The following is a 144179-nucleotide window of genomic DNA, read 5'->3' as shown; positions in this document are numbered from 1 at the left end:
GATTCTGTAGGCCTACATACCTGAAAAAAACCCGTTATCTGACTAAATCTGTGATTGCCATCTATTTCTTATTCAGACACTCCTGGAAGAGAATGGAAATTGATGGAGGCATACTTCGTTACTATGAAAACCAAATCGATTTAGCATATCAGATGTCATCAGGGTGCTTCTGAAAGGTCAATTACCCCCCCCCCCCCCCCTCCTTACTGTTGAGAGTAAAACATTTGGTTGTGCACCAGCAGTTTTTCTCTTGTACATTGTATTTATAAAACATGGTTGAGATATGGTTGTAATACACTATTATTTTGGGTTGAGTCCGCCAAGCATTTCCATTGGGAATTGTTTATGCCTGTTGCCACCTGCAGGGGGCGAGGGAGCACAGCAGTTTGAGTCTCCCCTCCCCTCAACAACACTCGAAGGAGACGCCTGTGACAACTCCACCACAGTTAGAACAATGAGACAGATATTTCACTGGATGTATAAATGTGAAGTATCCGCTTGGCGTTTCCACTCACTATGAGAGGAAGCCCATTGGCTGGCAGTGGGAGAAGATGGAACGAGATGGATTTTGGCCAACATTCTGCAAATTTTCTCATCGATGTAACATTTGATCTCTATACAGTTTTCTGTTCCCAAAACTATAATCTGTTATGAATAGAGTGGACTAAGTTTTGTAGACTTTATCCTTTGCCAAAGTTTTAAATTTTTTTGTTGTTTAGAAGGATTGCAAAGGCAAATTGAGTTACTGCACACGCGCACTTCACAGAGTAAGCGTTCCCTAACGGAAATATGCAAATGTACCTAGATCTCGCTAGCTCGTGCTTCACTCTGCCAATTTCCTTGCTTGTTCTGACCACTATGACTAATTTGTTCCCCTTTCAAACAACAGGCTGTGGTCTATAATAATATGCCATTTAGCAGACACTTTTATCCAAAACGACTTACAGTCATGTGCGCATAGATTTTTACGTATGGGTGGTCCTGGGGATCGAACCCACTACCCTGGCGTTACAAGCGCCATGCTCTACCAATTGAGCTACAGAGGACCTATCTTGGTTTTGTTATACAAATCTTTGACTCTACCATTTCTCCTCCTGTCTCTTTTTTCTTTGTTATTTTAAACAGGTATGTGGTGTACACAAGCACATTATGTGAAGAAAATGTTAGAGTCTAAATAGTTATCTGAGTGATACTTACCTTTTACGTAGAAATTGTAAAGTTTAAATGTGTAAATTGATCGAGTGAATCTGTTAGCGATCTTGACATAGAGATGACTGGGTTTGAGGCTAAGCAAGGCTAGCTCATAGAATAACACAACAAACAATGGCACCAAATAAAATACTGGTTTGAATTTGTTGATTTATATCTCCTCTGAGGTAATATTGTGATTTCTTTTCTACTCCGTTTATATGGTCTAGGCCCTGACATCTCCCCATATATATAACTCAGCAAAAAAAGAAACTTCTGCTCTTCACTGACGAGTCGCGGTTTTGTCTCACCATGGGTGATGGTCGGATTCGTGTTTATCGTCGAAGGAATGAGCGTTATACCGAGGCCTGTACTCTGGTGCGGGATCGATTTGGAGGTGGAGGGTCCGTCATGGTCTGGGGCGGTGTGTCACAGCATCATTGGACTGAGCTTGTTGTCGTTGCAGGAAATCTCAACGCTGTGCGTTACAGGGAAGACATCCTCCTCCCTCATGTGGTACCCTTCCTGCAGGCTCATCCTGACATGACCCTCCAGCATGACAATGCCACCAGCCAAAGGAATGTCAGTGTTCTGCCATGGCCAGCGAAGAGCCCATTGAGCACGTCTGGGACCTGTTGGATTGGAGGGTGAGGGCTAGGGCCATTCCCCCCAGAAATGTCTGGGAACTTGCAGGTGCCTTGGTGGAAGAGTGGGGTAATATTTCACAGCAAGAACTGGCAAATCTGGTGCAGTCCATGAGGAGGAGATGCACTGCAGTACTTAATGCAGCTGGTGGCCACACCAGATACTGACTGTTACTTTTGATTTTGACCCCCCCCCCTTTATTCAGGGACACATTATTCAATTTCTGTTAGTCACATGTCTGTGGAACTTGTTCAGTTTATGTCTCAGTTGTTGAATCTTGTTATGTTCATACAAATATTTACCCATGTTAAGTTTGCTGAAAATAAACACAGTTGACAGTGAGAGGACGTTTCTTTTTTTGCTGAGTTTATTACAGATTATATATATATTTTTTTACTGTATACGCTAACTCTAAGCGAACTGCGCTAACGCTAGACTGTCAAGCCTATAGGGTTGCTATTAGCTTAGCGGCTACTGTTAGCTGGCTCAGTATTGAGATGGCTGTACTGGTTTATGATTTATTTAGCTATTTAAATGATATTTTTATTGAAACATAGTACATGAGGTAAAGATAAATACTGAAAAGGTATACAAGTCAATTTATTAGCTAGTATGACTATTTTAAATACTGAGGATATATTATGTTACTGTACTTACAGTACTTTCTAGTCTTTTACAGGATCTGACTGAATTATTCATGTTTTGCAGATAGAAATTCACCCAGGCTCGAACGTTACAGTCCCAAAGAACATCTGGAGGGCAATGCAACCAGGCCAACAGTTCCACTGCAATGGCAATAGCGCCTTTGGGTGGTTTAGATGTTGACATGTTACTGAAAAGCAACCTGAGAGGTATGTACAGAGATTGTATAGACCATAGAATTTGAATTACTAGAAGGGGCACAGGCCCTTAGGTCATGGCTAGGTGGGGCTCTGCCTTGGGGGTGAGGGAGGAGCTTTCTCAGGCTCAATATAATTTTGTCTCTAGGTTTAAAGAAGATCCAATCACATTGGATAATTTTTGGTGTGTCTCCATCTCAGAATGCACATATAAGGATAACAGGCGTTGTGTCAGAGATACATCACCTGTGTAAAGAGGCTACTTGCTGTTCACCCAAACCAACACTTTTTCGGATGTGGATGTCCGTTCTACTCATTCTAATATTATATGACAATGGCTGTGGTACAGTATGTATACAGTGGCTTGCGAAAGTATTCACCCCCTTGGCATTTTTCCTATTTTGTTGCCTTACAACCTGGAATTAAAATAGATTTTTTGGGGGTTTGTATCATTTGTTTTACACAACATGCCTACCACTTTGAAGATGCAAAATATTTTTTATTGTGAAACAAACAAGAAATAAGACAAAAAACTGAAAACTTGAGCGTGCATAACTATTCACCCCCCCCCACCCCCCCCAAAGTCAATACTTTGTAGAGCCACCTTTTGCAGCAATTACAGCTGCAAGTCTCTTGGGGTATGTCTGTATAAGCTTGGCACATCTAGCCACTGGGATTTCTGCCCATTTTTCAAGGCAAAACTGCTCCAGCTCCTTCAAGTTGGATGGGTTCCACTGGTGTACAGCAATCTTTAAGTCATACCACAGATTCTCAATTGGATTGAGGTCTGGGCTTTGACTAGACCATTCCAAGACATTTAAATGTTTCCCAGTAAACCACTCAAGTGTTGCTTTAGCAGTATGCTTAGGGTCATTGTCCTGCTGGAAGGTGAACCTCCGTCCCAGTCTCAAATCTCTGGGAGACTGAAACAGGTTTCCCTCAAGAACTTCCCTGTATTTAGCGCCATCCATCATTCCTTCAATTCTGACCAGTTTCCCAGTCCCTGCCGATGAAAAACATCCCCACAGTATGATGCTGCCACCACCATGCTTCACTGTGGGGATGGTGTTCTCGGGGTGATGAGAGGTGTTGGGTTTGTGCCAGACATAGCGTTTTCCTTGATGGCCAAAAAGCTCAATTGTAGTCTCATCTGACCAGAGTACCTTCTTCCATATGTTTGGGGAGTCTCCCACATTCCTTTTGGCGAACACCAAATGTTTGCTTATTTTTTTCTTTAAGCAATGGCTTTTTTCTGGCCACTCTTCCGTAAAGCCCAGCTCTGTGGAGTGTACGGCTTAAAGTGGTCCTATGGACAGATACTCCAATCTCCGCTGTGGAGCTTTGCAGCTCCTTCAGGGTTATCTTTGGTCTCTTTGTTGCCTCTCTGATTAATGCACTCCTTGCCTGGTCCGTGAGTTTGGCCCGTGAGAGGCCCTCTCTTGGCAGGTTTGTTGTAGTGCCATATTCTTTCAATTTTTTAAATAATGGATTTAATGGTGCTCTGTGGGATGTTCAAAGTTTCTGATATTTTTTTATAACCCAACCCTGATCTGTACTTCTCCACAACTTTGTCCCTGACCTGTTTGGAGAGCTCCTTGGTCTTCATGGTGCCGCTTGCTCGGTGGTGCCACTTGCTTAGTGGTGTTGCAGACTCTGGGGCCTTTCAGAACAGGTGTATATATACTGAGATCATGTGACAGTCCATTTATTTAAATTACAGGTTGTAATGCATCAAAATAGGAAAAACGTCAAGGGGGATGAATACTTTTGCAAGGCACTGTATATATACTGAGATCATGTGACAGATCATGTGACACTAAAATTGCACACAGGTGGACTTTATTTAACTAATTATGTGACTTCTGAAGATAATTGGTTGCACCAGATCTTATTTAGGGGCTTCATAGCAAAGGGGGTGAATACACATGCACACACCACTTTTCCGTTATTTATTTTTTAGAATTCTTTGAAACAAGTTATTTTTTTCATTTCCTTCACAAATTTGGACTATTTTGTGTATGTCCATTATATGAAATCCAAATAAAAATCAATTTAAATTACAGGTTGTAATGTGTCAAAATAGGAAAAACGCCAAGGGGGATGAATACTTTTGCAAGGCACTGTATGTATGTATTATTTGTAGCGTTGTACAGATAAGCAAGAGACATTATCTTCAGACCTAACTGAAATTTAAATATTTGTCTGTGTCATTGTGACTTTGGAGAATTAGTTATGACACATTGGATTTATTTCATTTGAACAATTCTAGGTGGCAAAGCTAAAGGGGAGAAGATGGGGAGAAAAAAGATAGATTGGATCCTGAAGAAGTGACCGCAATAACTAGGTTTTTGTTCATCCATTGCAAATGAGCCTTTGACAGTGTGCGGGTATTGTTATCATATTTTAAAAATAAAATGACTGATGACTCATGGCATGCTAACTTCAATAATCTCCAAACTGCACACAGAGACATAAAAATGGTATTCATGAGTTATCTGACTCTGGGAAAGTAGAAAAACAATAAATAATCTCCCAAAAATCTCTCAGTATCACTTTGAAAATCAATACCCCATAACAGGGTTGGGGTCAATTTAAATTTAATAAATTGAAGCTGTTAAAGGGATAGTTCACTTTTTTACACCTTATAGTCAGATGGCTAACAAAAAAACGTTGATGGTGATGGGGGCAATTAGACAAAGTTCAATGTTTGTGGCCAAATCCCCTCAAGTTAATAGTGGCTATTTAAACAACTCTGAATCATGGATAACAGTTTATCCTGGCCCATAGACTACTTTCAGGGTAAGGAACCATCTGACTGGCTATAAGGTGTAAAAAAGTTAACTATCCCTTAATTGAATTTACAAATGAATCATTGAACATAATATTAATGGTCAAGGATTTCTTATTAAACTGAATCTGATAATCTTTTCACATACATTTAATAAAATGTATTTATGACACCAAACCCAACCCCTAACTGTTCTATGTGCTCTTTATCTTTTTATTTGTTGCTTTCCCTCCACAGATGCTGTCATGAAGCACTTCCCGGGTGCAACAAAAGGACAAGTGGGAACGGCTTAAAACAGTAAAATGGCTGAATTGAGAAGCAAAGAGGGGGAAAAAAATGAATAGGATTAAATTACGTTTTTTGTGTTTTGTGTCGTTAGTTCTAATGTTCTATTACCATGACTACAAGTATCACTGACATAATGCTCATGTAACATATATGTTAACATATATTGTTAACATGTATTGTGACATACAGTTGAAGTCGGAAGTTTACATACATTTAGGTTGGAGTCATTAAAACTCATTTTTCAATCACTCCACAAATTTCTTGTTAACAAACTATAATTTTGGCAAGTCGGTTAGGACATCTACTTTGTGCATGACACAAGTAATTTTTCCAACAATTGTTTACAGACAGAATATTTCACTTATAATTCACTGTATCACAATTCCAGTGGGTCAGAAGTTTACATACACTAAGTTGACTGTTCCTTTAAACAGCTGGGAAAATTCCAGAAAATGATGTCATGGCTTTAGAAGCTTCTGATAGGCTAATTGACATAATTTGAGTCAATTGGAGATGTACCTGTGGATGTATTTCAAGGCCTACCTTCAAACTCAGTGCCTATTTGCTTGACATCATGGGAAAATCCAAATAAATCAGCCAAGACCTCAGAAAAAAGGTTGTACACCTCCACAAGTCTGGTTCATCATTGGGAGCAATTTCCAAATGCCTGAAGGTACCACGTTCATCTGTACAAACAATAGTACGCAAGTATAAACACCATGGGACCACGCAGCCATCATACCACTGAGGAAGGAGATGCGATCTGTCTCCTAGAGATGAATGTACTTTGGTGCGAAAAGTGCAAATCAATCCCAGAACAACAGCAAAGGACCTTGTGAAGATGCTGGATGAAACAGGTACAAAATTATCTATATCCACAGTAAAACAAGTCCTATATCGACATAACCTGAAAGGCCGCTCAGCAAGGAAGAAGCCAACTGTTCCAAAACTGCCATAAAAAGCCAGACTACGGTTTGCAACTGCACATGGGGACAAAGATCATACTTTTTGGAGAAATGTCCTCTGGTCTGATGAAACAAAAATAGAACTGTTTGGCCATAATGACCATCGTTATGTTTGGAGGAAAAAGGGGACAGCTTGCAAGCCGAAGATCACCATCCCAACCGTGAAGCACGGGGGTGGCAGCATCATGCTGTGGGGGTGCTTTGCTGCAGGATGGGGCTGGTGCACTTCACAAAATAGATGGCATCATGAGGAAGGAAAATTATGTGGATATATTGAAGCAACATCTCAAGACATCAGTCAGGAAGTTAAAGCTTGGACGCAAATGGGTCTTCCAAATGGACAATGACCCCAAGCATACTTCCAAAGTTGTGGCAAAATGGCTTAAGGACAACAGTCAAGGTATTGGAGTGGCCATCACAAAGCCCTGTGGACAGAACTGATAAAGCGTGTGCGAGCAAGGAGGCCTACAAACCTGACTCAGTTACGCCAGCTCTGTCAGGAGGAATGGGCCAAAATTCATCCAACTTATTGTGGGAAGCTTGTGGAAGGCTACCCGAAACGTTTGACCCAAGTTAAACAATTTAAAGGCAATGCTACCAAATACTAATTGAGTGTATGTAAACTTTTGACCCACTGGGAATGTGATGAAAGAAATAAAAGCTGAAATAAATAATTATTTCTACTATTATTCTGACATTTCACATTCTTAAAATAAAGTGGTGAACCTAACTGACTTAAGACAGGGAATTTTTACTAGGATTAAATGTCAGGAATTGTGAAAAACTGAGTTTAAATGTATTTGGCTAAGGTGTATGTAAATTTCCGACTTCAACTGTATAAGGGACATACACTACCAGTCAAAAGTTTGGACACACCTACTCATTCAAGGGTTTTTCTTTATTTTTACTATTCTTTACATTGTAGAATAATAGTGAAGACATCAAAACTATGAAATAACACAAATGGAATCATGTAGTAACCAAAAAAGTGTTAAACAAATCAAAATATATTTGAGATTCTTCAAATAGCCACCCTTTGCCTTGATGACAGCTTTTCACACTCTTGGCATTCTCTCAAACAGCTTAATGAGAGTCACCTGGAATGCATTTCAATTAATAGGTGTGCCTTCTTAAAAGTGAATTTGTGGAATTTCTTTCCTTCTTTATGTGTTTGAGCCAATCAGTTTTGTTGTGACAAGGAAGGGGGGGTTTACAGAAGATAGCCCTATTTGGTAAAAGACCAAGTCCATATTATGGCAAGAACGGCTCAAATAAGAAAAGGAAACGACAGTCCACTTACTTTAAGACATGAAGGTCAGTCAATCCGGAACATTTCAAGAACTTTGAAAGTTTCTTCAAGTGCCGTCGCAAAAACCATCAAGCGCTGTGATGAAACTGGCTCTCATGAGGACCGCCACAGGAATGGAAGACCCAGAGTTACCTCTGCTGCAGAGGATAAGTTCATTAGAGTTACCAGCCTCAGCAATTGCATCCCAAATAAATGTTTCACAGAGTTCAAGTCACAGACACATCTCCACATCAACTGTTCAGAGGGGACTGTGTGAATCAGGCCTTCATGGTCGAATTGCTGCAAAGAAACCACTACTAAAGGACACCAATAATAAGAAGAGACCTGCTTGGGTGTGTGTCCTTTGGTCTGGAGTCCAAATTTGAGATTTCTGATTCCAACCGCCGTGTCTTTGTGAGACGTAGTGTGGGTGAACGGATGATCTCCGCATTTGTAGTTCCCACCGTAAAGCATGGAGGAGGAGGTGTTATGTTTTTCAACAGGACAATGACCCAACACACCTCCAGGCTGTGTAAGGGCTATTTTACCAAGAAGGAGAGTGATGGAGTGCTGCATCAGATGACCTGGCCTCCACAATCCCCCGACCTCAACCAAATTGAGATGGTTTGGGATGAGTCCGACCGCAGAGTGAAGGAAAAGCAGCCAACAAGTGCTCAGCAAATTTGGGAAGATTATTGGAAAAGCATTGGAAAGAAAAAGCCATATCTCAGACTGGCCAGTAAAAAGAAAACATTAAGATGGGCAGTCTGAGATATGGCTTTTTCTTTGCAACTCTTCCCAGAATGTCAGCATCCCGGAGTCGCCTCTTCACTGTTGATGTTGAGACTGGTGTTTTGCGGGTACTATTTAATGAAGCTGCTAGTTGAGGAACTGTGAGGCGCCTGTTTCTCAAACTAGTCCTCTTGCTCAGTTGTGCACCGGGGCCTCCCACTACTCTTTCTATTCTGGTAAGAGCCAGTTTGCGCTGTTCTGTGAAGGGAGTAGTACACAGCGTTGTTCGGGAACTTCAGTTTCTTGGCAATTTCTCACATGGAATAGCCTTAATTTCTCAGAAAAAAGAGTAGACTGACCAGTTTCAGAAGAAAGTTATTTGTTTCTGGCCATTTTGAGCCTGTAATCGAACCCACAATTGTTGATGCTCCAGATACTCAACTAGTCTCAAGAAGGCCAGTTTTATTGCTTCTTTAATCAGCACAACAGTTTTCAGCTGTGCTAACATAATTGCAAAAGGGTTTTCTAATGATCAATTAGCCTTTTAAAATGATAAACTTGGATTAGCAAACACAACGTGTCATTGGAAAACAGGACTGATGGTTGCTGATAATGGGGCTCTGTACGCCTATGTAGATATTCCATAAAAAATCAGCCGTTTCCAGCTACAATAGCCATTTACAACGTTAACAATGTCTACACTGTATTTCTGATAAATTTTATGTTATTTTAATCAACAAAAAAATTGCTTTTCTTTCGAAAACAAGGACATTTCAAAGTGACCCCAAACTTTTGAACGGTAGTGTATATCCACATTTATGTGTATATAAGGCATAAACAATTGTCACATATATGAAAACGGCCAATTCTTGTATATTTCAAAAATATATGTGTGGATACATATATAAGCAGATATGGGCATATATGTTTCCACCATATATGCCCATATAAAACATATAAGTAATATACATATATTGCCATCAGTTACTTTTCCATATGGGGCTCCTGGACCCCTATTGGCTTTACCATAACCACGACGATTCTAATGCTGCCAAAAGTACACCCCCCAGAGGGTTGCTGATATCAATATCTCAGGTGCCACCTACCGCCAATGCTCCCTTGAGCAAGAGTCGGATGAACTTGTGGATACCATTTTTATGTCTCTGTGTGCAGTTTGAAGGAAGCTGCTAATTAGTGCTAGCGTAATTGCTAAATAGCGTTAGCTAGCAGATACCACATTGGCTCGCGAAACTACCTCTAACTTTCTTCATAGTGGAAACAGAGACATACAAATGGCATCCATGAGTTCATCTGTAGAATTGCCAAAATCCCGAAGTATTCCTTTAACCCCCTAAACTGCTCATTGGGCGCTGGCTGCACTGGGCGCTGCACTGCAAGGTGGAAGAGACAGAAAAGAGGAATGCTAGCATTGATACAGCAGTCACTCAAGTAAACACACCACACATACACACCAAAGCATGTGCGCACTCTAATATGCACACTCTCTCTGTCTCTCTCTCTCTCACACACACACATTTTCTAATCGACTTATCCTCATTACTTAGTTAATATGTGCTAATTGTTCATTTGTATTTAGTGCCGTGCTTCAGAAGAGATGGATTACTTTGAATTAACTAAATCAAATGTATTAAGCATACTCCAATTGATCAACAATCATAACTTCCATTTCAGTCAAAATAAACAACTTCTACTACTATACAAGTGCATATGCAGAATACCACTGTCTAGAAAAACATACACCTTCTCAATGGAATATGACGTACAATAACAGTTCACAAACTCAGTTCTACATCAGTCAATATGTTTCTGAGTGAATGGTCTGCTGTGACAGAGCCTGGGGATGGGCCACTGCCACAGACCAGAGCTAAGTGGGTCTAAGGGTACAGAGGCTCAGCGAGGCAGAGTAAATGGTTCAAACTGAAGTTTTATTTCATAATTGACCAACAAAAATGCTTACAAATAAGAAACTTAAAGTGTAACTTCAAATAACAAACATTATCTGCCGCTGCGAGTCTTTCAGCCCCAACCTGTCTGCTGCCATCTCCAGTCCTCTCCCTCAAATGGGAACAGCAGCAGCCTAATCAACTGTTGGGGCTGATTGTCTAGCCAATCACACACTTGATTGACTTATTACCCTCAGCTGGGCTCCATTAGCCGCCCAACAGGGAAGGTGCTGGAAGGGCACGGCAAGAGGGCTTGCCTCCTCCAGTGAATGGCCTGCTCTCTGTCTAAACCATAAAGACTGATTTTAGATCAGTCATGGTGTTTCTGAGTGAATGTCCCGCTCTCTGTTTAAACCATAAAGACTGGTTTTAGATCAGTCATGGTGTGTCTGAGTAAATGTTCTGGGTTGTGATACAACATACTGCACTGATGTCACTTTCTGCTTGATCACAACACTCCAGTCTCATCTTTGACAGCTAGAAGGTTGTGTATTCACAGATTGGGGTGGTGTGTGTGTGTGTGTGTGTGTGTGTGTGTGTGTGTGTGTGTGTGTGTGTGTGTGTGTGTGTGTGTGTGTGTGTGTGTGTGTGTGTGTGTGTGTGTGTGTGTGTGTGTGTGTGTGTGTGTGTGTGTGTGTGTGTAATCTGGCTTAGTTACTGAGACTTGGGTTTCCGGCAAAGAGCTTTAATACGCTCTGGGCATATGTTTGTGAGACTGCAGTGGGTTTATGTAACAGAGAATACTCTGACTGCCATATGGCCTATCAGGAACTTGGCTGTGGCAAGACTGACAACACTATTAACATGTTCTTGTCTTTGTGATGGATTATGAGGAGATGGTGTTTACACGTTAAAATATTTTTCTGCATTCATATCAGTTGTAAAGACAAAAACAAATGCACCTGAAAACATACACTTATAGTAACACACACACACACACACACCACAATCCCCACCTTATTAGACTATAGCCCAGCTCCATAGCTCCAGCTGTGATATGAAATCTGACACGGCCAATTTGCCTCCCAATCCGTCAGCCGATGGAGCAGATTCATAAAACAGTGTTTAATAAGGCCTCAGAGCCTCAGGGCCCTGGGCTGTGGCCTAGGCAACCACCATCCAATATCCATCCACCTCCAGTCTTAAGCACCCATTCTCCCCCCTGACTCCCCTCTGTCTCACCCCTGTCCCCCCCCTACCTCCCCCATGTCTCCCCCATGTCTCCACCCTGCCCCCCCAATGTCTCCCCCATGTCTCCCCCTGCCTTCCCTATGCTTCACTCAGGTGCTGACATCTCCTCCAATCTCCTGCTGAATGTCCCCATTCTGAGCTGGAACATTAGATTGGTTTCTCATCTGCAGGTTTGAAGCCAGTGTACAGGGTTTCCCTTGGGTCTCTGTGAACTGCAGGGGTGAGAAGAGCCATCCATGAGATCTCTTATTCACACCCTGAAGAGGTATTGTTAGATTACACTGAGCAGTATAGGATTTTTGTTCCTCCAAACATCACCCCCCTAAAAACAAGGAAATACAGGGTATTTTCACACTTTTGAGCCAGAATGAGCACAGTCAAACCAAGTGTACTGAGCTGGCCTGGTTACATACACCATAATGGAAAAATGTAAAAAAATATATAAACTTTTTGTATTATCAACAATAAAATACTCTGAAACGTTTTACTGCAGCATACTGTAACTTATGGTGCATTGTGGGAAAATGTTGTGGACGGGGAAAGAATTGCTGTATTTCGAATGGTACTGAAATTCTTTACCCCACAGAATACAGTACCTTACTGTATTTTTGGAGCTCCAAAAACCTTTTGACCACTAGTGGGTGCATGGTATCGTTGTTTCTGGCTCATTAACATATTTGGAGGTGTTCCTTGTAAGAGGCTATATTTGTTGTACCTGTGAGTGAGAATGCTGTACCAATTCAACTCCTATGTGGTTATAGTGCCACAGCAATTTAAAATGTATAGGGAACAGATTGGAGTGGCAGCAATCTTCAACCTTAAATGGTTGTCCTGTGTAGCTCAGTTGGTAGAGCATGGTGTTTGCAACGCCAGGGTTGTGGGTTCGATTCCCACGGGGGGCCAGTATGAAAAAATTAATATATGCACTCACTAACTGTAAGTCGCTCTGGATAAGAGCGTCTGCTAAATGACTAAAATGTAGAATTTGAGCAATGTTGGTCTGTTTTGCCCTGTAGTTGCTGTCAGTTTGGAAGCCTTTGTTAAGGCCTCTAGAAGTGCAAGTTATATAAAATACTAAATATTCATTAACATGCTGTAATGTTTGTAAACACTTTACCTAGCAGCCAACCTGCTTGCACCAATACCTTGTAATTACAGTAAAATACTGTAAAATACAAACCCCTACCTGTGTGTACTGTGTGTCATTACACAGTACTTGCTTTGATACTGTATTTATATTACAGTGGATGTAATGTAATATGAAATGCAGATTTTTACTTGCCACCGAGCTGTCTGTAAGCTACTGTCAAATCACCGTAACCCCTTTACAGTGTATCGACTATAGTTGCTGGAACCATGCCGAAAAGGGCGACGTATGTAAAAAGACAATTTGTGTGAAAAGGGTTATTGTTGAATAATGCAATACTGGTTTTATTTCCTATAACCAATGTTTCTTGTGCATACCCATTTGGGAGTTCTGTTCAGCATCAGTGACTTTCCCTTGGCTGACAAAAACAATACTTTCTTATTCTTAAAGCTGGAATCCTTAATGGTGAAACATCCATTTGCGATATTACAACAACAAAGAAGTTACTGCAAACAACGAACACTGTTTTGTCCCTTGCACACGCGATAGAAGAGCACAATATGTACAGCACATTTCTTTTTCATGCTGCGTGACGCTCCTCAGCTCGGCAACAAAAGGGTTGTTCCACCAATTAGGTGCCTTTTGAGTAATGTAACTTGGTATAAAAAAAAAAGAACAAGATTTCACCTAATTTTAATATTCTGTCATAAAGAGCACATGTGCAACTTAATAAAAAACACTTTTTCCCATCTCAAGTGGTTACTATAGTAATTTTAAGAGCCAAATAAAGTAACAGGGTTGACCTAAACAGACTTGATGACTTCATCTTAAATATTGTGTGCAACAGGGAGGGGCAAATTAATACAAGCTTCACTAAAACATTTAAATAGTTACAAAAAAATCACATTCAACATCAAATAGTAAAATCATAGGTGAGCTGGTTCTACAATTGTTTGCAATTCTCTGGTGTTTTTTGGTGGAAAACTGAGTGGGAACACCTCAACCTTGTTACCCATAGATAAAGTGCATTCGGAAAGTATTCAGACCCCTTGACCTTTTCCACAATTTGTTATGTTACAGCCTTATTCTAAAATGGATTCAATTGTTTTCTCCCCTCATTAATCTACAGACAATACCTCATAATGACAAAGAAAAAAAAGGGTTTTAGACATTTTTGCAAATGTATTAAAAATAAAAAACTTCAATATCACATTTACGTAAGTATTCAGAGCCTTTACTCAGTACTTGTTGAAGCAACTTTGGCAGCGATTACAGCCTCTAGTCTTCTTGGGTTATGTTACAGCCTTATTCTAAAATGGATTCAATTGTTTTCCCCCCTCATTAATCTACAGACAATACCTCATAATGACAAAGCAAAAACAGGTTTTTAGAAATTTTTGCAAATTTATAAAAAATTTAAAAACGTCAATATCACGTTTACGTAAGTATTCAGAGCCTTTACTCAGTACTTGTTGAAGCAACTTTGGCAGCGATTACAGCCTCTAGTCTTCTTGGGTTATGTTACAGCCTTATTCTAAAATGGATTCAATTGTTTTCCCCCCTCATTAATCTACAGACAATACCTCATAATGACAAAGCAAAAACAGGTTTTTAGAAATTTTTGCAAATTTATAAAAAATTTAAAAACGTCAATATCACGTTTACGTAAGTATTCAGAGCCTTTACTCAGTACTTGTTGAAGCAACTTTGGCAGCGATTACAGCCTCGAGCCTTCTTGGGTATGACGCTACAAGCTTGGCACACCTGTATTTGGGGAGTTTCTCCCATTCTTCTCTGCAGATCCTCTCAAGCTCTGTCAGGTTGGATGAGAGCGTCACTGCACAGCTATTTTCAGGTCTCTCCAGAGATGTTCGATCGGGTTCAAGTCCGGGCTCTGGCTGGGCCACTCAAAGACATTCAGAGACTTGTTCCGAAGCCACTTCTGCGTTGTCTTGCCTGTGTGCTCAGGGTCGTGGTCCTGTTGGAAGGTGAACCTTTGCCCCAGTCTGAGGTCCTGAGCGCTCTGGAGCAGGTTTTCATCAAGGATCTCTTTGTACTTTGCTCAGTTCATCTTTCCCTCGATCCTGACTAGTCTCCCAGTCCCTGCCACTGAAAAACCTCCCCACAGCATGATGCTGCCACCACCATGCTTCACCGTAGGGATGGTGCCAGGTTTCTTCCAGACGTGACGCTTGGCATTCAGGCCAAAGAGTTCAATCTTGGTTTCATCAGATCAGAGAATCTTGTTTCTCATGGTCTGAGAGTCCTTTAGGTGCCTTTTGGCAAACTCCACTTGGTGGAGTGCTGCAGAGATGGTTGTCCTTCTGGAAGGTTCTCCCATCTCCACAGAGGAACTCTGGAGCTCTGTTAGAGTGACCATCAGGTTCTTGGTCACCTCCCTGACCAAGGCCCTTCTCACCCGATTGCTCTGTTTGGCCGGGCGGCCAGCTCTAGGAAGAGTCTTGGTGGTTCCATTTAAGAATGATGGAAGCCACTGTGTTCTTGGGGACCTTCAATACTGCAGAATCATTGCCTTGTGCCTTGACACAATCCTGTCTCAGAGCTCTACAGACAATTCCTTCGACCTCATGGCTTGGTTTTTGCTCTGACGTGTACTGTCAACTGTGGGACCTTATATAGACCGGTGTGTGCCTTTCCAAATCATGTCCAATCAATTAAATTTACCACAGGTGGACTCCAATCAAATTGTAGAAACATCTCAAGGATGAGGATGGAGAATCTCTTATAAAATGGGTCAAAATCATGTATAGTAACCCTAGGTGTAAAATAGTAAATAATGGCTATTTCTCAGAAAGTTTTAAACTCTCAAGAGGAGTGAAACAAGGATGTCCACTATCGGCATATCTATTTATTGTGGCCATCGAGATGTTAGCTATTAAAATCAGATCCAATAATAATATCAGAGGATTAGAAATACAGGGCTTAAAAACAAAGGTGTCATTGTACGCTGATGATTCATGTTTTCTTTTAAATCCACAACTAGAATCCCTCCACAGCCTCATAGAGGATCTAGATACATTTTCTAACCTCTCTGGATTACAACCAAATTATGACAAATGTACTATATTACGTATTGGATCACTAAAAAATACAACTTTTACATTACCATGTAGTTTACCAATAAAATGGTCTGATGGTGATGTGGATATACTCGGAATACATATCCCAAAGGAAATAAATGATCTCACTTCAATAAATTTTAATAGAAAGTTAGCAAAAATAGATAAGATCTTACTACCATGGAAAGGAAAATACCTGTCAATTTGTGGAAAAATCAATAATATAATAATACTTTTAGCAAAAATGTTTATTTTTAATTCACAATCTGTAGAAGCAATGAGAATAGAAAGGTTCAGAATTTTTGTAAAACATCACAGTACGGTTGAAATATATATGGCAAATAGAAATCCTATATGGATGGTGTTAAGAGATAGATGGGAGGTATTGAATAGAGTTGAAGGATGGGACTAATAACAAATAACAACAAATAATAACAAAGATAGCTAATAATGTAAGCATACTGTGTCCATAATAAGTATATAGGTTGTATGTTGGGAGCTTTTGGGAAGGAGCACAGTTAGAAAGATATGGCATATAGAAGCAAACCGGATGGACACAATGAAAATGATCGGAGAGGTTGAGAGTAGAAGAAGTTCAGGAGCAAAAAAAAGAAAAAAAAAAAAATATATGTATATATATATATATAATAGAATTATTGTAAAATTAACTCTGTCCATAAGGTGTAGATAGTAAGTATAGACCGGAAGTAGAGGCCTGGGCATTGTTGTTCACTAATTTACTCCAAGTAGGGAAAGGATGGTGGGGTTGAAAAGTAATAAAGGGGAGTATATATATAAAAAATAAAAAAAACATGGGGGATTGGAAGTGATGCAGACAATTACATTGATAGAAGATACAATCTATCTGCAATATTAAGCTGATCCATTCCCCCCCCCCAAAAAAAAAAAAAAAAAAAAAAAAACATCTCAAGGATGATCAATGGAAACAGGATGCACCTGAGCTCAATTTCGAGTCTCATATCAAAGGGTCTGAATATTTATGTAAATAAGGTATTTCTGTTTTTTTGCTAAAATTTGCTAAAATTTCAACAAACCTGTTTTCACTTTGTTATTAGGGGGTATTGTGTGTAGATTGATGGGGATTTGTATTTATTTAGTCCATGTTAGAATAAGGCTGTAACGTAACAAAATGTGGAAAAAGTGAAGGTGTCTGAATACTTTTAGAATGCACTTTATCTATGGGTAACAAGGTTGAGGTGTTCCCGCTCAGTTTTCCACCAAAAAACACCAGAGAATTGCAAAAAATTGTAGAACCAGCTCACCTATGATTTGACTATTAGATTTTGAATGTGTGTTTTCAAAACATTTTTTACAAGAAATAGTTTCACCATATTAACGAGAGAGTTAAGTTTACATAACAGGGTTGACCTTGAAGTGAGGGACAGTTTTTTTTAAAGTTTTTTTTTTCTTCAAATGAATCACTAATCACATGAAATAAATAGTAAACTTCAGAAATGACTTTGTCAAAGCAACAAAATAACTAGGGCTTTACAATGATGGTGAAAACTTTGGGGTTAAAATCTTCCTAGAAGTCACAGAGGATGCACAGAGGGACATGTCAAAATGCTGAATTTTGTCACTTTAGCAAGTCTGTATTCATATAAAAAAATCTGATTTATTGAATTTGCCATGAGGTATATCAAAGGGACGCAAAAGGCACTCATTTCGTGGAACGACCCAAAAACCATAACAACTGATTCCATCTTTAAGATCAGGGTCTTTCAATAACCCATTGACTTTATAATCCTTCTTAACTGAGAGGTTAGCATGTGAAGTTTGGTTTTCACACAGCAGTTTTTTGGTCATGCCACCTTCAAAGTGTTGTTGTTATACAGATGTGTGTCATCCTGTGCTGCTCCTTATCTCTGCAGAACACTGATGCCTCTTTGAACTGAGGTTCTGGGTGAGAGACAGACAGACAGACACGCGCACGCATACGCATGCACGCACACACACACACTGAACTGGAGACTGTAGCCGCAGAGATAAGCAGAACTCTCCAGTGCATAACAGGATAAAAGAGAGACAGAAGGAAGGGTTTAAAAGAGGTGTAGTTTGTTTTTCAACATGTCAGTGGGATGTTGAACTGGAGATATACACTGAGTGTACAAAACATTAAGAATGCGATTTCCATGACATGGACTGACCAGGTGAATTCAGGTGAAAGCTATGATCCCTTATTGATGTCATCTGTTAAATCCACTTCAATCAGTGTAGATGAAGGGAAGGAGACAGGTTAAAGAAGCATTTTTAAGCCTTGAGACAATTGAGACATGAATTGTGTATGTGTGCCATTCAGAGGATGAATGGAAAAGACAAAAGATTGAAGTGCCTTTGAACGGGGTATGGTAGTAGGTGCCAGTTGCAATGGTTTGTTTCAAGAACTGCAACACTGCTGGGTTTTTCCAGCCAGGTCACCCATGATACAAGTCAGTATTCGACGTCCATGCAACTCAATATTAGGAAGGTGTTCCTAATGTTTGGTATACTCAGTGTACATCAATGATGAACTGGAAAAAGTGTGTGTTGAATGATGTCCCTCTGCCATCTTTCAGCCCAGGGATAGAGCATAGATTAGTGCTGAGAGATTAGTACTTTTTTAGGTCGGTTCGGTTTCGGTTTGATTATAAAAAAATAATCACGGTTTTCGTGATTTTGATTATTGTTTTAGACATTAAATGAACTATGCATTATGTGGGTTGAATGCTCTAACACAGAATAAAACAATTAATATAAGTCCCATGATAGTAGTGACTGCCCATTACTGCTTATCACTTATTAACCATCATGTATTCACATTACTTTAATAAAATATTTGTTTTATTTAATTCCAAGTCATCTCATCTCTATAGAGCTGCTGCCTATGCTGTCTGACAAAATCACTATTTTAGTAGTTCTTCAAAGTAAATAAGGCATACTTTTATGACTGCTGAATGCCAACTATCAATCACTTAGATCATGCATTTTCAGGCTCGCAAAGCAACTGCTTTCCATCCCTCTCGATCTTGTGTTCTCTCTTCTCTCAGTCTCCATGTTTGCTCCTGTCACGCTCTGGCTCCGGGACTCTGTATGTTGAGCCAGGGTGTGTTCGTTCTGTGTGGGTTGTTTCTATGTTGGGTTTTCTAGGTTGTTGTTTTCTGTGTTGCCCTAAGTGACTCCCAATCAGAGGCAACGAGTGTCAGCTGTTTTCTGGTTGTCTCTGATTGGGAGCCATATTTAAACTGTCTGTTTTCACTTTGTGGTTGTGGTTTCTTGTTCCTTTTGATTTGTGTTTTGTGTCGAAGGACTTCACGTATCGTTGGTTGTTTTGTTCGCTGTTTTGTACAAGTAATAAATATGTACGCATCTCACGCTGCGCCTTGGCCCGCTTCATTTCAAGACGATCGTGACAGAAGAAACCACCACGACGGGGTCAAGCAGCGTGATGAGGAGAAAGGCTGGAATTATGAAAAGTGGAGAGAGAATTGGACGAGAACCATGGAGGCCTGGTCCACGGGGGAGAGACAAGCCCAGAAAATTTTTAGGGGGGGGCTCACGCCGTGGACGACGGGGCAGCAGGAGTACGGGATAGAGTGGTGCAGAAGGTTGGCAGAGAGGGCCGCCAGGTTAAGGGGGCCACCGGTCACAGAGGAGAGGGAAAGTGTGGAGGCACGGCGAGAGGTACTGGGGTGTGTTACCAGTCCGGTCCGGCCCGTTCCTGATCCCTGCGTAGGGCCAGTGGTGTGTGTCCCCAGTACGGTCCGGCCTGTTCCTGTTCCTCGCATCGAGCCTGTGGTGCGTGTCGTCAGCCCGGCCCGGCCTGTTCCTGCTCCCCGCGCCAAGTCTGTGGTGCGCGTCGTCAGCCCTGTCCGGCCTGTTCCTGCTCCTCGCACCAAGCCTACAGGGTGCGTCGCCAGCCCAGCCCGGCCTGTCCCTGCTCCACGCACCAAGTCTACGGTGTGCGTCACCAGCCCGGTCCGGCCTGTTCCTGCCACCCGCACCAAGTTTACGGTGCGCGTCGCCAGCCCGACCCGGCCTGTTCCTGCCACTCGCACCAAACCTACGGTGCGCGTCGCCAGCCCGACCCGGCCTGTTCATGCCACTCGCACCAAACCTACGGTGCGCGTCGCCAGCCCGGTCCGGCCTGTTCCTGCTACTCGCACCAAGCCAGGGATGCGAGTAGTCAGTCCGGTGAGGCCCGTTCCGGCTCCACGCACCAAGCCAGGGGTGCGTATCGTCAGCCCGGTCCGGTCCGTTGCTGCTCCACGCACCGAGCCAGGGGTGCGCATCGTCAGCCAGGTCCGGTCCGTTCCTGCCTCACGCGCCAAGCCAGGGGTGCGTATCGTCAGCCCGGTCCGGTCCGTTGCTGCTCCACGCACCGAGCCAGGGGTGCGCATCGTCAGCCAGGTCCGGTCCGTTCCTGCCTCACGCGCCAAGCCAGGGGTGCGCGTCGTCAGTCCGGTGCCTGATCAGGTACAGGTCAGCTGCTCCACAACGGAGCTTAAGCAATCTGCTCCGTCGATGTCCAGTCCAGATCCAGCCAGCGGGGTCAGACCGGACCAGGGGCGCTACGGGGGGATTATGGAGGGGTGGTGGTCAAGCCCGGAACCGGAACCGCCACCGAGGAAGTATGCCCACCCAGCCCTCCCCTGTTTTGCTACGTTTGAGGCGCGGTCGCAGTCCGCGCCTTTAGGGGGGGGGTACTGTCACGCTCTGGCTCCGGGACTCTGTATGTTGAGCCAGGGTGTGTTCGTTCTGTGTGGGTTGTTTCTATGTTGGGTTTTCTAGGTTGTTGTTTTCTGTGTTGCCCTAAGTGACTCCCAATCAGAGGCAACGAGTGTCAGCTGTTTTCTGTTTTCACTTTGTGGTTGTGGTTTCTTGTTCCTTTTGATTTGTGTTTTGTGTCGAAGGACTTCACGTATCGTTGGTTGTTTTGTTCGCTGTTTTGTACAAGTAATAAATATGTACGCATCTCACGCTGCGCCTTGGCCCGCTTCATTTCAAGACGATCGTGACAGCTCCGCACAGACTGGAAAGTTTAAGCGGGCACACAATGGATTATAGTCATTGTAGTCAATTAGCACGTTTTCTGCACTAAACTGTAGAATATGGGCCTGTTGTAAACTACGACTCCCTACTACATCGCACAGTTCAGGCTTGATCTGATTTATCTCTACAGAAACTGCACATTGAAGAAAAAAAGAAAAAAAGAAATGGAATTCAAATAATTGAACCGACTTCTCTGTCAATTAGTTGTTTAAAACCGAAAAATAACCTACATTTTGGTTAATCGCTCAGCAGTAGCATAGACTGTAAAAAGAATGGACAAAGTCATTGATGACCATTGTTCCCTATGTGAAGTCTCAGTGGCGCATTTGAAGATCAGTTAACGTGTCGCCATCTTGCTTCATGGAGGACTTTTTGGAAACGTTGCATGCTCAGTTTGAGCTACTCTAGGAAGTGACGTTGTAGACTAGCTCAGTGCTGCCCCCTCTCATCGAGTATCTCAAGTTGAAGGCAGACCGGGGTACTGCAGGCTGCACATTGTGCTTCCAACTTCTTCTGTGTGCGGTTTTAAAATAATTGGTTCAAGGACATACATCTGGTGAAATAAAAGCAAGTATTGGTCCCATGATTGTGTTTGGAAAACTTGTATATCCACGAATATTGACCATGAAGATCGCTATACTCCCATTGACTATAATGACGGATTCTGCTTTCTGAAAACATTGCATGCAGTACCCCGGTAGGCTTTGATCTTAAAATCCTCAATGACCATGTTTACATGCACACCAATATCTCCTTATTATTTGGGATACTCAAGTATTCTGTTTTTGAGTTGACGCATATAAACATCATATCCCGTTTACAATAACCCGAAAAAGCTTCTATCCCAGTTATGAGAAACCTGGATAAGATGCTTTGGATATGCTTATCTTTTATGGGATACTGTGGCATGTAAACATCTTATCTAATTTACTCTTGTTTTTCGTGGTCTGCGCAGGCTAAGTTTCACATATCATGGGTGTTGTGTGATGATGTTTTCATCTGATTGTCAAACAAATCCCTTCAAAAAGTAGGCTACCTGCACATTTTGATCTACCATAATAATTCCATAATAATTTATTTTGCTGAGATTCTGTACTGGACCATATAGTATACTGTCTACTTTCAACCCTAATTTAGCCAAGTTTCTGTTTATAATTTTAGACATTTGGTAGGCCATTTGTTTGTCAACTATAGTTAGATACATGCAGCTTCTCTTCTGTCATAACTTGTTGCCCTAGAAGACTAAATAAAGTAGTGCTCACCAGAATAATGCCTTACATTGATAGAATGAATGCATTAGTAATCTATCCAGAGCATTAGTAATCTATCCAGTGCATTCCTCATAAGATAGCTAGGTGGGACAACCATATATCACAGTCATAGTAAGTAAACTTTTCTTCAATAAAGTAGCTATCAGCAAAATCTGAGCTAGTAAGAAAAAAAGTCAAGTGTGAGTATTAGATCAGGAAAGGATTTATTTATGTATTTATTTATTTGAGAAGATGGTGTGTGTGTGTGTGTGTGTGTGTGTGTGTGGGCAAGGACTCTTTGAAGAGGTAGGGTTTCAGATGTTTTTGGAAGATGGGCAAGGACTCTGCTGTCCTAGCTTCAGGGGGAAGCTGGTTCCACTTTTGGGGTGCCAGGACAGAGAAGATCTTGGACTGGGCTGATAAGACAGTCAGTTTGTCTTGGGCGCATATTTTATGTGGTTGAAATACTGTCTGCTTGCATGACAGTGTCAAATATATTACAGTCCCCTGTAGCTCAGTTGGTAGTGCATGGCGCTTGCAACGCCAGGGTTGTGGGTTCGTTTCCCACGGGGGGCCAGTATGAAAATGTATGCACTCACTAACTGTAAGTTGCTCTGGGTAAGAGCGTCTGCTAAATGACTAAAATGTAAATGTAATTACACGTGCATTCACATTTTCTCAAGTGATGCTGAAATAAATAAATAATATATCTCCACTCCTGTTCCCGAGACAAAATTAACATTTCTTGTATCATTTTACTGCAAGAAATGCATAATTCAGCAGGAGTTAATATTATATTATGCTACATGTGAGAGGTTATAGGCCTACAGTCAGTGTCCATATTTCAGTTACTATTCCATTTAACCCATATGAACTTAAATTAGCAATATTCTGTTTATATATGGATACAGAGATACTCGTGAGCGGGATATCAAAGGTGCATGTAAACAGCTTATCCCGAATAAGACCTTAAGCGGATATGAGCTACTATCCGGAATACTGTGCACATGCAAACATGGTCAATGAGAGGAGGTGGTCGTTCTCCCCTGGGATAGAGCTTCATTTGTGACTGGCTACTGCCTCTGTGTGGAAGCTAGATGTACTGTAGCCTGTTGTGTACGCTTGACCTTGCCCAACCATTAGATCCCAGCCAGCCTGCCAGACAGACACTTAACACTGGACTCAGACTAAGGCCTTGTTTACACCTTGCATTAACATGTGGCTTTCATGATCTGATCAATATGATCCAATCACTATCTGGTCAAGGTTTGTCGCATCTACACATGGTATTAAAATGTGTCTCTTTTCCGTCCACTGTGTCCGCATTGTGAACAAATTTCCTGCTGCCCAAATTATTTGACAATTGTTCTTTCAAAATGTATTTTTTAAGACAATTATTGATGCCATCAGTCAATTGTGCTACCTGTCAATGATTTTAAAGGCCAGTATAATGATTTAAAGAGTTTGACTGTCCAGATCTGTTTACACTTCATTAATATCCAAATACAACGGGTCCCTAACTACCTCCAGAGGTGGTCAGGAAGATCTGATCAAAATCAGATCACAATGCGTCTTTTAATCGTCTACACCTGTCTAAACATGTGGGCACAATCAGAAAGTGGACAAGATCAGGACAAAGGAAGCATGTTAGCTCAAGGTAGAAACAGGTCTATAGGGTCAACATCTGGAGACCACAGACTACAGTCCAAGGTTACTAGCTTATATACAGTGCATTCGGAAAGTATTCAGACCCCTTCTCTTTTTCCACATTTTGTTACGTTACAGCCTTATTCTAAAATTGATTAAATTATATATTTTCCCCATCAATCTACACATAATACCCCATAATGACGAAGCGAAAACTGGTTTTTATAAATTTTAGCAAATCTATTACAAATAAAAAACAGAAATACCTTATTTACATAAGTATTCAGACCCTTTGCTATGAGACTCGAAATTGAGCTAAGTGCATCCTGTTTCCATTGATCATCCTTGAGATGTTTCTACAACTTGATTGGAGTCCACCTGTGGGAAATCCAATTGATTGGACATGATTTGGAAAGGCACACACCTGTCTATATAAGGTCCCACAGTTGACACTGCATGTCAGAGCAAAAACCAAGCCATGAGGTCGAAGAAATTGTCCGTAGAGCTCCGAGACAGGATTGTGTCGAGGCACATATCTGGGGAAGGGTACTAAAACATTTCTGTAGCATTGAAGGTCCCCAAGATCACAGTGGCCTCCATCATTCTTAAATGGAAGAAGTTTGGAACCACCAAGACTCTTCCTAGAGCTGGCCGCACGGCCAAACTAAGCAATCGTGGAAGAAGGGCCTTGGTCAGGGAGGTGACCAAGAACCCAATTGTCACTCTAACAGCGCTCCAGAGTTCTTCTGTGGAGATGGAAGAACCTTCCAGAAGGACAACCATCTCTGCAGCTGTCACATTCGTTGAGTAAAGGATCTGACCTTTAAGGTGCAGCGTGGTATGCGTACATGGTCGTTTATTATTATAAACACAGACAAAATAACAAAATCCAACAGAATGTGAAGTTCAAGAGGCTAAACATCCAACAAGCCAAACAGAAACAAGATCCCACACCTAAAGGTAGGCAAAATGGCTGCCTAAGAATGATCCCCAATCAGAGACAACGATCGACAGCTGCCTCTGATTGGGAACCACACCCGGCCAACATAGAAATATATAACATAGATATGTCAACATTTACACCCTGACCAAACTAACTAGAGAATAACAGGGTTCTCAAGGTCAGGGCGTGACAGTACCCCCCCCCCCCCCCAAAAAAAAACCCTGACTTATTAGGGGAGGGTCCGGGTGGGCATCTAGCCTCGGTGGCGGCTCCGGCTTCGGACGCTGTAAACTCCTCTCCTTTCCTGCCTCCCCGTAGCACACCTGGTCTGGTCTGGACCCCGGCGCGATGCTTCCCCTCCCATGATGCACCAAGCCCTGTCTGGACCCTGGTGTGGGAGCCCTCGACCCTGGAGAGGCATTGACGTCTGGTTCCGGCTCGGCAGTCCTCCCGTGATGCACCATCCTGTCTGGACCCTGGTGTGGGAGGCCCCAATCCTGGAGAGGGGTTGACGTCTGGTTCCGGCTCGGACCCCGGTGGAGCGGACTGCTCTGGCACTGGACTGGAGCCGCTGACCGGAGCTGAACTGGACCCTGGTGGAGCGGACTGCTCTGGCACTGGACTGGAGCAGCTGACCGGAGCTGGACTAGGCACCGGTGGAGCGGACTGCTCTGGCACTGGAGTGGAGCAGCTGACCAGAGCTGGACTGGGCACCGGTGGAGCGGACTGCTCAGGCACTGGAACGGGCCGATCCGGGCTGGGGACACGCACCACTGGTCTGGTGCGAGGAGCAGGCACGGGGCGCACTGGGCTGGGGACACGCACCATTTGTCTGGTGCGAGGAGCAGGCACGGGCCTTACCGGGCTGGGGACACGCACCACTGGTTTGGAGCGAGGAGCAGGTACGGGGCGTACCGGGCTGGCAACACGCACCACTGGTTTGGTGCGAGGAGCAGGTACGGGCCGTTCAGGACTGGAGACACGCACCACTGGTTTGGTGCGAGGAGCAGGTACGGGGCGCACCGGGCTGGCGACACGCACCACTGGTTTAGCGCGAGTGGAGGGAGGGACGGGCCGTACAGGACTGGAGACACGCACCACTGGTTTGGTGCGAGGAGCAGGTACGGGGCGTACCGGGCTGGCGACACGCACCACTGGTTTGGTGCAAGGAGCAGGTACGGGCCGTACAGGACTGGATACACGCACCACTGGTTTGGTGCGAGGAGCAGGCACGGGCCGTACCGGTCTGTGAAGGCGCACTGGCGTAGGGTTAACTCCTCTCTCAGCTCCTCCTGTTGTCTGGCCAGCTCCTCTCTCCGTGCATCCACTGACTCCTTCTCCTTGTGGGCCTCCTGCAGCGCCTCCCTCTGAAGGGAGCTCTCCTGCTCTCTCTTAGCTAACAGCCCCCGTAAGTAGTTATCTCCTCTCTCAGAGTGCTGAGCTGTATGTCTTGGAGGGCCTCTATAATAGCGGCCTCCTCTTCCTCCACAGTCAGCCCTTTCAGGGCCTCCTTCTGCTCCTTGTGCCCCCCCAAACATTTTTATTGGGGCTGCCTCTCATGCTTCCTTCGCGGTCGGCACCGTCTGCGTCGCCGTTGATCCTCTCCTGCCTGGGCTTCTTCCTTCGCCCAGGGTCCTTTACCGGCTAATATCTCCTCCCATGTCCAAAATGTCTTCCCCACCTGTGTCCAGGGTGTCTGCTCCTCCTGGCCATGCTGCTTGGTCCGTTGGTGGTGGGATCTTCTGTCACGTTCGTTGAGTAAAGGATCGGACCAAGGTGCAGCGTGGTATGCATACATAGTCGTTTATTATTATAAACACTGACAAAATAACAAAATCCAACAGAACGTGAAGTTCAAGAGGCTAAACATCCAACAAGCCAAACAGAAACAGAAAAAAGATCCCACACCTGAAGGTAGGCAAAATGGCTGCCTAAGTATGATCCCCAATCAGAGACAACGATCGACAGCTGCCTCTGATTGGGAGCCACACCCGGCCAACATAGAAATATATAACATAGATATGTCACCATTCACACCCTGACCAAACTAACTAGAGAATAACAGGGTTCTCAAAGTCAGGGCGTGACTGCAGCACTCCACCAATCAGGCCTTTATGGTAGAGTGGCAAGACTGAAGCCACTCCTCAGTAAAAGGCATATGACAGTCCTCTTGGAGTTTGCCAAAAGGCATCTAAAGAACTCAGACCATGAGAAACAAGATTCTCTGGTCTGATGAAACCAAGCTTGAATGCCAAGCATCACGTCTAGAGGAAACCTGGCGCCATCCCTACGGTGAAGCATGGTGGGGGCAGCATCATGCTGTGGGGATGTTTTTCAGCAGCAGGGACTGGGCGACTACTCAGGATCGAGGGAAAGATGAACGGAGCAAAGTACAGTGAGATCCTTGATGAAAACCTGCTCCAGAGCGCTCAGGACCTCAGACATGGACGAAGCTTCACCTTCCAACAGGACAACGACCCTAAGCACACAGCCAAGATAACGCAGGAGTGGCTTCGGGACAAGTCTCTGAATGTCCTTGAGTGGTCCACCCAGAGCCCGGACTTGAACCCGATCTAACATCTCTGGAGAGACCTGAAAATAGCTGTGCAGCGACGCTCCCCATCCAACCTGACAGAGCTTGAGAGGATATGCAGAGAAGAATGGGAGAAACTCCCCAAATACAGGTGTGCCATACTTGTAGCGTCATACCCAAGAAGAATCAAGGCTGTAATCGCTGCCAAAGGTGCTTCAACAAAGTACTGATTAAAGGGTCTGAATACTTATGTAAATGTGATATTTCCGTTTTTTATATTTAATACATTTTGAAGAATTTCTAAAACCTGTTTATGCTTTGTCATTATGGGGTATTGTGTGTAGATTGATGAGGGAAAAAAACGATTGAATCAATTTTAGAATAAGGTTGTAATGTAGCAAAATGTGGAAAAAGTCAAGGTGTCTGAATACTTTCCGAATGCACTGTATCTCACTCATTCACTCACTCGCATGCGTTGATCTGGCTAGTTCACAATCCTGCCCTGCAGTCTTACACGCACACAAGAGATAAATAACTCAGAGAGACCAGTAGGAGGTACATTTCACATTTTTTATCACCAGCTTTGTAGAGAAAGACATCAAAGAATGCAATTACACGACTAGAAAGTTGGACAGTTCATACACACAGCCAGTGGGAGAGGGATAGAATAGAATAGAACAATCTCAGGGCTAGAACCAGACATGGAGAGGAATAGATGTGATAAAGAGGTCAATGGAACTCCATGGAAATGTGTGGGGGAAAGATCCTGAATCTCCTCATTGCCCCCCAGCAAAATTAGGCTACATTTAGGCTATTGTTTATATGTGTATTTCACACTACTGTATGTTTAGTATAATGCTTGTATGGATGTCAACCCCAATACATGTTCATGTCATCGTCACTAACGAACTGCATTGCAGTTAAAAACGAATTTGACTAGCACCACCGATTTCTGTATGCTAGCTATGCTACCAGCTTATACGAACGGGAGTTTGGTTAGCAGTAACTTCTTCTAAACCTGAAAACAACTTCTAAATTTTATGCAGCAAAAACAGCCAAATATATACAAATCTGAGTTTAGTAACCACATGACAGATGACAGATTTGACGAATTTCCATTTTGTTAGATCAGATTGTTGAATGTATGCCAATCCGGCATACTTCTTCTATCCCCCACGGTCTGCGTTCCGTGGACCTCTTTACTGCATCTATAGGACACTGATGATGTCATACAGGGAATCAGGGGAGCAGCTGGGAGCTGTAGTTCTAAAGGTTCCAGTTGTTCCTGTAGTTCCATTCACTAGTTTTCAGTCAGAACCATTATATACTTTAGCAATAAGGCCAGAGGGGGTGTGGTATATGGCCAATATACCACGGCTAAGGGCTGTTCTTATGCACGACGTGACGTGGAGTGCCTGGATACAGTCCTTAGCCGTGGTATATTGGCCATATACCACAAACCCCCGAAGTGCCTTATTGCTATTATAAACTGGTTACAAATGTAATTAGAACAGTAACATACCCATGGTATACGGTCTCATATATCAGGGCTTTCAGCCAATCAGCATTCAGGGCTCGAACCACCCATTTTATAATGTAGATTATATACAGACTATACTTCAACTATACTTCTTTGAGAATTTTGAGATCATTATCCAATCCCTCCAAGTTACATTGAGGCGAATCAGGTGCAAAAAGATGAAATGCTTGGGGCCTGGGGGTAGCGGTTAAAGTTTAGTGCCAAGACAGGATGTAAGCTAAGCTAAGACAAGGGATAGATAGCTTATCAGAGGAGTACATCAATAACAACATTACAGAACACCTAAATAGCTTCACTGGAGACGGATGGGCGGATTTACACAGTTCACAGTCAGCCATTTTAAGACTCACACATACACACATGGTGGTAGAAAGCTAACTGTAGCATCATGTAGCATCAAGTTAGCTTGATTGTTAGGAGGGTGACACTCAATCCAAGAATGGCCAATGAGGTTGCAGCTCTAGTTAATGCCAAATTAACTTGCATACAAACAAGACAGGGGGGACAGTGGGAGGAGGAGACGGGAAAAGAGTGTCATAGTCACACAGGCACTTGAGAAATGACAAAACACCACCACGACTTGTAATAAGGCACGACAGACTACACTCACGACGTACGCACACGTCTTCGGGACGACACCACGTTAATCCACCACTCAATGTACGAATGTACAGTACGCTTCAGAACAGATGGGTTTACAGGTTCATACTCTTATCTACTTAGAGTAATAATTTGGTTGATCTACAGATCTATTTCTTTATCTTTTAATTCACTCACATTTTCTGAGGAGCAGTATCTTTGTCTTCCACTGTTGTTTTGTAAAAACGAACTAACTCAATAGAGGGATATATCTTATTGGATAGAAATCTTTTCAATACATATTTTTTGGGGGATGAAAAGCTCTATATCTGCTGAAAATACTGTGAAACTGTATTTATTCAGTATCATGGTCAAATTTGCTATAGCTAGAAGGAAACTCAATGCTCTGGCCTCAGCAGACATACATGGGAGAACCAATACCATAAGGTTAAATATCGGCAGTGTTTATTTAACTGGCTAATGGTTAGCCAGCTCCATACATATTTCTGTGATAAATCTAATACAGCATCTCAACATGTAGCAACGAGAGCATTAAAATAGAATGGTTACAAATAAGGTATTTCCATAATTACACACACAAGAATGCATGCAGGGACAGACACACAAGAAGTGTACTCACGCACAAACACACAGGGTTAGGCTGTGTGAAATAATGGATGGAGCTCTACCCTTTGATATCATTTTATTATTTGTTTTGGCTTTTTACCCCTTTTTCTCCCTAATTGGTAGTTACAGTCTTGTCCCATAGCTGCAACTCCCGTACGGACTCAGTAGAGGCGAAGGTCAAGAGCCATGCGTCTGCCGAAACACAACCCTGCCAAGCCGCACTGCTCGCTTAACCCACCCTACACCATACAATCGCACCATACAACTGCGGACCGTGTCAGTGTGCATGCGCCCGGCCCACCACAGGAGTCGCTAGAGCGCGATGTGACAAGCACATCCCGGCCAACCAAACCCTCCCCTAACCCAGACGACGCTAGGATCGAACCCGGGTCTGTAGTGACTCCTCAAGCACTGCGATGCAGTGCCTTAGACCACTGCGCCACTCGGGAGGCCAGATATCATATTTTTGTAGTACTGTAGTAATATTCTTAGTATTTTGTTTAGTTCGGTATTCTTAAAAATGGTTAAGACCCAGACAATAAAAGGATAGTCTCTAAAATGACTTCAAAGTATAATGGGCATCTTCAACATACAGTTTATGATTATCATCGAGGATCGAGCCTCATTGTAAACTATGGCAAATATAAAATGAAATGCATGATATTTCAAATATACTCATAAGAGATAAGAATGGAAACAACAATGACAGAAATCATGTAATGTGGAGGAAATACATTCAAATACTTCCATTCTCTATACAAGGCATACCATGACTATTAAGAGCAGCTTGGTGGAGACACAACATCTCTAGATGCAGGATTCTGGTTACATTAATAACACAGGTATTCGGACACTATTATGAGGTTACTAAACTGTTATTATAACGTTACTAAATGTCATCTTAGAGCTGGTTACAGCTTCTATGCCATCAGAGATCAGATCAGTCAGCACCTAAAATCAGCAGCGGTAATTAACACACACACACAGAGAAATTAGTTTTGACTATTCTCAAACAGTCAACGCAGATTTATGAATTTATTGGCAATTTCTGGAAAGATAACGGTCATTGGGAAAGCTACTGTTTTCTTTTTCAATAACTCTGATTTAGTTGTCATCCTTCATTGGTTTGAGAGTCTGAATCTCAGAATTATTTTGGTTTATTTTGCCCTATCTCTCTCTCTCTCGCTCTCTCTTCCTCTCACTCTATCCACTCATATCTTCCATCAATATTTTTTTTTCATACTGGCCCCCCGTGGGAAACGAACCCACAACCCTGGCGTTGCAAGCGCCATGCTCTACCAACTGAGCTACACAGGGCCACAATTCTAAGGTGTCAAAGACACAAATCTTAGCAGAACAGACAACATTAGCGTGAGTTGGTCTTGAGAGATGGTCTGTTGGGAGACTGTTTACACTCGTTTTAGAACAATGGATGGGGGCGATGGTACAGTAGCGAATGACAGAGTTGAACAGTCTTTACCAAGGCCTATGACACACACCCTGTTCCCTATATAGTGCATTACTTTAGACCAGAGCCATATGTGGTCAAAAGTAGTGCACTACTCTAGCTCTGGTCAAAAGAAGTGCACTGTAAAGGGAATAGGGTGCCATTGGAGAATTGCTCTGTAGAGATGCAGGAGAGAAGGATGAGGGAGTTGGGAGGGGTTTAGGTTTAGCTCCGGGTGAGAAGCCCCTTCTTATAGGCCAAAAGTCCTGCTGCCGTGGCAACAGACAGGACAGAGGCTATGCCCAGGAAGTTGATGAACCCACCCACCGACGGAAGGTTCCGCTCCCAGAAGGTGGTAACGAATGGGAGTGCTGGGACTTCCTGTGTGAGAGAGAGACAGAGAGTGAGTGAGTGAGTGAGTGAGTGAGTGAGTGAGTGAGTGAGTGAGTGAGTGAGTGAGTGAGTGAGTGAGTGAGTGAGTGAGAGAGAGAGAGAGAGAGAGAGAGAGAGAGAGAGAGAGAGAGAGAGAGAGAGAGAGAGAGAGAGAGAGCGAGAGAGCGAGAGAGCGAAAGAGAGAGAGAGAGAGAGAGAGAGGGTTCATCAGTTAGTTAGAGTTAGAGTTATAGGGGCACTTAGGTAGGTCTACATTCACTAATGTCCTTTAGATACTTTACATTTAGATTTAACTGAGGTTTGTATGTGACATAAAATATCCAATGTTTTGGGTTGCATTCAATCCTTACCACTGACTCAGGCTCTGTTTGCCAGATCTGACTCTGAGGAATCCTGCCCATCACACACATGACCTGGAACAACAATTAATTCCTTTACAATACAAAAACAATACACAAGACCATGTGTACCACAATTTCTTTGTCATTTATTTACATTTTTATTTTTATTTGGGTATATGTAATAATTATTTATTTATTTATTTGGACAGTGATGCTAAACCTTTTAATATCGCTATATACACCAGCATTTGGGATTTGAGATAAAGTAGTAAGATGGCGCCGGCAGACATGGAAGCTCTGCTTCTAGCTCCTAAGCAACTTTGCAGTATATCATTTTTTTGTGTGTTATTTCTTACATTATTAGCCCAGAACGTTTTTTGTGTTATTACATACAGCCGGAAATAACTTTTGGATATCAGAGCGGCAGTAACTCACCAGCATTATGACCAGGAATACGACTTTCCCGAATTGGATCCTTTGTTCGTACCCCCTAGGGCAATTGAACTTATCCCAGAGGCTGCTCCAAGACTCCGCCTTGAAGAAGAGGTATTCGGAGTGGACTTCTAGTCCGACTCAGGAGGCATGCACACCATCCACTGCTTCCGAGTATATTACTCGCTAATGTTCAGTCTCTGGACAATAAAGTAGACGAGCTCAGGGCAAGGATCTCCTGTAACTTACTCTGTTTCATCGAATCATGGCTCTCTCGGGATATACTGTCCCCGTCCATACAGCCAGCTTGGTTCTCAGTACATTGCGCAGACAGGAATAAAGAATTCTCCGGGAAGAAGAAGGGCAGTGGTGTATGTTTCATGATTAACTACTCATGGTGTGATAGTGATAACATACAGAAACTCAAGTCCTTTTGTTCACCCGACCTAGAATACCTCACAATCAAATGCCAACCGTATTACCTCCCAAGATAATTCTTTTCGGTTATAGTGACAGCCGTGTATATTCCCCCTCAAGCCGATACCACGACAGCCCTCAAGGAACTACACTGGACTTTATGCAAACTGGAAACCACATATCCTGAGGCTGCATTTATTGTAGCTGGGGATTTTAACAAAGCAAATTTGAGGAAAACGCTACCAAAGTTCTATCAACACATTGACTATAGTACACGCGCTGGTAAAACACCGACCACTGCTACTCCCCCTTTCGAAATGCCTACAAGGCCCTCTCCCGCCCTCCCTTTGGCAAATCAGATCACGACTCCATTTTGCTCCTCCCTTCCTATAGGCAGAAACTCAATCAGGAAGTACCCGTGCTAAGGTATATTCAATGCTGGTCTGACCAATCGGAATCCATGCTTCAAGATTGTTTTGATCACGCGGACTGGGATATGTTCCGGGTAGCCTCTGAGAATAACATTGACGTATACACGGACACAGTGACAGAGTTAATCAGGAAGTGTATAGGGGATGTTGTTCCCACTGTGACTATTAAAACCTACACAAACCAGAAACCGTGGATAGATGGCAGCATTCAAGCAAAACTGAAAGCGCGAACCACCGCATTTAACCATGGCAAGGTGACTGGGAATATGGATGAATACAAACAGTGTAGTTATTCCCTCCGTAAGGCAATCAAACAGGCAAAATGTCAGTACAGAGACAAAGTGGAGTCACAATTCAACGGCTCAGACACAAGACGTATGTGGCAGGGTTTACAGACAATCACGGATTACAAAGGGAACACCAGCCACGTCACGGACACCGACGTCTTGCTCCCGGACAAGCTAAACACCTTCTTCGCCCGCTTTGAGGATAACATTTAAGCATGTTAACCCTCGCAAGGCTGCCGGTCCAGACGGCATCCCTAGCCGCGTCCTCGGAGCATGCGCAGACCAGCTGGCTGGAGTGTTTACGGACGTATTCAATCTCTCCCTATCTGTATTCGGCTTGGCCCCTAAGACCCTCACAAACTTTTACAGATGCACAATTGAGAGCATCCTGTCGGGCTGTATCACCGCCTGGTATGTCAACTGCACCGCCCGCAACTGCAGGGCTCTCCAGAGGGTGGTGCGGTCTGCCCAACGCGTCACCGGGGGCACACTGCTTGCCCTCCAGGACACCTACAGCACCCGATGTCACAGGAAGGCCAAAAAGATCATCAAGGACATCAACCACCTGAGCCACGGCCTGTTCACCATGCTATCATCCAGAAGGCGAGGTCAGTACAGGTGCATCAAAGCTGGGACCGAGAGACTGAAAAACAGCTTCTATCTCAAGGCCATCACTGTTAAATAGCTATCACTAGCCGGCTACCACCCGGTTACTCAACCCTGCACCTTAGAGGCTGCTGCCCTATATACAGTGGGGAGAACAAGTATTTGATACACTGCCGATTTTGCAGGTTTTCCTACTTACAAAGCATGTAGAGGTCTGTAATTTTATCATAGGTACACTTCAACTGTGAGAGACGGAATCTAAAACAAAAATCCAGAAAATCACATTGTATGATTTTTAAGTAAATAATTTGCATTTTATTGCATGACATAAGTATTTGATACATCAGAAAAGCAGAACTTAATATTTGGTACAGAAACCTTTGTTTGCAATTACAGAGATCATACGTTTCCTGTAGGTCTTGACCAGGTTTGCACACACTGCAGCAGGGATTTTGACCCACTCCTCCATACAAACCTTCTCCAGATCCTGCAGGATTTTAATCCATGACGGCGTAGTGTGTTACTAATGGTTTTCTTTGAGACTGTGGTCCCAGCTCTCTTCAGGTCATTGACCAGGTCCTGCTGTGTAGTTCTGGCCTGATCCCTCACCTTCCTCATGATCATTGATGCCCCACAAGGTGAGATCTTGCATGGAGCCGCAGACCGAGGGTGATTGACCGTCATCTTGAACTTCTTCCATTTTCTAATAATTGTGCCAACAGTTGTTGCCTTCTCACCAAGCTGCTTGCCTATTGTCCTGTAGCCCATCCCAGCCTTGTGCAGGTCTACAATTGTATCCCTGATGTCCTTACACAGCTCTCTGGTCTTGGCCATTGTGGAGAGGTTGGAGTCTGTTTGATTGAGTGTGTGGACAGGTGTCTTTTATACAGGTAACGAGTTCAAACAGGTGCAGTTAATACAGGTAATGAGTGGAGAACAGGAGGGCTTCTTAAAGAAAAACGAACAGGTCTGTGAGAGCCAGAATTCTTACTGGTTGGTAGGTGATCAAATACTTATGTCATGCAATAAAATGCAAATTAATTACTTAAAAATCATACAATGTGATTTTCTGGATTTTGTTTTAGATTCCGTCTCTCACAGTTGAAGTGTACCTATGATAAAAATTACAGACCTCTACATGCTTTGTAAGTAGGAAAACCTGCAAAATCGGTAGTGTATCAAATACTTGTTCTCCCCACTGTACAGACATGGAATCACTGGCCACTTTAATAATGGAACACTAGTCACTTTAATAATGTTTACATACTGCTTTACTCATCTCATATGTATATACTGTACTCTATTCTACTGTACTTTAGTCAATGTCACTCCTAATATTTATATACTTCTTAATTCTATTATTTTACATTTAGATTGCGTGTATTGTTGTGAATTGTTAGATACTACTGCACTGTTGGAGCTAGGAACACAATCATTTCGCTACAATTGCAATCACATCTGCTAAAAAATTTGTATGTGACCAATACAATTGGATTTGATTTGAAATGTTTTATATGAGGCTAATGTACAGAATGTCACCTTTTATTTGAGGCTAGTATTCAGACCCCTTGACTATTCCCACATTTTGTTACGTTACAGCCTTATTCAAAAATTGATTAAATAAATAAAAAATCTCAGCAATCTACACACAATACCCCATAATGACAAAGCAAAAACTGGTTTTTATAAATGTTTGTAAAAACAGAAATACCTTATTTACATAAGTATTCAGACACTTTGCTATGAGACTCAAAATTGAACTCAGGTGCATCCTGTTTCCATTGATCATCCTTGAAATGTTTCTACAACTTGATTGGAGTCCACCTGTGGTAAATTCAATTGATTGGATATGATTTGGAAAGGCACACATAAGGTCCCACAGTTGACAGTGCATGTCAGAGCAAAACCCAAGCCATGAGGTTGAAGGAATTGTCCGTAGAGCTCCGAGACAGCATTGTGTCGAGGCACAGATCTGGGGAAGGGTACCAAAAAATGTCTGCAGCATTGAAGGTCCCCAAGAACACAGTGGCCTCCATCATTCTTCAATGGAAGAAGTTTGGAACCACCAAGACTCTTCCTAGAGCTGGCCGCCCGGCCAAACTGAGCAATCGGGGGAGAAGGGCCTTGGTCAGGGAGGTGACCAAGAACCAGATGCTCACTGACAGATCTCTAAAGTTCCTCTGTGGAGATGGGAGAACCTTCCAGAAGAACAACCATCTCTGCAGCACTCCACCAATCAGGCCTTTATGGTAGAGTGGCCAGACAGAAGCCAGTCCTCAGTAAAAGGCACATGACAGCCCGCTTGGAGTTTGCCAAAATGCACCTAAAGACTCTCAGACCATGAGAAACAAGATTCTCTGGTCTGATGAAACCAAGATTGAACTCTTTGGCCTGAATTCCAAGCGTCACGTCTGGACGCATCATGCTGTGGGGATGTTTTTCAGCGGCAGGGACTGGGAGTCTAGTCAGGATCGAGGGAAAGATGAACGAAGCAAAGTACAGAGAGATCCTTGATGAAAACCTGCTCCAGAGTGCTCAGGACCTCAGACTGGGGCGAAGGTTCACCTTCCAACAGGACAACAACCCTAAGCACACAGCCAAGACAACGCAGGAGTGGCTTCGGGACTTGAACCCGATCGAACATCTCTAGAGAGACCTGAAAATAGCTGTGCAGAAACGCTCCCCATCCAACCTGACAGAGCTTGAGAGGATCTGCATAGAAGAATGGGAGAAACTCCCCAAATACAGGTATTCCAAGCTTATAGTGTCATACCCAAGAAGACGATGCTGTAACCGCTGCCAAAGGTGCTTCAACAAAGTACTGAGTAAAGGGTCTGAATACTTATGTAAATGTTATATTTCAGTTTTGTATTTTTTATAAATCAGCACACACAAAAAAAGTTTTGTCATTATGGAGTATTGTGTGTAGATTCATGAGGGGAAAAAACAATTTGATACATTTTCGAATAAGGCTGTAAGGGGTCTGAATACTTTCCGAAGGCACTGTATCTGTTTTACCATTTAGAAATGAAAGCACTTTATATATCTATGACATTTAGTCAAAAGTTTAGTATTTGGTCCCATATTCCTAGCACGCAATGACTACATCAAGCTTGTGACTCTACAAAGTTGTTGGATGCATTTGCAGTTTGTTTTGGTTGGGTTTCAGATTATTTTGTGCCCAATAGAAATGAATGATGAATAATGTATTGTGCCATTTTGGAGTAAGTTTTATTGTAGATAAGAATATGTTTCGGAATACTTCTACATTAATGTGGATGCTACCATGATTACGTATAATCATGAATGAATCGTGAATAATGATGAGTGAGAACGTTTGATAAAGAAATGTGTGAGTAAGATATGACTAAAATGTCACACCCTCAGTTAAACTAATTATTAATGACTAATTATTACACGCTGAAACTGTGTGAAATGTGTTAGAATGTGTGAGTGTAGGACCAGTAAAGATTATGACATTGTGTTACTATTTAGCAATGCGAGTAGGAGTTAGACCAGACAACAAAGGACAAGGAGAACTGTCTACAGACAACTGAGAAACCAAGATAAAGAGGCCTCCCAATTTAGGGAGGAGAGAAACCGTTAGGCTTGGAAGAGAGTATGAAATATGTTGCAGGATATTGAGAGGACGGCGATAACTAAGGAATGCAGCCTGCCCGAGCAAGGAGTAGACTATGATAAGAACATGTGTGTGTGTGTGTGTGTGTGTGTTTGTATGTGTGTGTGTATGTATGTGTGTGTGTGTGACCTGATGGTCAGGAGAGCAGTTTTCCAGTGGAAAAATACAGCCCACCTAAAGCGGGGTGGGATTTTTGTATGACATGTGTGTATAAAAGATGGACTCTGAAATTGTGATAACAGAATTCTCCAGGCAGAGTTCTCTGAATAAAGACCACCTGGCTATTGCAGACTGGGATCTCTGTCCGTTTCTTGATCTAAAAGCCTTACAACCTTTTGGGAGGCGCACAGAGACACTGAAATAGTTAGTTAATAAATTATCTTAACAACGTTACAGAGGCATCACCTTCAGCGGAGTCGGCCACAACTGGATGCATCTGGTTTTCAGGGGAAATGGAAGAGAGCCTGTGACGGACTTTTGCTTTTGGACGTTTACCAGTATTTCTGCATTAATAAGGCGACACTCCATCTTAACTCCTCCTCCACATTTACTGGATTGGTTGAACAGTGCAGAAGAGAACCTCCCCCGACAGTTTTCTCTTGTCAGGACCAGAATAAAAAAACGCTGCTCAGGCATTTATTTTACGCCTGCTACGTTAGGTTACAGAGGCATAAATATCATACCCCCCCCCCCCCCCCCAAAATTGAAGGGGGAATACACATTTAACTCAATCAGAGAGGTGCAGAGGGCTGCCTTATCATGTCTTCAGCGCCCAGGGAACAGTGGGTTAACTGCCTTGCTCAGGGGCAGGACAACATATTTTTACCTTGGAAGCTCTGGGATTTGATTCAGCAACCTTTCGGTTACCGGCCCAACGCTCCTACCCACAAGCCTACCTACTAACCTCCCCTGTTATTAGTAATGGTGAGAGATTAGCATGTTTTGGGGGCATGATCTTTGTGCGTCTGTAACTTTCTCACTCATCATTATTCACGATTCATTCATGACTATCCGGAATCATGGTAGCATTCACATTAATGCAGAAGTGTTCAGAAACATATTATTTTCTTATTTACAATAAAAGTGACTTCAAAATGACACAATACATTATGTACCATTCATTTCTATTGGGCACAACATAATACAAAAACACAACCAAAACAAACTGCAAATACATCCAACAAGTTTGTAGAGTCACAGGCTTGTGTGCTAGAAATGTATAGTCTACTATATTTAGTCAAAAGTTTAGTATTTGGTCCAATATCTTTTTAAATATGGGACCAAATACTAAACTTTTGACTAAATATAGTAGACTATAAGTGAATTTGTCCAAATACTTATGACATCTTAAAATGGGGGGACTAGATACAAATTGCATTCATTTCTAAACGGTAAAACAGATATGTACTGTATGAAAGTACCCTGAAATAAAAGGTGACATTCTATACTGTTACCTCATATAAAACATTTGATCTCAAATCCAAAATGTTAAGTGTATAGAGTCAAATTAAAAGTTGTAGCTTCACTGTCCAAATAAATATGTACACTTAGAAGAAAATGAGCTATCTAGAACCTAAAAGGGTTATTCAGCTGTCCCCATAGAAGAACCCTTTGAAGAACCCTTTTTGGTTCCAGGTAAAACCCGTTTGGGTTCCATGTAGGACCCTTTCCACAGAGGGTTCAACATGGAACCCAAAAGGGTTCTCCCTGGAACCAAAAAGGGTTCTCCTAAGGGGACAGCCGAAGAACCCTTCTGGAACCCTTCTTTCTAAGAGTGTTGGGGAGTGTATTATTGTATTGTGAAGGCTCTCACCTCTCTTGCGGCCCTCTCCCCTGCCTGTACAGCCCCCTCCATGTAGCCACTCCATTCAGTAGCTGTCTCTGTGCCTGCAAAGTACAGTCTGCCTACTGGCTCCCTGAGAACCCTAAAGAGAGAAGGAGGGAGGAGAAGTGGGAGAGGAAGGAGAGAAGGAGGAGGGGAGGTATAAAGGTTATATAAAGGTTAGATAGCATCACAGTGTGTGTGTGTGTGTGTGTGTGTGTGTGTGTGTGTGTGTGTGTGTGTGTGTGTGTTTATGTGTGTGTGTGTGTGTGTGTGTGTCTGTATGCCTGTGTGTGTGCGTGTCTGTTACTTACTTGCCGTACTGGGTGAGTATACCAGGGGGGAAGTAAGCAGTGTAGCAGCCTCCAGAATACTCCTCCTCACACCAGTTCTTCTCCTCATAGTGCACAGGCTGGGAGAGAGAGGATTGGGGGTTAGTACTCATATCAAACTTAAAGCTACAATCCTTAGTTGGTACATCCATTTTTAGACTTATAAATTAATGATGAATACCCATTGATTTTTTAAGAATAAATGTATAAATGCCTCATGAGCTGTGTCACAGTGTGTGTGTGTGCTAATTACCTGTGCTGATTTTAGGTGCTGACTGATCTTATCTCTAATGGCATAGTCATGTTTTAATGTTGTACCCCATCAGAACCCAAAATATGAGCTTTGTTTTACGCCACTGTTTGTAAACAAAGTAAATATAAACAAACACTGTATAGCCTCAAAACATGGTTAAAACTATAATTGATGGTCAGTGCTTGCATCCATAGCTGTCTATAAATTTGAGAGTGGTTATATTTCTCCAGCCCCATCCCTTAGCTTTTTAGCAAAACAGTGGCGGGGTGTTCAATTTGTTATTGTTTCTAGCTTTAATCTGCAGTAATGGATCAAACATGTCTGCTCCCTCAGAGCAGTGAAGGCCAAATTCTAAATTGAGATGGAGCCTTCTCTGAGCCCAGCAGTCTAGAGTAGATCTCACAGGCACATTCCAATTCACAATTCTACTTCTAACTACAGTATGGTGCTATGTTTTCATAGAATAGTAGTACTACTAGCTTGTAGTAGTAGTAGTAGTAGTAGTAGTAGTAGTAGTAGTAGTAGTAGTAGTAGTAGTAGTAGTAGTAGTAATGGTTCCACTCACATGCAGAGCTTCCTCTGAGCCCAGCACTCTGGAGTAGATCTCACAGATCCTCTTCTTCCTACAGGGGACAAAAACAATTTTTAAGGGTTAAGAAAGGGATAGCGTTAAACTCTTAATGCTAGTACACATGAGCATTCCTGCTAGCAAAGTATACACATGAGAAAGTGAAGTAAAACACACTGTAGGTACTGAACATGATAAACAGTCAGACAGTTTACCTCTCCTCTCTGGTCAGTCCACATAGCTTCCTACACTTGCGGGCCAGGATGAAGCTGTTGCAGAGGAACAGGAGAAATACAGTTATTACCACACTTTCTCGTTCTCTATGGGTAATCATATTGGGATGCAGGAAACTAAAGCACTGTGTTTACCCCATAATGGCGGGTACAGTCCCATCAGGCTTTGTGTCGTCCAGAGTAAGGCTGATGGGGGCCTCTTCCTCCTCGATCACCATAGTGCCACAGTACCCTGTGAGAGGGGGAGGCGAGAGATACAAGAGAGAAGGAGGACAGGAAGAGAGGAGAGAGAAGGGATCAATAGACAGGGATAAGGAGGAAAGGAAGAGAGGAGATCTATCACTTAGTCCTTCATTTATTTCTCCAAGTTATCTCTGTAGTAGACCATACACTTGATGACAGAGCCCATGGACCCTCCCTCCCTCCCTCCCTCCTTACCTTTCTTCCTCCAGAAGTTATCTCTGTAGTAGACCATACACTTGATGACAGAGCCCATGGGGACCCTGTGGATCAGCTGGTTTCTGAGGGGGGGCAGCTCGGGGTTAAAGTGCATCTTCAGGTTCAGACCAGGGGGGGTCGCCACAATCACATACTTGGCCTGGGAGAAACAAAACACACCAGAGAAGAGTTGAGGCCTATGTGGTGTGTAGTGTGTAGTATGTAGTGTGTAGTGTATACCTCCCCAGTCCTCCCTGGGTGGCTAAGCAGCTCTAGGGCACTGCTGCTTAATGGGTTTTAACAGGGAAAGAGGATGTGGCCTGGACAGAGCGATGAAGACCAGCTTACTGACAACAATGTCCTCTGGCTTACACACACACAGACACACACACACACACACACATGAACTCCCGCCGCCCGCCCACACACACACAAACGCACACAAACACACGCATGCAGGCATGCACAGCACAAAGGCACGCACGCACACACACACAAACTAAGGGGCCCTGTAAGTACAGAGTTGTATGGATGAATGAAGGATTCCTAGAATGTTCCAGGAATTCACAACATGGGCCTTATGAGGTATCATGTATTATGGACATTCAAGCTCTAGATGGCAGCAGTAGGCTACAACACAGTGGAATGTGCACTTTATAACCGTAACTTGTTTTTATGCTAACTTACAGCAACTAGTTACCTGTAAGTTACTGAAGAAAAAAAAAGGTTAAACCAATGTTTCTTGGGAATTTACAGTAACATACTGGTATTTTTTTTTTTACAGTAACTTAAAGGTAACTAACTGGGTGCCAGTAAGTTAAAACAAGTTACGTTTTTTTACAGTGTGGGCTGACGACATCATCCATAGGTTGATGGATAGGTGATGGTTGCTCTCTCAGTCACCTTGTATGTTTCCTTGTTGAGAGTCTCGACCTCGACCATGTCCCCTGTCTGGTCGATCCTGTAGATGGGAGACTCCATCTTGACTCGCTCACCCAGCTCCTTGGCCATACACTCACTGATCTGGCTGGAACCGCCCACAAACTTTCTCTCCTGAAATGCAAATACAGTATAATCAGTCATATTAATCAAATACATGCAACGCTAATAAGGCCAAACCTGCTCCAAGAGGGCGCTGCTCTGTAGATGACCCTGTGCTGCTTGCAGCCTCTCATGTGTGTGTTTGTGTAATGTCCAGAGGGTTGGGGAAAAACATAAGACAGGAAAAGTCTATTACTATTACTGAAGTGCACTACTTTACTGAAGTGCACTACTTTTGACAAGATTTACAAAGTAAGATTTTGTATTCTCTATAGGCTGAATCCTAACGTCAGAATACATGCAGAAAGTGTGAAACTTTTTGCACAACTATCCTAATGACATCAGTGCCAGATTTACACCCTATGAGACATGAAACAGCTATTCTGTTCCTTCTTCTGCCTCCCCAAATATACCTAGACCTCATTCTAAGACACTCAGACCCCCTGGGACAGTTGACTGATGTTTCCGTGGTGAACTGTTATACATTTGGGTGGTGGCCCTCTGATCTAGGCTGGCCTTAGAAGACAGTACAACAACATGCATTTAAACTGTAGTGAACTGAAATCAGTCAGGCAGGAGGGTGTATTGGAAAGTGAGAGTGGGTCTTGGCAAGGCCACATTACAATGTACACAACGCTGAGTAACCTTTGACCCTCTCCATATGGTTAGTGTAAACTTCCCTCAGCTTTCTCTGATAGGAAACACATTGTGTGCCTTCCACTGTGACATTGGGCCAGCTATAACTACAGGGTCTCACGGCAGGTCAAAAACTGATGATGGCAGAGGGAAATTCCTGCATGATTGTAAGTGATGTTATACTTTCCCCTGCAGCTAAGAAAAGTTGTTTGTTTCAAAACACATGTGCACATATAGTTGTTTTGAGTTGAACAGATGGAGAAGGATTTGGGACAGTGACCTACAGTATAGTGGATCTTTATCGTGCATCTCCATACCATAGCAGTACTCTACTGAGGACAATTTATCTGCAGAGAATATGCAACTATGCTATGCATGGCATGCATGGCAATTGACCTCAAAAGAGGAGCAAATGCAATTGACCTCAAAAGGAGAGCAAATGCTATATCAACTCATGACAAACTTTAGCATCCACAGGTTTCTCTATTGCTCTACCTGGAAAAGAAACACACTGAATGAAAACATTCAGAGCCAGAGAGCAGGGGGCGGACCAAACAGGAAATGAAAGTGGATGACCTCACAACAACATCCTCTAATTACCCCAAGACGTCCCCTTCAACCGTCACCTAGGCAATGGAGCCACTCAACGTTTCAAAGTAAACCAGGATAATGGGTTCTCCCTGGGCTCTGAGGAACAGCCATTGTTCCTGTAAATTAGGGAGCAGGGAATGAACAAGGCTAATTGGGGGGTGGGGGGGGGGGGGGGGGGGGGGTTGAAGGATGGCTCTATAGGGCTAGGGAATGGTAAGATTTAGAATGGCTCATTTTGGCACCAGAGGTTTCATGTTAGTGACAATCTAAGTAGAATCCAAATGAGAACGTTATTGTTGTGGAATGTTTTGTGCCAACATGGAGGATAGTTTGCTGAGCTCAGTTCAAAGGCTCCTGTGTGAGAGAGGCTCAGCTCAGCAAACCTAGAACCCAAGCCAAAAATGTCATAGGGAAAACTTATCCTCATTCTATGTAGGGTTCTTCATAGAACCCCTGTATATGGTTGTACCTAAAACCCTCTATGAAGGGTTCTGCCTAGAACCCTCTATGAAGGGTTTTACCAATAACCATTTTAACATCTAAATGTTCTTCCTAGAACCCTCTATGAAAGGTTCTACCGAGAACAATTTTATCTTTGGAGGGTTCTGCCTAGAACCGTCTATGGATGGTTCCACCAGCCTTATTAGCCTTTAAAATTAAATCTTTATGACAATAATTACATTTATCATAAGACCTTTCTTTGAAGTTCTACCCTAACTCAGTGGTGTTAGGAAACTCCTGGTTTACAGGCCACATCAGGCCTGCACGTCACATTATATTGGCATTGGAATCCAGCCAGAGTTAGGATATCCAACAAGTGGAGTTCTTAATCACCTGCATTCAGAATGACTGCCAGGGTAGGGGAAGATTGACTACTGAGACTAACTACCTCATCATCTAAACTGGAACAACCATCCCAGTAACGGGTGCAATAAGTCCAACTACTAACAGATTGGATTAGTTTAGAAAACAAACAATTCGTAAAATCACCCTGCAATAGAGCATGCTGGGAAATATAATACATGGTTCTATGTAGAACCCTTCTTGCCTTCCAAAGAACCCTTATTGCCATCTAAATAATCCTTCTTGCCTTCCAAAGAATCATCAAATAACCCTTTCTTCCAAAAATGGTTCTTAGGATGTTAAAGGTTCTAGGTAGAACCCTTTGCCTTACAAAGAACACTTGTCTTCCAAAAAGGGTTATTCAGATCAAAGCGTGTAGGACCCTGTATGGATATGGAAGAGCCAGTCCACAGGGTCAGAGAGACAGACAGACAAACAGACAAGCAGGCAGGAAGGAAGCCAGGCAGCCAGCCATCCAGGCAACCAGCCAGACTGTCAGACCGTCAGACTGCCAGACAGACAGGTAGACAGCCAGGTGTGTAGAGTACCTGTCCTCCGTTGGTGGTGGAGAAAATCCTCATGGTCCCTCCACACTGCTTGACGTACCAGAGGAACCATAGGGCTGACACCTCGTGGGGTTCAGAGGTCACGTTCACGTTCACAAACAGCGTGGCAAACCGCCTCGCAGAACTGTGAGGAGAGGGAGGAGCATGCACATGCGTACACACACAGACACACAGACACACATAGACAGACACGCACGCACACACACACACACACACACACACACACACACACACACACACACACACACACACACACACACAACACATAACACACACACACACAACACATAACACACACACACACATAATCACTCAATCACAATGACTATAAAAAGTGTAATATTATTGAATAATGCTGCATTAGGTTGAATGGTCCTGTGTGTATTGTGAAAAAATGGTGTAGTGCAGTACCTGGTCCAGCAGATATTGTCAAAGAGCTGCTTCATGGTCATCTTGTCCCACTCCTCAGCATGGGGAGCCCTCCATGGAGCCTCTCTGGGGATCTAGAACACACAAACACACTATGAGGGTGGGACCATCAAGAAGTATCAATGACTAGAGACTAGGGAGTAGAGGTTGGTTTGGGATTGTTCCTGAGATGTGGAGGGGATGGCTGCTCTAGAAAGAGAAGGATTCTGTGTGTGTTTACCTCGCTGCCCATCTCATCCATCTTCCTCCACAGGTTGTTGTAGTCCATAAGGGCAAACGGGTTCCACATGGGGGGGAAGGAGCCTCTGAATGGGTATGACTTTCCCTGTAGGACACAACATGCATGGGAGGGTTAGTTATCTTCATCATCGCCATCATCTTCATCATCATCATCATCCTCCTCCTCCCCCTCATCGTAATATTCATCTTCATCATCATCTTAGTCTTCATATTCATCATCATCACCCTCCTCCTCATCATCATCAGCAGTAACAGCATCATATTCATCAGCATCTTCATCAGCATCATCATCATCATCATCACTATAGACTAATAGTGATCTGAAAAAGCAATATTTTGCAAATGTTTCGGTTCTACTGACATTCTGGTCAAGTACCTTTGAACTGAACTACACATTTGTATTTATATTTGTATTTGTATTTATTATGGATCCCCATTAGCTGCTGCTAAGGCAGTAGCTACTCTTCCTGGCGTCCAGCAAAAATTACGGCAGTAATGACATTATATATATAAAAATAAAAAAACATTTTACAACAGATTTCACAACACATTAAGTGTGTGCCCTCAGGCCACTACTCTACTACAACACACAATCCCGGTGTACGTGTGTGTATAGTGTGTATGTTATATGTGTTTGTATGCGTGTGTTTGTACCTGTGTGACTCTTCACAGTCCTCGCTGTTCCATAAGGTGTATTTTTATCTGTTTTTTAAATCTGATTTTACTGTTTGCATGAGTTACTTGATGTGGAATAGAGTTCGATGTAGCCATGGCTCTATGTAGTACTGTGCGCCTCCCATAGTCTGTTCTGGACTTGGTGGCATGTCTTGTGGGGTATGCATGGGTTTCTGAGCTGTGTGCTAGTAGTTTAAACAGACAGCTCTACGTGTACATTTAAGGGCCAGCCGTGCTACCCTGTTCTGGACCAATTGTAATTTTCCTAAGTCCCTTGTTGTGGCACCTGACCACATGACTGGGCAGTAGTCCAAAACTAGGGCCTGTAGGACCGGCCTTGTTGATATTGTTGTTAAGAAGGCAGAGCAGCACTTTATTATGGATAGACCTCTCCCCATCTTAGCTACTGTTGCATCAATATGTTTTGACCATAACAGTTTACAATCCAGGGTTACTCCAAGCAGTTCAATCTAATCAACTTCCACATTATTCATTACAAGATTTAGTTGAGGTTTAGGGTTTAGTGAGTTTTTGAAATATTTAGGACTAATTTATTTCTTGCCACCCATTCTGAAACTGACTGCAGCTCTTTGTTAAGTGTTGCAGTGATTTCACTCGCTGTAGTAGCTGACATGAATAGTGGTGAGTCATCCTCATACATAGACACACTGGCTTTACTCAGAGCCAGTGGCAGGTCATTAGCAAAGATTGAAAAAAGTAAGGGGCCTAGACAGCTTCCCTGGGGAATGCCTGATTCTACCTGGATTATGTTGGAGAGGTTACCATTAAAGAACACCCTCTGTGTTCTGTTAGACAGGTAACTCTCAATCCACAATATAGCAGGGGGTGTAAAGCCATAAGATATAATGTACGTTTTTCCAGCAGCATACTATGATCATTAAAGTCAAAAGCCGCATTGAAGTCTAACAAAACAGCTCCCACAATCTTTTTATTATCAATTTCTCTCAGCCAATCATCAGTCATTTGTGTAAGTGCTATGCATGTTGAATGCCCTTCCCTATAAGCATTGATCTTCTGCCTTTTCCCTGACAGAGGGAGCTGTTAGGCAATCCCTACCCGCAGCTAGCTCCCATGGAGGCGGATTACGATATGCCAGCTTGCTTCATATTTCACTACAGATCAAAGATAGCAGCTGATTGCACATTCAGCAAGGCAGATAAGATTATCTCAATCTCATGCTCAAATTATTTCTCAACCCATACAGGTTTGTAAATGCAGTCAGGAGTAGTGGAGGGTTCATTTATTTGTGATTTCTAGCCATTTCCAATGGACGTGTGGCTTTAGCAAATAGGCTAGGAAAGCCATATCAGTTCATTCAACTGCAAGTGCACACAGGGACAGTGTGTGTTTGTGTGTCTCTGTGTGTGTTACTCGTACATAACTGGCATAAAGCACTTAGGTTGACAGTTAAATGGGTCTACCTGAAGGCCCATTAAGCATATACAGTAACTACTAGAGAGAGAGAGAGAGAGAAAGAGAGAGAAGGAGGGAAGGAGAGACAGTGTCTGAAATACAGTACATAGACAATGGTGATGAAGCTGTGGACCTATAGTCCTTATACTGTACTGTAGTCCTTACACTGTACTATAGTCATATAGTCATTATACTGTCATATAGTCCTTACACTGTACTATAGTCCTATAGTCCTTATACTGTACTATAGTCCTTATACTGTCCTATAGTCCTTATACTGTCCTATAGTCCTTATACTGTCCTGTAGTCCTTATACTGTCCTGTAGTCCTTATACTGTCCTGTAGTCCTTATACTGTCCTATAGTCCTTATACTGTCCTATAGTCCTTATACTGTCCTGTAGTCCTTATACTGTCCTGTAGTCCTTATACTGTCCTGTAGTCCTTATACTGTCCTGTACATTTTACATTTTAAATTTTAGTCATTTAGCAGACGCTCTTATCCAGAGCGACTTACAGTTAGTGCATACATTATTTAATTTTTTTCATACCCCCTGTGGGAATTGAACCCACAACACTGGCGTTGCAAACGCCATGCTCTATCAACTGAGCTACATACTGTAGTCCTTATACTGTCCTGTAGGTAGTCTTTATACTGTCCTATAGTCCTTATACTGTCCTATAGTCCTTATACTGTCATATAGTCCTATACTGCACTATAGTCCTTATTCCTGAAGTGTTTGATTTAGGACCTTAGAAAATATAACTTTCCTTGAAAGAGTAAATTAATGTCTTTAAAATCAAAGACTCTTTCAAAGACTCTCTCAAAGAGTATTTCATGAAACTCAGACTATAACGCATTTAATGTATAATTCATATAATTTTGTAACAGTCAAAAGACTTGACCTTGGCTATTCAAGTTCAAGTTTTATGAAAGACATTCTTTGTACATGCTTTTCTAGAACTGCACTTGTCTTACAAAGTTGTTTCACAGTTCCTCTTGGCACGCTAAACCCAATCTCAGCCTAATTTATTTTAATTACATTTTGTTCACAACATCTACAGTCTACTTATCCAAAGCTTCTTAGGGCCCACACTCAGGACATACAATAATAGGGCCGAAGAACTCAGCATAAGTACATGTATAACAAGCAGAAAAATATATCAAACTTTCTGTAGATTGCTCTTAGTTCTCTGTTGGACTCACAGGCAGCATAATCAAAGGCTATCATTAATGCTGTGTTAGCGCAGGCAATTCTCTGCTGCTTCTGAGCCTGCCTCAATTGTTGTTGGCAGACAGGGTGTTTGTGTCTTCTCTCTCTCTCTCTCTCTCTCTCTCTCTCTCTCTCTCTCTCTCTCTCTCTCTCTCTCTCTCTCTCTCTCTCTCTCTCTCTCTCTCTCTCTCTCTCTCTCTCTCTCTCTCTCTCTCTCTCTCTCTCTCTCTCTCTCTCTCTCTCTCTCTCTCTCTCTCTCTCTCTCTCTCTCTCTCTCTCTCTCTCTCTCTCTCTCTCTCTCTCTCTCTCTCTCTCTCTCTCTCTCTCTCTCTCTCTCTCTCTCTTTCTACACACTGCAGCAGGGATTTTGGCCCACTCCTCCATACAGACCTTCTCCAGATCCTTCAGGTTTCGGGGCTGTCGCTGGGCAATACAGACTTTCAGCTCCCTCCAAAGATGTTCTATTGGGTTCAGGTCTGGAAACTGGCTAGGCCACTCCAGGACCTTTAGATGCTTCTTACGGAGCCACTCCTTAGTTGTCCTGGCTGTGTGTTTCGGGTCGTTGTCATGCTGGAAGACCCAGCCACGACCCATCTTCAATGCTCTTACTGAGGGATTGAGGTTGTTGGCCAAGATCTCGCGATACATGGCCCCATCCATCCTCCCCTCAATACGGTGCAGTCGTCCTGTCCCCTTTGCAGAAAAGCATCCCCAAAGAATGATGTTTCCACCTCCATGCTTCACGGTTGGCATCCTTCTTCTTCCTCCAAACACGGCGAGTGGAGTTTAGACCAAAAAGCTTTATTTTTGTCTCATCAGACCACATGACCTTCTCCCATTCCTCCTCTGGATCATCCAGATGATCATTGGCAAACTTCAGACGGGCCTGGACATGCGCTGGCTTGAGCAGGGGGACCTTGCGTGCGCTGCAGGATTTTAATCCATGACAGCGTAGTGTGTTACTAATGGTTCTCTTCAGGTCATTGACCAGGTCCTGCCGTGTAGTTCTGGGCTGATCCCTCACCTTCCTCATGATCATTGATGCCCCACGAGGTGAGATCTTGCATGGAGCCCCAGACCGAGGGTGATTGACCGTCATCTTGAACTTCTTCCATTTTCTAATAATTGCGCCAACAGTTGTTGCCTTCTCACCAAGCTGCTTGCCTATTGTCCTGTAGCCCATCCCAGCCTTGTGCAGGTCTACAATTTTATCCCTGATGTCCTTACACAGCTCTCTGGTCTTGGCCATTGTGGAGAGGTTGGAGTCTGTTTGATTGAGTGTGTGGACAGGTGTCTTTTATACAGGTAACGAGTTCAAACAGGTGCAGTTAATACAGGTAATGAGTGGAGAACAGGAGGGCTTCTTAAAGAAAAATGAACAGGTCTGTGAGAGCCGGAATTCTTACTGGTTGGTAGGTGATCAAATACTTATGTCATGCAATAAAATGCAAATTAATTACTTAAAAATCATACAATGTGATTTTCTGGATTTTTGTTATAGATTCCGTCTCTCACAGTTGAAGTGTACCTATGATAAAAAAATTACAGACCTCTACATGCTTTGTAAGTAGGAAAACCTGCAAAATCGGCAGTGTATCAAATACTTGTTCTCCCCACTGTATATCTCACCTGAGTTATCCACAAGACATTAGCTAGTACAGTACAGTACTGAGATAATTCACTATCTGGGGGGTGTTGCATTTTCGTGGTGGAAGGGATGGAAATACACACAAACAAACACACACACACACTCGGTGATACAGGGTGAGTGCCTTTTGATGAGGTGCACTACCATGGCTACCAGCCAAGAAGGTACCAGAGTGAGTGTACATGCAGATCTCAGACAGAGAGATAGTAGCTAAGGAAACACAGTCACACAGGGGTTCCAGTGAGCTGCTGGTAATGTCAGAACTCAGAGTCTAGCTGCATTACAACATCTTAAATGAGGAACAAACATCCTTTCCAGAAAGGAAACCTTTCCATGCAGAAAATCAGCTGAAAACATGTGATTTCACACACACAGACACACACAGACACACTGTATTTAGAGCCCATAAGGCAGTGGAGTCTCTTGCCAAATTGGATGTGTGACCAGCAGCACACATTCGTAACTGCTATCTACGTCATTCCACATGCTTGTGGCATGTCAGGCATGCTGTGGCAGGCTGAAATAGGTCATGTCAATAATACTACAGTGTGACTAGAGTGACTAGACAGAAGGGCTGAACTAACACTCACATTGATTAATGTCTACACTACCATTCAAATGTTTGGGGTCACTTAGAAATGTCCTTGTTTTAGAAAGAAAAGCAATTTTTTGTCTATTAAAATAACATCAAATTGATCTGAAATACAGTGTAGACATTGTTAATGTTGTAAATGGCTATTGTAGCTGGAAACGGCTGATTTTTAATGGAATATCTACATAGGCGTACAGAGGCCCATTATTAGCAACCATCAGTCCTGTGTTCCAATGGCACGTTGTGTTTGCTAATCCAAGTTTATCATTTTAAAAGGCTAATTGATCATTAGAAAACCCTTTTGCAATTATGTTAGCACAGCTGAAAACTGTTGTGCTGATTAAATAAGCAATAAAACTGTCCTTCTTGAGACTTGTTTAGTATCTGGAGCATCAGCAATTGTGGGTTCAATTACAGGCTCAAAATGGCCAGAAACAAATAACTTTCTTCTGAAACTCGTCAGTCTATTCTTGTTCTGAGAAATGAAGGCTATTCCATGCGAGAAATTGCCAAGAAACTGAAGATCTCGAACAACGCTGTGTACTACTCCCTTCACAGAACAGTGAAAACTGGCTCTAACCAGAATAGAAAGAGCAGTCGGAGGCCCCGGTGCACAACTGAGTAAGAGGACAAATACATTAGAGTGTCTAGTTTGAGAAACAGACGCCTCACAGGTCCTCAACTGGCAGCTTTATTAAATAGTACCCGCAAAACACCAGTCTCAACATCAACAGTGAAGAGGCGACTCCGGGATGCTGACCTTCTAGGCAGAGTTGCAAAGAAAAAGCCATATCTCAGACTGGACAATAAAAAGAAAAGATTAAGATGGGCAAAAGAACACAGACACTGGACAGAAGAAGACTGGAAAAAAGTGTTATGGACAGACGAATTGAAGTCTGAGGTGTTCGGATCACAAAGAAGAACATTTGTGAGACGCAGACCAAATGAAAAGATGCTGGAGGAGTGCTTGATGCCATCTGTCAAGCATGGTGGAGGCAATGTGATGGTCTGGGGTTGCTTTGGTGGTGGTAAAGTGGGAGATTTGTACAGGGTAAAAGGGATCTTGAAGAAGGAAGGCTATCACTCCATTTTGCAAGGCCATGCCATACCCTGTGGACGGCGCTTGATTGGAGCCAATTTCCTCCTACAACAGGACAATGACCCAAAGCACAGCACCAAACTATGCAATAACTACGTATTTAGGGAAGAAGCAGTCAGCTGTTATTCTGTCTATAATGGAGTGGCCAGCACAGTCACCGGATCTCAACCCTATTGAGCTGTTGTGGGAGCAGCTTGACCGTATGGTACTTAAGAAGTGCCCATCAAGCCATCCAACTTGTGGGAGGTGCTTCAGGAAGCATGGGGTGAAATCTCTTCAGATTACCTCAACAAATTGACAACTAGAACGCCAAAGGTCTGCAAGGCTGTAATTGCTGCAAATGGCAGGACACAATTATTATTTCTATTAAAAATCATTATTTCTAACCTTGTCAATGACTACATTTCTTATGCATTTTGCTATATTTCCTATTCATACTCATTTCTTGTATGTTTTCATGGAAAACAAGGACATTTCTAAGTTACCCCAAACTTTTGAACGGTAGTGTACTTCCCTGTAGCCAATCAGAGCATTTGGTTACTCTACGAATGAGAGCTCCTCAGAAGCATGTGGACTATAGTGACGCAAAAAGACCACGTCCAGTTCTTAGTGTTCTGTGTCTACAGAAGCTAGACAGGCTAGGGTTAGGGTTGAACCGGGATATGGACATGAAGCTAGGGTTAGGGTTGAATCGGGATATGGACATGAAACAAGGGTTAGGGTTGAACCGGGATATGGACATGACGCTAGGGTTAGGGTTGAACCGGGATATGGACATGAAGCTAGGGTTAGGGTTGAACCGGGATAAGGACATGAAGCTAGGGTTAGGGTTGAACCGGGATATGGACATGAAGCTAGGGTTAGTGTTGTGGTTAAGACTAGGGTTAGGGTTGAACTGGGATGTGGACATGAAGCTAGGGTTAGGGTTGTGGTTAAGGGTTAGGGTTGAACCGGGATATGGACATGAAGCTAGGGTTAGGATTGTGGTTAAGACTAGGGTTAGGGTTGAACTGGGATGTGGACATGAAACTAGGGTTAGGGTTGTGGTTGAGGCTAGGGTTGAATCGGGATATGGACACGAAGCTAGGGTTAGGGTTGTGGTTAAGGGTTAGGGTTAGGGTTGTGGTTAAGGATTGAACCGGGATGTGGACATGAAGCTAGGATTAGGGTTGTGGTTAAGGGTTAGGGTTGAACCGGGATATGGACATGAAGCTAGGGTTAGGGTTGTGGTTAAGACTAGGGTTAGGGTTGAACTGGGATGTGGACATGAAACTAGGGTTAGGGTTGTGGTTGAGGCTAGGGTTGAACCGGGATGTGGACATGAAGCTAGGGTTAGGGTTAGGGTTGAGGGTTAGGGTTGAACCGGGATGTGGACATGAAGCTAGGGTTAGGGTTGTGGTTAAGGGTTAGGGTTGAACCGGGATATGGACATGAAGCTAGGGTTAGTGTTGTGGTTAAGGTTTAGGGTTGAAACGGGATATGGACATGAAGCTAGGGTTAGGATTGTGGTTAAGACTAGGGTTAGGGTTGAACTGGGATGTGGACATGAAACTAGGGTTAGGGTTGTGGTTGAGGCTAGGGTTGAACCGGGATGTGGACATGAAGCTAGGGTTAGGGTTAGGGTTGAGGGTTAGGGTTGAACCGGGATGTGGACATGAAGCTAGGGTTAGGGTTGTGGTTAAGGGTTAGGGTTGAACCGGGATGTGGACATGAAGCTAGGGTTAGGGTTGTGGTTGAGGGTTAGGGTTGAACCAGGATATGGACATGAAGCTAGGGTTAGGATTGTGGTTAAGACTAGGGTTAGGGTTGAACTGGGATGTGGACATGAAACTAGGGTTAGGGTTGTGGTTGAGGCTAGGGTTGAACCGGGATATGGACATGAAGCTAGGGTTAGGGTTGTGGTTAAGGGTTGAACCGGGATGTGGACATGAAGCTACGGTTAGGGTTGTGGTTGAGGGTTAGGGTTGAACCGGGATGTGGACATGAAGCTAGGGTTAGGGTTAGGGTTGTGGTTGAGGTTAGGGTTGAACCGGGATATGGACATGCTAGGGTTAGGGTTGTGGTTGAGGGTTGAGCTCTGAGGGTTGAGCTCTGTGTCTGCTGAAGCTAGACAGACTTTTGTTGCTGTTCTTTAACAGCAGTAGATATGCCATAGTCTGGTCCCAGATCTGTGTAGCCACCTCCTATGGTCATTGTGTAATTTCTTTGTTATGCACAAGTAGATCAGGGACCAGGCTACTGTCCCTAAAAACTACCGCAATGTTTGCATACCCGTACTTGTGTTCTAGATAGTAGTCATTTTGGGTATGCGAAAATATCATGTTTTAAAGTAGTGCAGGTAGCTAGTGCCAACGACAAGCAGTATTTCTGTTACAGGTATTTGATATAGGTATTTCAATACTTTTAATACATATTTTGTGCTTTGTATTTCACTGGTCTGAACTACAATTCATGTGGCCTATTTTGTAACAGTTTAATTCAAATTTTTCTAATACAAATATATACTTGCAAGTAGCTCACTTAACTACAACAGAAAGGAGATGAGGAAGGAAGCAACCTTAGACTATTGATATAAAAGCACGGACACACCGGTAGTGTTTGCCGAGAGTACTTAGCACCTCTGAACGGAGTGCCGGCCGTAATTTGCAAACCGAGCGCAAACCAATTCTACATGTACAAATGGCTGACAATGCCGGCAGTCAGACGCCCAGCGGCAGGTGGTCCCTAAAACACACCATGCCAAATGAACGGTGAATGAACAACAGACAAATGGCAGACCGTCACTCGGTGCAATGTTTTCTCCCTATGTTAAGGGGACGTGAAGAGGAAGCCACTTTAGACTATTGAGATGTAGGGAAGGAGATGTGAAGAGGAAGGCACCTTAGACTATTGAGGTGTAGGAAAGGAGATGTAAAAAGTAAGGCATGTTTGACTATTGAGATGTTGGGAAGGAGATGTGAAGAGGAAGGCACCTTAGATTATTCAGATGTAGGGGTGGTTCTGGGCATGCCCAGTAGAGAAGGGTTGAGTGATGTCATGTGCCAGAAGGCTCTTCCGCTATAGGTCAGAGAGCCACTGAACCCTGTGATATCATCCACATGACCACTATGCTGCATTCTAAACATGTCTCATCTCATTCTCTGCTGTGTGTGTGTGTGTGTGTGTGTGGGTGGGTGGAGGGCTTACCAATGTGTGTGTGTGTGTGTTGCATGTGTAAGGGGGAGGGGGGGGGCTTACTATTGTGTGTGTGTGTGTGTGTGTGTGTGTGTGTGTGTGTGTGTGTGTGTGTGTGTGTGTGTGTGTGTGTGTGCGTGTGTGTGCATGTCTGCTCATCTGTGTGAATGACTCCATGTTTCAGCATATGACTCCATTCACAGGAAGGGTATGGAGACAGTGGTGGAAAAAGTACCCCATTTTCATACTTCAGTAAAAGTAAAGATAACTTAACAGAAAGAGACTGAAGTTTAAGTGAAAGTCACCCAGTAAAATACTACTTGAGTAAAAGTCTGAAAATATTTGGTTTTAAATATACTTAAGTATCAAAAGTAAATGTAATTGCTAAAATATACTTAAGTATCAAAAGTAAAAGTATAAGTATAAATAATTTCAAATTCCTTATATTAAGCAAACCAGATGGCACCATTTTCTTGTTTAAAATTTTACAAAAATGGATAGCCAGAGGCACACTCCAACACTCAGACATAATTTACAAACAAAGCATTTGTGTTTAGTGAGTCCGCCAGATCAGAGGCAGTAGGGATGACCAAGGATGTTCTCTTGATAAGTGCGTGAATTGGACCATTTTCCTGTCCTGCTAAACATTCAAAATGTAACAAGTACTTTTGGGTGTCAGGGAAAAGTACAATCATTTCTTTATGAATGTAGTGAAGTAAAAGTAAAAGGTGTCAAAAATAGAAATAGTAAAGTACAGATACCCCAAAATACTACTTAAGTAGTACTTTAAAGTGTTTTTACTTAAATACTTTACACCACTGCATGAAGATGAGGCCCATACAGTAGAAACAGAAAGAGAAGTGCCACCCTAACCAGTTCAGAGAGCCCATTGATTTACAGTGGCGAGAGTAGGTTAGCCTGGGTATATGGCTGGAACCAGAAGGACCAATCTAATTAGGAGGTAGAGCATGCTGTGTGTTAAGGACAGTGGTGTGGCTACTATAATAAGATATGGAGGGATATCTTGGAGAGAGAAAGAGAGAGAGAGGGAAAGAGAAATGGGGGTGGCTGCAGCTCTCTCTCTCTCTCTCTCTCTCTCTCTCTCTCTCTCTCTCTCTCTCTCTCTCTCTCTCTCTCTCTCTCTCTCTCTCTCTCTCTCTCTCTCTCTCTCTCTCTCTCTCTCTCTCTCTCTCTCTCTCTCTCTCTCTCTCTCTCTCTCTCTCTCTCTCTCTCTCTCTCTCTCTCTCTCTCTCTCTCTCTCTCTCTCTCTCTCTCTCTCTCTCTCTCTCTCTCTCTCTCTCTCTCTCTCTCTCCTTCCTCCCTCTCTCCTGGGCCACTCAGAGGAGGAGAAACTATATTAGAAAAGTCCTTCAGGCAGAGATTAGCATCTCCAGTCGCTAGCGCTCACCGCTAATGCTGGACAGAGGCTGGGCGCACTGAGGGTCATGTGGTTGATACACAGGGAGAGAGGGGTAGGTAGTCACTAGATGGCCATGCTGGAGAGGATGATATTGTCATCAGAACTATGTGAAGTAGGGGTTAGAGTTAGGGTTGTGGTTGTGGCTTTCTCCTATAGAGCTCCATTTTATGGAATGGTCTGCCTATCCATGTGAAAGACACAGACTCGGTTTCGACCTTTACATCTTTACTGAAGACTCATCTCTTCAGTAGGTCCTATGATTGAGTGTAGTCTGGCCCAGGGGCGAAGGTGAAGGGCAAGGCACTGGATTGACGATCCACCCTTGCTGTCTCTGCCTGGCCGGCTACCCTCTCTCCACTGGGATTCTCTGCTTCTGACCCTACTACGGGGTCTGAGTCACTGGCTTACTAGTGCTCTTCCATGCCGTACATAGGAGGGGTGCGTCACGTATCTATGCTGCAATAGTCTATGTGCCGGGGGGATAGGGTCAGTCTGTCCTATCTGGTGTCCTGTGTGACTTAAGTATGCTCCCTCTAATTCTCCCATCTCTCTCTCTCCCTCTCCACTCCCGGAGGACCTGAACCCTAGGACCATGCCTCAGTACTACCTGGCCTGATGACTCCTGGCTGTCACCTTCCCCAGTCCACCTGGTCGTGCTGCTGATCCAGTTTCTGCTGTTTTTCCTGTGGCTATGGAACCCTGACATGTTCACCAGACGTACTACCTTGTCCCGGACCTGATGTTTTCGACCCTCTCTCTCCCTCTACCTCTCTCACTCTCCCTGTCCCTCTCTACCGCACCTGCTGTCTCAACCTCTGAATGCTCGGCTATAAAAAAAACTACTGACATTTACTCCTGAGGTACTGACCTGTTGCACCCTCTACATCCACTGTGATTATTATTTGACCCTGCTGGTCATCTATGAACGTTTGAACATCTTGAAGAACGATCTGGCCTTAATGGCCATGTACTCTTATAATCTCCACCCGGCACAGCCAGAAGAGGACTGGCCACCCCCTCAGAGCCTGATTCCTCTCTAGGTTTCTTCCTAGGTTCCTGCCTTTCTAGGGAGTTTTTCCTAGCCATTGTGCTTGTACATCTGCATTGCTTGCTGTTTGGGGTTTTAGGCTGGGTTTCTGTATAAGCACTTTGTAACATCTGCTGATGTAAAAAGGGCTTTATAAATACATTTGATTTGATTTTGATTTGATGAAGCTGGGGTTACAAGGAAACCAGACCGGCCACGTTGCGTACGTGAGCATTTAAAAATGTTATTCAATCATTTTATCCACACTGATCACGCACGTAAGCATGCGTCTGCAATGCCAAACGCTAAAATAGAACTTAGTTCTATTTGAGATGCTCGACGCGCTGCAAGTCCCGCATTTCCCATCTCCTTATTGGTTTTCACGAAGATACAACCTCACATGGTTGTTTGAAAGACAACGAGGAGATATTAATCAAAGATAATTAACTAAAAACTAACTAGGTTTACCTTTTTATCTGTGGATTAATCGTCGGAGTAGAGAAACATACCATTTTTGTATGATTGGGGTCAAAATTCTACAAAGATCCAGCTAAAAAGGGGACCAATGTTCATCTCCCAGGACAAACTGCTAGCAACAGCTATCTAGCTAAATGTCCATGGATGTTTCATGTTTTTTTATACCTGTCCCCAAATGAATATAGTTGGTTCACAGTTGCGTGTCATGATAGACAAAATGGAGCACGTGGACACGGATGCGGTGTAGCCATAGTGTTAGGATTAAGGGTAGTGTTGAGGCTAGGGTTAGAGTTGAACTGGGATGTGGATATGAAGCTAGGGTTAGGGTTAGTGTTGTGGTTGAACCAGGATGTGGACATGAAGCTAGGGTTAGGGTTGTGGTTGAGGGTTAGGGTTGAACCGGAATGTGGACATGAGTGCTAGGGTTAGGGTTAGGGTTAAGGGTTGAGTGATGTCATGTCTTCTCTAGCATGGCCAGATAGTGTTCCATCCTTTCAAGCACGGCCAGATAGTCATGACTGGAAGAGAGACATGCATTTCCTGTGCGTTAGAATGTGAGAAGGCCTGAGCAGGAAGTTATCTGTTATCTAAAGCGGGGTGTACACTACACGATTTTGGCCCCGATTTAGCTGTCCCAGACAAGTTTTTGAGATCAGAGATCAATCCCCATGTCATTGCCTACCTGGGGCGTGCAGCCGTCACCGACGCTCATTTAATATGAGCAGGTCAGAGACACAATCTGAGGGCTATCGATCTCGACTTTGAGCAGTCACAGACGTCCTGATATTTTCAAACATGTTTATCGGCACAAAATCAGCAATGCTCTTCTAGTGTGAGATGTGCAACGACAAGTTTTGAGAACGGTGATCAGCAATAGCCAATAAGAGCTCAGCAGAGAAGAAGCCAGTGAGATGATGACGTTATTTTGCATCACCCATGTGTAGACTCTCGAGCAGGAGCAATGACTACTAGTAGTATGCATTTGTACTTGCCTTTAACCAAAACCAAAGTGTCAAATCGTTACAGCTCTGAAGTTCACAAGCTATGTTATTCAATTAAAAACGTCAACTTTGTATGGCAAGCGTGAATGTCTGACTGAAAAACGTTTATGAGGCTGCTTTGAGCGTTAAATCTAATCACATCATCACATCATTGTTTTTCGCGAGACAGCATGGTATCCAGAATCCTCACGACCAAGTGAATCATCTTGTAGTGTATGACCCTCTGTCTGTGCCATATCATTTAGTGTGCGCACCACTACGTTGGCAAGACAAATAAAACTACAGGAAAGACGGTCTTTTAATGTGAGAGGCTCAGCGATGTTAGGATTTTGAAAGTCGTGTAGTGTACACCCGGCTTAATGGAAGTGGTCAATACTGACTGAAGCAAAGTCCTGCGAACAGTGTTTCAGAGAAACCCATGGATTTATCATGGATCTGTCCTTTGTGTGTTCTGTTCAATTACATAAGTAGGACAGGGACAGACGTGGCCTATGTGGTACCACACTGGGTTTCAGCATGTGAACATAGGCGTGCACACACCTTTACATAATGCACCAGCCTCTCCTCCTCGTTGACTTTGTAGGTCTCGACTCCGTACTCTTTAGCCAATCGGAGGATCCGATTCTGTGTAGGCCCGATGTAGGCCCCACCCAGGTCAACATACTTAGTCTGCTCATTCTGGAGAGAGAAAGAGAGAGAGGGGGAGAGAGGGAGGGATGGCGAGAGAGAGAGAGAGAGAGAGAGAGAGAGAGAGAGAGAGAGAGAGAGAGAGGGTTCATCAGACAAGCAGTGGGCAATCCTAATCCCAGAGATCAATTTTGTTTAAATCAGTTGCATAAAAATGCTTACGTTATTAAAAAATGTGTAGCTGTTAAACAGCATCTAGAGAGGTACCTGGCTCAAATAAATAGTACTGTCATCAGGTTTTCTGACATAGAGAGAAAACTGGATTCTTATAGGGATTACACTTTGACTGGCACTTTGCCTTTGGTCTGACAGAGGTTTTACCTGTATGGTGAAGGTCCGTCCACCAACCCGATCTCTAGCTTCCAGAACCACAGGACACAGCCCTTTCTCCTTCAACAGCTTAGCTGCAGTCAGCCCTGAAAGAGACAAAGAGTGGACAGAGAGAGAGGGAGAGGTTAGTGTAAACATGCCAGCTGAACATCTAATGTTGATGAAATGAAGAAACACTTTGTGTAAACAATGCAAGTTTGAACGTAAATTATTTTGATATGTCCATCCTCTCCATTTCCCCTCTTTTCATATCTGTCCTCCTCCCCTCTCTCGTCCTCCCCCTGTGTTTTGTCCTGTTGTGTAGAACAGGAGAGAATAGCCCAGTTATATAGCAGGCTGTGATACAGTATGAGTCTGTGAGAAAGCAGAAGGCCAGAGGTGGAATAATCTCCAGAAATCTCTCTAAAAATGTTATGTTTTGGTGCTGCTAGGGCAATTCAAGTGGCTAATTGCTGACCTTTTTACTGAAGAATGTGTTTGTTTTTTATGATTGTGTTTTGTAGGTTTTGTAAGAACATTTTGTATTTTGTGTTTATAAATGTTGTAAATTTGTATTGATTGTGTAAATCAAATCAAATCAAAGTTTATTGATCGCATACACAGTTTAGCAGATGTCATAGCGGGTGCAGTGAAATGCTTATGTTACTAGCTCCTAACAATGCAGTAAAATGTCTAACAAGTACACAAATAATCAACAATTTAAAAATGTTCAGAGAAAGAGACAAACACACTAACTGATCCCCTGCTCATCTCAATATCACGTGAGTGTAGAGAGCAGAAAATAGCGGAAGACTTTCACAATACCAACACACACACACACACACACACACACACACACACACACACACACACACACACACACACACACACACACACACACACACACACACACACACACACACACACACACACACACACACACACACACAGAGGGAAGTCCCCATCTGTAGTCAAGTGACTTACATCTGCAATTGACCTACTAGCCTCTACCCCTAACCACTTCTCCATGCCTCATCAATCTGAGGAAAAATTCATAAATCACACCCTATGAGTGTTACCTCATTACATGGGTTATAGGGTGTAATTTGAGACACAACCTAACACAGTAGTTTATATCAGTCCAAGGTAAACACATTTTGTCTCCACAGATAAGAATGGGCTGTTTTCCCCTACACTCTTAGAAAAAAAGGGTTACAAAATGATTCTACGGCTGTCCCCATAGGATAACCTTTTTTGGTTCCAGGTAGAACCCTCTTTGGTTCCAGGTAGAACCCTTTTGGTTTCAATGTAGAATCCTCTGTGGAAAGGATTCTACATGTAACCAAAAGGGTTATATCTGGAACCAAAAAGGGTTCTTCAAAGGGTTCTACTATGGGGACAGCTGAAAAACCAGTTCAGGTTCTAGATAGTATCTTTTTTTCTAAGAGCGTACCACGCAACAGTCAGCCCACTCCCAGTCCAAACCATAAAGAACAAGCTCATATCAGTCATTTTGGCTTGTTTTGTTTCTTGCTTTTCAATAGTGTTTTCAATAGTGTTTTCAATAGCGTTTTCAATAGGGTTTCAAAAGTGTTTTCAATAGTGTACTAGGGTCAAAAGCATGGGTGTCCACTGTCCAACACTATTCCTGGAGAGCTACCCTCCAGCAGGCTCATTTAGCCAATGGCTGCTTGTTTGCTATTGTAGTGTGACTGAATTATATTTAGCTACAGAGGTAGTATGGGCCTTTCTCATCACCATAGTGACCCCAAGGCCATCTCAGTCTAGAGCTTGATTCACCTTGCCCTATATTCTCAATCATGCACGCACACAAGCACACATACACACTTGAAGGATTAGGCACAATGGAGCCTCTGGCCTTTGTCAGTAGAGCAGGCATTCAGACAGAACACACAGGCAGCAGTGTCCCAGTGCCAATGATCCATTCAGAATGCTTCAGTACACACACATCGGACGGAAAGAAGGATTCCTGGAAAAGTGTGCTTTGCAACAGGTTGTAAAACACAGCACAAACATCCTAATCAGAAACTGTGTGTGTGTGTGTGTGTGTGTGTGTGTGTGTGTGTGTGTGTGTGCACAACGAATCACATCCAAAGGGGACTTTATAATGCACTTTATAATGCTCTGATACAATGGAGGTTTTAGTTTGTCCAGTGAATCCAGAGTTTATTACATTATCTCCTACTGGGAGAAGTATGGATATTCACCCCAAGACACTGCTCTACATACTGCATGGAAAAGCTAACAAGAGCTTATGCTAACATGAGGTAACTAGAGGAGAGGGAGAGAGAGTGTGAGGGTAAAGGAGAGGGAGGTAAAGAAAGACGTACTATTTTCATCTCCATGGTCCGCGTGTTGCAATCTCTCAACAGGAGCTCCAATCTGTCTAAATGTTTTCATGGCCTCCGTCCCTCTCCATCCCTCCATCCCTCCCTTCGTTTATCCCTTCATCTCTCCAGAGCTCTCTAAGCCTGGAAAGCTACCAGGGTTTATATTGGTTTAAGCATACTTATTTATTACCAAACTTCTCTATTGCCCTTATGCACACATGCACGCACGCACCCCCCCCCCCCCCCCCACACACACACGCACGCACGTATGCACGCACACACACACACAGCTCTCTGGGGAGTACTACTTATTTTAAGTAAATTGATGCTATCAGGTGTTCTCTATCCAAAGGTCAGACAAGTGCAATTGTCCAAAACAAAAACAAGCTCTGACTGTTTAACCTAAATTGTTTATGCTGACAGCACTCTTGAAAAATAAGATAACTTTACCCCTGGGGTTTTGCTCTGATCAAAAACCCATTTGGGGGTATATTATTTTTCTCAGAATAAAATTATGAATATAAAATAACTCCTTCCTAACTTCCAAGGATCCAGTCAGAGGATTTCTTTGTTGCTCAGTTCCATTTGGAGAGAGGTCATTTGTCTGGCTGGGACGAGACAACAATGAGTGTGTGATAAAACACATTAAATGAAATGAGCAGCTGAGCATCTAAGAATATGGACAAATGCAGTTTGCCTGATGCCTTATTTCTAGCTGAAAAGAGAGAATAGAGAGAGAGAGAGAGAGAGAGAGAGAGAGAGAGAGAGAGAAGGCTGAGAGAGGCAGATTCTCTGAAAGATTAAGGGAAGGGTTGAAGAAATAACTTTGTGAGAAATGGTATATAAAAATGTGTATACAGTGAATTGCCCTGTAATATGGCCAATGGGTGTTTCCCTTTTTACTTGGAAGTAGAGACATTGATTCCATACATCAAAAAAACTAAACAATGCAGTGATTAATGCTGGTATAGCTTAATTCCCAGTTCAACTATCGAGAACAGAAAGGTACAAGAGAGACTATTTTGAAGTCCTAAGATAGGATTGGTGTATAGACCTGGTGTTGGAGTAGAATGTGGAGTGGTGCTGGGTTGTTCAGTCTCCAGTCTCCACTGAGAATATAGGGCAAGGTAACCCATGGAGAATGGCCCTAAAGGGATTACCATTGAGGTCAGCAAGTCTTTTGAAGGAAACTAGAAAATCAAAGGACTGCTGTGGGAGAATGAAGGTCTCTGCTTCTGTCTCTCTCTCTCTCTCTCTCTCACTCTCTCTGCTTCTCTCTCTCTCAATTCATGTGTTTCTCAATTCAATTCAAAGGTGCTTTATTGGCATGTGAAATATATGTTTACATTGCCAAAGCAAGTAAAATAAACAATAAACAAAAGTGAGAAGACACCAAACAATATAAACAAAAAACGATTAGAAATTAACAGTAAACATTGCACTCACAAAGGTTTGAAAACGACATTTCAGGTGTTATATTATCAGCTACAGTGGGGGTAAAAAGTATTTAGTCATCCACCAATTGTGCAAGTTCTCCCACTTAAAAAGATGAGAGAGGCCTGTAATTTTCATCATAGGTACACGTCAACTATGACAGACAAATTGAGAAAAATGTTTCCAGAAAATCACATTGTAGGATTTTTAATGAATTTATTTGCAAATTATGGTGGAAAATAAGTATTTGGTCAATAACAAAAGTTTCTCAATACTTTGTTATATACCCTTTGTTGGCAATGACACAGGTCAAACGTTTTCTGTAAGTCTTCACAAGGTTTTCACACACTGTTGCTGGTATTTTGGCCCATTCCTCCATGCAGAGCATTGGGGGCTGTCGCTGGGCTACACGGACTTTCAACTCCCTCCAAAGATTTTCTATGGGGTTGAGATCTGGAGACTGGCTAGGCCACTCCAGGACCTTGAAATGCTTCTTACGAAGCCACTCCTTCGTTGCCCGGGCGGTGTGTTTGGGATCATTGTCATGCTGAAAGACCCAGCCACGTTTCATCTTCAATGCCCTTGCTGATGGAAGGAGGTTTTCACTCAAAATCTCACGATACATGGCCCCATTCATTCTTTCCTTTACACGGATCAGTCGTCCTGGTCCCTTTGCAGAAAAACAGCCCCAAAGCATGATGTTTCCACCCCCATGCTTCACAGTAGGTATGGTGTTCTTTGGATGCAACTCAGCATTCTTTGTCCTCCAAACACGACGAGTTGAGTTTTTACCAAAAAGTTCTATTTTGGTTTCATCTGACCATATGACATTCTCCCAATCCTCTTCTGGATCATCCAAATGCAAAACACTCTAGCAAACTTCAGACGGGCCTGGACATGTACTGGCTTAAGCTGGGGGACACATCTGGCACTGCTTGATTTGAGTCCCTGGCGGCGTAGTGTGTTACTGATGGTAGGCTTTGTTACTTTGGTCCCAGCTCTCTGCAGGTCATTCACTAGGTCCCCCCGTGTGGTTCTGGGATTTTTGCTCACCATTCTTGTGATCATTTTGACCCCACGGGGTGAGATCTTGCGTGGAGCCCCAGATCGAGGGAGATTATCAGTGGTCTTGTATGTCTTCCATTTCCTAATAATTGCTCCCACAGTTGATTTCTTCAAACCAAGCTGCTTACCTATTGCAGATTCAGTCTTCCCAGCCTGGTGCAGGTCTACAATTTTGTTTCTGGTGTCCTTTGACAGCTCTTTGGTCTTGGCCATAGTGGAGTTTGGAGTGTGACTGTTTGAGGTTGTGGACAGGTGTCTTTTATACTGATAACAAGTTCAAACAGGTGCCATTAATACAGGTAACGAGTGGAGGACAGAGGAGCCTCTTAAAGAAGTAGTTACAGGTCTGTGAGAGCCAGAAATCTTGCTTGTTTGTAGGTGACCAAATACTTATTTTCCATCATAATTTGCAAAGAAAATCATAAAAAATCCTACAATGTGATTTTTTTGAATATTTTTTCTCAATTTGTCTGTCATAGTTGACGTGTACCTATGATGAAAATTACAGGCCTCTCTCATCTTTTTAAGTGGGAGAACTTGCACAATTGGTGGCTGACTAAATACTTTTTTTCCCCACTGTAATGGGGAATTGATATACACTAACAATCAAACGCAAACAATTCACATAATTAAGTTATGAAACAATGTATGTGCACAAATTGGCGGGAGAGAGCACATTCTGGAGAGAGAAGTGCATTGTGCATCTGGGCGCATGGTCAATCCGACCTCTGCATTGGCCATGCAGCATTTACGGTGATACGGCCTCAGCAGAAGTCAGGGCATTCATATTTCTTGCCCTTTGCGGAGCAGTGCAGAGCCATTGTCAAGGAAGTGAGTTAGTTTTTTCTACAGGATGTACCGCCCCCACCTACCGTCAACTAGGGCTGTGGCGGTCACAAAATTTCGTCAGCCGGTGATTGTCAAGCAAATACAGTACCAGTCAAAAGTTTGGACATACCTACTCATTCAAGGGTTTTTCATAATTTTTACTATTTTCTACACGAGCAATGGACATTAGACTGGTGGAAATCTGTCCTTTGGTCTGATGAGTCCAAATTTTAGATTTTTGGTTTCAACAGCGGTGTCTTTGTGAGACGCAGAGTAGGTGAACGGATGATCTCCACACGTGTGGTTCCCACCGTGAAGCATGGAGGAGGAGGTGTAATGGTGTGGAGGTGCTTTGCTGGTGACACTGTCAGTGATGTATTTAGAATTCAAGGCACACTTAACCAGCATGGCTACCACAGCATTCTGCAGCAATACGCCATCCCATCTGGTTTGCGCTTAGTGGGACTATCATTTGTTTTTCAACAGGACAATGACCCAACACACCTCCAGGCTGTGTAAGGGCTATTTGACCAAGAAGGAGCGTGATGGAGTGCTGCATCAGATGACTTGGCCTCCACAATCACCCGACCTCAAACCAATTGAAATGGTTTGGGATGAGTTGGACCACAGAGTGATGGAAAAGCAGCCAACAAATGCTCAGCATATGTGGGAACTCCTTCAAGACTGTTGGAAAATCATTCGAGGTAAAGCTGGTTGATAGAATGCCAAGAGTGTGCAAAGCTGTCATCAAGGCAAATATATTTTGATTTTAACAAGGCACACCTGTTAATTGAAATGCATTCCAGGTTACCTCATGAAGCTGGTTGAGAGAATGCCAAGAGTGTGCAAAGCTGTCATCAAGGCAAACGGTGGCTATTTTGAAGAATCTCAAATATAAAATATATTTTGATTTGTTTAACACTTTTTTACTACATGATTCCATTTGTGTTATTTCATAGTTTTGATGTCTTAACTATTATTCTACAATGTAGAAAATAGTAAAAATAAAGAAAAACCCTTGAATGAGTAGGTGTGTCCAAACTTTTGACTGGTCCTGTAACTGTCGGTCTCACCATAATTGACCGTTAATTAACATAAACACATTTAGCATCTCCTGGCTTCCACACATAGCCTACAAGCCACTGATGCGGACCTTTGGAACATCTACATTTGAAAAAGTCTAATAAATCCATGTAATATAGCCTACACCTTCACTATAAATCCATTCTTTATTTTAGACAGGTCTAAAGAAGCATGATATGAAGAAAATGTAGTCTATTTCAGAAGAACAGAATAGCATACTCTGAGTTGTCCATATGTTAGGTCCAGATCTGGCTATGCCAAATGGCTGTGGGCTATTCTAGTTAATTTAGCAGACAAGATTTGCTTAGAATTCCGTGGCATTATTTTATAGTTTGAAGAATACAATTGAACAAAGCTGAATATAATAGAAAGGACATTTTCTCCAAACGATTTGAAGGAGTGCGCACATGCGGCTATTCTGTGTTGAGCAGTTAACAAAGAAATAGGTATTCCTATATGCTTAATTTAGAGTTATTAATGTAACTTTAGTGGTTCTACAAACGTTGGGCAAATGTTTTGATTTTTTATATATTGTAAGGCTGCATGATCCGACTCTAATGATGATTTGAAAAAAGTTGCTTGAAAGGCATCAGCTCTGCTTTGTTTTTTGCGCAGGCTGTACACACTACATCAGTAACTCATTCACAATTTGACAAGCACTTGATAATGCCTAGAATTTCACGGCGGCATTCCCTTTGTGTGGCTGTAATGCACCCTAAAAAAGCCATGCCTTTTGCAGCCAGTGGCTGCGCACTCCATCACGTGATCGGGTCTTTCTCACAGGCTACAAGTGAAGACAGACACATCGGGGACGCAACTGTGCGCGTCCTTATCCAATTCCAAGGTGCATATTGAAGATATTGGAAGAACTGTCCACATTTACTTTTTGTCAGCCAACAAGATGAGTATGCCTAACGAACAGGAAAAGCACTAGCCTATGTCAATCTACTATCCCCCATAGTACAAAGGTCGACCTATTCTATTCTGTGCGAGAAATACATATTCCAAACATAGTCCGGGACAGTTGTGGGATGCGATAGATCACAAATTAATACAACCACTAGCATTAAAAAAGCTTTTTAGGGCAATGTGGCTGACGCAACAGATCAGAACGTTTATCTTAAAACGTCACATTATAAGCGCAGTAATGCGCACATGGAGTAAGCTATAAGCACGAATGTTCCATTAGCGGAAAACACCATTATCAAAAGTGACCGCAAATGCAATTATGCATGTCATGTTTTTATTATAAAGGTGCATTTTTATGGTGAAAATTATCTTCCCCAAACTTAAAACTCACATGCTGCTTATGTATGCCAGTTAGACTCTACACCCCTTGTAAAGCGGATTAATGTGCTTAATTTTAAGAAGTTATTTGGCCACTTTAGTTGTGATACAAACCTTATTAAAAGATATAGGCCTATGAGCTAGGCTACATGAGGTGTGTGACTATGATTAGAAAAAGTTGCTAAAAAAGGCATTGTTTCTTATGCTGGGCATCATTCACAAGTGATAATATATAATGATAAAGTGATAGGCTAACATTGTCACCCATCAGACTATTCTTGATTTAATCTTGTCTTTACATATACTAAATAATATATGTGTGAAAGTTGTTTTGATTTAGAATGGACCATTATCATGCACCTGTATCGAAACAGGGTCAGCAGGAAAAAAAAAAAAAAATTATCTATGCACTTAAATAGCGAATGGAGGACGCTTTTCCCTGTGGTTTATTTTCATGCCAGCCAGTTAGGCTATACTCCTGTTGTAAATATTAGCAATGTGCTTAATATTAGGAAAATGTAAAAATAAATATAGTAGGCCTAGCCTATAGAAAGCTGATTCTCCTCTTTTTAGTAGAGGCCATCACTCTGTTTTCTTGCGCAATTGCCTAGTCTATTGAAATGTTGCGCAACATGAGATCATGGGCTCTCATGAAGTGTTTGATTTGATTTTCAAACACATTTGCATTGATGTCAGAGTGATTAGAGGGACAATAGAGTGCTGAGTATCAGGCAGTTAGCAAGTTTGGTAGGCTACTAATGACCATCAGCAGCATCAGAGCTTGGAGAAGCCTAATTACCGTGACTAAACGGTCACGTGGAATTTCACTGCCTTCATGACTTGTGACCGCCGGTGTGGCGGTAATACGGTCCCCGCAACAGCCCTACCGTCAACCAATCATGTCAATGTGGAGCTATACAGAGCCCTCCGCATTGTTACAAAATTTGGGAGGCGCATGGCGATGCGGTACAGAGCTCGATTTGGCCTCTGCATGCCTCTGGAGGCTCCGCAATTGCGTCACACCCTCCATATGGAGCCTCCGACCAAATTTCGGAACAAGCATAAATTGGCTTTTAGTCTAGGCATCAGCAATGGATTACTTCACGGAGATGGGTGCAAATATACAGTACTAGTCAAAAGTTTGGACACACCCACTCATTCAAGGGTTTTTCTTTATTTTTACTATTTTCTACATTGTAGAATAATAGTGAAGACATCAACACTATGAAATAACACATATGGAATCATGTAGTAACCAAAAAAGTGTTAAACAAATCAAAATATATTTTATATTTGAGAATCTTCAAAAAGCCACCCTTTGCCTTGATGACAGCATTGCACCCTCTTGACATTCTCTCAACAAGCTTCACCTGGAATGCTTTTCCAACAGTCTTGAAGGAGTTCCCACATATGCTGAGCACTTATTGGCTGCTTTTCCTTCACCCTGCGTCCGACTCATCCCAAACCATCTCAATTGGGTTGAGGTCGGGGGATTGTGGAGCCCAGTTCATCTGATGCAGCATTCCATCACTCTCCTTCTTTGTAAAATAGCCCTTACACAGCCTGGAGGTGTGTTGGGTCATTGTCCTGCTGAAAAACAAATGATAGTCCCACTAAGCGCAAACCAGATGGGATGGTGTATCGCTGCAGACTGCTGGAGTAGCCATGCTGGTTAAGTGTGCCTTGAATTCTAAATAAATCACAGACAGTGTCACCAGCAAAGCACCCCCACACCATAACACCTCCTCCTCCATGCTTTACGGTGGGAAATACACATGCGGAGATTATCCGTTCACCCACACCACGTCTCACAAAGACACGCCGGTTGGAACCAAAAATCTCCAATTTGGACTCCAGACCAAAGGACACATTTCCACCGGTCTAATGTTCATTGCTCGTTTTTCTTGGACCAAGGAGGTCTCTTCTTCTTATTGGTGTCCTTTAGTAGTGGTTTCTTTGCATCAATTCGACCATGAAGGCCTGATTCACACAGTCCCCTCTGAACAGTTGATGTTGAGATGTGTCTGTTACTTGAACTCTGCGAAGCATTTATTTGGGCTGCAATTTCTGAGGCTGGTAACTCTCCTGAACTTATTCTCCGCGGCAGAGGTAACTCTGGGTCTTCCATTCATGTGGCGGTCTGCATGAGAGCCAGTTTCATCACAGCGCTTGACGGTTTTTGCGACTGCGCTTGAAGAAACGTTCAAAGTTCTTGAAATGTTCCGTATTGATTGACCTTCATGTCTTAAAGTAATGATGGACTGTCGTTTCTCTTTGCTTATTTGAGCTGTTCTTGCCATAATATGGACTTGATCTTTTACCAAATACGGCTATCTTTTGTATACCCCCCCCCCCCCCCCCCACCTCCCCCCACCTTGTCACAACACAACTGATTGGCTCAAACGCATTTATAAGGAAAGAAATTCCACAAATTAACTTTTAAGAAGGCACACCTGTTAATTGAAATGCATTCCAGGTGACTATCTCATGAAGCTGGTTGAGAGAATGCCAAGAGTTTGCAAAGCTGTCATCAAGGCAAAGGGTGGCTATTTGAAGAATCTCAAATGTTAAATATATTTTTGATTTGTTTGACACAATTTTGGTTACTACATGATTCCATATGTGTTATTTCATAGTTTTGATGTCTTCACTATTATTGCACAATGTAAAAAATAGTAAATATAAAGAAAAACCCTTGAATGAGTAGGTGTGTCCAAAGGTTTGACTTGTAGTGTATATATATTTGTTACTGCTCGACTTAAACAATCTCAGTCGACCAACAGCCTAACGACCAAACAATCGACCAGTAGACTAATTGGGGTCAGCCCTACTAAGCACACACCCCTGAGGGTCCCATGTTGAGGATCAGCGTGGCAGAGGTGTTGTTGTCTACCCTCATCACCTGGGGCCGAACCGTCAGGAAGTCCAGGATCCAGTTGCAGAGGGAGGGGTTCAGTCCCAGGGTCCCTAGCTTGGTGATGAGCTTTGAGGGGACTATGGTGTTGAACGCTGAGCTGCAGTCTATGAACAGCATTCTCACATAGTTATTTCCCCTTTTGTCCAGGTGGGAGAGGGCAGTGAAGTACAATTGAGATTGCGTCATCTGTGGATCTGTTGAGGCAGTATGCGAATTGGAGTGGGTTTAGGGTGTCTGGGATGATGGTGTTGATGTGTGTCATAACCAGCCTTTCAAAGCATTTCATAAATACAGATGTGAGTGCTACAGGGCGATAGTCATTTAGGCAGGTTACCTTGGAGCTCTTGGGAACAGGGACAACGGTGGTCAACTCATCCAACCACGTTTCAGTAAGACATTTAATATTGCAGCGTTCCATGTCTCTCTGATAGGAGACTCAAACGAATCTCATCTACAGTATCTTATTCTCGAGTGACTGGACATTTTCCAATAGAACGCAGGGGAGCGCCGTTCAGTTTCTCTTCGCCTCAATTTCACTAGGACTCCACCTCGTCTCCCACGTTTACGCCTGCAGTGTTTTGGTAACCCATGGAACAAAGGAATAGGGTCCGATATGAACAGTGGAACAGCTGAGTTGGAGTTGAAGTCGTATTTAAAGTCGAAATCAAGGTTAGTAACTCGATCTGATGTCCAGAAGTGCTTGGTGGTCATATGTGATAAAGGAAAGATAAACACAATAAAAGTCACTAAATAGCAAAGTTGGGTTGGAACTCGTAAGATGTCGCCCTTCTCCGTCGGCACCATCTTGTCATCTTGTTGTTTGTGCTGCACTGGTTGCCCTTTTCTCATGGCAATGGGCCACAAATCTTGCTACTGTGATTGCACACTGCGGTATTTTGCCTAGCAGATATGGGAGTTTATCAATGTTTGATTTGTTTACAAATTCTTTGTGGGTCCATATGATCTGTGGGAAATATGTACTGTACATCTAAGGTGGTTTAAACATTTGGCAGGCGGTTAGGAAGTGCAGCTCAGTTTCCACCTCATTTTGGGGGCAGTGTGCACATAGCCTGTCTTCTCTCTCTCCCCATTTCTATCCCTGTTTATTCTCATCTTAATAATTCTCTATCTGTCTTTATCTCTCTCCTTATCTTCTTCCCTGTCTATCCCCATCCAGCCTCTCCTCTCCTCTCTCAGCCCAGCACCTTGAGGCAGTAGCTGACCTAATTGTGTGGTAGTTTCTCTCTAATGTTAGTGAAGGGAGAAATCCAGACAGCTCTTTCTACTCTCACTGTCTGCATCCGCATAGCTACTGTTTAACAGCCTTTTAAAATCCCAGCCTCCACAACTTTCTGCTACCGAGATACAACAACCAATGAGGACTACAGTGGATTACAGAGTTTGTATAATAAATACACACACACACGCAAATACACACCAACACTGACGCACACACATGCACGTGCGCACCTAAGGACACCAACACAGGAGTGCACAGTCCAACACAGAAGTGCATATGACAGATCTTGGGTTACAAAATGTCCACCCCACACACAAACATTTGCTTGTCTCATCTGGCTTCTGCCAGTGTCAATACACACAGAGCTTTTCACTGGGAAACAAGATTGAGAGGACAGCCTTGTTACTGTGACAACACAGTAAAGGGTAGAGGTGTGTGTGTGTGTGTGCGTGTGAGTGCGTGCGTGTGTTGGCAGGGGTAAATGTGTCCATTGTTGTCCGAATGCCTTACCTCTATTCAGAAGCCAAAAATCATCTTACAGCCTGTCCTTAGTCAGGGTGATATAAGCAGCTTATCTTAATAATAATAATAATATGCCATTTAGCAGACGCTTTTATCCAAAGCGACTTACAGTCATGCGTGCATACATTTTTTTTGTGTATGGGTGGTCCCGGGGATCGAACCCACTACCTTGGCGTTACAAGCGCCGTGCTCTACCAGCTGAGCTACAGAGGACCACAACAATGGGGAACAATGGAACAATGATATAGGACTAATAGGAACAATGATATAGGACTAATATACAACACAAAACAAACACAAACTATGAGTCTGGGAGACTATTTGTTCAATCGCTTACTCAGTATCCTTCCAAAGAAGTTATGAAACACCAGCTATGCAAAAGGCTATGCAAAAGACAAATGCAAGCTGTCATGACAGTCCCAAGTTTAATGTTGTTGATTGCAAACACTTTCAGGTACCATGGCCATCTCAGGGGTCAGACAAAGGCCACAGAGCTGGTATTCACAAAGTCTCAGAGTGCTGATATAGGATTAGTTTGGTCTTTCAGATCATAACGAATAAGATTTTATTGACAGGGTAAACTGATCCTAGATCAACAATTTTACTCTGAGATGCTTTATGAATAGGAGTCCAACTATGATTACATAACCCTAATCAAATTTCCACTGTAATAGATGAGACTCTAAACTGTTGTAATCTATATGACACTGTTAATAGCTCTAATCACCGTTTTCCCCAGGCCCAATCAGACCAGACATGTAATCAGTCACCTAATATATCCCTCCTTATCCAACTTTGATCCCTCTTTTTGCCCTCCCGTCTCTCTCTTCCACCCCTCTCTTCCCCAATCTCCCTCGTCTTTGCCTAACCCTCCCTCCATCCATCCCTCCCTCTCTCAATTCAATTAAATTCAGTTTACTTTATTAACATGGAAAGTAAACACTTACATTGTCAAAGTAAACATATAGCGACGATGGTCAAATACAAGAATATACTAGACTGCTTGTAATTAAGCAACAATAATGATAGTGACTCATATTAACAGCAATTACAACAAATAATAATAAAGAATAGGCAAATATGAATAATCACACTTCTCACTGTCTCTCACTCTCTCTCTCTCTTTCTCAACCTCCCTCCTTCCCTCTCCCTCACGCTCCCGCCCTCCGTCCCTCTCCCTCCCGCCCTCCTTCCCTCTCCCTCCCGCCCTCCCTCCCTCCCTCCCCCGTCCCGCTCTTCTAATGGCAAAATCACATTATCACTTCGCATTATCACCGGCAGCGCTGCAGATGGGAGGTGACATGACATCCACCTTTAACTCAGAGCCTATCCTTTTCACCGCCTCAGGAATCTCTCAGCCTGAGACAGCCAACAGACTAGCCTGGTCCCAGATCTGTAAGTGCTGTATGGCCAACAATCACCATAGCCCTTACGGAAAAAACACATGATTTCACTTGTGGAAAATCACATGTTTTGCACATGTGAAATCATGTGAAACCATATGTTTTTGGAACACTTCATATGTGATGATACAGTATTTCACATGAAGTTTCACATGTGGATTTTCACATGTGAAATCATGTGAAACCATGTGTTTTTGGAAAACTTTACATGTGATGATATTTCTCATGAAGTTTCACATACCGATTTTGGTAATATAACACTGAGTGTTAAATTGCGTGAATTATCACGTGAAGTGTTCCAACAACATGTTTTCACATGTGAAATGTCACGTGAAGTGTTCCAAAAATCATGTGATTTTCCACATGTGAAATCAAGTAGTTCAACATTTGATAACATGAAAGTACACTGTTAGCCATTGCTGTTAATTTTGTGGTAAATTGTACAGTCATTATACAGTACATTTCTACAGTAATAGGATACTGTATTAGTGTTTTGCTATAGACACTACATGACCAAAAGTATGTGGACACGTGCTCGTCGAACATCTCATTCCAAAATCATGGGCATTAATATGGAGTTGGTCCCCCCTTTGCTGCTTCTGGGAAGGCTTTCCACTAGATGTTGGAACATTGCTGCGCGGACTTGCTTCCATTCAGCCACAAGAGCATTAGTGAGGTCAGACACTGATGTTGGGCGATTAGGCCTGGCTCGCAGTCGGCTTTCCAATTCATCCCAATGGTGTTCAACAGGGTTGAGGCCTCGCTTTGTGCACGGGGGCATTGTCATGCTGAAACAGGAAAGGGCCTTCCTCAAACTGTTGCCACAAAGTTGGAAGCACAGAATCGTCTAGAATGTCATTGTATGCTGTAGCGTTAAAATGTCCCTTCACTGGAACTAAGGGGCCTAGCCCGAACCATGAAAAACAGCCCCAAACCATTATTCCTCCTCCAACAAACCACAACAGTTGGCACTATGCATTGGGGCAGGTAGCGTTCTCCTGGCATCCGCCAAACCCAGATTCGTCCGTTGGATAGCCAGACGGTGAAGCGTGATTCATCACTCCAGAGAGCGTGTTTCCACTGCTCCAGAGTCCAATGGCCGTGAGCTATACACCACTCCAGCCGACGCTTGGCATTGCGCATGGTGATCTTAGGCTTGTCTGCGGATGCTCGGCCATAGAAACCCATTTAATGGAAAGTAAACACTTACATTGTCAAAGTAAACATATAGCGACGATGGTCAAATACAAGAATATACTAGACTGCTTGTAATTAAGCAACAATAATGATAGTGACTCATATTAACAGCAATTACAACAAATAATAATAAAGAATAGGCAAATATGAATAATCACACTTCTCACTGTCTCTCACTCTCTCTCTCTCTTTCTCAACCTCCCTCCTTCCCTCTCCCTCACGCTCCCGCCCTCCGTCCCTCTCCCTCCCGCCCTCCTTCCCTCTCCCTCCCGCCCTCGACTGTAAGTCGCTTTGGATAAAAGCGTCTGCTAAATGGCATATTATTATTATTATTATAATGAAGCTCCCGACTAACAGTTATTGTGCTGATGTTGCTTCCAGGGGCAGTTTGGAACTCGATAGTGAGTGTTGCAACCGAGGACAGACGATTTTTACGCGCTACTTGCTTCAGCACTCGGAAGTCCCGTTCTGTGAGCTTGTGTGGCCTACCACTTTGCGGCTGAACAGTTGTCACTCCTAGACGTTTCCACTTTACAATAACAGCACTTACAGTTGACCGGGGCAGCTCTAGCAGGGCAGAAATTTGACGAACTGACTTGTTGGAAAGGGGACATCCTATGACGGTGCCACGTTGAAAGTCACTGAGCTCTTCAGTAAGGCCATTCTACTGCCAATGTTTGTCTATGGAGATTGAATGGCTGTGTGCTTGATTTTTTACAACTATCAACAACGGGCGTGGCTGAAATAGCTGAATCCAGTCATTTGAAGGGGTGTCCACATACTTTTGTATATATAGTGTATTTACTGTCAATTGCAATGCACTTGGGTACTTTTTGGCCCGTCCTGCAAATTAACTTGGCATGCCTCACTTGCAATTGCATTTAAACCTATAGGATACTTTAGATACGCTTATGGCACAAACTGTAAAAAAAAATAAAAAATTTTTTTTATAGCAAGTTACCGGCTACTGAGTTGTGGTGAAAATAATGGAAACAACTTTTAATATACTGAACAAAAATATAAATGCAACATGTAAAGTGTTGGTCCCATGTTTCATAAGCTGAAATAAAATATCCCAGAAATGTTCCATACGCACATAATGTTGTGAACAAATTTGTTTACACCCCTGTTAGTGAGAATGTATTCTTTGCCAAGATTATCCATCCACCTGACAGGTGTGGCATATCAAGAAGCTGATAAAACAGCATGATCATTACACAGGTACACCAATAAAAGGTCACTCTAAAATGTGCCATTTTGTCACACAACACAATGCCACAGATGTCTCAAGTTTTGAGAGAGCGTGCAATTGGCATGCTGCCTGCAGGAATGTCCACCAGAGCTGTTAACAGAGAATTAACGTTCATTTCTCTACCATGTGCTGCCTCTAATGTCGTTTTAGAGAATTTGGCAGTATGTCCAACCAGCCTTACAACCGCAGACCACCTGTATGGCATAGTGTGGGCGAGCGGTTTGCTGATGTAAGCGTTGTGAACAGAGTGCCCGATGGTGGCGGTGGGGTTATGGTATGGGCAGGCACAAGCTACGGACAACGATTAGGGCCTAATTAATTTATTTCAATTGAGTGAAATTGTTGCATGTTGCGTTTACATTTGTGTTCAGTATATATACAGTGGGGGAAAAAAGTATTTAGTCAGCCACCAATTGTGCAAGTTCTCCCACTTAAAAAGATGAGAGAGGCCTGTAATTTTCATCATAGGTACACGTCAACTATGACAGACAAAATGAGAGAAAAAAATCCAGAAAATCACATTGTAGGATTTTTAATGAATTTATTTGCAAATTATGGTGGAAAATAAGTATTTGGTAAATCACAAAAGTTTCTCAATACTTTGTTATATACCCTTTGTTGGCAATGACACAGGTCAAACGTTTTCTGTAAGTCTTCACAAGGTTTTCACACACTGTTGCTGGTATTTTGGCCCATTCCTCCATGCAGATCTCCTCTAGAGCAGTGATGTTTTGGGGCTGTCGCTGGGCAACACAGACTTTCAACTCCCTCCAAAGATTTTCAATGGGGTTGAGATCTGGAGACTGGCTAGGCCACTCCAGGACCTTGAAATGCTTCTTACAAAGCCACTCCTTCGTTGCCCGGGCGGTGTGTTTGGGATCATTGTCATGCTGATAGACCCAGCCACGTTTCATCTTCAATGCCCTTGCTGATGGAAGGAGGTTTTCACTCAAAATTTCACGATACATGGCCCCATTCATTCTTTCCTTTACACGGATCAGTCGTCCTGGTCCCTTGGCAGAAAAACAGCCCCAAAGCATGATGTTTCCACCCCCATGCTTCACAGTAGGTATGGTGTTCTTTGGATGCAACTCAGCATTCTTTGTCCTCCAAACACGACGAGTTGAGTTTTTACCAAAAAGTTCTATTTTGGTTTCATCTGACCATATGACATTCTCCTAATCCTCTTCTGGATCATCCAAATGCACTCTAGCAAACTTCAGACGGGCCTGGACATGTACTGGCGGCTTAAGCAGGGGGACACGTCTGGCACTGCAGGATTTGAGTCCCTGGCGGCGTAGTGTGTTACTGATGGTAGGCTTTGTTACTTTGGTCCCAGCTCTCTGCAGGTCATTCACTAGGTCCCCCCGTGTGGTTCTGGGATTTTTGCTCACCGTTCTTGTGATCATTTTGACCCCACGGGGTGAGATCTTGCGTGGAGCCCCAGATCGAGGGAGATTATCAGTGGTCTTGTATGTCTTCCATTTCCTAATAATTGCTCCCACAGTTGATTTCTTCAAACCAAGCTGCTTACCTATTGCAGATTCAGTCTTCCCAGCCTGGTGCAGGTCTACAATTTTGTTTCTGGTGTCCTTTGACAGCTCTTTGGTCTTGGCCATAGTGGAGTTTGGAGTGTGACTGTTTGAGGTTGTGGACAGGTGTTTTTTATACTGATAACAAGTTCAAACGGTGCCATTAATACAGGTAACGAGTGGAGGACAGAGGAGCCTCTTAAAGAAGAAGTTACAGGTCTGTGAGAGCCAGAAATCTTGCTTGTTTGTAGGTGACCAAATACTTATTTTCCACCATAATTTGCAAATAAATTCATTAAAAATCCTACAATGTGATTTTCTGGATTTTCTTTTCTCAATTTGTCTGTCATAGTTGACGTGTACCTATGATGAAAATTACAGGCCTCTCTCATCTTTTTAAGTGGGAGAACTTGCACGATTGGTGGCTGACTAAATACTTTTTTCCCCACTGTATATTTATATATATTCTACAACTGAACAATATTTTGTCACTAAATATACAACAACGAACTGTATTCAGGAAGTACACAGAAATTCCAATTCTAAATAAATTATTTTCAATATTGGAAAACTAGCAATTTAAATTTGGTTTACTTTCTATTACAATTGCATCGTGACTAGCTATAAATTAACATTTACATTTTACATTTTAGTCATTTAGCAGACGCTCTTATCCAGAGCGACTTACAGGAGCAATTAGGGTTAAGTGCCTTGCTTAAGGGCACATCGACAGATTTTTCACCTAGTCGGCTCGGGGATTAGAACCAGCGACCTTTCGGTTACTGGCACAACGCTCTTACCCACTAAGCTACCTGCCGCCCTAAGCTACCTGCCGCCGTAATTAAAGCTCTTATGGTTCTTGGTATCACATGCCCTTATGTCAGCCTTTAACAAACCTGCAGAACTGACAGTGTCAAACCATAATGTTTATGAACAGAGCAAATTAACTGGGATGATATACAGTGGCTTGCGAAAGTATTCACCCCCCTTGGCATTTTTCCTATTTTGTTGCCTTACAACCTGGAAATGAAATTGATTTTTTGGGGGGGTTAGTATCATTTGATTTACACAACATACCTACCACTTTGAAGATGCAAAATATTTTTTTTTGTGAAACAAACAAGAAATAAGACAAAAAAACACAGAACTTGAGCGTGAATAACTATTCAGCTTTTTTCTGGCCTCTCTTCCGTAAAGCCCAGCTCTGTGGAGTGTACGGCTTAAAGTGGTCCTATGGACAGATACTCCAATCTCCGCTGTGGAGCTTTGCAGCTCCTTTAGGGTTATCTTTGGTCTCTTTGTTGCCTCTCTGATTAATGCTCTACTTGCCTGGTTCGTGAGTTTTGGTGGGCGGCCCTCTCTTGGCAGGTTTGTTGTGGTGCCATATTCTTTCCATATTTTAATAATGGATTTAATGGTGCTCCGTGGGATGTTGAAAGTTTCAGATATTTTTTTATAACCCAACCCTGACCTGTACTTCTCCACAACTTTGTCCCTGACCTGTTTGGAGAGCTCCTTGGTCTTCATGGTGCCGCTTGCTTAGTGGTGTTGCAGACTCTGGGGCCTTTCAGAACAGGTGTATATATACTGAGATCATGTGACAGATCATGTGACACTTAGATTGCACACAGGTGGACTTTATTTAACTAATTATGTGACTTCTGAAGGTAATTGGTTGCACCAGATCTTATTTAGGGGCTTCATAGCAAAGAGGGTGAATACAGTGAGGGAAAAAAGTATTTGATCCCCTGCTTATTTTGTACGTTTACCCACTGACAAAGAAATGATCAGTCTATAAGTTTAATGGTAGGTTTATTTGAACAGTGAGAGACAGAATAACAACAAAAAAATCTAGAAAAACGCATGTCAAAAATGTTATAAATTGATTTGCATTTTAATGAGGGAAATAAGTATTTGACCCCCTCTCAATCAGAAAGATTTCTGGCTACCAGGTGTCTTTTATACAGGTAACGAGCTGAGATTAGGAGCACAATCTTAAAGGGAGTGCTCCTAATCTCAGTTTGTTACCTGTATAAAAGACACCTGTCCACAGAAGCAATCAATCAATCAGATTCCAAACTCTCCACCATGGCCAAGACCAAAGAGCTCTCCAACGTTGTCAGGGACAAGATTGTAGACCTACACAAGGCTGGAATGGGCTACAAGACCATCGCCAAGCAGCTTGGTGAGAAGGTGACAACAGTTGGTGCGATTATTCGCAAATGGAAGAAACACAAAATAACTGTCAATCTCCCTCGGCCTGGGGCTCCATGCAAGATCTCACCTCGTGGAGTTGCAATGATCATGAGAACGGTGAGGAATCAGCCCAGAACTACCCGGGAGGATCTTGTCAATGATCTCAAGGCAGCTGGGACCATATTCACCAAGAAACAATTGGTAACACACTACACCGTGAAGGACTGAAATCCTGCAGCGCCCGCAAGGTCCCCCTGCTCAAGAAAGCACATATACATGCCCATCTGAAGTTTGCCAATGAACATCTGAATGATTCAGAGGAGAACTGGGTGAAAGTGTTGTGGTCAGATGAGACCAAAATGGAGCTCTTTGGCATCAACTCAACTCGCCGTGTTTGGAGGAGGAGGAATGCTGCCTATGACCCCAAGAACACCATCCCCAACGTCAAACATGGAGGTGGAAACATTATGCTTTGGGGGTGTTTTTCTGCTAAGGGGACAGGACAACTTCACCGCATCAAAGGTCATGTACCGTCAAATCTTGTGTGAGAACCTCCTTCCCTCAGCCAGGGCATTGAAAATGGGTCGTGGATGGGTATTCCAGCATGACAATGACCCAAAACACATGACCAAAGCAACAAAGGATCCTCAAGAAGAAGCACATTAAGGTCCTGGTGTGGCCTAGCCAGTCTCCAGACCTTAATCCCATAGGAAATCTGTGGCGGGAGCTGAAGGTTCGAGTTGCCAAACGTCAGCCTCGAAACCTTAATGACTTGGAGAAGATCTGCAAAGAGGAGTGGGACAAAATCCCTCCTGAGATGTGTGAAAACCTGGTGGCCAACTACAAGAAACGTCTGACCTCTGTGATTGCCAAAAAGGGTTTTGCCACCAAGTACTAAGTCATGTTTTGCAGAGGGGTCAAATACTTATTTCCCTCATTAAAATGCAAATCAATGTATACAATTTTTGACATGCGTTTTTCTGGATTTTTTTGTTGTTATTCTGTCTCTCACTGTTCAAATAAACCTACCATTAAAATTATAGACTGATCATTTCTTTGTCAGTGGGCAAACGTACAAAATCAGCAGGGGATCAAATACTTTTTTCCCTCACTGTACATATGCACACAACACTTTTACGTTATGAATTTTTTTGAAATTTTTTAAACAAGTTATTTTTTTCATTTCACTTCACCAATTTGGACTATTTTGTGTATGTCCATTACATGAAATCCAAATAAAAATCCATTTAAATTACAGGTTGTAATGCAGCAAAATAGGAAAAACACCAAGGGGGATGAATGCTTTTGCAAGGCACTGTAAGCCCTAGCGGGCGACTATCTAATGCGTGGACAGGGAAGGGCACATCAACACGAACAGTAGGAATCCCTAACCTATGAGAATATTAACGATCAATAAAATTCCCAGCTGCGCCTGAATCTACTAGTGCCTTATGCTGGGAATGAGGAGAAAACTCCGGAAACACAACCTCTATACACAACTGACCAACAGGGAGCTCTGGGTGAGTCAGGTGCCTACTCACCTGAGATGGGCGACCAGTGCTCTGCTTACTGCCTCGACTCCCTGGGGACCCTCCCCAGCACTGGCCCGCAGTGTGTCCCCTCTCCTGGTCTCCCTAAGCGCAGTACCTCCGAGCTCCAGGGGGATGGAATGAATGGGCCCCGATCAGAACGTCCGCGGGTCTCCAACAGGTTATCCAGCCTGATGGACATCTCCACCAGTTGGTCCAGGTTGAGATTGGTATCCCTGCAGGCCAGTTCCCGCCGAACGTCCTCCCTTAGGCTGCACCGATAGTGGTCGATCAGGGCCCTCTCATTCCATCCGGCGCTGGCTGCCAACGTCCTGAACTCCAGCGCAAAATCCTGGGCGCTCCTCCTCTCTTTCGTAGGTGGAACAGACGCTCGCCCGCCACTCTCCCCTCCGGTGGATGATCGAATACCGCCCGGAAGCGGCGCGTGAAATCCTCGTAGCGGACCGATGCAGCGTCAATTCCTCCCCACTCGGCGTTGGCCCACTCAAGCGCCTTCCCTGACAGACAGGAGATGAGGGTGGACACGCTCTCGTATCCCGAGGGCGCCGGGTGAATGGTTGCCAGGTAAAGCTCTACCTGGAGAAGGAAATCCTAACACCCGGCTGGTGTACCGTCATATGCCCTCGGGAGCGAGAGCCGAATCCCACTGGGTCCAGGTGGCGAAGGGGTGGACTGTGGTATGGGTGCTAGAGTGGTTGGAGGAGGTGTGGGAAGGCCACCTCTCTCCCAACAGTCCATAGTATTCATCACCCTCTCCATTGCGGTGCTGAGAGCCTGGATAATACTATCCTGTCGTTGAAATCGTTCCTCCATCGATTCGGACTGACTGGCTGTACCTGCTGACTCCATAAATGGTGCGTGGTTCTGTCACGAGTGTCAGTGTAATGCGGTGGATCGAAGTCGGGCGCAGGACACAGAACTCGAAGAAACTTACTTTACTGAAAATGAGTAAAGAATACAATACAGAAAATACCTCCACACAGGGAGGAACTAACCCGCTCACCAACGACACACGAAACGAAAAAACAACCACGCACAAAACACATTGGGAGCCACTGGGTTAAATAGGGAAGGTGTGATTACAATAATGGGTAACAGGTGTGTGACAATAGACAACAGGTGCAACATAGAAACATAGAACATAGATCGGCAGCAGCTAGTATTCCGGTGACGACGAACGCCGAAGCCTGCCCGAGCAAGGAGGAGGGGCAGCCTCGGCAGAATCCGTGACATACACTCAATTAGTATTTGGTAGCATTGCCTTTAAGTTGTTTAACTTGGGTCAAAGGTTTCGGGTAGCCTTCCACAAGCTTCCCACAATAAGTTGGGTGAATTTTGGCCCATTCCTCCTGACAGAGCTGGTGTAACTGAGTCAGGTTTGTAGGCCTCCTTGCTCGCAAACGCTTTTTCAGTTCTGCCCACAAATGTTCTATAGGATTGAGGTCAGGGCTTTGTGATGGCCACTCCAATACCTTGACGTTGTTGTCCTTAAGCCATTTTGCCACAACTTTGGAAGTATGCTTGGGGTCATTGTCCATTTGGAAGACCCATTTGCGACCAAGCTTTAACTCAATATATCCACATAATTTTCCTTCCTCATGATGCCATCTATTTTGTGAAGTGCACCAGTCCCTCCTGCAGCAAAGCACCCCCACAGCATGATGCTGCCACCCCCATGCTTCATGGTTGGGATGGTGTTCTTTGGCTTGCAAGCCACCCCCTTTTTCCTCCAAACATAACAATGGTCATTATGGCCAAACAATTATATTTTTGTTTCATCAGACCAGAGGACATTTCTCCAAAAAGTACGATCTTTGTCCCCATGTGCACTTGCAAACCGTAGTCTGGCTTTTTTATGGCGGTTTTGGAGCAGTGGCTTCTTCCTTGCTGAGCGGCCTTTCAGGTTATGTCAATATAGGACTTGTTTTACTGTGGATATAGATACTTTTGTACCTGTTTCCTCCAGCATCTTCACAAGGTCCTTTGCTGTTGTTCTGGGATTGATTTTCACTTTTCGCACCAAAGTACGTTCATCTCTAGGAGACAGAACGCGTCTCCTTCCTGAGCGGTATGACGGCTGCGTGGACCCATGGTGTTTATACTTGCGTACTATTGTTTGTACAGTTGAACGTGGTACCTTCAGGAGTTTGGAAATTGCTCCCAAGGATGAACCAGACATGTGGAGGTCTACAATTTTTTTTCTGAGGTCTTGGCTAATTTCTTTAGATTTTCCTATTATGTCAAGCAAAGAGGCACAGAGTTTGAAGGTAGGCCTTGAAATACATCCAGAGGTACACCTCCAATTGACTCAAATGATGTCAATTAGCCTATCAGAAGCTTCTAAAGCCATGACATCATTTTCTGGAATTTTCCAAGCTGTTTAAAGGCACAGTCAACTTAGTGTATGTAAACTTCTGACCCACTGGAATTGTGATATAGTGAATTATAAGTGAAATAATCTGTCTGTAAACAATTGTTGGAAAGATTACTTGTGTCATGCACAAAGTAGATGTCCTAACCGACTTGCCAAAACTATAGTTTGTTAACAAGAAATTTGTGGAGTGGTTGAAAAACTAGTTTTAATGACTCCAACCTAAGTGTATGTAAACTTCCGACTTCAACTGTATGTAATGTATACTGTCCTACAAAGGCAAAACGCAGTAACTACACTTTTAGTAAAAATTGAGTTAAGACTTAAATCAGGCTTTGTAGTATCTGTTTCATCTTGTGACAAAGTGTACTGGTTCAATTATGTTCAGTTTCAGAGAAAATGGAGTGTGAAATTTGCAGTATCTACAAAATCCAAGTAAAAACCAAGGCAAACAGCAATAACAGCACTTTGGCTTTGTTACATCTTATTTTGACTGCAGTTAACCGCTATGCCATACAAAGGCAAACAGCAGTAACTATGCAAACAGTGAATCTGAGAAAAATGGCTTTAAAGTTTATTTGCTGTCCATCCAAATATGTTGTAGGTAGACACGTGATAATGAAGTAATTTTCTATGCATATCAACCATTACCACTGATTTGACCCTAAGTAAAAATAATGACCATACAAAGTCAAACAGAAAAAACACAAGAAAGTTGGATAAAGACATTTACATTGTAGATACTGCACATATTCAAATATTTGTTTTAAGTATAAACATTCTGCTTGATGAAATAGTCCTTACCTTACGGTCGAAAAAAATGCTTGAGGGTTACTACAATGCAACATTAAAAACATGAAAACATAACTACATAAAACCATTAAATACAGTTGGAAGATAGTTAGAACTCTCACATCAAACAGAAAACCAACAAGAAAGCTGGATAAACACGTTTAGATTGAAGATACTGCACTTTGCCTTTGCAATACCCATATTGTTGTTTAAGGTCATACAAAGGCAGAGTGCCATATCAGTGGCCATGGTTGATATGCACAAAAATTACTTCATAATAAGATGATACATCAATGCATTATCACTTATCTACCTACAACATATTTGGCTGGTTAGCATTTTGCCTTTGTAGGGCAGTATAGTAATAAACAGTTTAATTTTAAAGGATAATAATGCTGGTGGAACTGTTCATAGAGAGTTTTAGGAAGAATTCTTCAAAGATAAAAGGGTTCTTAGTAGAACCTTTCATGAATATGTACTGTATATGCTGTATGAATAGTGTGTAAATTGTATTTTTGTTGACTCTTGGTGTCTTACGAAAGTATTCACCCCCCTTGGTATTTTTCCTATTTTGTTGCCTTACAACCTGGAATTAAAATGGATTTTTGGGGGGTTTGTATCATTTGATTTACACAACACGCCTACCACTTTGAAGATGCAAAATATTTGTATATTGTGAAACAAACAAGAAATAAGACAAAAAAACAGAAAACTTGAGCGTGCATAACTATTCACCCCCCCCCCCCCCCAAAAGTCAATACTTTGTAGAGCCACCTTTTGCAGCAATTACAGCTGCAAGTCTCTTTGGGTATGTATGTATAAGCTTGGCACATCTAGCCACTGGGATTTTTGCCCATTCATCAAGGCAAAACTGCTTCAGCTCCTTCAAGTTGGATGGGTTCCGCTGGTGTACAGCAATCTTTAAGTCATACCACAGATTCTCAATTGGATTGAGGTCTGGGCTTTGACTAGGCCATTCCAAGACATTTAAATGTTTCCCCTTAAACCACTCGAGTGTTGCTTTAGCAGTATGCTTAGGGTCATTGTCCTGCTGGAAGGTGAACCTCCGTCCCAGTCTCAAATCTTTGGAAGACTGAAACAGGTTTCCCTCAAGAATTTCCCTGTATTTAGCGCCATCCATCATTCCTTCAATTCTGACCAGTTTCCCAGTCCCTGCCGTTGAAAAACATCCCCACAGCATGATGCTGCCACCACCATGCTTCACTGTGGGGATGGTGTTCTCGGGGTGATGAGAGGTGTTGGGTTTGCGCTAGACATAACGTTTTCCTTGATGGCCAAAAAGCTAAATTTTAGTCTCATCTGACCTGAGAACCTTCTTCCATATGTTTGGGGAGTCTCCCACATGCCTTTTGGAGAACCCCAAACGTGTTTGCTTATTACGTTTTAGTAATTTAGCAGACACTCTTATCCAGAGCGACTTACAGTTAGTGCATACCTTATTTTTTTATTTTTCATACTGGCCCCCCGTGGGAATTGAACCCACAACCCTGGCATTGCAAATGCCATGCTCTACCAACTGAGCTACATCCCTGCCGGCCATTCCCTCCCCTACCCTGGACGACGCAGGGCCAATTATGCGCTGCCCCATGGGTCTCCCGGTCGCGGCCGGCTACGACAGAGCCTGGATTCGAACCAGGATCTCTAGTGGCACAGCTAGCACTGCGATGCAGTGCCTTAGACCACTGCGCCACTCGGGAGTTATTCTTTTCTTTAAGCAATGCTTTTTTCTGGCCACTCTTCCGTAAAGCCCAGCTCTGTGAAGTGTACGGCTTAAAGTGGTCCTATGGACAGATACTCCAATCTCTGCTGTGGAGCTTTGCAGCTCCTTCAGGGTTATCTTTGGTCTCTTAGTTGCCTCTCTGATTAATGCCCTCCTTGCCTGGTCCGTGAGTTTTGGTGGGCGGCCCTCTCTTGGCAGGTTTGTTGTGGTGCCATATTCTTTCAATTTTTTTATAATGGATTTAATGGTGCTCTGTGGGATTTTCAAAGTGTCTCATATTTTTTTATAACCTAGCCATGATCTGTACTTCTCCACAACTTTGTCCCTGACCTGTTTGGAGAGCTCCTTGGTCTTCATGGTGCCGCTTGCTTGGTGGTGCCCTTGCTTAGTGGTGTTGCAGACTCTGGGGCCTTTCAGAACAGGTGTATATATACTGAGATCATGTGACACTTAGATTGCACACGTGGACTTTTTTAAACTAATTATGTGACTTCTGAAGGTAATTGGTTGCACCAGATCTTATTTAGGGGCTTCATAGCAAAGGGGGTGAATACATATGCACGCACCACTTTTCCATTATTTATTTTGTTGAATTTATTTGAAACAAGTTATTTTTTTCATTTCACTTCACCAATTTGGACTATTTTGTGTATGTCCATTACATGAAATCCAAATAAAAATCAATTTAAATTACAGGTTGTAATGCAACAAAATAGGAAAAACGCCAAGGGGGATGAATACTTTTGCAAGGCACTGTTTGGGCTGCCCCCCCCCCCCCCCCCCGACCAACCGCTCAAGAAAAAATTGTCCCGCTGCTGAATCTAGTTGATGATCCCTGCTTTAGACCCTGAAGTCCCTGAACATTTTCTGTAAAATCCTTTGTATAAACAGTACTGCAGCTACAATATTGTAGATAATCCTAACCCACACCCATTTTATCTTATGTTCCACAACACATTGACTCCAGAGCTCTCTGCCTACACTAACACCAATACAAAAGGCAAGCTGGAGTTGGTTGGCAGAAGGCCTTTAGAAACATCTACTGAGTCTTGACCCAGAATTTCTATTGAGCGTGATGCAATTACATAGCCACTTAACTTTTACACCAACATTCCAGGGAAAAGGTTCAGGAGAAGTGAAATCAAGCTGCTTTCTATAAACATCTGTTCCTCAGTCAACAGCCCAGTCAAACCAAGCCTGAGTCCAAATTGCTAAGCAGTGTACGTCAAAGCAGTGTGCCGATGCCTGTATCACTTTATCAGAAGCATGTGATCAATGACGTCCGAAGCTTCATTTTGTCAAACAACCACCTTTTTGGTTTGGTATTGGTTTCGGTAGAAGACAAAAAGGCTACGCTGTGCACGCGCTACGGCGTGTGGGACATCATCTACAATAATTTTCACCAGCAGGTGCCACTAGTGTACACTGTGTTGATCAAATCCTCGAGTAATGAACCTATTTTTGACACAATTGGCTAGAAAGCCCCAATGCTTCAGAAAGCTCTGTTTCTCCATCACTAGTAAATAATGGACAGAACACACAGGTTATTTTTGACCCAGCCTGTTGGGTCACTTAGGTAAAATCAACACTAGGTAACGCTGGCCAATTTTCTGACATATGAATCATAGTGTCACATTCTGCTCCTCTCTCTCTCTCTCTCTCTCTCTCTCTCTCTCTCTCTCTCTCTCTCTCTCTCTCTCTCTCTCTCTCTCTCTCTCTCTCTCTCTCTCTCTCTCTCTCTCTCTCTCTCTCTCTCTCTCTCTCTCTCTCTCTCTCTCTCTCTCTCTCTCTCTCTCTCTCTCTCTCTCTCTCTCTCTCTCTCTCTCTCTCTCTCTCTCTCTCGGAACCCTGGAGATCCTCAAGGAACCCCTGGAGTTCCTCAGGGAACCATTGCTAGTCAATGGTTCATATTTGCACATTCGATTAGTCATTCCTGTTCATCTGTTCTGTTGTATTGTCATCGCACATTGAGGTTGAACACTGACAGTTTTGTAGCTACAATGAGGCTAACAGATGTGTCTGAGCTCTTCAAGAGCCTATGCATATCCCAAAGTTGGAGTAGTTACTACTTTATTACTATTATATACTCAGTAATGTTATTAATGAATGATCAATTATTCCTCTTGCTGCTCTGTAATTATTAGAATAATAAAACAATTTGCAGTGTACGAACTTAACATGATAAACAGGAATTACATTTACGCTAACGTGTGGCCAAAAAGAACTATCTGAAAGCCATGCCTCCAGTCTGATAGGCTGCCCCCTCTACAATATATGATCAAAAAGGTTAAAAAAATGGAATCCCTCCCATCACAAGGCGTTCCTCAAAGGCCATTTTCAGAGGGGTTCCTTGATGAACCCTTTTGAACTGGAAAGATTCTGCCTGTGTGGCAACCCAAAAGGTTTTTCCAGGCGGCAGGTAGCCTAGCGGTTAGAGTATTGGGCCAGAAAACGAAATGTTGCTTGTTCAAATACCTGAGATGACAAGGTGCAAATATGTTGATGTGCCCTTGAGCAAGGCACTAATTTGTTCCAGGTGCGCCGTACTACTATGGCTGACCCTGTAAAACAACACATTTCATTGCACATGTGACAATAAAACAGTTGGGAAAGTGCTGCTGCTAGAGCCCCTGGGGGCCAAGGGGCTGCATGGTGAATGGCAGAGGACAATTTTCAGCCAGAAGAGAACACAGCTCTCCACCTCTCCACTGCTCGGTACATAAGGAGAGAGAGAGAGAGAGAGAGAGAGAGCGCATTTCCCCCTTGCCCTCTCTCACACCCTCCCTCCATCTCTCTTTCTTCCCTTCCTTCCTTCATCCCTCTCTCCTTTGATTAGAGACAGTGATCGTAATAAGTGGGCCTCATTGTCACCTTCTAAAGGGCAACAGCACAGACAAATAGAGATATTTAAACCTTGTCCTAGTGTGACTGTAGAAGAGAAAGAGAGAGAGAGAGAGAGAGAGAGAGAGAGAGAGAGAGAGAGAGAGAGAGAGAGAGAGAGAGAGAGAGAGAGAGAGAGAGGGAGAGAGGGAGGGAGGGAGGGAGCAAGAGAGAGAGCGAGAGAGAGAGAGAGAGAGAAAGAAAGAGAGAGAGAGAGAAAGAGAGAGAGGAGCAGAATGTGACACTATGATTCATATGTAAATCTGCAGTGACATGCTTTTATAAATACAAAGGAGTAATTAAGACATATGTATTTCTCTATTGCAGAAGAATTTTCTCTATTATTCTGTCTATTGTTGAATTTATATTGCAGAAGTGGTGGATATGCTGAAGACGATGCTGAGTGCACCTATAGGGTTCGGCTTTGCATGCAATATCTTAATGCTATGTATGTTTCAACATAAAGTGATGAAAACTCTATTCTACTTCAATTCAACCCTGAGATAACCCTCTCTATGGAACTCTCTATGGATTTCTCATTCATTAATCATAGTCATTCACAGACAGGCCAAAATACATCTCTGAAACAACATTTAACAGCTGTAACTCTACTCCTGAGTGGCGCAGTGGTCTAAGGCACTGCATCGCAGTGCTAACTGTGCCACTAGAGATCCTGGTTCGAATCCAGGCTCTGTCGCAGCCGGCCGCGACCGGGAGACTCATGGGCAGCGCACAATTGGCCCAGGGTAGGGGAGGGAATGGCCGGCAGGGATGTAGCTCAGTTGATAGAGCATGGTGTTTGCAACGCCAGGGTTGTGGGTTCGTTTCCCACAGGGGGCCAGTATAAAAAAAATATTCACTAACTGTAAGTCGCTCTGGATAAGAGCATCTGCTAAATGACTAAAATGTAACTGATCAATTAGGCTGTAGTATGGCAATATGATTATACTGGATTTGAAACGACAGTATGTTTTGGTTTTTGCCCTAGCTGATTCAAATAATCAAAGCTTGATGATGAGTTGGTTATTGAATCAGCTGTGTAGTGCTAGGGCAAAAACCAAAACGTTCACCCAAGGGGGGTGTACCCCAGGACCGAGTTTGGGAAACCCTGGCCTAAATGACAAGCATTCAGACAGACATGCAGTTAGACAGGCAGGATTTGGGTGCAGAGTTCAACACAGGTTCCGCTTGTCGAAAGCTGTAATAGCCCTGTGTGACACTTCCTCAACCAAAACATTTGACACCTCTCTTCAGGAAAGGAAAGAGTTTACTTACTATTTATTACTCACCACTCAGCTTCTAAAACTGTAGAAATAGAATGGGTTCAACCTAGCCAAGTCTGGAGTTCAGACTTAGAAGGCACCAGTGGCGGTCAGTGCCATTTAAGATGAGAGAGGACGCAATTTTATTTTCATGAGCATGGCCTTATTTCTATTACAGCATATTGGATGACTGTCATTCATATTCCATTCACCCAGTTCAGTGATTGGTTTAGGCTACTATATGATACTCTAATTTTCCCTGTACCCATCATGAGGTTGCTACAACCTAGCCTATGAATGAAAGTTTACAACGTAGGTGCACACAGGTCGAGAGAAAGATTTGTGACAGACAGTGACACATGGACAGACAGTGACACATTCAATACCTGATATAGGGTGTAATCATTAGTCCAACAGTTGCAAACGAGAGTTTATATTGACAAATTCAGGTATGTTTATCCCCGTTTTGTTCTGTTTGCTTTTTTTCCCCAACAGAATCGGCTGAATGAATACACAACTGATCACGCGTAAACACAATTCCCTTTCATAGCAGCCACATTGTATTCCTTCTCGCATCTATGCACTCTCCTCTCACCTTTTCCCTTCGCTTGTGGACTTCAATGCACAACACATCAGCTGTATGTGACCAGGCGAAAAAACCTTTCCAAGCCAAACTATATCATAACAGCTACACACAGCCTACATCGTTGTCACCATATTAGCTAAAGAAACGTCATAGTCAACATAGTTAATAGAACTAACGTGTTAGTAAACCCGCTACAATCATGCAGTAACGTTACAGTGTACGATCAGTAAGCAGTTTAGCACTTACAACGGCGGGCCCTGGTGGCAATACATTTGTAAAACTAAAAGCTTACCTTGACTTGGAAGAGTTCCAGTGTTGTGTTGGATAGTAATAGCCAGCTAGCTAACATAGCATCCCTCTGTTTGAGCAGGGTGTTTGAGTAGGCTAAACTAGCTAGCTGCATTTGCTGGCCAAGTAATTATATCTCTCTCTTGCTTCTCCTTTATTTTGGAAGAAATTAATTTGTTCAAAACTGTTCAACTATTGTCTTTCTCTCTATTTGAGTCACCTACTCACCACATTTTATACACTGCAGTGCTAGCTAGCTGTAGCTTATGCTTTCAGTACTAGATTCATTCTCTGATCCTTTGATTGGGTGAACAATATTTAAGTTCATGCTGCAAGAGCTCTGATAGGTTGGAGGACGTCCTCCGGAAGTTGTAATAATGACTGTGTAAGTCTATGGAAGGGGTTGAGAACCTCCTAGGTTTTGTATTGAACTCAATGTACCGAGAGGAGGACGGAAGCTAGTTGTCCTCTGGCTACACCATGGTGCTACCCTACAGAGTAGGGTACTGTAGACCTTAATTGCAAAATAGTGTGTTTTAATCAATTATTTGGTGACGTGATTATATTTAGTATAGTTTTATCTAAAAATGATAACTTTTTTAATGTTTTACAATATAAATGTTTATGAAATTCACTGAGGAGGATGGTCATCCCCTTCCTCCTATGAGGAGCCTCCACTGGAAGGCACATGATTACAGACATTGATTCAGCCATAGCATACAGTAAGCATTATTTTCCACAATGTTTTCATTGGCAACAATATTTGAATGCTCCAATCCAACATATTCCATGTGGGAGGAGATACACTCTCTCCAGCTGCATAGAGAATGGGAAAAATCGGTTGATGTGCCCTTGAGCAAGGCGCTTAACCATAATTTGCTCCAGGCGTGCCATACTACTATGGATGACCCTGTAAAACGAAACATTTCATTGCACCTAGGTGACAATAAAATAAATATATATTTTCATATGTCACGGGCAGGACCTGAACACTTGTTTCCCACAGGAGAAAACAACTTCTTAACCATTTAACCAAGAGACAAATCCCTGTTGTGCTGAAGGTGACAGTGATATTAAAGTCGCAGGCAGGGCTACTGCATCATGAAACCGTGAGCCTGACTCACGTCCGCTATATACAGTGGGGAAAAAAAGTATTTAGTAAGCCACCAATTGTGCAAGTTCTCCCACTTAAAAAGATGAGAGAGGCCTGTAATTTTCATCATAGGTACACGTCAACTATGACAGACAAAATGAGAAAAAAAAATCCAGAAAATCACATTGTAGGATTTTTAATGAATTTATTTGCAAATTATGGTGGAAAATAAGTATTTGGTAAATCACAAAAGTTTCTCAATACTTTGTTATATACCCTTTGTTGGCAATGACACAGGTCAAACGTTTTCTGTAAGTCTTCACAAGGTTTTCACACACTGTTGCTGGTATTTTGGCCCATTCCTCCATGCAGATCTCCTCTAGAGCAGTGATGTTTTGGGGCTGTCGCTGGGCAACACGGACTTTCAACTCCAAAGATTTTCTATGGGGTTGAGATCTGGAGACTGGCTAGGCCACTCCAGGACCTTGAAATGCTTCTTACGAAGCCACTCCTTCGTTGCCCGGGCGGTGTGTTTGGGATCATTGTCATGCTGAAAGACCCAGCCATGTTTCATCTTCAATGCCCTTGCTGATGGAAGGAGGTTTTCACTCAAAATCTCACGATACATGGCCCCATTCATTCTTTCCTTTACACGGATCAGTCGTCCTGGTCCCTTTGCAGAAAAACAGCCCCAAAGCATGATGTTTCCACCCCCATGCTTCACAGTAGGTATGGTGTTCTTTGGATGCAACTCAGCATTCTTTGTCCTCCAAACACGACAAGTTGAGTTTTTACCAAAAAGTTATATTTTGGTTTCATCTGACCATATGACATTCTCCCAATCCTCTTCTGGATCATCCAAATGCACTCTAGCAAACTTCAGATGGGCCTGGACATGTACTGACTTAAGCAGGGGGACACGTCTTGCACTGCAGGATTTGAGTCCCTGGCGGCGTAGTGTGTTACTGATGGTAGGCTTTGTTACTTTGGTCCCAGCTCTCTGCAGGTCATTCACTAGGTCCCCCCGCGTGGTTCTGGGATTTTTGCTCACCGTTCTTGTGATCATTTTGACCCCACGGGTTGAGATCTTGCGTGGAGCCCCAGATCGAGGGAGATTATCAGTGGTCTTGTATGTCTTCCATTTCCTAATAATTGCTCCCACAGTTGATTTCTTCAAACCAAGCTGCTTACCTATTGCAGATTCAGTCTTCCCAGCCTGGTGCAGGTCTACAATTTTGTTTCTGGTGTCCTTTGACAGCTCTTTGGTCTTGGCCATAGTGGAATTTGGAGTGTGACTGTTTGAGGTTGTGGACAGGTGTCTTTTATACTGATAACAAGTTCAAACAGGTGCCATTAATACAGGTAACGAGTGGAGGACAGAGGAGCCTCTTAAAGAAGAAGTTACAGGTCTGTGAGAGCCAGAAATCTTGCTTGTTTGAAGGTGACCAAATACTTATTTTCCACCATAATTTTCAAATAAATTCATAAAAAATCCTACAATGTGATTTTTTGGAGAAAAAAAAATTTCTCAATTTGTCTGTCATAGTTGACGTGTACCTATGATGAAAATTACAGGCCTCTCTCATCTTTTTAAGTGGGAGAACTTGCACAATTGGTGGCTGACTAAATACTTTTTTTTCCCCACTGTATACTATAGCTAATATTGATGTTACAGTATTCTACATGCTATCACTATTTAACTAGATGCTTACTCATAGCCTTGATGCTTATAAGGGAGCCTTGATTTTTATTGGGACTGTACAGCCCTCTATGAGGCTACACCCATACAGCTATTTACACACTGACAGCAAATGCCACACCACCATCTAGCTGTATGCAGCATGTGGGGTTAGAGGCATCACACAGTCAGACTTTCAAATCAGGACACAGCTTTATGTGTGAGATGAGATTAAATCATGATCAGCAACTCAAATGACATCTCAGGCTTAATTTGACCAGTTTCTCACAGCAGGAAATGTGAAATATTGTATGGATTATAAATTATGGCATTTTTTATAGGGGTTGATGCATTTTTTGTTAGGGGAAATCAAGTCTGACATTTTAAACCTTGCATAAACTAAACATTTGGATTTCCTACTGTACAACACATTTCCTGTAACAACAGGGTGATGAAATTAAGATCCTACACCTGTGACAAAGCTATTCTCCTCCTGCCTCAAGTACAAGATAGACAATTGCTTGGGGTGAGATAGGTAGAATAAGCAAAGATGGGGAGTAACTGCTTACATGTCATCTGATTACAAAAAAACAAAACCAGTTACATTACCAGCAAAAATATTGTAATGAGATTACAGATACTTAAGTAAAAAAAACTAGATGACACTTCTTGGATTACTTTTAAATTCAGAAAGGATGTTTGCGAGAAGAAAAATATATATATATATTCCACCTTTCAGTTTTCTCAATGTCATTCAATTCAGCATTGAAAAAAGGGGCACGTTTAAATTTGCTCCACCTGAGCCAGTCTGACCACCAATCAGAGACCACTATGACACACCAAATGCGTTTGATGGATCCTTTTCGTGTTCTTCTATGTCTATTAAGGGGAAAGTAATCCAAAATGTATTGAAAGTAATCAGATTATGTTACTGAGTTTGGGGGTAATCCAAAAGTGATGTTACTTATTACAATTTTGGACAAGTAATACGTAACTGTAACGGATTACATTTAGAAAGTAAACTACCCAACCCTGTATAAGGTAAGGTAAGATAAGGCCTTTAAAGTTTGTGACTGATGTGGAGAATTAGGCTACAGCAACCCTAGTCGGCAAGACGAATGTCATATAGCCTAGACTGCATGTTCATCATAACAAGTACATGACAGCAAAGAATACCACGAACAAATATTTCCAGCTGTTATATTGTAACCACTGTAGTTACAATATTAAAGCAATATGGTACAATATGTTGCATTTGGACACTCCTACTATAAAGCGACATGTTATCAGGCGATGCAGCTTCACGGAAGAGACTGTCTACATGCAAAGCAAACGCAGATGAACTGAAACTGCACAGTAAATCCATAATAATTATGCATAACGCGTATTCAATCATTGATCAAAAACAGATCATGGCCATTGTAGGATATATTACCTCTACAATAACAACCCACATTTATTGTCTGACGTGTAGGCTACAATGTTGCACATTTGTGCTGCAACAGTTGGTTACTTACATAAAGCGAGGTGGCTGCTATTCGTACAATATCATATCACCCCGAGTTCCTATCAATTCCCTACATCACATTATATTATAATATTCTCACTAGTCTATTTACTAACTGCAGTAAGTTCTTTGGAAGCTTCCCTTTAAATTGCAAGTACCTGATATTCCTCCTCCGATCACTATAACGTCGTACGTGTTCGGTGCTGTCATGGTGTTGTTTTGCAGCTCTCTCTACCACTCTCTCTCTCGTTCTCTTTACGTCTGCTGACTGCTGTTCGCTCGCCTCGCTCGGTGCTGAACGCCAGGCGGACAGAGGATCGCATCTGTATTAAAAGCGGGGGAGACAGGCCCACTTGAGCCGACTCCGCCTACGGGTTGTAGCCTAGCCTACTCTACATGATATTCTTCTGATATGAGGGGTGAGAGAGAGACCATACATGCTCCTTGTCCTAGAACGACACCTGCTCCTTGCCTACTATAAAACAATAGGCCTACTGTATTATATGATTTGGCCATTATAATAATAATAATATAAATAATAATAATAATATAATAAATAATAATAATAATAATAATATTATTATACAGTATGGCGGTAGGGCAAGGTCCCCAGACACCTTGTGTTTATTATTATTATACACTGAGATAGGCTAGTGTGATTGCATGCTTAGTAGCAATGTGTTGTTTAGCAATCCTGCACATGTAGACACTAATCCTGTAAAACAAGATTACAGTTACAGTATGCATGATACAGTATGAGGTGTTGATGTATTGCAGTATCAAGTATGCTAGGTTATGGAGGGTCGGTTTAAAGTCTTTCACCAGTGACCAGACATTGGTCAATGGTCACTATAGAAAGGCTAACATTATAGATTAGTTCTTATGCATGGAGAAGTAATGGCTGAACATTAGTCTTCATGACTGAACATGAGATAGCAATTAGATAGCAAAACATGAGCTAAGTGACACCATTATGTTATTTGTGATACATGTATAAGTTGTTATTCATACTGTAAATCATAGGCTATATAGGCCTACAGCTGTCCATAGAAATCTATTTACAATTGGGATATAGTCATTTCTGTTGCCCCCTTGTGGAAATATTTGGTCATTAGAACACTGTGAATATATGGCCTTTTTACTCTCTGATTATAATAATATAAGAATAATATGCCATTTAGCAGACGCTTTTATCCAAAGCGACTTACAGTCATGCGTGCATACATTTTTGTGTATGGGTGGTCCCGGGGATCGAACCCACTACCTTGGCGTTACAAGCGCCGTGCTCTACCAGCTGAGCTACAGAGGACCACATTATGAACATTTTACACTGCCATGGGGTCCAAAACAACCTCCAGCTAACTGAGCCCCTTCCTCTAGCCCTGGCCCCTCAGCGACTGTAGATCTCTGGGGTAACTAGTGGAGGTGTCTGGGGACCTTGCCCTACCGCCATACTAGCCTTTCATGGGGGATAACAATGAGCATTTTGCGCAGTATAGAGCAGTGTAGTGTAGAAATAGAGAGTGCGTAGGCAGAGATCTGTGTCCCTAGCGAGTGTCCAGTACAGTGTATTATATGATCCATAATGGGTATATTGTGGTTAATCATATAATCTGTGTTAGATCCCATATGGTTTAAGCTAGTAAAGCTCCTCGCTACACAGCAAATCCTCCAGTGTTAGAATCAACATTGAAAGAGTGGGACCATATACACACTGGAACCAGTGTTAACACTTTGTATTCAGGATAAAAAGTTAATTGCTTTACCACATTTTTTGCAATATTACTTTAGTGCCTCGTTGAAAACAGGATGCATGTTTTGGAATGTTTTCACTGTCAATTAGGTTAGTATTGTGGAGTAACTACAATGTTGTTGATCCATCCTCAGTTTTCTCTTATCACAGCCATTAACCTCTGTAACTGTTTTAATGTCACCATTGGCCTCATTGTTAAATCCCTGAGCAGTTTCCTTCCTCTCCGGCATCTGAGTTAGGAAGGACGCCTGTATCTTTGTAGTGACTTGGTATATTGATACACCATCCAAAGTGTAATTAATAACTTCATGCTCAAAGGGATGCTTTTTTAAATTTTATTTTTTACCCATCTACCAGTTGGTGCCTTTCTTTGCGAGGCATTGGAAAACCTCCCTGGTACCCCCCCTTTGAAATTCACTGCTCGACTGGGGGATCTTACCTTACAGTATGTGTGGGGTACAGAGATGAGGTAGTCATTCAAAAATCATGTTAAACACTATTATTGCACACAGAGTGAGTCCATGACACTTATTATGTGACCTGGTAAGCACATATTTAATCCTGAACTTATTTAGGGTTGCCATAAAAAAGGGGTTATACTTATTGACTCAATACATTTTATTTTAAATTTTTTAATATATATATTTTTTTTAATTAAAGTTGTATTTATGTTCTACTTGTTTTTCCACAAACAAACAAACAAAAAAACTTTGTACAGCATAAAAACAGTGAGCATGAATGACATCAAGACATATCCAACATAGCACACATACACAGTCAAATAGTATCTCACTGTCACGGTGTAGTAATGGTGTGGTGTGGAATCAAGCGCAGAAGCAGATGTACAGTCCAACAAGACTTTACTAGTGCGAGCAAAATAATCCAAAAAACGGCCTGAGGCCAAACAGACGCACACAGGCGTCAAATACGGGCGCACAAACACAGGGCGCAAAAACTCTCCTCAACCGAGGAGGAAGCTAATCGTAACGGGCGTCCCGAAACACGGGTAACGCACAAACACCTGACACGAAACAATTACACACAACACTACACTAACAACAAGGAAACTAAATAGGGTGCTTAATGAGACATAACACAAGACAGGTGTGGCTAACAGACAAAACTAATCAAACAGGAAACATAGAACATACAACGGTGGCAGCTAGAATTCCGGAGACGACGAACGCCGAAACCTGCCCGAACAAGGGAGAGAGGCAGCCTCGGCCGAAACCGTGACAGTACCCCCCCCTTGACGCGCGGCTCCAGACGTGCGCCGACTCCGGCCTTGGGGACGACCCGGAGGACGTGGAGCAGGGCGCGTCGGATACCCCCGATGGAATTCCGTCAGGAGCGACGGGTCCAAAATGTCTCTCCTCGGCACCCAGCACCGCTCCTCCGGACCGTACCCCTCCCACTCCACTAGATACTGGAGACCCCCCATCCGACGTCTCGAATCCAAAATGGACCTCACGGAGTACGCCGGTGCCCCCTCGATGTCCAATGGGGGCGGGGGAGTCTGCCCTATCTCATTTTCTTGGAGCGGGCCCGCTACCACCGGCCTGAGAAGGGACACATGGAACGAGGGGTTAATACACTTATACTCCACAGGTAGCTGTAATCTATAACATACCTCGTTCAACCTTCTCAGGACTTTAAATGGCCCTACAAACCGCCGACCCAGTTTCCGACAGGGCAGGCGGAGGGGCAGGTTTCTGGTAGAGAGCCAGACTCGATCACCAGGTGCGTACACCGGTGCCTCACTGCGGTGGAGATCAGCGCTCGCCTTCTGACGTCGGAGGGCCCGCTGCAGGTGGACGTGTGCAGCGTTCCAAGTCTCCTCCGAGCGCCGCGCCCACTCATCCACCGCAGGAGCCTCGATCTGGCTCTGCTGCCAGGGTGCCAGAACCGGCTGGTAACCTAACACACATTGAAATGGAGTTAGGTTAGTGGAGGAATGGCGTAGGGAATTCTGGGCCATCTCGGCCCAGGGAACGTACCTTGACCACTCCTCCGGCCGGTCCTGGCAGTATGTTCTGAGAAACCTACCCACATCCTGGTTACGCGTTCCACCTGCCCATTACTCTCCGGGTGGTACCCCGAGGTGAGGCTCACCGAGACCCCCAACCGCTCCATAAACGCTCTCCAGACTCTGGAGGTGAATTGGGGACCCCGATCAGCCACAATGTCCTCGGGTACCCCGTAGTGCCGGAACACATGGGTGAACAGTGCCTCGGCAGTTTGTAGGGCAGTAGGAAGACCCGGCATGGGGAGCAAACGACAGGCCTTAGAGAACCGGTCCACAACGACCAGGATGGTAGTATTCCCTTGGGAGAGGGGAAGGTCTGTTATAAAGTCCACAGAGAGGTGGGACCATGGTCGTTGTGGAACGGGCAGGGGTAGCAACTTACCCCTAGGCAGATGTCTAGGCGCCTTACACTGGGCGCACACCGAGCAGGAGGAAACATAAACCCTCACATCCCTTGCCAACGTGGGCCACCAGTACTTGGCACTAAGACAGTGCACTGTCCGGCCGATACCCGGATGTCCAGAGGAGGGTGACGTGTGAGCCCAATAGATCAATCGATCCCGAACCTTGAGCGGAACGTACTTCCGACCCTCCGGGCACTGTGGTGGACTAGGGTCGGTGCGTAACGCCTGCTCGAGTTCAGTATCGACCTCCCACACTACCGGTGCCACCAGACACGACTCAGGCAGTATGGGAGTGGGCTCCACGGACCTCTCCTCCGTGTCATACCACCGAGACAGCGCATCTGCCTTGCCATTCTGTGACCCAGGGATGTACGTGATCTTAAAAGTAAACCTGGTCAAGAACATACTCCATCTTGCCTGGCGAGGGTTCAGCCTCCTCGCCGCCCGGATGTACTCCAGGTTACGGTGGTCCGTCAAAATGAGGAAAGGGTGTTGAGCCCCCTCAAGCCAGTGCCTCCACACCTTTAGAGCCTGTACCACGGCTAACAGCTCCCTGTCCCCTACGTCATAGTTCCGCTCCGCCGGACTGAGCTTCTTAGAATAAAAAGCACAGGGGCGGAGTTTAGGTGGCGCGCCAGACCGTTGTGAAAGCACGGCTCCTAAACCGGCCTCTGACGCGTCCACCTCTACCTGGAACGGCAAAGAGGGATCCGGATGCGCCAGCACCGGGGCCGAGGTAAACAGGTCCTTCAGCCTCCCAAACGCCCTGTCCGCCTCGGCCGACCACTGCAGACGCACCGGACCCCCCTTCAACAGAGACGTGATGGGAGCTGCCACCTGTCCAAAACCCCGGATAAACCTCCTGTAGTAATTTGCAAACCCCAAAAACTGCTGCACCTCCTTCACAGTGGTTGGTGTTTGCCAATTACGCACGGCCGACACCCGGTCTACCTCCATCTTCACCCCTGACGCAGACAACTGATAACCCAAAAAGGAGACCGACTCCTGGAAAAACAGACACTTCTCTGCCTTCACATACAGGTCGTGCTCCACCAGCCTCCGCAACACTCTACGCACCAGGGCCACATGCTCGACACGGGTAGGCGAGTACACAAGAATGTCATCAATGTACACAACCACCCCCTGCCCCTGCATGTCCCTGAAGATCTCATCCACGAATGATTGGAAAACTGACGGAGCGTTCATCAACCCGTATGGCATGACCAGATACTCGTAATGGCCCGAGGTGGTACTAAAGGCTGTCTTCCATTCATCACCCTCCCTGATGCGCACCAAGTTGTACGCGCTCCTGAGATCTAATTTCGTGAAGAAACGCGCCCCATGCAACGACTCAGTCATGGTCGCAATCAGCGGGAGTGGATAACTGTACTTTACCGTAATCTGATTGAGACCACGGTAATCGATGCACGGGCGCAAACCACCATCCTTTTTCTTCACAAAAAAGAAACTTGAGGACGCAGGGGAAGTGGAAGGCCGTATGTATCCTTGTCTCAGAGATTCATCTATGTAAATCTCCATAGCTTTCTTCTCCTCCTGAGACAGAGGATACACATGGCTCCGTGGGAGCGCAGCTCCTGCCTGGAGGTCTATCGCACAATCTCCCTGCCTATGGGGTGGCAACCACGTCGCCCTCGCCTTACTAAACACAATAGCCAAATCCCCATACTCAGGGGGAACGTGCAATGCGGGCACCTGGTTTGGACTCTCCACCGAGGTAGCCCCTACGGAAACGCCCAAACATCTACCCACACACTGAGCAGACCACTCCATCAGAGCCCTCTCCTGCCACGAAATAGCTGGGTTATGGGTACTCAACCAGGGCATGCCCAGCACCACCGGATACGCAGGAGAGTCAATCAGGAACAGCTGAATCATCTCCTGATGATCCCCCTGCGCACACATCCTAAGTGGCGCCGTGACCTCCCTGATTAAGCCCGTACCCAACGGACGACTATCTAGGGCATGGACGGGGAAAGGAACATCAACAGGAATAAGGGGAATCCCTAACGCTAAACAAAACTTTTTATCAATAAAATTCCCAGCCGCGCCTGAATCTACCAGCGCCTTATGCTGGGAATGAGGTGCTACCTGTGGAAAACGCACAGGCATCCAAAAATGGGCAACAGTGAGCTCTGGGTGAGTGGGGCGCCTACTCACCTGGAGGGAATCCCCAGTGCGGGACCTGTCGTCATCCTCCCTAGGAGGCCATCCCCAGCACCTAGCCGCGGTGTGTCCTCCCCGACCACAGTTGGTGCAGTGGATGGACCCCCTACCCAACCGACTCCTCCTCTCTCTAGCGCCAGCGCCCCCGAGCTCCATAGGACACGGCTCGGAGGCGCTGGAGGGTGAAATGGACGGACCCCCCTCAGGACGTCCGCGGGTGGCCAATAGGTTATCCAGCCTGATGGACATGTCGACCAGCTGGTCGAAAGAGAGACTGGTGTCCCTACAAGCCAGCTCCCGACGGACGTCCTCTCGTAGGCTACATCTGTATAGATCGACGAGGGCCCGCTCATTCCACCCTGCATCTGCCGCTAGAGTACGGAATTCGAGAGCGAATTCTTGGGCACTCCTCCTCCCCTGCCGGAGGAAGACCAGACGCTCCCCCGCCGCTTTCCCCTCCGGGGGATGGTCAAACACCGCCCTGAAGCGGCGGGAGAACTCGTTGTAGGTGATCGTCTCGGCGTCGATCTTCCTCCACTCCGCGTTGGCCCATTCCAACGCCTTCCCGGACAGGCAGGAGATCAGGGCGGACACGCTCTCATGCCCCGAGGGTGCCGGGTGTACGGTGGCCAGGTACAGCTCCACCTGGAGGAGGAATCCCTGACACCCAGCCGCGGTTCCGTCGTAGGCCCTCGGGAGAGAGAGTCGGATTCCTCGGGGTTCTGGCGCTGGAATGGGCGGACTGGCCGATGGTGCTGGCAGGGAGGGAGGTGGTGGAGGCGCTCCCCAGCCTCGGAGCGTGGTGATCACCTCCTGCAGGGCTGTCCCCATCTGCTGTATCTGGTCCTGTTGTTCCCGAACCTGGACCTCCAGTCTCGTCGGGGCTGCTTCGGCTCCTGCTGATTCCATGTCTGGTGTGTAATTCTGTCACGGTGTAGTAATGGTGTGGTGTGGAATCAAGCGCAGAAGCAGATGTACAGTCCAACAAGACTTTACTAGTGCGAGCAAAATAATCCAAAAAACGGCCTGAGGCCAAACAGACGCACACAGGCGTCAAATACGGGCGCACAAACACAGGGCGCAAAAACTCTCCTCAACCGAGGAGGAAGCTAATCGTAACGGGCGTCCCGAAACACGGGTAACGCACAAACACCTGACACGAAACAATTACACACAACACTACACTAACAACAAGGAAACTAAATAGGGTGCTTAATGAGACATAACACAAGACAGGTGTGGCTAACAGACAAAACTACTCAAACAGGAAACATAGAACATACAACGGTGGCAGCTAGAATTCCGGAGACGACGAACGCCGAAACCTGCCCGAACAAGGGAGAGAGGCAGCCTCGGCCGAAACCGTGACACTCACAAGCTACAATACAGAACTAAATGGATTCACAAGCATAAGTAATCACCTCCCAGTCTTAGAAACATGACAAATTGTAATTTCTACCAGTGATCCTAGCAAGCATTTGTTCATAACATGCTACCTCCGACATTGATTCTATCCACTGTTTCAGAGTAGGAGTGGCATGACCCTTCCAAATTCTAAGGATTACTCTAGCTGCTGTAACAATACAAACAGTGATCAGTGCAAATTCCTCATTTGTTACATTAGGTAAGTCTGTTCTATCGCCCAAGATACATATTCTTGGTGAAATTGGAATTGTTAACCCCAACCATTCCTCCAGATATTTCAAAACATCCTTGCAGAAAGGTAGCACTAATGTACATTCCCATATTGCGTGTAAAAATGTCCCAGTGTCTTTTTGGCATTTCCAACACAGAGAATCGTTGGTCAGCCCCATCTTATGAAGCCTTGTTGGTGTCCAATAAAACCTATGTAGTATCTTATATTGAGTAAGTTTCCCCCTGGCTTCCCTTATCTTCCTCCCTGAGCTGGACAAGATCTTAAACCAGGTGTCATCCTCAATGTCACACTTAAGATCAATTTGCCATATTGTTCTGAGTGTTTTACAGTTTTTACTCTGCAGATACCTAAATATTGAGTTAAAAATGGCTGCTTTATGTTTGGGTAATTCCAAATACTCAGCTATTGGGTCCTTTCCTGGATTTTGTTGATAGCCGGTTAACAAACATTCTCTTAATTGTAAATATTTCCAGAAATCTCCCTTGTCTCAAACATCATATTTTTGTACCAAATCTGAGTATGATATTAAAACATATTCATTGTACAGATCACCTATAGTATGAATTCCTTTCATTAGCCACTGTTTCCAGTACACAGACTTCTTTCCTATCCGTAGCCTAGGATTGTGCCACAATGATGAGAATCCTTGTTTTAGATGTGAAACTCCACACCTACTGGTTGGTAGGTGATCAAATACTTATGTCATGCAATAAAATGCAAATTAATTACTTAAAAATCATACAATGTGATTTTCTGGATTTTTGTTTTAGATTCCGTCTCTCACAGTTGAAGTGTACCTATGATAAAAATGACAGACCTCTACATGCTTTGTAAGTAGGAAAACCTGCAAAATCGGCAGTGTATCAAATACTTGTTCTCCCCACTGTATATCGACATTACCTGAAAGGCCGCTCAGCAAGGAAGAAGCCACTGCTCCAAAACTGCCATAAAAAAGCCAGACTACGGTTTGCAACTGCACATGGGGACAAAGATCGTACCTTTTGGAGAAATGTCCTCTCGTCTGATGAAACAAAAATAGAACTGTTTGGCCATAATGACCATCGTTATGTTTGGAGGAAAAGGGGGGCTGCTTGCAAGCCGAAGAACACCATCCCAACCGTGAAGCACAGGGGTGGCATCATCAATCAATCAATCAATTTTATTTTATATAGCCCTTCGTACATCAGCTGATATCTCGAAGTGCTGTACAGAAACCCAGCCTAAAACCCCAAACAGCTAGTAATGCAGGTGTAGAAGCACGTCATGCTGTGGGGGTGCTTTGCTGCAGGAGGGACTGATGCACTTCACAAAATAGATGGCATCATGAGGAAGGAACATTATGTGGATATATTGAAGCAACATCTCAAGACATCAGTCAGGAAGTTAAGGCTTGGTCGCAAATAGACAATGACCCCAAGCATACAAAATGGCTTAAGGACAACAAAGTCAAGGTATTGGAGTGGCCATCACAAAGCCATCACCTCAATCCTATAGAACATTTGTGGGCAGAACTGAAAAAGCGTGTGCGAGCAAGGAGGCCTACAAACCTGACTCAGTTACACCAGCTCTGTCAGGAGGAATGGGCCAAAATTCACCCAACTTATTGTGGGAAGCTTGTGGAAGGCTACCCGAAACGTTTGACCTTAAGTGAAATAATTTAAAGGCAATGCTACCTAATACTAATTGAGTTTATGTAAACTTCTGACCCACTGGGAATGTGATGAAATAAATAAAAGCTGAAATAAATAATTATCTCTACTATTATTTTGACATTTCACATTTTTAAAATAAAGTGGTGATACTAACTGACCTAAGACAGGGAATTTTTACTAGGATTAAATGTCAGGAATTGTGAAAAACTGAGTTTAAATGTATTTGGCTAAGGTGTATGTAAATATTCGACTTCAACTATATATATGTATGAATGTATATATGGGGGATTGGAAGTGAATCAGACAATTACATTGATGGAAGATACAATCTATCTGCAATATTAAAGCTGATCTACCCCCCAAAAAATTTATAATAATAATAATAATAATAATAATAATAAAGTTACTATATATATATATATATATATATATATATATAGGTGAGTGCATGGAAATCATTTGGTTTCTCCCGTTTGTGAGGTGTTTTCTTTGTTTATTAGAATGCAAATTATAAATTTGTTATTAGCCATTATTATGTAAAAATAGCAATACTATTGCCTTTCAAGTGAGCTATCACTGTTTTATTGAGAATGTGTAGAGGTGCTAATAGTTTATACCATAAACGGCTGGGTTGGCTGTAGTTAGACAGTGTGTAGAAGCCTTTAGGTTCGGTTGATGTAGAAATACAATATGAGTGTAATAAACCAATGTGACATGCAAAGACGGAGTTGGGGATCAATTCCAGTGAGACCATAGTAAGGTTAGAAAATTATCCAGAAATATTGTATGAGGATTTTGATTTAGTTAATTACCTGTAATATAACTGGAATTGGAATGGACAGAGTTGCCCCAAACTGCAGGCAATTATTGAGAGTGGAGTTTATTCAACAGGTGTGTGTATTCCAATGGTCCAACAGAGGGCGATGATGTCACACAATAACCTTTTACTCTGGATGACAGGATTCAATTCAAGTACCCAGTCCAAAAATAACCCATATCCCTATACAGCTTTGGTGTCACCAGCTCTGAAAAGACCAGATAGGTGTAAGCAATATATTTGGTGATGGCTACTCTAAGCCTTCCAATGAACTTAGGGGAGCATTGTCATATCGCTTACACCTCTAACATCTCCTTCAGGGCTACAAAAACCGAAGAGAAAGGGGCGAAGGGTTGTTTCTGGACTGGGCTATAGAGGGCAGTTTGTAATTGTTTTTTTTATTGTTGACAGTATACTGGAAATACAATTTAAGATGGTTGTATATTTTCAGTAACTACAGATGATGGTGATGGATGGATTGATGCTTTACTGTAATGAAGAGATTTGTTCCGTATCTTCTGTAACTTGAGAAATTAAAATGAGAAATAATATAAATGCAGGTTATTTTGCTCAAGTTTAATAACATTAACACACGATCCATTTTCTCTCACACGTTCAGGATTCCATCTGTTATCTTCCTATTGATCCACAGTATATCAAATCAAATCAAATGTTATTCATCACATGCTTCGTAAACAACAGGTGTAGACTAACAATGAAATGCTTACCTACGGGCCGTTCTCAACAATACAGAGAGAGAAAATAACACGTAATAATAAAAGTAATAATACATACACAATGACCCCCTTGTGTTGAGGGTCAGCGTGGGGGATGTGTTGTTACCTACTCTCACCACCTGGGGCCAGGAAGTCCAGGATTCAGTTGCAGAGGGAGATGTTCAGTCCCAGGGTCCTAACCTTAGTGATGAGCTTGGAGGGCACTATGGTGTTGAACGGTGAGCTGTAGTCAATGAACAGCATTCTCACATACGTGTTCCTCTTGTCCAGGTGGGAGAGGGCAGTGTGGAGTGCAATAGAGATTGTGTCATCTGTGGATCTGTTGGGGTGGTATGCAAATTGCAGTGGGTCCAGGGGGTATGGGATGATGGTGTTGATGTGAGCCATGACCAGCCTTTCAAAGCATTTCATGGCTACAGATGTGAGTGCTATGGGACGATTGTCATTTAGACAGGTTAACTTGGCATTCTTGGGCACAGGGACTATGGTGGTCTGCTTGAAACATGTAGGTATTATAGACTGGGTCAGGGAGAGGTTGAAAATGTCAGTGAAGACACTTGCCAGCTGGTCAGCGCATTCTCTGAGTAATCCGTCTGGCCCTGCGACCCTGTGAATGTTAACCTTTTTAAAGGCCTTACTCACATCGGCTACGGAGAGCGTGATCACACAGTCGTCTGGAACAGCTGGTGCTCTCATGGATGATTCAGTGTTGCTTGCCTTGAAGCGAGCACAGAAGACATTTAGATCAAATCTGGGTTGATGTCTGGGTTGATGGTGTTGATGTGAGCCATGACCAACCTTTCAAAGCATTTCATGGCTACAGATGTGAGTGCTATGGGACGATCCTCAAAAAATTATACAGCTGCACCATCGAGAGCATCCTGACTGGTTGCATCACCGCCTGGTATGGCAACTGCTTGGCCTCCGACCGCAAGGCACTACAGAGGGTAGTGGGTACGGCCCAGTACATCACTGGGGCCAAGCTTCCTGCCATCCAGGACCTCTATACCAGGCGGTGTCAGATGAAAGCCCTCAAAAAAAATGTCAGTGAAGACACTTGCCAGCTGGTCAGCGCATTCTCTGAGAAATCCGTCTGGCCCTGCGATCCTGTGAATGTTAACCTTTTTAAAGTTCTGGTAGCCATTTTCTGTAGCCTGTCAACTATGCGTCTGTCTATCCCTGTTCTCTCCTCTCCGCACAGGCTATACAAACGCCTCACACCGCGTGGCTGCTGCCACTCTAACCTGGTGGTCCCTGCACGCACGACCCACGTGGAGTTCCAGGTCTCCGGCAGCCTCTGGAACTGCCGTTCTGCGGCCAACAAGGCAGAGTTCATCTCAGCCTATGCTACACTCCAGTCCCTCAACTTCTTGGCGCTGACGGAAACATGGATTACCACAGAAAACACTGCTACTCCTACTGCTCTCTCCTCATCTGACCATGTGTTCTCGCATACCCCGAGAGCATCTGGTCAGCGGGGTGGTGGCACAGGAATCCTCATCTCTCCCAAGTGGACATTCTCTCTTTCTCCCCTGACCCATCTGTCTATCTCCTCATTTGAATTCCATGCTGTCACAGTCACTAGCCCATTCAAGCTTAACATCCTTATCATTTATCGCCCTCCAGGTTCCCTTGGAGAGTTCATCAATGAGCTTGACGCCTTGATAAGTTCCTTTCCTGAGGATGGCTCACCCCTCACAGTTCTGGGTGACTTTAACCTCTCTACGTCTACCTTTGACTCATTTCTCTCTGCTTCCTTCTTTCCACTCCTCTCCTCTTTTGACCTCACCCTCTCACCGTCCCCCCCTATTCACAAGGCAGGCAATACGCTTGACCTCATCTTTACTAGATGCTGTTCATCTACTAATCTCACTGCAACTCCCCTCCAAGTCTCCGACCACTACTTTGTATCCTTTTCTCTCTCGCTCTCCTCCAACACTACTCACTCTGCCCCTACTCAGATGGTAATGCGCCGTCGCAACCTTCGCTCTCTCTCTCCCGCTACTCTCTCCTCTTCCATCCTATCATCTCTTCCCTCTGCTCAATCCTTCTCCCTCCAATCTCTGGATTCTGCCTCCTCAACCCTCCCCTCCTCTCTTTCTGCATCCTTTGACTCTCTATGTCCCCTATCCTCATGGCCGGCTCGGTCCTCCCCTCCTGCTCCGTGGCTTGACGACTCATTGCGAGCTCACAGAACAGGGCTCCGGGCAGCCGAGCGGAAATGGAGGAAAACTAGACTCCCTGCGAATCTGGTATCTTTTCACTCCCTCCTCTCTACATTTTCTTCCTCTGTTTCTGCTGCTAAAGCCACTTTCGACCACTCTAAATTCCAAGCATCTGCCTCTAACCCTAGGAAGCTCTTTGCCACCTTCTCCTCCCTGCTGAATCCTCCTCCCCCTCCCACCCCCTCCTCCCTCTCTGTGGATGACTTCGTCAACCATTTTGAAAAGAAGGTTGACGACATCCGATCCTCGTTTGTTAAGTCAAATTACACCGCTGGTCCTGCTCACACTGCCCTACCCTATGCTTTGACTTCTTTCTCCCCTCTCTCTCCAGATGAAATCTTGCGACTTGTGACGGCCGGCCGCCCAACAACCTGCCCGCTTGACCCTATCCCCTCCTCTCTTCTCCAGACCATTTTCGGAGACCTTCTCCCTTACCTCACCTCACTCATCAACTCATCCTTGACCGCTGGCTATGTCCCTTCCGTCTTCAAGAGAGCGAGAGTTGCACCCCTTCTCAAAAAACCTACACTCGATCACTCCGATGTCAACAACTACAGACCAGTATCCCTTCTTTCTTTTCTCTCCAAAACTCTTGAGCGTGCCGTCTTTAGCCAACTCTCTTGCTATCTCTCTCAGAATGATCTTCTTGATCCAAACCAGTGAGGTTTCAAGACTGGTCATTCAACTGAGACTGCTCTTCTATGTGTCATGGAGGCTCTCCGCACTGCTAAAGCTAACTCTCTCTCCTCTGATCTCATCCTTCTAGACCTATCTGCTAACTTTGATACTGTGAACCATCAGATCCTCCTCTCCACCCTCTCCGAGTTGGGCCTCTCCAGGGCGGCTCACTCTTGGATTGCATCCTACCTGACAGGTCGCTCCTACCAGGTGGCGTGGCGAGAATCTGTCCATGTGCTCTCACCACTGGTGTCCCCCAGGGCTCAGTTCTATGGCCCTCTCCTATTCTCGCTATACACCAAGTCACTTGGCTCTGTCATATCCTCACATGGCCTCTCCTATCATTGCTACGCAGACGACACACAATTAATCTTCTCCTTTCCCCCTTCTGATAACCAGGTGGCGAATCGCATCTCTGCGTGTCTGGCAGACATATCAGTGTGGATGACGGATCACCACCTCAAGCTGAACCTCGGCAAGACGGAGCTGCTCTTCCTCCCGGGGAAGGACTGCCCGTTCCATGATCTCGCCATCACGGTTGACAACTCCGTTGTGTCCTCCTCCCAGAGTGCAAAGAGCCTTGGCGTGACCCTGGACAACACCCTGTCGTTCTCCGCTAACATCAAGGCGGTGACCCGATCCTGTAGGTTCATGCTCTACAACATTCGCAGAGTACGACCCTGCCTTACACAGGAAGCGGCACAGGTCCTAATCCAGGCACTTGTCATCTCCCGTCTGGATTACTGCAACTCGCTGTTGGCTGGGCTCCCTGCCTGTGTCATTAACCCCCTACAACTCATCCAGAACGCCGCAGCCTGTCTGGTGTTCAACCTTCCCAAGTTCTCTCACGTCACCCCGCTCCTCTGCACACTCCACTGGCTTCCAGTTGAAGCTCGCATCGGCTACAAGACCATGGTGCTTGCCTACGGAGCTGTGAGGGGAACGGCACCTCCGTACCTTCAGGCTCTGATCAGTCCCTACACCCAAACGAGGGCATTGCGTTCATCCACCATTGGCCTGCTGGCCCCCCTACCTCTGCGGAAGCACAGTTCCCGCTCAGCCCAGTCAAAACTGTTCGCTACTCTGGCACCCCAATGGTGGAACAAGCTCCCTCACGACGCCAGGACAGCGGAGTCACTCACCACCTTCCGGAGACACTTGAAACCCCACCTCTTTGAGGAATACCTGGGATAGGATAAAGTAATCCTTCTACCCCCCCTTACCCCACCCCAAAAAAAATAAAAAATAATAATAATAATTGTTTATTGTAAAGTGGTTGTCCCACTGGCTATCATAAGGTGATTGCAACAATTTGTAAGTCGCTCTGGATAAGAGCGTCTGCTAAATGCTGAAAATGTAAATGTGAATTGTAAAGGCCTTACTGACATCGGATACGGAGAGCGTGATCACACCGTCGTCTGGAACAGCTGGTGCTCTCATGGATGGTTCAGTGTTGCTTGCCTTGAAGCGAGCACAGAAGACATTTAGATCAAATCAAATCAAATCAAATTGCATTGTCACATGCGCCGAATACAACAGGTGTATACCTTACAGTGAAATCCTTACTTACAAGCCCTTAACCAACAATGCAGTTTTAAGAAAGAATACCAACAAAAATAAAAGTAACACATAATTAAAGAGCAGCAGTAAAAATAACAATAGCGAGGCTATACAGGGGGTACCGGTACCGAGTCAATGTGCGAGGGCACCGTTTAGTCGAGGTAATTGAGGTAATATGTACATGTAGGTAGAGTTATTAAAGTGACTATGCATGGATAATAAACAGAGAGTAGCTGCAGTGTAAAAGAGGGGGGGGGGGCAATGCAAATAGTCTGGGTAGCCATTTGATTAGATGTTCAGGAGTCTTATGTCTTGGGGTTAGAAGCTGTTTAGAAGCCTCTTGTACCTAGACTTGGCGCTCCAGTACCGCTTGCCGTGCAGTAGCAGAGAGAACAGTCTATGTCTAGGGTGGCTGGAGTCTTTGACCATTTTTAGGGCCTTCCTCTGACACCGCCTGGTATAGAGGTCCTGGATGGCAGGAAGCTTGGCCCAAGTGATGTACTGGGTCGTACGCACTACCCTCTGTAGTGCCTTGCAGTCAGAGGCCGAGCAGTTGCCATACCAGGCAGTGATGCAACCAGTCAGGATGCGCTCGATGGTGCAGCTGTAGAACCTTTTGAGTATCTGAGGAACAATGGCAAATCTTTTCAGTCTCCTTAGGGGGAATAGGTTTCATCGTGCCCTCTTCACGACTGTCTTGGTGTGCTTGGACCATGTAAGTTTGTTGGTGATGTGGACACTCTCAACCTGCTCCACTACAGCCCTGTCGATGAGAATGGGGGCGTGCTCGGTCCTCTTCTTTTTCCTGTAGTCCACGATCATCTCCTTTGTCTTGATCACGATGAGGGAGAGGTTGTTGTCCTGGCACCACACGGCCAGGTCTTTGACCTCCTCCCTATAGGAGGTTGTGTCATCGGCAAACTTAATGATGGTGTTGGAGTCGTGCCTGGCCATGCAGTCATGAGTGAACAGGGAGTACAGGAGGGGACTGAGCATGCACCCCTGAGGGGACCCAGTGTTGAGGATCAGCATGGCAGATGTGTTGTTACCTACCCTTACCAACTGGGGGCGGCCCGTCAGGAAGTCCAGGATCCAGGTGCAGAGGGAGGTGTTTAGTCCCAGGGTCCTTAGCTTAGTGATGAGCTTAACACTGAGCTGTAGTCAATGAATAGCATTCTCACATAGGTGTTCCTTTTGTCCAGGTGTGAAAGGGCAGTGTGGAGCGCAATAGAGATTGCATCATCTGTGGATATGTTGGGGCGGTATGCAAATTGGAGTGGGTCTAGTGTTTCTGGGATAATGGTGTTGATGTGAGCCATGACCAGCCTTTCAAAGCACTCCATGGCTACAGATGTGAGTGCTACGGGTCGGTAGTCAATTAGGCAGGTTACCTTAGTGTTCTTGGGCACAGGGACTATGGTGGTCTGCTTGAAACATGTTTGTATTACAGACTCAGACAGGGAGAGGTTGAAAATGTCAGTGAAGACACTATAGAAAATTTGTGGGCAGAACTGAAAAAGCGTGTGCGATCAAGGAGGCCTACAAACCTGACTCAGTTACACCAACTCTGTCAGGAGGAATGGGCCAAAATTCACCCAACTTATTGTGGGAAGCTTGTGGATGGCTACCCGAAACGTTTGACCCAAGTTAAACAATTGAAATGCAATGCTACCAAATACTAATTGAGTGTATGTAAACTTCTGACACACTGGGAATGTGATGAAAGAAATAAAAGCTGAAATAAATAATTACTCTACTATTATTCTGACATTTCACATTCTTTAAAATAAATCCCTGACCTAAGACAGGGAATTCTTACTAGGATTAAATGTCAGGAATTGTGAAAAACTGAGTTTAAATGTATTTGGCTAAGGTGTAAGTACATTTCCGACTTCAACTGTATATATGTATGTATGTATATATGGGGGATTGGAAGTGATGCAGACAATTACATTGATGGAAGTTACAATCTATCTGCAATATTAAAGCTGATATACCCCCCCAAAAAATAAAAAATAAAATAATAATAATAATAATAATAATAATAATAATAATAATAATAAAGTTACTATGCATGGAAATCATTTGGTTTGTCCTGTTTGTGAGGTGTTTTCATTGTTTATTAGAATGCAAATTATGAATTTGTTTTGATTTAAAAAAGTATTAGCCATTATTATGTAAAAAGAGCAATACTATTGCCTTTTTATTTATTTTAATTCACCTTTATTTAACCAGGTAAGCCAGTTGAGAACAAGTTCTCATTTACAACTGCGACCTGGCCAAGATAAAGCAAAGCAGTGCGATAAAAACAACAACACAGAGTTACATATGGGGTAAAACAAAACATAAAGTCAAAAATACAACAGAAAATATATATACAGTGTGTGCAAATGTAGCAAGTTATGGAGGTAAGGCAATAAATAGGCCATAGTGCAAAATAATTACAATTAGTATTAACACTGGAATGATAGTATGGAGGACTAAAAGTGCCACAATTAAATAAATAAATACACCATTAAATAATTACTTAAATGTGTCATTCATTAATTCAAATTAGAATTAAATACATAAATGTGTAATTAAATGTATCATTAATTAATTCAAATACCGATTCATTTTATGTAAAATACATATATAATTATTTCGCTATTTACATTTACATTTCATGATCCTGCATTGCAGTGATTCATGAATTACTTAAAACTGTCAAACTGACCCATCAAAGTCAGTGGGCGGGGCTAACGCGAATCTAGTCTGATCCATTGCTTTGGTCTGAAGTAGAGTAGGCCAACCTGGATAGAGACAATGGAGGATCTCCGTGAACTTTCCAGGGAGTTGGTTAGAGACATTTTAAACTTAGCAGAGGATGTAGAAGCAGGACCTGCTGACATTATCCGGAATTGATTTGTCTTGGCTTGATGCAGAGGGTAACCAATCAGGCGTTAGGTTCCGCCTACCAACTTTTGATGGGTCAGTTTGACAGTTTTAAGTAATTCAGGAAGCACTCCAACGCAGGACCATGAAATGTAAATGTAAATAGTGAAATTATTATATATGTATTTTACATAAAATGAATCGGTATTTGAATTAATTAATGACACATTTAATAACACATTTATGTATTTAATTCTAATTTTAATTAATTAATGACACATTTAAGTAATTATTTAATGGTGTATTTATTTATTTAATTGTGGCACTTTTAGTCCTCCATATGATAGATGTGCAAGAGATGATGTGCAAATAGAGATACTGGGGTGCAAATGAGCAAAATAAATAACAATATGGAGATGAGGTAGTTGGGTGGGCTAATTTCAGATGGGCTGTGTACAGGTGCAGTGATCGGTAAGGTGCTTTGAAAACTGATGCTTAAAGTTAGTGAGGTAGATAAGAGTCTCCAGCTTCAGAGATTTTTGCAGTTCGTTCCAGTCATTGGCAGCAGAGAACTGGAAGGAATGGCGGCCAAAGGAGGTGTTGGCTTTGGGGATGACCAGTGAGATATACCTGCTGGAGCGCATACTACGGGGTGGGTGTTGCTATGGTGACCAATGAGCTAAGATAAGGCGGGGATTTACCTAGCAGTGATTTATAGATGGCCTGGAGCCAGTGGGTTTGGTGACGAATATGTAGTGAGGACCAGCCAACAAGAGCGTACAGGTCACAGTGGTGGGTATTATATGGGGCTTTGGAGACAAAATGGATGGCACTGTGATAGACTACATCCAATTTGCTGAGTAGAGTGTTGGAGGCTATTTTGTAAATGACATCGCCGAAGTCAACGATCGGTAGGATAGTCCGTTTTACGAGGGCATGTTTGACAGCATGTGTGAAGGAGGCTTTGTTTGCGAAATAGGAAGCAGATTCTGGATTTAACTTTGGATTGGAGATGCTTAATGTGAGTCTGGAAGGAGAGTTTACAGTCTAACCAGACACCTAGGTATTTGTAGTTGTCCACATACTCTAGGTCAGACCCGTCGAGAGTAGTGATTCTAGTCGGGTGCGCGGGTGCCAGCAGCGTTCGATTGAAGAGCATGCATTTAGTTTTACTTGTGTTTAAGAGCAGTTGGAGGCTACGGAAGGAGTGTTGTATGGCATTGAAGCTCGTTTGGAGGTTTGTTAACACAGTGTCCAATGAAGGGCCAGATGTATACAAAATGGTGTCGTCTGCGTAGAGGTGGATCTGAGAATCACCAGCAGCAAGAGCGACATCATTGATGTACACAGAGAAAAGAGTCAGCCCAAGAATTGAACCCTGTGGCACCCCCATAGAGACTGCCATAGGTCCAGACAACAGGCCCTCCGATTTGACACAATGAACTCTATCTGAGAAGTAGTTGGTGAACCAGGCGAGGCAGTCATTTGAGAAACCAAGGCTATTTAGTCTGCCAATAAGAATGCGGTGGTTGACAGAGTCGAAAGCCTTGGCCAGGTCGATGAAGACGGCTGCACAGTACTGTTGTCACAAGCTGGGCTTGAACTCAGGTCTCAGATGTGGAGAGTTGGGTGTTCTACCCCTTAGCCACAGAGGAGGTATAGTTGGACCCAAACGAAACACCCAAGGCAATACTCCAGGCAAAGTAGATTTAATATAAAAAAAGGTATTCTTTTGCACTTCAAAAATAATCCAACAAAAGTTCTTCTCAGAAAGAGGTATACTAACAGAGGTACAGTAAACAAAACAGGAGGACCAAACAAAATAACTCCACGAGGGGAGAAAAACAAAATAAAGATAACTTAGAAAAGCTTACTCGGAAAGACTCTGTGGGACACAGCAGGAGACACATAGCCAGGACTCAAAAACCAAGTGAGGAACAAGGGGAAAAAACACAGCTAAAATACTCTAGGGGAAACAAGGCACAGGTGACCTGGATAAAGCTAATAAGGACACACGAAGAAGAACTAAGGCAGAGGGGAACACAGATGACCTCTAGAAGCCCGGAGACAAACAGGAGGCAGGAAGCTGACAACTGTCTATTATCGATCGCGGTTATAATATCGTTTAGGACCTTGAGCGTGGCTGAGGTGCACCCATGACCAGCTTGGAAACCGGATTGCATAGCGGAGAAGGTACGGTGTGATTGGAAATGGTCGGTGATCTGTTTGTTAACTTGGCTTTCAAAAACTTTCGAAAGGCAGGGCAGGATGGATATAGGTTTGTAACAGTTTGGATCTAGAGTTTCACCCCCTTTGAAGAGGGGGATGACCGCGGCAGCTTTCCAATCTCTGGGGATCTCAGACATTACGAAAGAGAGGTTGAACAGGCTAATAATAGGGGTTGCGTCAATTTCGGCGGCTAATTTTAGAAAGAAATAGTCCAGATTTTCTAGCCCAGATGATTTGTAGGGGTCCAGATTTTGCAGCTCTTTCAGAACATCAGCTGTCTGAATGTGTGTGAAGGAGAAGCGGGGGGGGGGGGGGGCATGGGCAAGTTGCAGTGGAGGGTGCAGAGCTGGTGACCGGGGTAGTGGTAGCCAGGTGGAAAGCATGGCCAGCTGTAGCAAAATGCTTGTTGAAATTCTCGACTATTGTAGATTTATCGGTGGTGATAGTGTTTCCTAGCCTCAGTGCAGTGGGCAGCTGGAAGGAAGTGCTCTTATTCTCTATATGGACTTTACAGTGTCCCAAAACTTTTTGGAGTTAGTGCTTCAGGATGCACATTTCTGTTTGAAAAAGCTAGCCTTTGCTTTCCTAACTGCTTGTGTATATTTGTTCCTAACTTCCCTGAAAAGTTGCATATCGCGGGGGCTATTCGATGCTAATGCAGTATGCCACAGGATGTTTTTGTGCTGGTCATGGGCAGTCAAGTCTGAGGAGAACCAGGGGCTATATCTGTTCTTAGTTCTGAATTTTTTGAATGGGTCATGCTTATTTTAGATTGAGAGGAAAGCACTTTTAAAGAACAACCAGGCATCCTCTACTGACGGAATGAGATCGATATCCATCCAGGATACCTGGGCCAGGTCAAGTGAGCTATCACTGTTTTATTGAGAATGTGTAGAGGTGCTAATATTTTATACCATAAACGGCTGGGTTGGCTGTAGTTAGATAGTGTGTAGAAGCCTTTAGGTTCGGTTGATGTAGAAATACAATATGAGTGTAATAAACCAATGTGACATGCAAAGACGGAGTTGGGGATCAATTCCAGTGAGACCATAGTAAGGTTAGAAAATTATCCAGAAATATTGTATGAGGATTTTGATTTAGTTAATTACCTGTAATATAACTGGAATTGGAATGGACAGAGTTGCCCCAAACTGCAGGCAATTATTGAGAGTGGAGTTTATTCAACAGGTGTGTGTATTCCAATGGTCCAACAGAGGGCGATGATGTCACACAATAACCTTTTACTCTGGACGACAGGATTCAATTAAAGTACCCAGTCCAAAAATAACCCATATCCCTATACAGCTTTGGTGTCACCAGCTCTGAAAAGACCAGATAGGTGTAAGCAATATATTTGGTGATGGCTACTCTAAGCCTTCCAATGAACTTAGGGGAGCATTGTCATATCGCTTACACCTCTAACATCTCCTTCAGGGCTACAAAAACCGAAGAGAAAGGGGCGAAGGGTTGTTTCTGGACTGGGCTATAGAGGGCAGTTTGTAATACATTTTTATTGTTGACAGTATGCTGGAAATACAATTTAAGATGGTTGTATATTTTCAGTAACTACAGATGATGGTGATGGATGGATTGATGCTTTATTGTAATGAAGAGAATTGTACCGTATCTTCTGTAACTTGAGAAATTAAAATGAGAAATAATATAAATGCAGGTTATGTTGCTCAAGTTTAATAACATTAAGATCCATTTTCTCTCTCACGTTCAGGATTCCATCTGTTATCTTCCTATTGATCCACAGTATATCAAATCAAATCAAATGTTATTCATCACATGCTTCGTAAACTACAGGTGTAGACTAACAATGAAATGCTTACCTACGGGCCGTTCTCAACAATGCAGAGAGAGAAAATAACACATAATAATAAAAGTAATAATACATACACAATGACCCCCTTGTGTTGAGGGTCAGCGTGGCGGATGTGTTGTTGCCTACTCTCACCACCTGGGGCCAGGAAGTCCAGGATTCAGTTGCAGAGGGAGATGTTCAGTCCCAGGGTCCTAACCTTAGTGATGAGCTTGGAGGGCACTATGGTGTTGAACGGTGAGCTGTAGTCAATGAACAGCATTCTCACATACGTGTTCCTCTTGTCCAGGTGTGAAAGGGCAGTGTGGAGCGCAATAGAGATTGCATCATCTGTGGATATGTTGGGGCGGTATGCAAATTGGAGTGGGTCTAGTGTTTCTGGGATAATGGTGTTGATGTGAGCCATGACCAGCCTTTCAAAGCACTCCATGGCTACAGATGTGAGTGCTACGGGTCGGTAGTCATTTAGGCAGGTTACCTTAGTGTTCTTGGGCACAGGGACTATGGTGGTCTGCTTGAAACATGTTGGTATTACAGACTCAGACAGGGAGAGGTTGAAAATGTCAGTGAAGACACTTGCCAGTTGGTCAGCGCATGCTCGGAGTACACATCCTGGTAATCCGTCTGGCCTTGCGGCCTTGTGAATGTTGACATGTTTAAAGGTCTTACTCACATCGGCTACGGAGAGCGTGATCACACAGTCGTTCGGAATAGCTGATGCTCTCATGCATGTTTCAGTGTTACTTGCCTCGAAGCGAGCATAGAAGTCATTTAGCTCATCTGGTAGGCTCGTGTCACTGGGCAGCACGCGGCTGTGCTTCCCTTTGTAGTCTGTAATAGTTTGCCTGTTTGATGGTTCGTCGGAGGGCATAGCGGGATTTCTTCTCCTTGAAAACGGAAGCTCTACCCTTTACCTCAGTGCGGATGTTGCCTGTAATCCATGGCTTCTGGTTGGGGTATGTACGTACAGTCACTGTGGGGACGACGTCATCAATGCACTTATTGATGAAGCCAGTAACTGATGTGGTGTACTCCTCAATGCCATCGGAAGAATCCCAGAACATATTCCAGTCTGTGCTAGCAAAACAGTCCTGTAGCTTAGTATCTGCTTCATCTGACCACTTTTTTATTGACCAAGTCACTGATGCTTCCTGCTTTAGTTTTGCTTATAATCAGGAATCATGAGGATAGAATTATGGTCAGATGTGCTAAATGGAGGGCGAGGGAGAGCTTTGTCCGCTTCTCTGTGTGTGGAGTAAAGGTGGTCTAGAGTTTTTTTCCCTCTGGTTGCACATTTAACATGCTGGTAGAAATTAGGTAAAATTGATTTAAGTTTCCCTGCATTAAAGTCCCCGGCCACTAGGAGCGCCGTCTCTGGATGAGCGTTTTCCTGTTTGCTTATGGCCGTATACAGTTCATTGAGTGCGGTCTTATTGCCAGCATCGGTTTGTGGCGGTAAATAGACAGCTACGAAGAATATAGATGAAAACTCTCTTGGTAGATAGTGTGGTCTACAGTGTATCATGAGAAACTCTACCTCAGGCGAGCAAAACCTTGAGACTTACTTAGATATCGTGCACCAGCTGTTGTTTACAAATATACATAGACCGCCACCCCTTCTCTTACCAGAAGCTGCTGTTCTATCCTGCCGATGCAGTGTATAACCTGCCAGCTGTATGTTATTCATGTCTTTGTTCAGCCATGACTCGGTGAAACATAAGATATTACAGTTTTGAATGTCCCGTTGGTAGGATATTCGTGCCTGTAGTTCTTCCACTTTATAATCAAGCAATTGTAAATTGGCCAATAGTATTGATGGCAAAGGCAAATTAGCCACTCGTCGCCGGCTCCTTACCTAGCACCCCGTTCTCCTTCCGCGATATCTCCTTTTCTTTCTACTGCGAATGACGGGGATGAGGGCCCTGTCGGGTGTCTGGAGCAAATCCCTCTTGTCCAACTCAATAAAGAAAAAGTCTTCGTCCAGTTCAAGGTGAGTAATCGCTGTTCTGATGTCTATAAGCTCTTTTCAGTCATAAGAGATGGTAGCAGCAACATTATGTGCATTAAAATCCCCTGGATGAGATTTTTTTTGGTTGTGCATGGCCCTATACAGTGCGTTGAGTGCGGTCTTAGTGCCAGCGTCAGTTTGTGGTGTTAAATAGACAGCTACGAAAAATGAAGATTAAAACACTCTTGGTAAATAGGATTGTCTACTGCTTATCATGAGGTATTCTAAGTCAGGCTAGCAGAACCTTGAGAATTCCTTATTATTATAGATTGCCCACCAGCTGTTGTTAACAAAGAGACACACTCTTACTGTTTGTGTGTGTGTTTATTTTCTTTCCCAGCACATAATGTAGTTCTACAATAACAGTAAGTGCCTATATAGTATAGCCTACCTATACCACAGGAGGCAGCTGAGGGGAGGACAGCTCATAATAATAGCCAGAACAAAGAAAATGGAATGGCATCAATCACGTGTTTGGTGCATTCGATACCATTCAATTTATTACGCTCCGTCCTCCACAATTAAGGTGCCACCAACCTCCTGTGACCTATACCTACAGAGCATTTGGAAAGTATTCAGATCCCTTGACTTTTTCCACATTTTGTTACATTACAGGCTTATTCTGGCATTTATTAAAAAAAAATTCCCCCCATTCAATCTAAACACAATACCCCATAATGACAAAGCAAATACAGGTCTGCAAAAAAATAATAAAATAACTGAAATATCACCTTTACATAAGTATTCAGATCCTTTACTCAGTACTTTGTTGAATCACCTTTGGCAGCGATTACAGCCTCAAGTCTTCTTGGGTATGACGCTACAAGCTTGGCACACCTGTATTTGGGGAGTTTCTCCCATTCTTCTCTGCAGATCCTCTCAAGCTCTGTCAGGTTGGATGGGGAGCATCGCTGCACAGCTATTTTCAGGTCTCTCCAGAGATGTTAAATTGGGTTCAAGTCCGGGCTCTGGCTGGGCCACTCAAGGACATTCAGAGACTTGTCCTGAAGCCACTCCTGAGTTGTCTTGTCTGTGTGCTTAGGTTTGTTGTCCTGTTGGAAGGTGAACCTTCGCCCCAGTCTGAGGTCCTGAGCGCTCTGGAGCAGGTTTTCATCAAGGATCTCTCTGTACCTTGCTCCATTCATCTTTCCCTCGATCCTGACTAGTCTCCCAGTCCCTGCCGCTGAAAAACATCCCCACAGCATGATGCTGCCACCACCATGCTTCACCGTAGGGATGGTGCCAGGTTTCTTCCAGACATTCAGGTCAAAAGTTCAATCTTGGTTTCATCAGACCAGAGAATCTTGTTTCTCATGGTCTGAGAGTCCTTTAGGTGCCTTTTGGCAAACTCCAAGCGGGCTGTCATGTGCCTTTTACTGAGGAGTGGCTTCCATCTGGCCACTCTACCATAAAGGCCTGATTGGTGGAGTGCTGCAGAGATGGTTGTCCTTCTGGAAGGTTCTCCCATCTCCACAGAGGAATTCTGGAGCTCTGTCAGAGTGACTATCGGGTTCTTAGTCACCTCCCTGACCAAGGCCCTTCTCCCCCGATTGCTCAGTTTGGTCGGGCGGCCAGCTCTAGGAAGAGTCTTGGTGGTTCCAAACTTCTTCCATTTAAGAATGATGGAGGCAACTGTGTTCTTGGGGACCTTCAATGCTGCAGACATTTTTTGATACCCTTCCCCAGATCTGTGCCTCGACACAATCCTGTCTCGGAGCTCTACGGACAATTAAGGCTTTAACGTAACAAAATGTGGAAAATGGGAAGGGGTCTGAATACTTTCCAAATGCACTGTATACCCAACACATCCACTTTTTACCTGGCATGGTTAACCACTATAGTCCCTTTGATATTCATGTCTAATATAAAGACCTTTGGTTGTGTTGAAATGCGTTATATGATTCAAACTAAAATGTCGGATCCAACAACCCTACCTGACCCTGCAGCGACAGGCCAAACGGATCCTGTTGTGTCTTGGACCATCTAAAAAGCATCACAGTGAACAGAATGATGTGAAGTCATCATCCTGTTAGAAACATATGGCAATGCATGATAATTTCCTTTGTATGATTTTTATTGAACGTTGAATGGTTATGATTATCACCGTTGTGAGAAAAAATGACAGACTGTAATATAAATAGATGATTTGAGTGGTTCTGAAAATACCACATGTGCCTTATTGTCTCGCACCTGGAAACATTCCAACCCAGGAATTCCTGGAGTGACTAAAATGAATTCTATATTTGATGATGACATTTGAGCGTGTTGTTTCTGTTATTAGAACTGCAGTACTGTGTGTGAATGTGTGTGTGTATGTGTGTGTATGCGAGCATGTGTGTGTATGTGTGTGTGATCATGGCTGCTTGCATTGCCAAATAGCTTATTCATATGCCACGTTTAGGGCAGCCATAAGAACATTGTTAGCGTCAGTGTGACAAGCATTATGTTGCTCCTCTGTCTTGCTGTCAAATCAGTCCCCACATAATTATACCCCCAGGTTCAGGGCATAGAACTGTGTATGTGTGTGCTGATGAAGGAGACACACAGAGAGGAGACAGCCAGTGAGGGACAGATCAATCTCCAGAAACAAAGGAAGAGTGTTTATTATGTTCACGTGTGAAGCAGCCAGTCGCGCTGTCAGTGGTGAGCTGCATTAAAAAGTCCTCAGACCAGCAAATTGTATGATTTCACATGGGAGGGTACAGTTTGAGGCCATAGCAAAGAACAAAGGCATTTCAGAGGAGTGAGTGAGTGTGTGTGTGTGCCTGTGTGTTTGTGTCCATTCCATTCTATTCCAAAATGGAACCCTCCCCCCATACCTTAACCTGGAAGATACAGTAGTTGACTCCTGATAAATTCAATGGTTTGGGACTGTCTTAAATGCACTCAAGAGTAAATAAAAATAGGGTTTTTGAATTGTGACCGTACCAATTTCTTTTCTCAAAGTATCTAACCCATAGTATTGAAATTACATCATTAGTAAAGTAGTAATACTTAATGATAACAAAACGTGTCAGTAATCATAAACTCTAGCATGATAATAATATTAATAGTTTCAACATCAACAACAACCATATTGTCAGTTGCACAGAGTATTTAACATAAGCATTAACAGACCATTTCCGTTTAGAGTGCATATACAACTCCACAAAATGGCTTCCCATCAACAGAATGTTTCTCCGGATACCCCTCTTTTGCTCTCTGCTGCCCTTTGCGTTATAGTCCTCCGGCTGGGGACAAAGCAGTCATTTTGTAAGAGTCTGTCCTCTGAGAGTACATCAGCTGGTTGTATGGTTTGTCATGCTTAAAACAGATAGATGAAAGGCTGGGGCTGAGTGTGGTAAATGTTTATGATCTGGCTAGGAGACAGGGCTCCGGTGCAGTTAAAAACAGTTAATACACATACAGCATACAGTGAGGGAAAAAAGTATTTGATCCCCTGCTGATTTTGTAAGTTTGCCCACTGACAAAGAAATGATCAGTCTATAATTTTAATGGTAGGTTTATTTCAACAGTGAGAGACAGAATAACAACAAAAACAATCCAGAAAAACGCATGTCAAAAATGTTATAAATTTATTTGCATTTTAATGAGGGAAATAAGTATTTGACCCCCTCTCAATCAGAAAGATTTCTGGCTCCCAGGTGTCTTTTTTTCAGGTAACGAGCTGATATTAGGAGCACACTCTTAAAGGGAGTGCTCCTAATCTCAGCTTGTTACCTGTATAAAAGACACCTGTCCACAGAAGCAATCAATCAATCAGATTCCAAACTCTCCACCATGGCCAAGACCAAAGTGCTCTCCAAGGATGTCAGGGACAAGATTGTAGACCTACACAAGGCTGGAATGGGCTACAAGACCATCGCCAAGCAGCTTGGTGAGAAGGTGACAACAGTTGGTGCGATTATTCGCAAAATGGAAGAAACACAAAATAACTGTCAATCTCCCTCGGCCTGGGGCTCCATGCAAGATCTCACCTCGTGGAGTTGCAATGATCATGAGAACGGTGAGGAATCAGCCCAGAACTACACAGGAGGATTTTGTCAATGATCTCAAAGCAGCTGGGACCATAGTCACCAAGAAAACAATTGGTAACACACTACGCCGTGAAGGACTGAAATCCTGCAGCGCCCGCAAGGTCCCCCTGCTCAAGAAAGCACATATACAGGGCTGTCTGAAGTTTGCCAATGAACATCTGAATGATTCAGAGGAGAACTGGGTGAAAGTGTTGTGGTCAAATGAGACCAAAATCAAGCTCTATGGCATCAACTCAACTCGCCGTGTTTGGAGGAGGAGGAATGCTGCCTATGACCCCAAGAACACCATCCCCACTGTCAAACATGGAGGTGGAAACATTATGCTTTGGCTGTGTTTTTCTGCTAAGGGGACAGGACAACTTCACCGCATCAAAGGGACGATGGACGGGGCCATGTACCGTCAAATCTTGGGTGAGAACCTCCTTCCCTCAGCCAGGGCATTGAAAATAGATCGGTATTCCAGCATGACAAAACACACGGCCAAGGCAACAAATGAGTGGCTCAAGAAGAAGCACATTAAGGTCCTGGAGTGGCCTAGCCAGTCTCCAGACCTTAATCCCATAGAAAATCTGTGGAGGGAGCTGAAGGTTTGAGTTGCCAAACGTCAGGCTTGAAACCTTAATGACTTGGAGAAGATCTGCAAAGAGGAGTGGGACAAAATCCCTCCTGAGATGTGTGCAAACCTGGTGGCCAACTACAAGAAACGTCTGACCTCTGTGATTGCCAACAAGGGTTTTGCCACCAAATACTAAGTAATGTTTTGCAGAGGGGTCAAATACTTATTTCCCTCATTAAAATGCAAATCAATTTATAACATTTTTGACATCATCATGTCTTTGTCAGTGGGCAAATGTACAAAATCAGCAGGGGATCAAATACTTTTTTCCCTCACTGTATCTATTCTGTCCCATGCTGCTTTTAAAGGCCCAGTGCAGTCAAAATTCTGTTTTTCCTGTGTTTCATATCATATTGTACAACAGCTGATGAAGCTAACACTGTAGAAGTGTGATTTTCTTTTCCTGATAGTTGCTGGTTGAAAAAATATTTTTGGGTAAAAAAATATTGTACACCTTTTTCTCCCCAATTGGTAGTTACAGTCTTGTCCCATCGCTACAACTCCCGTACAGACTTGGGAGAGGCGAAGGTCGAGAGCCATGCGTCCTCCGAAACATGACCCTGCCAAGCCGTACTGCTCGCTTAACCCAGAAGCCAGCCGCACCAATGTGTTGGACGAAACACCGTACAACTGGTGACCGTGTCAGCGTGCATGCGCCCGGCCTGCCACAGGAGTCACTAGAGCACGATGGGACAAGGACATCCCTATCAGCCAAACCCTCACCTAACCGAGACTGGGCCAATTGTGCGTCGCCTCATGGGTCTCCCGGTCATGGCCGGCTGCGACACAGTCCGGGATCGAACCCGGATCTGTAGTGACGCCTCAAGCACTGCAGTGCCTTAGACCGCTGCGCCACTCGGGATGCTACACGGAACTTTCTTATCAGAAGGTTTGCATGGGTAGGAGTTTGGGCTTTCCATGGTGACATCACCATGCGGTAAATTGGTTAATAGACCAATAACAAAGAGAGTTCCAAACCTCTCTGCCAATAACAGCTCGTTTACAGTTTCCCCCTCCACACTCAGACCACTCTCAGACAATCCTAGCAAAATTATTGCTTGAGAAATAGTTTTTTGTTAAAAAGCAATTTTTGCCCATTTTAATGTAAATCTTTTTACCCAGAAATTATTTGATATTGATATAAAAATGGCTGCATTGGGCCTTTAATGATGTTTGTTGTTGTGTTGTTGGGCACTGGTGGGCTTTTATGATGTTGGCACCATATCGTTATTGATGCCTGTAATGAGTGGTGACTGGTGAGAGAGTGTGTGTTGTAAGATAAGGGATGTGTGCGTGAATGTGTGTGTGTGCATATGTGTTGTTATTGCCTGTAATGAGTGGTGAGAGGTTGGCTGAAACCCAAAAAGCAGTTAGTTGTTTGGGGTCTAAACAAATGGGAGGGAATGGAGGGTTGTATGGGATCCGGGGGAATCACATCTACCCTGGATGGATTATCAGAAATTACTCCTTTAGGGAACCTTGAGGAACCGAATGTTCTGCTCATTCTAGACACACATAATTGGGGATCAGGGTTCCTAATGGGTCTCAGGATGGGGACTGAGCCACTGGAAGAGGAATAGGAGCTCAGGTCTCAGAGTCTTGCAGTTGGGTCCAGACTGATAGGTAGTGAATTTAGGATTTAAAAAACAGTTTAACAAAGAGTCACGAGAATTAAGGTTCTCATGACAGACTTCTCGGTCAGGTCTAGTAAAACAAGTAGAACCATGGGTTAGTACATGGGGTTCCTCGATGGTTCTTAACTCCCCCTCCCCTCCCCTCCCCTCCCCTCCCCTCCCCTCCCCTCCCCAATATGCCGGTTCTAAAAGCCCAGGGCGCTGGAGTCATTATCGCCAACAGGCATGATGGTTCTAGATGTGTCCATGGGTTGGGCCTAGACTCTTTGGTTTTAGAGTTCTATAGGGTACCAAGGGTTCCACTACTTGCAGATGAAGGCCAGCGGAGAAGTTAGGGCACTTGAATCATCATACAGGTTCTACAAAGGTGCGGGTTCTTCAAATTCTCGAGTTCTAGGATTCCACTCCTCACAGCTGCAGACTCACAGGGGTAGAAACTCTCAAAGGTTCTAAAAGGTTATTTTCTCTGCTCAGCTGCACTCCTCACAGTTGCAGGCAAGTATGTAGCGGTAGGTGGCGGTGATGCGCGTTCCTCCGGCGCAGCGGAGCCTCACAGCCTTCAGCTTGGAGGTGTGGGGCCTGCAGCAGAAACAGGTGCTCTTAAAGGGCTGCTTCAACACCGAACTGAAGGAGATGAGAGGGTCGGAGCGGGACGTGTGGCTGCAGTGGCCCTCACACCGAGCCAGCAACACCATCTGGATAGGAGGAGAGGAGAGGGCAAGAGAGGAGGGGCGAAAACATACATGACCACTTACATTTTAGTCATTTAGCAGACGCTCTTATCCAGAGCGACTTACAGTTAGTGAGTGCATACATTATTATTAATTTTTTATACCCCCTGTGGGAATCAAACCCACAACCCTGGTGTTGCAAACACCATGCTCTACCAACTGAGCTACATCCCCTGCCGGCCATTCCCTAGACAACGCTGGGCCAATTGTGCGCCGCCCCATGGGTCTCCTGGTCGCGGCCGGCTACGACAGAGCCTGGATTCGAACCAGGATCTCTAGTGGCACAGACCACTGCACCACTCGGGAGGCCACTTAAAGGGAGTTCAGAAAACAATAAAGTTATGTTTTCCTGTTCAAGGAGCTGATGCTAATATACTGTAGTTCACAGTCAGGCTTTGTATTCTACTGTAATCTAAAGCCTGAAGTCTAACTCCCTGTCTGTGGCCTTGCACCTGCAGTGATAGGAGTCAGGCTGGTCACTCACACTGTTAGCACTGAAAGCTCAGGGTTAGTCACACACACGTGCATGCACGCACACAAACACACACACACACACACACACACACACACACACCACACACACGTAAATCACATGAGTAACCTAGCCTGAGACATGAAGACTTGTGTTATCTCCCTGAGCGCTCAGTAGGCTAACAGCAGTGACACAAACATACAGTATCATAGCCCTAATGAGTGATGTTGTTAAGTACTAATGACTCAGGGCTCCATCCCTTCCGTGTGTTTGTCTGTCAGAAGAACACCATGCTACATAACATGTCTGACCATTTTCATTGTGTACTACTGATCCTCATCTAGAGGTGATGGCCTGCCTTTCCATTGCACAGACACACACCCTCTGATGCCTCAACAGTGAATCATCACACAAACACACTTACCGGTACACACACACAAACACACACACATTGCTGTCGTGTCCGTAAGTGGACTCCTGTGTCATGTTCCCTGTCAGCTGCCTCGTGTCGCCACCGATGTCACCCTCTCTTACAATAGCTCATCTGGGGCCAGGGGATATGGATATCACACAAACGTTCTCTCTCTCTCTCTCTCTCTCTCTCTCTCTCTCTCTCTCTCTCTCTCTCTCTCTCTCTCTCTCTCTCTCTCTCCATCTCTCTCTTTCTGTCTCTCGTTCTCTCTCTCTCTGTTTCTCTCTCTCGTCTTTCTCTCCCTCTGGCTATAGCCTGTCTGGGGCTAGGGGTTATGACACACACACACTTGCCGGCGACGACAGCAAGGGAGTTAGCAGCCACTTTATGAACATGTGTCCTCGTTAAAATAGCTGAGGACTAGACAATGAGCTATCAGCTAGGAAGAGTCTTAGGTATTTTGTTTTACGTTACAGCCTTATTCTAAAATGGATTAACTGACATTTTCCCCTCGTCAAGCTACAGACAATACCCTATAATGACAAAGCAAAAACAGGTTTTTAGAAAGTTTAGAAAATAAAAAACAGAAATACCTTATTTACATAAGTATTCAGACCCTTTGCTATGAGACTCGAAATTGAGCTCAGGTGCATCCAGTTTCCATTGATCATCCTTGAGATGTTTCTACAACTTGATTGGAGTCCACCTGTGGTAAATTCAATTGATTGGACATGATTTGGAAAGGTACACACCTGTCTATATAAGGTCCCACAGTTAACAGTGCATGTCAGAGCAAAAACAAAGCCATGAGGTCGAAGGAATTGTCCGTAGAGCTCCGAGACAGGATTGTGTCGAGGCACATATCTTGGGAAGGGTACAAACAAATTTATGCAGCATTGAAGGTCCCCAAGAACACAGTGGCCTCCATCATTCTTAAATGGAAGAAGTTTGGAACCACCTAGACTCTTCCTAGAGCTGGCCGCCCGGCCAAACTGAGCAATCAGGGGAGAAGAGCCTTGGTCAGGGAGGTGACCAAGAACCTGATGGTCACTGTGACAGAGCTCCATAGTTCCTCTGTGGAGATGGGAGAACCTTCCAGAAGGACAACTATCTCTGCAGCACTCCACCAGTCAGGCCTTTATGGTAGAGTGGCCAGACAGAAGCCACTCCTCAGTAAAAGGCACATGACAGTCCGCTTGGAGTTTGCCAAAAGGCACCTAAAGGACTCTCAGGTCATGAGAAACAAGATTCTCTAATCTGATGAAACCAAGATTGAACTCTTTGGCCTAAATGCCAAGCGTCACGTCTGGAGGAAACTTGGCACCATCCTTACGGTGAAGCATGGTGGTGGCAGCATCATGCTGTGGGGATGTTTTTCAGCGGCAGGGACTGGGAGACTCGTCAGGATCGAGGGAAAGATGAACGGAGCAAAGTACAGAGAGATCCTTGATGAAAACCTGCTTCAGAGTGCTCAAGACCTCAGACTGGGGCAACGCAGGAGTGCTTCTTGACAAGTCTCTGAATGTCCTTGATTGGCACAGCCAGAGCCCGGACTTGAACCTGATCGAGCATCTCTGGAGAGACCTGAAAATAGCAGTGCAGCGAGGCTACCCATCCAACCTGACAGAGCTTGAGAGGATCTGCAGAGAAGAATGGGAGAAACTCCCCAAATACAGGTGTGCCAAGCTTTTGTTTAGCAAACATTTCTAAAAACCTGATTTTGCTTTGTCATTATGGGGTATTGTGTGTAGATTGATGAAAAAAAACAAAAAACAATTTAATCAATTTTAGAATAAGGCTGTATTGCAACAATGTGGAAAAAGTCAAGGGGTCTGAATACTTTCCAAATGCAATGTATAGTGTGTGTTGAAGAGGGTGGGACTCAAGCTGCATCCCTTTTTTACCCCATGACCCCGAGGAAAGACATCTGTTTGTCTTTTTGCCAATTTTAACAGCACACTTGTTGTTTGTGTACATGGATTTTATAATGTCGTATGTTTTTCCCCGAACACTGCTTTCCATCAATTTATATAGCAGACCCTCATGCCAAATTGAGTCAGAATCTTTTTTGATACAACAAAGCATGAGAGTTTGTTTGTCAATTAGGGGGTGCAGGGTAAATACGTGGTCTGTCGTATGATAATTCAGTAAAAAGGCAATTTGACATTTGCTCAAGACATTGTTTTCACTGAGGAAATGTAGCAGTCTGCTGTTAATGCAGAGGATTTTCCCATGGTAGTTATTGGGGTAACATTTGTCTTCACTTTTGTGGATTGGGGTGATCAGTCCTTAGTTCCAAATATTGGGGAAGATCCCAGAGCTGAGGATGATGTTAAAGAGTATAGCCAATTGGAATTTGTGGTCTGTATGTTTTATCATTTCATTTAGGATACCATCAACACCACAGGCCTTTTTGGGTTGGAGGGTTTATATTTTGTCCTGTAGTTTATTCAATGTAATTGGAGAATCCAGTGGGTTCTGGTAATCTTTAATAGCTGATTCTAAGATTTGTAATTGATCATGTATATGTATTTGCTGTTTGTTATTTTTTATAGAGACGAAACTATTTGAGTAGTGGTTTATCCATACATCTCCATTTTGGATAGGCAGTTCTTCGTGTTGTTGTTTGTTAAGTGTGTTCCAATTTTCCCAGAAGTGGTTAAATTCTATGGATTCTTGGATTACATTGAGCTGATTTCTGACATTGAGTTCCTTCTTTTTTCTTTTTTCTTTGTGTATTTCTGTATTGTTTTTTTGTGTTTCACCATAAAGGCGTAGGCTCAGGTTTTCTGGGTCTCTGTGTTTTTGATTGGATATGTTTCTCAATTTCTTTGTTAGAGTTTTGCATTCTTCATCAAACAATTTAACATTTTTGTTAACTTTCTTAGGTTGTTTTCTTGAAATTTTGGGGTTTGATAGGGAAGCTGAAAGGTCAAATATACAGTTTCTACTGCCAAGTTTACACCTTCTCTATTGCAGTGAAATGTTTTGTCCAGGAATTTGTCTAAAAAGGATTGGATTTGTTGTTGCCCAAATGTTTTTTTGGTAGGTTTCTACACTACTTTCCTTCCATCTATAGCATTTCTTAATAGTATGCAGTTTGTTGGGCTTTGATGCCTCTTGGTTGAGTGTTGCTCTGTTCAAGTAGACTGATTTTGCTGTGATCTGATAGGGGTGTCAGTGGGCTGATTGTGAAAGCTCTGAGAGACTCTGGGTTGAGGTTGGTTGAGGTCTACAGTTCCACTGCCAAGGGATGAGTTGTAGGTGTACCTACCATAGGAGTCCCCTCGAAGCCTACAATTGACAATGTACAGACCCAGTGTGTGACAGAGCTGCAATAGTTGTGATCCATTTTTGTTGGCTGTTTTGTCATAGTTTTGTCTAGGGGGGCATATTTGGGAGGGAATGCTGTCACCTCCAGGTAGATGCTTGTCCCCCTCTGAGAATGTCTGGTTCTTGTCCAGTTCTGGCGTTTAGGTCACCCCAGACTAGTACGTGTCCCTGGAATTGAAATTGATTGACCTTTCCCTCTAGGATGGAGAAGCTGTCTTCAATAAAGTTTGGGGATTCTAGTGGGGGTTTATAGGTAGCACACTGGATAACATTTTTCTCTGTTGAGATTATTTCCTTTAAAATTTCTAGCCAAATGTGGGGGTTGGGCCAGTTGCTCTGCTCACCTCCTGGATTTATGTGTGATTGTCTTGTTGAGGTCCTTGTTGTGGGGGTTGGGGGCATGGGAGGGGCAGGAGGGGTGCAGGCCTGATCTGGGGATGATCAATATGGGTTGTGGCCATGGTTGGTTTGGGAGGGTGTTAACTGGTTGAGGTGGGGGTGGGTGGATGTGCCTGGTGGTGCTGTGCTCTGGATGTAGGTCTGTTGCTCCTGTGTGAGGTGCTGGGACTGCGGTTGAGGGCAATATCTTTCAGGGTCCTTTCAAAAGTAGGGACTTCTGCTTTGTAGAGGTGGACCTGGTCTTAAAGGCTGTTCAAGTCCAGGGTGGATTTGTGGGCCAGGTAAGCATTTGGTTTGCCACTGTAAGGAAGCACGGTGAAAGTATTTTCTAGGTGAGTCATGCTCCTGGTGTGTGTGAGGTGTTAGATGTGGGCCACACTGCAGACATTTGCTGCTCTCTCTGTGGGGGCTCATTTTAATTTTGGCCTAGGTGAGGAACTCACACAGAAAGAGAGAGACTGCACTTATTGAACAGACTGCACTTATCTACCTCTGCCAGGGGTTTGGTTTGGATGTTTGGAGCAGATTTCTGTTCTGATATTTATCATGTAAAACCTCCTGCTCCTTTGTCAGCTGGACTGGCACTGTTATCTAAAACAGCTTGTTAGTAGGAGCACTGGGGGTGGACGACTGGATTATCTTACTGTGTGCGTGTGTGTGACTTACAGGGAGGTCTGACCTCCTTTATCATTATGTATCTGCTAGTGTATCCTTGTCTGTGTGTGAGAGAGCGTGTGTGCACATGCTATTGTGTTTCTGTGCACATTCAGCCGGCTTACCTTGGAGTTACATTTGTAGATGGGGTGTGTGATGGTCTCTACGAAGTGATGCCTCATACAGCGGTCTGGGTCTGTGTCTCCCAGGTGTGTGTTGTGTCCGCTCTCTGCCTTACTGCTGCTGGCATGCACTACCACCAATAGGGGGCAGAAAACCAGCAACAGCACCAGCCCTGAGGAGGGAGAGAGGGGGGCTGGGGGCCACATACTGGGGCCAGGGAGGGCTGGGCTGGGGTGGGTGGGACAGGGGGTAGGGGGGTAAAGTCTAAGAGGCACGGAGGAACTTTAGAGGTGACACAAAGAGGGCGAAAGAGGGACTCTCTGTCCACTTCTTTTTTTATTTCTCTCTGTTTGTCTGTTTGTCTCTCTTCTCACTGGGAGTGACTTTTCTTTCTTTTTTTCGGTCTCTTTTTTGTTCTCTTTACTGACGTGAAGGAGTGAGGTGTTCCTTTGTCCTCTCTCTAATGGTATTGGTGTGGAGCTCCTAGCCCTGGCCCAGTGTGCTGCTGGGTGGTACAGAGTCTGGTCTGTGGGTCCTCACACCGGACCTCTCCATATCTCCTGTCTGTATGTCTCGATCTGGGGATAGAGGGAAATAATAAAGGGTGGGTAGATGGGTAAACTCTATTCTTTAAAGCACCTTTTCTCAAACTAAAGAGATTGACATCAAAAGTACTGCTGGTTTACATCTTTCACCTCTAATCATGGACTGATTTAGACCTGGGATACCAGGTGAGTGGAATCCCTGACCAATCAGTGGTATGAATGAATCTATTAACAGAGGAGAGAGAAAATCAGAAGAGCTCTGGACCTTGAAGTATTTTATAAAGATGCCCACTTTGCGCTTTTCTTTGGCTCCTCATAGACTACACAGGGGATGCATTGTTTCCAAACATTTGTGATTTGATTTATACAACTGTTACAGTAGCTATTTAAGGTTTGTGGCAGGATATGGTTGGATCTGAATTGATTTCACAGCTATTTGTGTTTTCAAATCCTTTCTAGTCCTTGAAGAAATTCCGCTCCCACAGATCTCGCCTGGTCCAACTCATATTGCTTATTATTTAGTCTTTTTTATATTGCCTCACTAAGCATTTGACATCAGGCGACGTCTTTTGGACGCCTTTTTTTGGTCCTCTGTCTTTTTTTGTTCCTCCGTCTTTTTTTGGTCTTCCGTCTTTTTTCCCCGCTATTTGGGGTGTGTGGTCCGGCACGGACCGTACCAAATCTGAACCAATCATAGATGTCCACAGACGTCCGGTCTGGACCGGCCTATATTTGGCCCAAAAATAGATGCTCAGATTTGGTCCGGTCTGGACCATCCTTGATTTAGCTCAAACATAGACGTCTATAAATGGTTCAGATTTGGACAGCACAGTACACAGAGATAGGCAGTATTTCTGTTATATGTATTTGAATTACTTTGGAGTATTTTGCCATTTTAATTACATTGGGCTGAACTACACTCCAATTTATTTTGTATGTTCAAAATACTGTTATTTGTATTTTCAAAATACTTCTCTATACCATTTTTTATAGCATTCATATTTTGTGGCCCCTCTTTCACCCTGCATTGGTATCAGACGTTTGATAGCACTATGGTTTGATAAAAGTGTCCGCTAAATTAACTAAATATAAATGAATATGTAAAAATGAACAATTGCAAAGCATGCTGAGTATTATTCTAATGAGCTCTGCCCCGAAACACTACACAGTGTGCTTTGCAGTTCATTTTGGTATTTTCATTTTCACATATTCATTAAAGATTTTGTCATTTAGCAGACGCGTATCCAGAGTGACTTGCTCAACCAAGGTAGTTAAACAACAACATATCACAGTCATAAGAAGTAAAATGTTTTCGTTACTGAGAATGTTCAGGCCGGCTACTTGCAAACGTATTTTAATTGTAGTTTATTTTGCTACATTGATCTTTATGGTATTTTCTATCTGTATTTTGTAATTGTATTTTGCCATTTTTGCCCATCCCTGTCAGTACAGCACAGTACAGAACAGTACAGTCGAGCACAGCAGAATACAGTACATTACAGTACACAATACAGTAAAGAAAAGGAGAGTATAGTACAGTAGAGTACAATACAGTACAATACAGTAGAGCACACTAGAGTAAAGTTAAGAAAAGTTAAGTATAGTGTACTGTATTGTACCCTACTTAACTCTAATGTACTCCAGTCTACTGAACTAAACTGTACTGTACTCTACTTTACTGAATTAAACTCTACTGTATTGTACTGTACTCTACTGTACTCTACTAATCAATCAATCAATCAAATGTATTTATAAAGCCCTTTTTACATCAGCAGATGTCACAAAGTGCTGTACAGAAACCCAGCCTAAAACCCCAAACAGCAAGCAATGCAGTTGTAGAAGCACGGTGTCTAGGAAAAGAAAGGCAGAAATCTAGGAAGAAACCTAGAGAGGAACCAGGCTCTGAGGGGTGGCCAGTCCCCTTCTGGTTGTGCCGGGTGGAGATTATAACAGTACATGGCCATTAAGGCCAGATTTTTCTCTAAAATGTTCAAACCTTCATAGATGACCAGCAGGGTCAAATAATAATCACAATGGTTGTAGAGGTTGCAACAGGTCAGTACATCAGGAGTAAATGTCACTTGGCTTTTCTTAGCCGGGCATTTAGCGGTTGAAATAGCAGGTGCGGTAGAGAGAGAGAGAGAGAGTTGAAAACAGCAGGTCTGGGACAAGGTAGCACATCCGGTGAACAGGTCAGGGTTCCATAGCCGCAGGCAGAAGAGTGGAAACTGTAGCAACAGCACGACCAGGTGGACTGGGGACAGCAAGGAGTCATCAGGCCAGGTAGTCCTGAGGCATGGTCGTAGGGCTCAGGTCCTCCGGGAGGGGAGGGAGAGAGGGAGAGAGAGAGAATTAGTGGGAGCATACTTTTTTGTAAATTTTCTGGTTCAAGGTTAGGCTTTTTCAAGAGAGGCTTTATTACTGCCACTTTTAGTGAGTTTGGTACACATCCCGTGGATAGGGAGCCATTTATTATGTTCAACATAGGAGGGCCAAGCACAGGAAGTAGCTCTTTCAGTAGTTTAGTTGGAATAGGGTGCAGTATGCAGCTTGAAGGTTTAGAGGCCATGACTATATTCATGAATGTGTCAAGACATATAGGATTAAAAAACATGAGCGTCTCCATTGATCCTAGGTCCTGGCAGTTTTGTGCAGACTCAGGACAGCTGAGCTTTGGAGAAATACGCAGATTCTAAGAGGAGTCCGTAATTTGCTTTCTAATGATCATGATCTTTTTGTCAAAGAAGTTCATGAATTCATCACTGCTGAAGTGAAAGGCATCCTCTCTTGTGGAATGCTGCTTTTTAGTTAGCTTTGCGACAGTATCGAATATAAATTTTGGATTGTTCTTATTCTCCTCAATTAGGTTGGAAAAATAGGATGATCGAGCAGCAGTGAGAGCTCTTCGATATTGCACTGTACTTTCTTTCCAAGCTAGTAGGAAGACTTCCAGTTTGGTGGAGTGCAATTTCTCTTCCAATTTTCTGGATGCTTGTTTCAGGGCTCTGGTATTTTCTGTATACCAGGGAGCTAGTTTCTTGTGACAAATGTTTTTTGTTTTTAGGGGTGCGACTGCCTCTAGGGTATTATGCAAGGTTAAATTTAGATCCTCAGTTAGGTTATTAACAGATTTTTGTACTCCAACGGCCTTGAGTAGGTGGAGGGAGTCTGGGAGGGCCTCTAGGAATCTTTGGGTTGTCCGAGAATTTATAGCACGGCTTTTGATGGCCCTTGGTTGGGATCAGATTATTTGTTGCGATTGCAAACGTAATAAAATGGTGGTCCGATAGTCCAGGGTTATGAGGAAAAACATTTTAGATCCACAATATTCCACAGGACAAAACTAGATCCAGGGTATTACTGTGGCAATGAGTAGGTCCGGAGACATGTTGGACAAAACCCAATGAGTCGATGTCTCCGAAAGCCGTTTGGAGTGGGTCTGTGGACTTTTCCATGTGAATATTAAAGTCACCAAAAATTAGAATATTATCTGCCATGACTACAAGGTCCGATAGGAATTCAGGGAACTCAGTGAGGAACTCTGTATACGGCCCAGTATAGTTTACTGAATTAAACTATACTGTACTGGAATGTACTCTACTGAATAAAACGTTATTGTCCTGTACCATACCATACCGTACTGTATTGTACTATACTGTACTCTTCTGTGTTCTACTTTGCTCTACTGTACTAAACTGTACTGTGACGTTCAAACTTGTCAAACAAAGCCTAGACGTCTATAATTACTTCAGGTTTGGATCTGGTCAGCACCGACCAAATTTGTACTTGTTTGGGGGCGGAGCTCATTAAAAATAATACCCAGCATGCTTTGCTAGTGTTTGTTTTTACATTTACATTTTGCTCATTCAGCAGACGCTCTATCCAGAGTGACTTACAGTCAGTGCATTCAACTAAGGTAAATAAACAGCAATATATCACAGTCATAGCAAGATACAATATTATGTAACCATTACTCAGAATGTTATTGTAGTTGAAGTGGTCTGTTGGTTTATTCTGGTTGTAAGACTATTTTGAACATCATTGATGTTAGTAGTAAAGAATATAAGCAAGTGTGTGCGTGTGCGTGTGCGTGTGCGTGTGCGTGTGCGTGTGCGTGTGCGTGTGCGTGTGCGTGATGGCAATACTACGTATTTTGTTACGCTCTTCCATTGACTCCTCTTTCATGTTCAGAGGTGTGAAAATTCATTATTGTGATATTATGCTTACTTACTTGAGAATGTATGGTTGTAGAAATCTGGACATAGAATCAATGACAAAAAAATTGTTTTCATTGTCTCTAAATGACATCTTTTCAACGTCTGAAAAATATGTATTTTTCCCTTCTATACAGCACTTAAAATGCATCTGATTTCATTGTCCAGAAAGTAAGTATTTTCAACCTCCGGAAAATACGTATTTTTTACGTCCGTATAAGATATCTTTTCAATTTTTGATGTCCGGAAAAGGTCTTCTAACCTTCATTCAGCACCTAAAATGCATGTGATGTCAATGTCTGGTCCACATCTAGCTCAGACAGAGGCTAGTCTGCCAACACTGAACACACACAGACTGCTCAAAACAAATCACCATACATCATACACTAGATATTGATGATGATTAAGATATTTTTAAGAAAGGTCAACAGAGAATGTATTTCCTAACTGCACCTATTTTTAATGTTGACCTTACCATCCTGGTTCTCTTTTACAAGTAATTCATTGAGGGCATTCTGTCCTACTACATGACCTGCTGGTTTGGGAATGACAAGGTGGCACAGAAAAATCGTCTGAGCAAGATAGTCAGGTCTTGCGGAACAATCATAGGGCAGCAAGAGCTGTCATCTCCCTAGGCAGAGTCCTCCAGAAGGCAAACAAAAAATAAGTTGACACTTCCCACCAGGGTTGGGGTCAATTCCACAAATTCAGTTCCAATGCAATTCCCTCTCCCTATAAATTCCATAATAATAATATGCCATTTAGCAGACGCTTTTATCCAAAGTGACTTACAGTCATGTGTGCATACATTTTTACGTACGGGTGGTCCCGGGGATCGAACCCACTACCCTGGCATTACAAGCGCCATGCTCTACCAATTGAGCTACAGAGGACCACCCATCAATTCAATTCAAATTCCATAGCAGTTCTTCAATTCAGAGCCAATTCAAAACTACAATTCCCAATTCAATATTCTGCCACAACAATTCACTCAATTCAATTAATCATAAATTCCAATTCTAAGTCAATTCAAAAATACAATTCCTAATTCATTATTTTGCCAGAACAATTCACTCAATTCAATTAATCTCAAATACTAATTCTAAGTCAATTCAAAACTACAATTCTTAATTAAATATTCTGCCACAACAATTTATATAATTAAATTCCCTCTCTAGACCAATTCCCTGAATTTAAATTCCTTCACTTCCTTTAAGTCAAGTCCAACTCAACCCAACTACCTCAACTCACGGCAGATTCCAAAGACAAACTTAACTTCTTAACGAACTAGGAGGGAATATTTCTTTAGTAAACCTAAAAAATAAATACAAAATAATAATAATTGTATTGATATTTTTTGCTGCAATCAATGTACATAAAAAAACAGAACTACAAACAAAGAATTTGAAAAATGGACACGTAAAAGCTGCATGCTGGGAAATATGTTAATCATCCCCATGACACATTTAAAATGTATTTAAAATGTGTAAGGCTAAAAGTAAGCAATACAACATGCTATAGTCCTCTGTAGCTCAGTTGGTAGAGTATGGATCTTGCAATGCCAGTATAGAGTGTTTGATTCCTGCGATCACCGTTATGTAAAAAATGTATGACTGTAAGTTGCTTTGGGTTATAGTGTGTCCTATGACATATGTTGTGGAATTTTAAAGAAATAATAGAGTAAACAATACTCAGTGGAATTCCATATAAAATGTGTCATATACAGTGCATTCGGAAAGTATTCAGACCCCTTGACTTTTTCCACATTTTGTTACGTTACAGCCTTATTCTAAAATGTATTAAATTGTTTTTTTCCCTCATCAATCCACACACAATACCCCATAATGAGCAAAAACAGGTTTTGAGAACTTTTTGCACATTTATAAAAAATAAAAATAAACTGAAATATCACATTTACATAAGTATTCAGACCCTTTACTCAGTACTTTGTTGATGCAGCTTTGGCAGCGATTACAGCCTCGAGTCTTCTTGGGTATGATGCTACAAGCTTGACACACCTGTATTTGGGGAGTTTCTCCCATTCTTCTCTGCAGGTCCTCTCAAGCTCTGTCAGGTTGGATGGGGAGTGTCACTGCACACCTATTTTCAGGTCTCTCCAGAGATGTTCGATCAGGTTCAAGACCGGGCTGGTTGGGCCACTGAAGGACATTCAGAGACTTGTACCGAAGCCACGTTGTCTTGGCTGTGTACATAGGGTCGTTGTCCTGTTGGAAGGAGAACCTTCGCCCCAGTCTGAGGTCCTGAGTTCTCTGAAGCAGGTTTTCATCAAGGATCTCTCTGTACTTTGCTCAGTTCATCTTTCCCTCGATCCAGACTAGTCTCCCAGTCCCTGCCACTGAAACACATCCCCACAGCATGATGCTGCCACCACCATGCTTCACCGTAGGGATGGTGCCAGGTTTCCTCCAGACGTGACGCTTGGCATTCAGGCCAAAGAGTTCAATCTTGGTTTCATCAGACCAGAGAATCTTGTTTCTCATGGTCTAAGAGTCAAATCAAATCAAATCAATTTTTATTTGTCACATGTGCCGAATACAACAGGTGTAGACCTTACAGTGAAATGCTTACTTACAAGCCCTTAACCAACAATGCAGTTTTAAGAAAGAGTACATAAAAAAATGAAATCAAAGTAACAAATAATTAAAGAGCAGCAGTAAAATAACAATAGCGAGGCTATATACAGGGAGTACTGGAACTGAGTCAATGTGCGGGGCACCGGTTAGTCAAGGTAATTGAGGTAATATGTACATGTAGGTAGAGTTAATAAAGTGAATATGCATAGATAATAAACAGAGAGTAGCAGCAGCGTAAGAGGGGAGGGGGGGGGGGGGCAATGCAAATAGTCTGGGTAGCCATTTGATTAGATGTTCAGGAGTCTTATGGATTGGGGGTAGAAACTGGGCCGTACGCACTACCCTCCGTAGTGCCTTGCGGTCGGAGGCCGAGCAGTTGCCATACCAGGCAGTGATGCAACCAGTCAGGATGCCCTCGATGGTGCGGCTATAGAACCTTTTGAGGATCTGAGGACCCATGCCAAATCTTTTCAGTCTCCTTAGGGGGAATAGGTTTTGTCGTGCCCTCTTCAAAACTGTCTTGGTGTGGTTGGACCTAGTTAGTTTGTTGGTAATGTAGACACCAAGGAACTTGAAGCTCTCAACCTGCTCCACTACAGCCCCGTCGATGAGAATGGGGGAGTGCTCGGTCCTCTTCTTTTTCCTGTAGTCCACAATCATCTCCTTTGTCTTGATCACGTTGAGGGAGAGTTTGTTGTCCTGGCACAACACTGCCAGGTCTCTGACCTCCTCCCTATAGGCTCTCTCGTTGTTGTAGGTGATCAGACCTACCACTGTTGTGTCATCGGCAAACTTAATGATGGTGTTGGAGTCGTGCCTGGCCATGCAGTCATGAGTGAACAGGGAGTACAGGAGGGGACTGAGCATGCACCCCTGAGGGGCCCCCGTGTTGAGGATCAGCGTGGTGGATGTGTTGTTACCTACTCTTACCACCTGGGGGCGGCCCGTCAGGAAGTCCAGGATCCAGTTGCGGAGGGAGGTATTAGTCCCAGGGTCCTTAGCTTTGTGATGAGCTTTGAGGGCACTATGGTGTTGAACACTGAGCTGTAGTCAATGAATAGCATTCTCACATAGGTGTTCCTTTTGTCCAGGTTTGAAAGGGCAGTGTGGAGCGCAATAGAGATTGCATCATCTGTGGATCTGTTGGGGTGGTAGGCACATTGGAGTGGGTCTAGTGTTTCTGGGATAATGGTGTTGATATGAGCCATGACCAGCCTTTCAAAGCACTGCATGGCTACAGACGTGAGTGCTACGGGTCGGTAGTCATTTTGGCATTTTGTCATGTGCCTCTTTACTGAGGAGTGGCTTCCGTCTGGCCACCCTACCATAAAGGCCTGATTGGCGGAGTGCTGCAGAGATGTTTGTCCTTCTGGAAGGTTCTCCCATCTCCACAGAGGAACTCTGGAGCTCTGTCAGAGTGACCATCGGATTCTTGGTCACCTCCCTGACCAAGGCCCTTCTCCCCTGATTGCTCAGTTTGGCCAGGTGGCCAGCTCTAGGAAGAGTCTTGGTGGTTCCAAACTTCTTCCATTTAAGAATGATGGAGGCCACTGTGTTCTTGGGGACCTTCAATGCTGCAGACATTTTTTTGTACCCTTCCCCAGATCAGTGCCTCGACACAATCCTGTCTCGGAACTCTATGGACAATTCCTTCGACCTCATGGCTATGTTTCTGCTCTGACATGCACTATCAACTGTGGGACCTTAAATAGACAGGTGTGTGCCTTTCCAAATCATGTCCAATCAGTTGTATATATCACAGGTGGACTCCAATCAAGTTGTAGAAACATCTCAAGGATGATCAATGGAAACAGGATGCACCTGAGCTCAATTTCGAGTCTCATAGCAAAGGGTCTGAATACTTATGTAAATAAGATATTTCTGTTTTTTCTAAAACCTGTTTTCACTTTGTCATTATGGGGTATTGTGTGTAGATAGATGAGGAAAAATATAAATGTTATCCATTTCAGAATAAGGCTGTAACATAACAAAATGTGGAAAAAGGGAAGGGGTCTGAATACTTTGCGAATGCACTGTATAAGGCATCCGTAAGAGATAGTTCACCAAAGAGACAATGTCATAGTTCATAGACTGCTTAAGGGCAAGGAAATCAATATGTACTTCACTTTAGTTGGACCATAATAACCTAACTGGAACTATTTTGAAAATAATGTATATGCAGTATGTATATCATTATAATTATTTGATTTAAAACAAAGTTTGCATTCAATTTCAATGCTAAATGCATTAACTCCAGTAACAGGAATTTGCACAATTATAATACAATAATACATCAATTCCAGAATTGAATTTGGAATTTGAAATTAAATTTGAATTGACCACAACCCTGCTTTCCACTTACTCCATCCTAAATTCCAGCCCCTCCCTTCTGGCCGCAGGTACAGACCACTAAATGTCAAAACAAACAGAGCCAGAAACTATTTTATTCCGAATGCAATATTGCAACTTAACTAAATGTTCAACTAATTGCACTTCAGCACTCACACTTTAACGTGTACAGGTAGCCTTATTCTGACATTGTTATTATGAAATTGCGCTGATCCATCCTACTTGCTTGTAAATATCCTTTGCTATTTATATATATACAGTGCATTTGGAAAGTATTCAGACCCCTTGACTTTTTCTAAAAGGGAAGGGGTCTAAATACTTTCTGAATACTTTCCTCACTGTATATATATACAGTGAGGGAAAAAATGATTTGATCCCCTGCTGATTTTGTACGGTTGCCCACTGACAAAGACATGAT

General features: G+C 43.5%; 2 protein-coding genes across 2 annotated transcripts; both read right to left on the bottom strand.

Annotated features, from left to right (window-relative positions):
- Positions 1–31215: 31215 nt before the first annotated feature.
- mao (monoamine oxidase) lies at positions 31216–97322 on the bottom strand. Its single transcript, XM_084161333.1, has 15 exons — positions 97178–97322; positions 60977–61071; positions 60509–60646; positions 46190–46294; positions 45952–46043; positions 45523–45664; positions 42767–42916; positions 41864–42023; positions 41561–41657; positions 41408–41461; positions 41190–41247; positions 40354–40451; positions 40031–40142; positions 32414–32476; positions 31216–32051 (listed from the first exon to the last, which is right to left on the bottom strand). Exons 1-15 carry the CDS (start codon positions 97227–97229, stop codon positions 31896–31898), a joined length of 1572 nt encoding a protein of 523 aa, XP_084017459.1. The 5' UTR covers positions 97230–97322; the 3' UTR covers positions 31216–31895.
- Positions 97323–128405: 31083 nt separating this feature from the next.
- Positions 128406–134265, bottom strand: ndp (norrin cystine knot growth factor NDP; the record flags this gene model as incomplete). Its single annotated transcript, XM_084161816.1, has 2 exons — positions 128406–128630; positions 134062–134265. The coding sequence occupies 2 exons, from the start codon at positions 134263–134265 to the stop codon at positions 128406–128408; spliced, it is 429 nt and encodes a 142-aa protein (XP_084017942.1).
- Positions 134266–144179: the final 9914 nt, after the last annotated feature.

This window comes from Coregonus lavaretus (genome assembly GCF_964263955.1).
Source record: "Coregonus lavaretus genome assembly, chromosome: 5".
NCBI classification, from domain to species: Eukaryota; Metazoa; Chordata; class Actinopteri; order Salmoniformes; family Salmonidae; genus Coregonus; species Coregonus lavaretus.
The sequence above is the reverse complement of the archived record's forward strand: the minus strand, read 5'-3'. Positions and strand labels throughout refer to the sequence as shown.

Coding starts and splice junctions, on each gene's coding strand:
- mao (XM_084161333.1), bottom strand. CDS start 97,229: ATGACAGCACCGAACACGTACGACGTTATAGTGATCGGAGGAGGAATA. Junction 45,665..45,951: donor GACAATATCTGCTGGACCAG/GTACTGCACTAC, acceptor CTCTCCTCACAG/TTCTGCGAGGCGGTTTGCCA. Junction 41,248..41,407: donor GGACTGACCAGAGAGGAGAG/GTAAACTGTCTG, acceptor TGTCCCCTGTAG/GAAGAAGAGGATCTGTGAGA.